Source organism: Castanea sativa, chromosome 1 (assembly GCF_040712315.1).
Source record: "Castanea sativa cultivar Marrone di Chiusa Pesio chromosome 1, ASM4071231v1".
Taxonomy (NCBI): Eukaryota; Viridiplantae; Streptophyta; class Magnoliopsida; order Fagales; family Fagaceae; genus Castanea; species Castanea sativa.
In genome coordinates, this window is record NC_134013.1 from 76,494,381 (window position 1) to 76,638,559 (window position 144,179).

At 36.0% G+C, this 144,179-nt stretch overlaps 6 protein-coding genes and 2 pseudogenes across 13 annotated transcripts; 5 read left to right on the top strand and 3 right to left on the bottom strand.

Moving 5' to 3' along the window:
* Positions 1-22,637: 22,637 nt before the first annotated feature.
* Positions 22,638-36,949, bottom strand: LOC142634611 (F-box/LRR-repeat protein 17-like; annotated as a pseudogene).
* A 2,950-nt stretch (positions 36,950-39,899) lies between these two features.
* On the top strand, positions 39,900-55,795 carry LOC142621793 (mediator of RNA polymerase II transcription subunit 17). 2 transcript variants are annotated; one of them, XM_075795156.1, is made up of 8 exons: positions 39,900-40,211; positions 40,571-40,766; positions 43,072-43,185; positions 43,397-43,482; positions 53,840-54,212; positions 54,310-54,774; positions 54,861-55,181; positions 55,297-55,795. In XM_075795156.1, exons 1-8 carry the CDS (start codon positions 40,123-40,125, stop codon positions 55,621-55,623), a joined length of 1,971 nt encoding a protein of 656 aa, XP_075651271.1. In that variant the 5' UTR covers positions 39,900-40,122; the 3' UTR covers positions 55,624-55,795. The 2 variants fall into 2 exon arrangements, with proteins under 2 accessions (XP_075651271.1, XP_075651272.1); XM_075795157.1 differs by lacking the exons at positions 39,900-40,211; positions 40,571-40,766 and adding an exon at positions 41,380-41,526.
* A 2,158-nt stretch (positions 55,796-57,953) lies between these two features.
* Positions 57,954-61,888, top strand: LOC142639284 (uncharacterized). The gene is made up of 4 exons (XM_075813475.1): positions 57,954-59,271; positions 60,935-61,099; positions 61,194-61,245; positions 61,334-61,888. The coding sequence occupies exons 1-4, from the start codon at positions 59,015-59,017 to the stop codon at positions 61,421-61,423; spliced, it is 564 nt and encodes a 187-aa protein (XP_075669590.1). The 5' UTR covers positions 57,954-59,014; the 3' UTR covers positions 61,424-61,888.
* Positions 61,889-66,501: 4,613 nt separating this feature from the next.
* On the top strand, positions 66,502-70,019 carry LOC142621884 (F-box/kelch-repeat protein At1g55270-like). Its single transcript, XM_075795257.1, has 2 exons — positions 66,502-67,313; positions 68,558-70,019. Exons 1-2 carry the CDS (start codon positions 67,287-67,289, stop codon positions 69,815-69,817), a joined length of 1,287 nt encoding a protein of 428 aa, XP_075651372.1. The 5' UTR covers positions 66,502-67,286; the 3' UTR covers positions 69,818-70,019.
* Positions 70,020-74,548: 4,529 nt separating this feature from the next.
* On the bottom strand, positions 74,549-80,160 carry LOC142627300 (putative ethanolamine kinase). 2 transcript variants are annotated; one of them, XM_075801224.1, is made up of 11 exons: positions 79,820-80,160; positions 79,510-79,601; positions 79,249-79,355; positions 78,575-78,680; positions 77,486-77,608; positions 77,162-77,253; positions 76,366-76,450; positions 75,582-75,687; positions 75,412-75,478; positions 74,976-75,068; positions 74,549-74,882 (listed from the first exon to the last, which is right to left on the bottom strand). In XM_075801224.1, exons 1-11 carry the CDS (start codon positions 79,957-79,959, stop codon positions 74,754-74,756), a joined length of 1,140 nt encoding a protein of 379 aa, XP_075657339.1. In that variant the 5' UTR covers positions 79,960-80,160; the 3' UTR covers positions 74,549-74,753. The 2 variants fall into 2 exon arrangements, with proteins under 2 accessions (XP_075657339.1, XP_075657279.1); XM_075801164.1 differs by having other exon boundaries at positions 74,976-75,071; positions 79,820-80,108.
* A 16,464-nt stretch (positions 80,161-96,624) lies between these two features.
* On the top strand, positions 96,625-102,311 carry LOC142637061 (uncharacterized). Of its 4 annotated transcripts, none has more exons than XM_075811369.1 (9): positions 96,625-96,934; positions 97,178-97,298; positions 97,393-97,521; positions 98,185-98,300; positions 98,860-98,941; positions 99,229-99,288; positions 99,369-99,476; positions 101,259-101,304; positions 101,889-102,311. In XM_075811369.1, exons 2-9 carry the CDS (start codon positions 97,227-97,229, stop codon positions 102,092-102,094), a joined length of 819 nt encoding a protein of 272 aa, XP_075667484.1. In that variant the 5' UTR covers positions 96,625-96,934; positions 97,178-97,226; the 3' UTR covers positions 102,095-102,311. The 4 variants fall into 4 exon arrangements, with proteins under 4 accessions (XP_075667484.1, XP_075667477.1, XP_075667473.1 ...); XM_075811362.1 differs by having other exon boundaries at positions 96,626-96,934; positions 97,084-97,298; XM_075811358.1 differs by having other exon boundaries at positions 96,626-96,934; positions 97,217-97,298.
* A 7,390-nt stretch (positions 102,312-109,701) lies between these two features.
* LOC142644078 (DEAD-box ATP-dependent RNA helicase 37-like) lies at positions 109,702-114,592 on the top strand. Of its 3 annotated transcripts, XM_075818783.1 has the most exons (6): positions 109,704-110,720; positions 110,808-110,891; positions 111,884-112,126; positions 112,858-113,025; positions 113,203-113,316; positions 113,529-114,592. In XM_075818783.1, exons 1-6 carry the CDS (start codon positions 110,010-110,012, stop codon positions 114,084-114,086), a joined length of 1,878 nt encoding a protein of 625 aa, XP_075674898.1. In that variant the 5' UTR covers positions 109,704-110,009; the 3' UTR covers positions 114,087-114,592. The 3 variants fall into 3 exon arrangements, with proteins under 3 accessions (XP_075674949.1, XP_075674993.1, XP_075674898.1); XM_075818834.1 differs by lacking the exon at positions 112,858-113,025 and having other exon boundaries at positions 109,702-110,720; XM_075818878.1 differs by lacking the exon at positions 111,884-112,126 and having other exon boundaries at positions 109,703-110,720.
* Positions 114,593-133,356: 18,764 nt separating this feature from the next.
* LOC142634619 (soyasapogenol B glucuronide galactosyltransferase-like) lies at positions 133,357-134,745 on the bottom strand (annotated as a pseudogene).
* Positions 134,746-144,179: the final 9,434 nt, after the last annotated feature.

Consider the following 144,179-nt stretch of genomic DNA (forward strand, 5'->3'; position numbering starts at 1 on the left):
GTAATATCGATAAAAGTTATGTCAAATGTAACTTGACCAAGTGTATGTGTGTGCGAGCGTGTCTGCAGAGAGAGAGAGAGAGAGAGAGAGAGAGAGAGAGAGAGAGAGAGAGAGAGAGAGAGAGAGAGAGAGAGAGAGAGAGAGAGAGAGAGATAAGGCTGGCAAGATATATGTAGATAATGTGGAAACATGAATAGATAAAATACCAGCGTTCCTTCTTAAAGATCAAAATGATATATCATGTGATTAAAATGGACCATCTACTAAATATAGCATTATCAATATTTGATGGTTAGTACACATTCTTGCGATTAAGATTGAACACATATGATTATGATTAATTAATTAATTTTGTGTGATTGATTATCTAAAAGATTAATTATGATTGATTATGTCTCATAATCTCATTAGTTTAGGTTTATGACAAGGGTGCACATGGATAGGATATTGTTTAATTCTATTAGATTATTGAGAATTTTTAGAATTTTAATTGATTATCTTAGAAATAAAGGTTCTAATTAAAATATTAAGTCTCTACTATCTACTAGTATTGTCTGACCTTGAAAATGGTAAAAGTATGTCTCACTTTATGTGTTCAATATTATGTTCTACCAATTTCAATTTATTATATCTTCTTTTTTATACTTTCTTTATAAAATAAATAAAATTTAAAATGAAAAATAATCAGGCATATAATACATATTATATGCCTAATTATTTTTCATTTTATATAGAGGATTTGTATTCTATTAGTTAAACTTTTATGCAGGCATGCCTGCATTAAAGTTTAACTAATCGAATACAAAATCTCTGTATAAAAAATACCAAAAAAAAAAAAAAGGTTGAAAGCTAGCACGCACTAGCTTCCAACATTTTTTTTTTTTTTTGGTATTTTTTTGGTGAGAGTCACTTGCTTCCATCTTGAGTGGGTAGAGGTAGAGGTAGCTACCGCTTAAATTCACTTTTTAAAACCCTAAAAGTATAAACAAAGGCATGCACATTTGACATATGACACTTTAAAAAGTCCAGCGGATCAATTAGAATCATCAGTATTTGTGTTGTCCATGCCGACGTGGTTATGAAAGTATATTGGTTGGATGTAAGTTCAGGTCAAGATGCAAATTTGGATTTATTAACACATCAGATGAGATGGATATACGTATGTAGGAATGTTTTCCAGTGCTTTTACATGGATGATCGAAGAGATCTCTTACCTTTAACTCAAAAAGAAAATGAATATACAAGCGGTTGCTTGAGATTCATTCAATTGAGGTGTCTTAATTAGGCCATTCCATGTGTTATCTTCATGATTTGCATAGCGTTTTAAATGTAACGCATAGCATTGATACTTAAATCAACTTTCATCACTGTTAACGTATAATAGACAGTAGATCGTATGTGTTAATGTGTATAATACACATTAATACACGTTAACAACTCCCTCAAACTCAAGTAATAAAATATACAGCAATGCCTAGCCCACTTTACCTTATCTTGTATATCACACATATTTATAAAACACACATATTGTTAACATGTAATAGACAATGAGCTTTAGCCCACTTTACCTTGTCTTGTACAATACGCATATTTGTTTAGTATACATGTTTATATTGCACACTACCGTCTCTTATATAAAAGCACTACTAAACATTTTATTACTTGAAAAATATAGTACAACTATTTAGTGTTTCTAACAATCACCATTGGAGTTATCAGAACTGTATATCCTCAACTGCGAAACAATTATCTTTACACAAGTGATCGAGGCAATACAAAGGTACTCTCGCCATAATAGTCCCAAAATTTATATTGTAAACCTGACTTATGTTGTATCTCTAAGTACAATGATGGATTACTTTTTGTTTTAAAATTTTCAAATTAATAAAAAGTTGTGAATTTTTTTTAAGTAAAAGAGACGAAATAGTAGTAAAATTTAATCGTTCTTTCAACTATGATATTATAGTTTTGTTTTGTTTTCTAATGAATGATATTATAGTCCAGTTAACCCTTTTCAATTGCGAAATCTTTATTATTATATAATTATCAAGAGTATGACTGTGATCTTACTTTATTTGAAAATATATATATATACATTGTTAGTGGCCTCAGTGCAGTTTTTGTCCTATTGTTATGTATACATCACTGTTCCCTTCATCATAATTAAAAAAACAAAACCGGTACATTTTTTAAGTGAATAATAATCATTGAGATTGTTATTCATTTTCAGAATGCAATAATAAATTTATTTTAATCATATCCGACTCTGCTAATTTAAGGTATACGTACAAACAATCACGTCGAATTTTTTTAAATATTTTGAGTTGGATCCACCTCACCTTTAATTATTTTTCCAGCCACAGCTTTTGACAAAAATAATCTCTTAGATTGCTTATCTCATGCTAGAAAACTAGCTAGAGTACCCTTACGTATTGCCATGACAATCACTGGAAGTAGTGGCTTTGAAAGCTTTCCTTCAAGAGATACATCAAATTGACTTGTCTCCATTAAATTTTGAATTGGCAAAGTGGGTTCCTCATAGAAAATGATTCTTCCTTTTACTTTTGTCCTCTGTCTCTCTGTCCCGGGTTTTTTTTTTTTTTTTTCCTAAGCTGGATACAAGAAACTGCTATATTTATTGAATTATTTATCATGCTAAAACGTACAAGCATACCCTAATCTGCATAGAACTTAGATAAGCTATTTTTCACAATAACAAAATGCTTTCATAAGACATCCGTATATGTTTTCGAGAGAAGTTCTTAAAGCTGTCAACATGCTGGTTTGCACAAGCTTTGATTGAAGACTAATTATCTGACTTAATGGATATTGATCAACTAGTATATTTATTGCCACCTGAATTATTCCAAAATGTTTTTGACTATGGGTAATTATTTGGTACTTCCGGAATAATACCATAAATACTTACTTTTTTTTTCACATAATTATGAGTTCCACTAATTAAGTTTATGGTAGAACTCACAATTAATTCATGTGAGAGGAATACGCATTTATAGTATTTTCGAAATATTCAATAATTTTCCTTGCACTATATATGCAAAAAATTGTAATTAGTTTAATTAAAGTATGGTGTTAATAATATTCCCAGCACGATGAAGTTTTCAGTAACGAATAATTGGTTAAATTAATGGTCTCAAAAGACTGCGACGTTAACAAGCCTTGGGTTTTGGACGGTCAGTTATGGTCCGCAAATTCAATTCCAAAATTCAAAGCCACTTTTAGTACTTCAGTTTAAACTTTAAATCCTATGCGTCACTGATGGTGTAACTTGGTCCTGGTGGAGGCTATATGTATATATTACAAGACAAGACTACAAGTGAAAATCAAGAAGCTATATATGTTGAAATTTGAAACAACAAATTTCCTTTTCGAAGTACTTGATTGATGCTTGGACTAATTTCGCTCTACCTAAGTACCTAACCAGAAATTTTCAACCTAGCAGACTATTCTTGGCCAACATTGATGGACCAAATGGTGGGCAAGAGGGAAGTAAGTAGATGCACAAAACGACACCTGAAATTGTAGTAGTATTACTTTCTTTCTTTTTATCTCCTATCCAAAATGACATTTATTAAGTAATGGGACTTGGAAAATAGTAATTAGCTTATGAGATTGTCTAAGAAAGCAAGATATGTACTAGAATTCTCATGCGGTCGATTGTAATTCATCACTTACCGTGGACAATGTCAATAAATTGTAGCAAATGATGTGGTCCTAAAAGAACTGTTATCTTATTAGCTTATTATTGTGGATTCTACAAATATATAGGACTCACGAATTGTGAAGGCCCACTCAAGAGATATTCTCTCATACTATAGTCAGTGCCGGCTCAAGGCCTAGGCAACTTAGGCCTAGGCCTAAGGCCCCACAACCAAAAAAAAAATTCCCTACTAAAAAAAGGCCCATTTTTATTTGTAAAGGCCCAAAATTTTATAAAAATATAACATTTTTTAAATAATTAGTACTTTTTTTTTAACTGATATTAAAGATACTACAAATTTTACTATAGGTTTAAGTTTAAATTTAACTAACATGTCACCAATCACATAAAAAATAAATTCAAACACAAATAAATTAAGTTGTTGAATTTCATCAATTACAGTCATTATCACATTATATTGTGAACATTTTGCAGTATCTTTAGTATTTTTCTTTTTCATTTCTAACAAGGCTTCCAAAATAGGAGACCAATAGAAATTAAAACCAATTGAAACCCTAAAATGTTTCAAAAAAAATGCTGCAAATGTGATAGATCATCAATGATGACTAATCTCCTCTAATAGTTTGAGATCTTAATTTTTGTAAACTAATATCTTACAAAGCCACACACCAAATAATATTTATCTATCCCTTTCTCTTAAAAAGAATATATAAATTAAAATTTATGTTACAACTGTACTTAACTATGCATAGTTATATATCCAAGTTAAAGTAAGTTTTTTTTTTTTTTTTAATATTTTTTCTAGTTCTTTTTGTTTAAATTTATGGTTCAACTATAATATTCAATCATTTGTATGAAATTAACCTTAGTTTAATTATTATTATTCATCAATTTTTGTATTTACATCAAATTAGTCTTAATTTAATTAGTATTATATATATTTATTTAATTAATGTTTATATATAAAAATGCCTTATATAAAGTTTCCGCCTTAGGCCCCAAATTTTGTTGGGCCGGCCCTGACTATAGTCATGAATATGTAAAGGCTCAATGAGTATGTAAAGTGTAAACTATTTTTATAAAGTATAACAACTTCCCATACCATATTTGTTTTTTTCTTAAGGATCTTTGCTTATTTCCTGCGCATACTGCCATATTCTTTGTAGGGTTTGCACGTTAATCATAAGAAAGACGTAATCGTATAGGAAACAACTACAGATTGTCCACCTTAGAACGCCGTGCTAGATCTTTTGTATTCATTTTTAGGTTGCGTCGTTTTCAATGATGCGAATTTCCTACCTTCCCAAGCTGAGCCTTGCTAACCAAACTAGTTAATTTTCAAGTTAGATTAATTAGGACCATTGTCATAAGATCAGAGACCATACTATTTATTTTAATAATTGTGGGTTTAAACTTCTTTTTAATGAGAGAAACAAGCGCATTAAATTTTTAATTTTTTAAACTAGAGGTTAATTCAAGATATAGTTCAAAAGTGCCATAAAAAAAGAAGAAGATATAATTCGAAAGTGAGACCACTTGCTATGATTTATGATAAACTGCAGTTTATCTTCAAAGTTTAAGACTAATTTAAAATTTTAATCATTACTTTAAGAAATGGTTATTGCTTTATTGCTAAATGCCAACAAAGAAAGACAACAAAACAGGCGGAAGGTGTTCTTGTCTCATATGAAACGAAATAAACATGCGGTTAACTTTTTTTGCTGAATAGAAACATGTGGTTAACTTGAATATATATAAGAAACATTGTCCACGCATGCCTTGTGGCCCTTATCTATGTACACGTTTCTATTAACTATATAAAAAGAGTCATTAGGCCTATGAATCATGTTTTGGTTTAGTCGAGTTCTTGAACTCATTCTAATGCTACTAAAAAACATTTCATACTTATTCAAAATATTTAGCCAATCTGGTGAGATAGATTATTTTTTCTTCTCAAGTACACCAAAATTTGTTTTTGTTTGTTTTATATTATATTATCTATATATAAAAAGAGCAAATGACTAAGTTATAGTATTTTTGGTTGGTTCAACTTGCACTGTTTCACCAATCGCTTTTTTTTCTGAATGCGTAAAGTTACATTAGTTTTGCTACATTATTTTTGGTTTGTTCAATTCACAATATTTCATAAAATAATAAAATATTAACACAACACATTAACACAATATTTTCATAATTGTTGAGGTGTTAATTTCTTATAGGTCAAATAAAATAATAAAATATCACTAACCTCATCATACGTGCTTCGCGCATGTGATAAAGCTTTTTTTTAGTGGTCCTATTTTGTTGCAAAAAAAAAAAAACCTATGTTTTTATTTTTTATATATAATTTTTATTTTGAAAATCTAATTTATAAGTGAATAAAGCAATTTGAAAATGAACAGGGAAGTAACCCTATTTTTTTGGCAATATTTTAGTGGGAGTTAGAGTTGTATTTTTACTGAATTGTCTTTTAGTTTTGTCTCTATTTAAACATAAGGATGTAGGGGCTTTTTTTAACCAAAAAATAAGAATCTAAAACAAGAAAAATCTCTTAAATAGTAGTATAGATATTGGAACCAACCACAACTAAAATAAAGTTATTGTGCAAAAAATGTGCTACATCCACAACATTTTTCACAACACTTTCATAACAAACCATAGGTGAGAAATTGTTATTGGTTCTAATTTAAACTTGCTAATGAAATTACTTTTTTATCCACAAATAACAACTTGTAATAACCTACTACTGATAATTTGTTATGAAAATATCGTGCACATAACATTTCTTTTGTGAAAATTTTAAAATATCTTGTTGTCGTCACAATATTTTCAAAACTGCTAGGCTATCAATTCTTTACAAGTCAAAATCTATTAACTATATAAAAAAAATATAAAAATATATATATAAAAAAAAGCCAATAGGCTTAGGAATAGTGTTTTGGTTTAGTCAAGTTTTTTGACTCATTCTAATGCTACTAAAAAATCTTTCATACTTATTCTAGTCATTTGACTAATCTAGTGAGATGGATTTTTTTTTTTTTTCTTCTCAAGAACACCAATTTGTTTTTGTTTTGTTTTATATTATATTATCTATATATAAAAAGAGCGAATGCCTTGGAGCTACATTATTTTTGGTTTGTTCAACTTGCACTGTTTCACCAACCACTTTTTTTTTTTGAATGCGTATAGTTACAGTTGTTTTGCTACATTATTTTTGGTTTGTTCAATTTGCAATGTTTCACAAAATAATAAAATATTAACACAAAAAATTGACACAATATTTTTACAATTGTTGAGGTGTTAATTTTTTATAAGTCAAAATAAAATAATAAAATATCATATTGGAACTAATCACAACTAAAAATAAAGTTATTATGCAAAAAAAGTGTTATATTCACAACATTTTTCACAACACCCTCATAACAAACCATAGGTGGTAAATTGTTATTAGTTCTAATCTAAAATTGCTAATGAAATTACTTTTTTGCCTACCAATAATAACCTACTACTTATAATTTGTTATGAAAATATCGTGGACATAACATTTCTTTTGTGAAAATTTTATGACATTTTATTGTCATCACAATATTTTCAAAATTGTTAAGCTATCAATTCTTTAACAAAATATAAAAAGAGCCAATAGGCTTAGGAATAGTGTTTTGGTTTAGTCAAGTTTTTGGACTCATTCTAATGCTACTAAAAAGCCTTTCATACTTATTCAAGGCATTTCGCCAATCTGGTGAGATGGATTGTTTTTCTTCTCAAGTACAACAATTTGTTTTTGTTTCGTTTTATATTATATTATCTATATATAAAAGCGAATGCCTTGAAGCTACAATATTTTTGGTTTGTTTAACTTGCATTGTTTCACCAGCCACTTTTTTCTTTTGAATGCGTAAAGTTACAGTAGTTTTACTACACTTTTTTTAGTTTGCTCAATTTGCAATGTTTCACAAAATAATAATATATTAACACAACAAATTGGCACAATATTTTCACAATTGTTGAGGTGTTAATTTCTTATACGTCAAAATAAAATAATAAAATATCATATTGGAACCACCCACAACTAAAAATAAAGTTATTATACAAAAAAATATGTTACATTCACAACATTTTTCACAATACTTTCATAACAAACCATAGGTGGTAAATTGTTATTAGTTCTAATTAAAATTTGCTAATGAAATTACTTTTTTGCCCACTAATAACAACCTACTACTTATAATTTGTTATGAAAATGTCGTGGACATAACTTTTCTTTTGTGAAAATTTTAAGACATTTTTGTTGTCATCACAATATTTTTAAAACAACTGAGCTATCAATTCTTTACAAGTCAAAATAAAATATAAAAAGAGCCAATAGGCTTAGGAATAGTATTTTGGTTTAGTCAATTTTGGACTCATTCTAATGCTATTAAAAAACCTTTCATACTTATTCAAGGCATTTGGCCAATATGGTGAGATGGATATTTTTTTTCTTCTGAAGTACACCAATTTGTATTTTTTTTTTTATATATTATATTATCTATATATAAAGAGAGCTAATGCCTTGAAGCTACAGTATTTTTGGTTTGCTCAACTTATATTATTTCACCAGCCGCTTTTTTTTTTAATGCGTAAAGCTACATTAGTTTTGCTACATTATTTTTGGTTTGTTCAATTTGCAATATTTCACAAAATAATAAAATATTAATACAACAAATTGGCACAATATTTTCACAACTGTTGATATGTTAATTTTTTATAGGTCAAAATTGATAGGGTACGATAGAGCGCCAACCCCGACGTCGTCCATAGAGGTCGTCCAGGACTTAGCCAGTAAAGCAAGGACCCCGAAAACCTCACCAATAACTACCTCGTCCATGAAGGAAGAAGCTTGGATGAGGTTCATATGATCAGGGAACGAGTCGCCTCGTCCTAAAGAGTTGTGAAGCTCGTCCTAAACAAAATCCATCCATAGGAGGAACGACCCTTATTTCTCAGCTAGGTACGCTTGACAAGAAGATCCTCGGACGAGGCTGTCACACTTAGGAAAATTTTCGAGTGTAATATTACAACTCCTTATTACACGTATAACTTCCAATGACCGTTGTGTGAGAAGTATATAACTCCTAAGCGGTTATGGAAGTTATCTTTGAACCCTCACACCTCCTTGAATCCAGGGGAGGTTACAAGTGTGATAACTGTCTTTAGGACACTATATAAACGCCCATTCAGACCAAATAAATGTACGCGTTATATTTCCCAAAAAGTTGGAACTCCGAAAATATAGAGAGAAAACTAACTTTGCCATCTGAGAGTTCTTGGCCGGCAACCCGGGTCACCTTTGATCGCTTTACTTTCTTTTCTAGGCCATCGAAAGAGCAAGTAGTCCTTTCAAGTCCGGAGCATCCAGCCTACGGATTTTCTTCGCATTATCAGTTGGCGCCGTCTGTGGGAAACATCACTGTTCTTTTCGTTCAATTATTTGCTTTGTTGTCAACAATTAGTCTTTCCCAGACAAAAGGCTTAATGGTTCGAACAAGATCAAGGGCTACCAACCCAGGCCACCAGGAGAGTAGGGATACTTCTAGTAATCCCCTTCGCGATCGCAGGTCAGCGCCTGTCATGCAACCACCTTCTGTTCAACATATACAATCCATGGCTGCCGCTATGGCAGAACTTACCCGTCAGAATCAGGAGTTGAATAGGGAGATTAACCTTAGGAGGCAGCGCCAAGATGGGCACATGGAAGAACAAGCCCAGAGTCAGGAAGGTGGGGGAGAAAATGTTGAGTCCGAAAATCAGACAAGGGGTACCGCTTCAAGAAGAGTGCCACATTTGGAAAAAGAGATGGACCAAATAAGAAAAGCCATGGACAAGATGAGGGAGAACATGAGGCGGGCGAACCCGGTGGATGATTTAGTTCATCGAACGGACTCCCTTTTCACGGCTTCCATCAATAGTCATCCCCTACCTCCAAAATTCAAAATGCCTTCTTTGGATTCGTATGATAGAAATCGTGACCCGTGCGATCACATTGCTACTTTCAAGACGACCATGCACCTTCAAGGGGTCCCGGACGAGATTATGTGCAGAGTTTTTCCTACCACACTTAAGGGACCAGCGCGGGTGTGATTCAGCAAGATACCCTCAAACTCAGTGGGATCATTTGAAGAATTGAGTAAGTTATTTGTCAATAATTTCATTGGAGGACAGCATCACAAGCGTTCCTCTTCTAGTTTACTGACTATAGAGCAAGGGGAAAATGAGAGTTTGCGGTCTTTTATTACCCGGTTTAATAGGGAAGCCTTGACGGTGGACGAAATGGATGACAAGTTATTGTTGGCCGCTTTCCACAATGGGGTCAATTATAACTTGTTCATCCATAAGCTCTACGAGCAGGAACCACAGACTATGGCCGAACTCGTCCATTCGGCCCAGAATTTCATGAATGCTGAGGACGCTATCATAGCCAAGAAGAGAAAGAGAGCAGAGCGCTCGGCTGCGGGCCACCAGCGTTACTTAGATCAGGGACCTCGTCCAAAGAAGGCTCTGGTAGACGAGAGAAAAGACAAGGATGGTAAGAAGGCAGGTTTTTCAGTGAAAAATCAACAATACACACCCCTGAGAATGCCACTAGAGCAGGTCCTTATGCAAATCAAGGATGATCTGTCCTTGAAGTGGTCGGATAAGATGAAAGGAGATCCTAACAAGCGCAATAGGAGCAAGTATTTCCACTTTCATAAAGACCACAGGCATGACACGAACGAGTGCTTTGATTTGAAGCAGCAGATAGAGAACCTCATTAGACAAGGAAAGCTAAGGAACTTCCTTGGACGAGACCAAAGAGATGAGAAACTGAAAGCTAAGGTGGAAGAGTCATCACCACCCCCACTAGGAGAGATAAGGGTAATTATCAAAGGAAACTCGGCAGCGCAGTCATCCAAGTCGAGGAAGACATACCTGAAGGTAGTGCAGAACATCCAGCTATCTGGACGACCTCCTAAGACGAGGGAAGTAGACAAGCAGGCCATTACGTTCACAGACGAGGACGCAGGACGACTTCATCACCCACACGATGACGCGATAGTCATCACCCTACTCATTACTGACTACATGACCAGGAGGGTGTTGATAGACAATGGCAGTTCTGCGGACATTTTGTATTACCCCGCCTTCCAGCAAATGAGGCTAGGACGAGATCAGCTTCGACCAGTGAATTCGCCATTGGTGGGATTCGGAGGAATGAAGGTGCAACCAGTGGGCACCATCACATTACCAGTGGTCGTTGGAACATATCCACAGCAGATAACCAAAGAGGTAAATTTCCTTGTGGTTGATTGTGCATCGTCATATAATGCAATTATTGGAAGACCAACTCTGAATAGTTGTAAGGCGGTAACCTCTACCTACCACTTGTCCATCAAATTCTCGATCGAGCATGGAGTGGGCCAAGTACAAGGATATCAATTGGCCTCCAGAGAGTGCTACTTAGCCATGCTGGCGATGGACGAGCATATACAGGCAATGAGTATTACGGGAGAAGGATCGCAGCGGAACCCACTGAGGTGTTAGAAGACGTCCCTTTGGACGAGAACCAGCCTGAGAAGTTCACTAGAATTGGGGCGAGCATGGAAGAAGAGGCAAAGCATGCTTTGGTCAAGCTTTTGAAGAAAAGCCTCGATGTCTTTGCATGGAGTCATAAGGACATGCCTGGTATTGATCCAAGTGTTATTACTCACAGCTTGAACGTGTGTCCCTATTCAAAACCAGTGCGCCAGAAGAAAAGAGTTTTCGCTCCTGAGCGAAACAATGCCATAAAGGAAGAAGTCCAGAAGTTGGTTACCGTGGAGTTCATCCAAGAAGTTTATTATCCAGATTTGTTGGCGAATATAGTCATGGTGAAGAAAGCTAACGGTAAGTGGCAAATGTGCGTGGACTTTACTGACTTAAACAAAGCTTACCCCAAGGATATATACCCATTGCCACGCATTGACCAGCTAGTGGACTCGACGGCAGGTCTTAGGGTGCTGAACTTCATGGACGCCTTCTCAGGCTACAACCAGATAAAGATGGAAGAAGCAGATCAAGAAAAAACCTCATTTATTACAAGCCAAGGGTTGTATTGCTACAAAGTGATGCCCTTCGGTTTGAAGAATGTAGGGGCGACTTACCAAAGACTGGTTAACCACATGTTCCGTCCTCAAATCGGGCAAAATGTGGAGGTTTATGTAGATGATATGTTGGTGAAAAGCCTGGACGAGGACAATCATTTGGACGACCTTCAGGAGACTTTTGATACATTTCGGCGATATAACATGAAATTAAATCCAAGCAAGTGTGCTTTTGGAGTTTCGTTGGGGAAGTTTTTGGCGTTCATGGTTTCACACAGAGAAATTGAATCAAATTCGGACAAAATCCAGGCGATACTAAATATGGAACCACCGAAAAATATCAAGGAAGTTCAGTCTCTTACCGGACGAGTTACCGCCCTTAACAAGTTTGTGTCGAAAGCTACTGACAAGTGTTTGTCATTCTTTAAAGTCCTCAGGAAGGCATTTGAGTGGACAGACAAGTGTCAAAAGGCTTTCCAAGACTTGAAGACATATCTCATGACAGTGCCGTTGTTGAGTTTATCTGTACCTGGAGAAGAGCTGTATTTGTACTTGGCGGTGTCCCTGCACGCAGTAAGCTCGACATTGGTCAAAGAAGAGAGAAGAATCCAAAAACTAGTTTATTACACAAGCCGTGCAATGAGAGGAGCAGAAGAACGATACCCAATGATGGAGAAGCTATCTTTTGCCTTGATTATGGCTGTCAGAAAGTTAAGGCATTATTTCCAAGCTCATATTATCAACGTCCTAACAGATCACCCCATAAAGAAGGAAATGAACAAGTTGGAAGCCACTGGGCGATTAATACAGTGGGCTGTGGAACTTAGCGAGTTTGACATCAGATACCTTCCAAGAAATGCGATAAAGGCGCAGGCATTAGTAGATTTCATCTTAGAGTTCACCCTCATCCAGGATAAGCTGGACAAAGACGAAGGCGTTGAAAAGTGGGTTATTAATGTAGACGGATCATCCACACTATATGCAAGAGGGATTTGAGTCATACTAAAGTCCCCAAAGGGTGACAAACTGGAGTACACGGCCCGTCTACAGTATTAAACCACCAACAACGAGGCTGAGTACAAAGCTCTACTCAAAGGATTGGAATTGGCTAAGTCCTTAGGGGCGGAGTCAATAATAATCAAAGGAGATTCTCAGCTAGTCATCAACCAAGTAAATGAAATTTGTGATACCAAGAAGGATCGGATGAAGAAATACCTCAGCAAAGTGAAACGACTTGCACGAAAGTTTTCAGTAGTAAGTTTTGTTCAACTCCCCAAGGAGGAAAATATAGAAGCAGATGCCTTGGTGAAAGTAGCTTCGGCAGGAGGAGTTACGGACAAGTGCGACAACGTCCAATATATGCCAAGCATAGACTTTCCGGACATACAGCAGATAGGAGGAGGAGAAAATTGGATAAGTCCAATAATAATCTATCTTAAAGATGGAAGGCTTCTAGAAGACAAAGACGAAGCTAGGAAGTTGAGGGTAAGGGCAGCCAAATACGTCCTCATAAACGAAGTGCTGTACAAGCGAGGTATTTCCCAGCCTTACCTAAAGTGCTTGGCTCCAGACAAGTCACATTATGTTTTGAGGGAAGTTCTTGAAGGAGCATGTGGAAATCATTCAGGAGCGAGATCATTAGTCCATAAAGTTGTCTGTGCAGGCTACTACTGGCCTACAAGGCAGGCAGATGCTAAGGCCTATGTCAAGGTATGTGACCAGTGTCAGCGCTATAGCAATGTCCCTAGACAGACGTCGAAGTACCAAACTCCAATGATGGCCCCATGGCCCTTTGCACCGTAGAGACTTGATGTCCTAGGTCCCTTCTCCATGGGAACCAGACAAATGAAGTTTTTAGTAGTAGAAATTGATTACTTTACCAAGTGGGTAGAGGCCGAACCTCTTGCAACAATCACTCAGCAAAACGTTAAAAATTTTGTATGGAAGAATATTTTATGTAGGTTTGGAGTACCCAGGGTATTAGTATCGGATAACGGACGACAGTTTGACAACGCGCCATTCAGGGACTTTTGCAAACATTTTGTAATTAAGAATCACTATTCCTCACCCTCCCATCCACGGGCGAATGGACAAGCAGAAGTAGCAAACCGATCCCTGCTGAAGATCATCAAGACTCGGCTCGAGGGGGCAAAAGGGATATGGCCAGACGAGTTACTAGGTGTTCTTTGGGCATACAGGACGACTGTACAAACTTCGACAGGAGAAACCCCCTTTAAACTAGCCTATGGAAGTGAAGCCGTCATACCAGCCGAAGTTCATATGGCTAATCATCGAGTGATGAAGTATCAGGAGAAAGAGAATGGGGAACAATTTCGTCTTGACCTCGATCTTATTGACGAGGTAAGAATGAATGCGGAGCAAAGGACAACAAGATACAAGAATCTTATGGCTAGACAGCATGATGCCATGATAAAACCCAGACGTTTCAGTGTTGGGGATCTTGTTCTCAAAAGAGTCTCCTTGGCAACCGGGAACCCAACTCATAGAAAATTAGAACCCAATTGGGAAGGACCCTATAGGGTAATCAACTGCAAGAGGCAGGGGTCTTACTACTTGGAAGCTCTGGACGGACAGAAGATAGAGCATCTCTAGAACGTGGAGCACCTGAGGAGGTACTATCAGTGATAAGCAGGGACGAGGGAAATCAATAACGAAGTTACAGCTATGGTCTACGTGTTCACTTATATTTACTGTTGTGTTCTTACTACTACTATGGTGTGTATTAAGAATAAAAAGTGCACTAGTTCTTAAACTTTTGCACCACTTACAGACCAGCCTGTGAAAGACAAGGTTATGTATTTTCTTAAGTATTTTAATAAGGCACTAGCTTATAAACGTGTGCCATACTTATGGACAATGTTCATATAATAATATGGTTTGGATTTCTAATGTATTCAATGCATAAATCTAATTTTCATAATAATACCCACAAGGGGGCAAAAACCTGAAATGAATGAAAATCCCTAGACGCAGGGATGTGACGTTCATAAGCTTTTCTCGAGACGAGGATAAAGCAAAGGGAAAACAAGCTAAGGCATGATCGTCCACGGACGAGAGAAAAAAAGGCATACAGTGAAATTTGTCCATGGACGAGCATATGGCCAAGACGCCCAGATACTTTAGGACGAGGTAAACGCTACAAATGTCTGAACGAAAGACAAATGCCAACTGTCTAGCCATGAACGAGGAAAAGGACACATGATCATCGTTGCCATTTCTGAGATGAGTTATACTTAGAAAAATTAAAATGGCTAACAAAGACGTCCATGCATAGGTGGGTCATCCATAAGAAAAATGCATGGACGACTATACAACACTGCTCATTGTTTAAAAGCCCACATCTAATGGTAAAAACAGAGCATAGACTCGTCCAAACAATATAAACTCGTCCAAACAATAAAAGTCAATACTGAATAAAAGTATGCATTCATCAAAGTTTAAAACAAGGGTAGACGACCAACGTTCAAAAACCCCTGCAAAGTAAGCCTTAAAAGGTAATTGTTAATAAACTCGTCCAGAAAACATTGGACGAGATAATTGTATTCAAATACATCTGAAAAAGGTCCTAAAAATAGTGGACCAAAACAAAGAAACAAAACAAACTTTAAACAAAGTCAAAATATTGTCTTCAGGCAACAGGGCATCGGAATTGAGGTCGTCCTGGGCAGGCTTAGTCGAGGCGTCATCTTCAATGTTGATATCTTCAGAACTTGTCTGAAGAAAAGAACTAGCAGCACCCCCTAATTGAAGCATAATGGAGCTAAAATCAACCTCGGGAAACTTTTCCTTTGCCTTCATGCGAAAATCTTTGAATCCGGCTGCATAGTTGGCGTCCAGCAGGTCAGTTAGTTGCTTTGAGGTCCTAAACTCCTCTACAGCATCTTCCTTGGCCTTCTCAAGAGAATTGCTCAACTCATTGGTCTTCTTCTGAAAGTGATCAAGACGAGTGTCTTTCTCTACTATATCAGCTTTCAGCTCTTCGATGAGGTTCAGCAAACCCTTGGTTTCCTCCTTAGCCTTGGCTGCAGTTTCAGCCCAGCCTTTACAGTCGTCCCTGACTTCCTGTATCCTCCTCTCCAATAAAATCCTCGTCTTATCCAACTCAGTAACCTGTCTGGACGTAGCTATGAACTTTGACATAGCCTACACAAGTGATTACGAATTTTCGTATAAAGCAAATAAATGAAGCTTATGACGAGGAATATATGGACGAAAGGAAAAAGAATGGAGAAAAGTTTGTATTAATTACCTTGAAAAGGTCGTGGACACCTGAGTGTTCGAACTCTCTCAAGGACATGTTGTAGCACGCAGCCATATCCTTGCCAAAAACTGCCTTCTCAAACCTCTCCCAAGCCAAGTCCTCATTCTCGATGATGTTTGAAGCAACTTCCAAAGGAGGCTGGGACGAGGTAGGAGCATTAGTTTTGGACGGAGGGGTATAGGTAGTCTCAGATGACTCCACGTCAGGATCTGGATGGACGGCGACTGAGATGGAGGAGGAATAGGGACAATAGGAGTGACGACCCCAGACTTGGACGACTTCCTGTGCTTCGCTCTCTTCTCCTTCAGACGGTTGGGGAGATTCTCAAGATTAACAGCTTTTGACAGGCTTCTTTTATCACCTACAGCAGGACAAGCCCGAGTTTCAACGTCTTGCTTGCTTGCCTCGTCCACAACTTCCTTGCCCTTGTTCTCTTTCATAGTAGCCATTCCTGCAAAGAAAGTTGTTAGCATCATTCAAAAAAAAAAAAATATATATATATATATATAATAATAATAATAATATGATGATGGTAATGGCAAAACGAACGAAATGACGAAGAAATCTTTCAAGGCAAATACTTACGTCTGTGGATTGTAATTTCGTGAGTTGTGGCTTCTAGAGAGGGCTCAGGGCCAAGTCCCCAAGTCGCGAGGCGTTGAAAGGTAACCAAGGAATGGAAGTCCCTCTCTGGGTGAAGACGAGCTTTTTGAACTCGCCCCAATTAAAACTTGTTCAAAGACAGCCTTCTAACACTTGCAGGAAGGACGAGGAGCTTACTTAGTATAGAACGACGTGTGATAAAGGTAATACTATAATAGTAATAAGCATACCTTCAGAACGAAGGTTCCTTAACTCTCCTGTATATGGGGCAAATGGATCCCTGCCCACCTCAACTGGGTGTCCTGCCCAAAAACCAAAGACGAAGAAAAACTTCGTCTTCCAATTCCTATCTGATGTGACCAATGATTTTATTATCCTACAATCTCTTCTTCTAGCTGTAAATTGATAAAAGCCACGGGATTGGCTAATTTCAGAGGGTTTGTAGCAGAAAAGGAATTTGTCCACGGTAAGGGGACAATCCCCTTCAAAAACCTCTCTCCACAAAATTTGCATAGAAACGATGAGTCTCCATGCATTGGGATTGAACTGACACAGCCCTAAACCCAATCTAGTGAGCAACTCCCTAGCAAATACATTGAGAGGCAACCTAAGACCTCCTAGAAGATAGGCCTCATAAATTCCTATGCCAAAATGAGGTTGGCAACACCACTCATCATGGATGCCAACCTAGGGTTTAGCTCATTTGGAATCTGATACCAGCTCCTAAGAGATGCTAATTTCTTCTCGTTTGTCTTAGAAGGAACCCCCACAGCACAGCTATAAATGGTCCCAACCTCGTCCTTCGAAGTGGACGAGGGAGCACTGGAGGGACCAGCCCCAGACCCAGACGTCGCTCTCGTCCTAAATTCCTCTTGAAAGACTTCCAGGGGAACCCCAAGAACCCCAGAAACATACTCGTTTATGATGTTACCCCCACTACTACTACTGTTACTACTAGAGCCACTGTAACTAGTTGAGTCATGGTATTCGTCTATCTCTTTGTCAACACTATTACTAGACGAAGAAAAAACTTTAGACATTGTGGAAATTTAAGGGAAACCTAAAGACGAGTGTAAAGAAAATACCTAGCTCTAGATGAAGGGAAACTAAGGACGCTGGAATACTTCTAGACGAGGCGATGGACGAGGAATGTCAAACAAGAAAATTTGAAAAATGCAGAGGGTATGGGAGGAAATCTACTATTTATAGGCATTGAAAAATGGAACCTGGAAAGACGTGATTAATTAGGAAAAGCCACGTGGCAACTTCCTCGAAAATACGAACCGACGCGACGGTTAACCAACAAAGTAATGACGCGTGGCACAATCCGAAACCAATGGAACTCAACCATTAAGATTGTGACACCTGGGGTAACTCATGATCATGAACAAGGAAACATGTGTCCAAAGACCAGGAGCTCTGGACGACCTTTGGATGAGGGGGCAACTAATAGGGTACGATAGAGCGCCAACCCCGACGTCATCCATAGAGGTCGTCCAGGACTTAGCCAGTGAAGCAAGGACCCCGGAAACCTCACCAATAACTACCTCGTCCATGAAGGAAGAAGCTTTGACGAGGTTCGTATAATCATGGAACGAGTCGCCTCGTCCTAGAGAGTCGTGAAGCTCGTCCTGAACAAAATCCGTCCATAGGAGGAACGACCCTTATTTCTAAGCTAGGTACGCTCGACAAGAAGATCCTCGGACGAGGCTGTCACACTTAGGAAAATTTCCGAGTGTAATATTACAACTCCTTGTTACACGTATAACTTCCAGTGACCGTTGTGTGAGAAGTATATAACTCCTAAGCGGTTATGGAAGTTATCTTTGAACCCTCATACCTCCTTGAATCTAGGAGAGGTTATAAGTATGATAACTGTTTTTAGGACACTATATAAGCGTCCATTCAGACCAAACAAAGGTACGCTTTATATTTCCCAAAAAGTTGGAACTCCGAAAATATAGAGAGAAAACTAACTTTGCCATCGGAGGGTTCTTGCCTGGCAACCCCGGTCACCTTTGATCGCTTTTCTTTCTTTTCTAGGCCATCGAAAGAGCAAGTAGTCCTTTCAAGTCCGGAGCATCCAGCCTACTGATTTTCTTCGCATTATCAAAAATAAAATAATAAAATATCATATTGGAACCAATCACAACTAACAATAAAGTTATTGTGCAAAAAAAGTGTTACATCCACAACATTTTTCACAACACTTTCATAACAAGGTAAATTGTTATTAATTCTAATTTAAACATGCTAATAAAATTACTATTTTGCCCACCAGTAACAACCTATTACTTATAATTTTTTATGAAAATGTCGTGGACATAACATTTATTTTGTAAAAACTTTAAGACATCTCGTTGTCATCACAATTTTCTCAAAATTGCTGAGCTATCAATTCTTTACAAGTCAAAACAAAATATTACAAAATTATAAAGGTATTATGAAAATGTTGTGCCATGTGTTTCTATAAATTTTTTATTGGTTTAGTCAACGTCGTTGAGTCAAAATTCACTGTTTCACATACAATTTTCTTGGGTTGACATTTTATATTTTTTTCTTTATGCACTATTCTAAGTAAAAACACATAATTTTACACACACACACACACAAAAGTTATGATAAAATCACTTTTCATCCTTTATGTTTAGGGTAGTTTACAATTCCTTCTTTAACTTTAAAATCAAGCAAATTTTCTATTAATATTTTGGAAAATAGCAAATATGTCATATTGTGATTCTCTCAGTTAAACCCTAATGAGAGCTTATAATTCTTAAAATATTTTATTGTATAATGTCTAAAATACTCCCATTAATTTTAACATCCCAAAAGTTTTCTTCAAAGAACATGCAAAGACTAAAAATCATCATCATGAGCAAATAACCTGGTAAGAAGGCTTAAGAAAATTCATATCTTGTCAACGCCATTCAAAATTAATGTTCCATCATCATGTGGCGGCGCCATGTTGAGCCCAGGGTGTTCCCAGGAACACCCTGAATTGGAAAAAAAAAATTATATATAATAATTAAATTTATTTTATTTGTTTACCCTTAAAAAAATTAGGAACACCCTTGGATCAAAATTAGGAACACCCTCAAATAAAATAAAATAAATTTATTTGTTCTACTTTCAAGCAAAAAAAAAAGCCCCAAAAAAAAATTTGAACTAAAAAATGAAAAATAAAAAAATGGTAACAAAGCAAGCCCACCAGGAAAAAAAGCCCAACATCAATCAGTAAAACAAACCCAATCTAAAGAAAAAAAAAATAAGGTAAAGCAAACCCAACATATTACAGTAGCAAACCCACGGATTCAAAAAAAAAAAAAAAAAACAAGACACACCAAACAAACCAAAACCCAATATACTGAAATCAGAAACCAACGGACAGCCCTTGAAAGAAAGAAAGAAACCTAACCTAAAGTCTAAAGAAAAAAACCTAACCCATAAACCCAATACACGGAGCTCCAAAATGCCAGAACCAATGGATCGCCGGATTGGAGAAGGAGATCGCCAGATCGGGCCTCAAACTTGAGCTCCAGAACAGCAGAACACATCAGATCGGTCTTCCTCACCTCGACATGCTGCCTGAGTCCCGACGGCGCCACCCCTCAAGGTATTTCATCTCTGTCTCAGTCTCTCTCTCTTCATCTCAGTCTCTCTTTTACTATTTATTAATATTTACCCTGTTTGTTTTTGGCTTTATCTGGTGTTGGTGTTGGTGTTGGTGTTGGTGAGATTATTAATTGTCTTTTAGTGTTGGTGTTGGTGTCTTTTTTTTTTTTTTTTGAAACTAGTGTTTGTATTTTTTTGGTGAGATACAATAAATTAGCTTTATCTGATTCACTGTATGCTAGTGCTAGTGCAAGTGTGCAACTAATAATCAATAAATATGGATGTGTGCTATGTGTAGGTTTTTATTTTTATTTTTATGGGAGTGTGCTATGTGTAGTTGATTAGTTTAACTAATGTCATAAAATATGTAATAAATCACTCTTTTTTAGACTTGGAATTAAGCTATACGGTCTATATATTTTTGTGCTGAATAAATTATTGACTTTTTTTTTATGTTAAGTAATAGTTTGATATTCCAAATATCAAACAACCATAGTAATTAGTTGAACTAATTAATTTTGTTTGTTTGGGATATTAATTAACCAATAATTAATTGGAGAAAGCAACTAATAAACAATAATTACTGAAACAAATTAACCAATACATTATAAAAGACAAACAAATTATATTATATTAGGCTAAACAACAATTAATAATTTTATAATTAATGAAAGAACAATATAACAAATTATAGTTTACAAAAGACAAACAAATTAATGAAACAACTAAACAACAATACATTTGGCAAAAATTCCAAGAGTCGCCGCTGGGAAAAATTATGTTTTTTAAGGAACACCCTGAAAAAAATTCATGGAGCCGCCACTGCCATCATGCCACTCAAAGATTATGGATATTGATATAGCAACTGACTCAGTCCAGCTTGGTATTCCTAGCCAATTGAAATTCCTATTTGCTAGCTAAGAGACATCGTATAAAAATGAAAACTGATTGAGAATGAAACTACAACTACATTTTATGAAAGTTAAAGTAGTGTTCAGCTGCAGCCATTGGGTGATGAAGGTTCAAGGAAACAGCATGGCGGAGGAGACGTGTAATGAGAAGAGTGCAGTATCCAGGATTTGCAGTTCCAAGGTCAAACTTCATAGCCATCCAATGAAGAAATATTGAGAGAACTCATTTGCATTTTGCCAATAAGGACTTATTCAGGTTGGGCTGAATATAAGCAAAGCCCATGCGGAGCCAAGATCTTGGTCTCTTGTCTTACTCTCTCGTCTTACTCTATTCGACACAGCCCTGTTTTCCAAACTGGGCTTTCATCGTCTAACCAACTTTATGGCCAGAAAAGAAAAACCCATCAAATAAAAATAAGGTTAATTGCAGGCTTTGCAGCTACCCAGCTAAACTATATTGAAAATTTCGTATTTGTAGTTTTGTACTATGAACCTCAAACTTCAAATATTTGCAATCAGCTTCCTAATTCAAAAAACTGCGTCTTCTTGTCTTGCCGTAAATGTTTTTTAAAAATGAGTCATTTTCAAAAAAATAGTTTCAATAAAATTATCCTATTTTTTTTATGTTCGGTAGCAATTTTAAATAAGTTTAAATTTTTTTTTATAAACTTCCTTTATTTAGTTCACTATGAGATAGAGTTATTTTTCAAAAAAAAAAAAAATAGTAGAAAATAATCTCTAAAAAATAAGTCATACTTTTTTTATTAACCAAAAATAATTTTCCTTTTACTCTTTTTTTCTTATGCTTCCAAACACTAGAAAACTATCTTCACACCAGATTTTTTATTGAAACAATAAAAAAAAATAGTCTAAATTAGTGGTGTTTAACGCAAATATATGCATTGTTTATGATGCATATTACAGATTCTCTCATAATTTAAGCTAGATAGTTGTCCGCTAAACTATTATTAATTTTGATACTAATTTTTTATAAACACTTTGATACTGATTTAGACATTGACACTACAACAAATCAGACTTTTTTCAAGGGTCAAAACCCCTAAAAAAAGTACTAAAAAACCTTGAAAGAAGTTATTTTAAGAGTCCAACTGACCCTTAATAACCTTTGAAACATATACCGTCGAAAAGGAAATTTTGAAAGCCTTCATGACCCTCAAAACAAGTGCTCTAATCTTATTTTGAGGGTCAAGAGACCCTTAAATAACCTTTTACCAAGGTTTAAAAGATTTATATTTACAACCCTTGATAAATAAAGTTATTTTAAGGGGTCTCTTGACCCTCAAAATAAGATTTTATTTTATTTATAAAAAAAAAAAAACCACAATCATGCACAATATATATATATATATTCATGTTGAAACTACCATATTGAAGAAGCATATTAGTGCAAATAGATATCAAAATAAAAATGTCACCCAATTGCAACTATTAGGAACCAAAGCTTAAATATCAAATTGAAGTTACAAAATTTTGAAAAATACATTTTTTTTTTTTCAATCCACTTCAATAATTTCAGCATTTCTCAACAATAAGATGTGGTTACTAACACATCTTGTCCTACAATAATTAACACCAACACCCAATCAGGTAACTGAAGAACTAATTTGGAACATAAACTATAGTATAGAATTTATCTCTATTGTTTTTTAAACAATAGCATGATGTGGGATTTTCCCATAACCAATTTGATGTCAGTAATCCAGAGATTCAAACAATGTTCGCAGTTAAACAAGTTATTTTCAGCTTTACCTGAGCACTTAGAAAATGTGGAACCCGAACCCTTTTGGAGCCATCAGCTAAACGTTTACATGGTAATACACTTTCCACAGCAGGGGAATCATTACTGACCTTCAAGCATGCAAGGGAACAACACAAGTATAAGAACAATTTTATCTTTGCTGAAATCAAATTCAATTTCCTTAAATCGTGGATAAAAGTTTATGCTATGGTTTTAATCTACAACAGGATTTAAAAGATTAATTAAGACAAAAGTTAGGACGAGAATCTGAGGTTTAATCTACCAAGAGTTGTATCTTGTAAATGTTTTGTCTCAATAGTATATAAGATTATAAAAATAAATAAAAAAGAGATTGTAATCGCAGAAATAAGGTTTTCTGGGTCCTGATTGCAACAAAACTGTGCCTTGAGAATCAGAATTTATGCCTAACATAAGTTGAATGCAGCAAGAATGATCATATCCCCAAAAAAGAACCATTATTCATTCTTAGAATTTACAAAACTTATTGTAAACATGAAATTAAAATTCAGCTTGCTGTGCACTTCAACCATGTGTAGGAGTTAACTTTGCTTGCTATTAGTCTATTCTTACTATAGTTGCCTACCAACTTAGATAGTAAATGAATCAACGATTCCTAACATTTAAATATCAGAGAATTTAGCACTAACACAGTACAATGCTGCAATCATGTTGATCATGCAATTTAGATGGATCTATTTCCAAGATTCAGTTTTCTGATTATTAAACACAACTTGTACACAAAGCTGTTTTTGGATTCTATCTTACCTGACTTTCAATGGCCCCTATCAACAACTCTTGACAGCCTGATGCATGCACACTTTCTAATTTGGAGCACTGAAGTAACAGTCTCTCTGGATACATAAACATGGTCATCAATTATATGTTGTTTGATAATAAAGAAAAATTACGATCATTATCTAAGAATGATTCATCAAATAACATACCTGGATGCAAATTCTTACAAGAGTTTAGATTTAGATCATTCAGTTCTGGGCAGTTTAAATATAAAGCCTGCATTCAAATTCACAAACTTAAGCAATGTGTATGTTTTGCAACCTTAAGCAATTCCTTCCCAAACCATCAACCATGGTAGTAAGATCAGTGCTATCATTTTCTTGACGATAAAATTCTAAGGAAATCTCCTTGAGATTTGGGCAGTTAAAAACCTATGGACACATACAAAGGAATTAACTTAAATGCAGAAGAGAAAGAAAACATTGAATTGCAATTCTAGAGAAAGATCACACCTCAAGCAATAATAAAAAGGAAAAGGGAAAAAAAATCACCATCTTAGAGTGTGAGTAAAGATCCGAAAGCCAAAGTGTAGAAAGGCTTGACGAACAAAGAACAAAACCCCCTAGATTAGAACACCCTTCCATCTTAAGGCTTTTAAGACATCTTTTATCCGCAACAAAACGACCCAATTCATCGCTGCATTTGAAATTCATAAAATCAACTCTATCAATCAATCAATTGATACAAACAAGCTTTTGCCACTGAGGAAAAAACACGGTAAATGCTATGGATCATGTAGCAGCAAAAATAATGGCCTAAGCACAAACCAAAATAAGTGGTAAAACAACCAAAGTAGTGAACACTAACCAGCTTGGTATCCTAAGCACGAAACAAATCCAACACCGTTATGAAAATTTAAAAGCACAAAGAACCAAACCCAACAAAATTAGTTCAATTTAATAGCTTCATAGAGTAAACTATTGCACATAACACACACGCGCGCGCGGGCACACGCACACACACATGGGAGAATATATCTATAACAATTGCATCCAAATATCAAACAGAGAAAATATTCTGAGTCATTTTACATCCACTATTTTACAAAATTGATGCATTGATGTACACATTTTAAAAGGCCAAAAAGTAATGTCTACATTTAAAACATGAAAATAGATGTGAGAGAATAACAGCCCCATCCAATAATAATAATAAAGTTACTTCTAAACTAATTTTTAGATTTGCAGTGTAGATCACATTGTGCATTATACAAGACAACCCGATAATTTCACCCAAAAAATAAACAAAAACAAAAAGAGAACAGGAATTATACCCATTGATCCGATTAATCGTGGTATCGGATTTCAAGATCTCCATAAATTCCAGATTAGGGCATGAAAATGCAATGCAAGCTAACATTGTTGCATCCAAATCACTGCAATAACAACAACAACAACAAAAGAAATATTAGAAAATTAAAAATCCACAGTACCAATATTATTCTTTATTGACCATTCACATATTAAGCCTTATTTATTTATAGAAAAATATGTCAACCTCAAAGGAAGAAAAACAAAACTCAATTTTCCATCATTACTTTACTTCCACTGCATTGTAGTATTAGAAAGCTAAAAACGCATTGAACACTTGGGAATCATTAAAGAGCACATTGAAAATGTTATTAGATCGAGCAGTATAACATCGTTCCTCGCGTCGATCTATATAGATCAAACACTACGACGTCGTTTTCTCACATCGATCCTTATAGATCAAGTTCACATCGCACTTTTAGTTCGTTTTATTCATTAAGGTTCAATTATTTTAAGCAATTCATGTTGTTTAAGCTTAATGTCCGTTAGAACAATCCGATCGGTCCGGTGAAACCCTAGATCTGACAGAGTTTCATATCAGAAACCCTAACCTTTCCATTCTAAGGGAGAGTCTGACGAGCCCTGGGAATTTCTGCAACACCGATCCTACGAAACCGACCCGAGCTCCGGGCCGGAACCCTAAGCCCGAGCTCCTCCGCCGCCTTCCACAACCTCTTCGAAGTCTCTCTCCACGACTTCGAAACTCTCGCCGCCGACAAAAGCCCCGCCGGCGGCAACCTCCTGAGTATATCCCACAAGCAACTCGCCGGTAACGCGCCCGGCTCCGGATCCATTGAAGGACAACTAAAGTCGTCCTCCTCCTGATCCTCTTCTTCGACCTCAGGCTCCGGCTCGGGGAAGCCGGCGCGGACGTCGTCGTCGAAAGAGAGGGCGCGACGGAGGTGCGCGTAGGGCTGACAATCATGCAGAGGAATTTGATGGTCTTTGTGTATTTGCTGTTGTTGGACTCCATGAAAGCTTTTGAAAGTTCGAGAGAGAGAGAGAGAGAGTTTTTTAGGGAGGATGGTTGAACAAAATGAAAATGGGTTTTCTAAGAGAGAGAGCAAAGATTTTATTAAAAAATTGGTTTTCTGAATTCTGAGTTTTTGAGAGAGAGAGACTTTATTTCGAGGGTTTTGAAATATTTGGATATCTTTTATTAAGGGTTGTGTTAGAATTTTGTTGAAGAATGTAAAATTTGGAGGCAGCAATTACCCGGGGATTTAGTTTTTAAGTTTATTTCAAGGGTTTTGATGACCATTGCAATAAAATTAGTCAGAGTATAATTAGTGTGTCAGTTTGTTAGCGTTTGTTTCAACCATTTTTAGTGAACCCTTGAAAAAAGTGGGATGAAACAAGTCATGTTTATTGTAGTGTGTGATCAATAATACAAATTCATATAAAATTAGGTGTTAATTACAAATTTTTGAAGTTTAGGTAATACCTTGCAAATACCTTTTATAGTTCAAGATGGATTAGTGTAATTTCCCCATTAAAAAAAAAAAAGTTGAATAAAACATTTTTCTTAGATGCTTACCTGTGTTGATCATTGTCATTGGCGTGGACACTTGGACAAACTTTGTTTGGATGAACTTACTTTTAGTTCATTCAAAATCTTTAGATGAATTTTATGTTCTTCAAGGGTAGCAACGTTTGACATGACCTATAAATAAGATATGATTTTTTGTGGGTTAGTGTCAAAACAAGTTGATCCACTTTGTTGTAATTAATAAATTGGTCAATTTTGTGTTGACATATTAATCCAAAATCAACCTGAAAAATTATTTGGCTTATTATTTATGTCAAGACAACCTGTTTATACAAAAATCCATTTAAAAAATACAAATAAATGACATTTTTATCTAACATAAATTTGAATTTCAAATATAGAATTGAGTAATTAAAAAGTTTTGTAATGGTTATTTTAAGAAATTCCTTATTGGAACTCTGAAGTTCCTAACCTTTTTACTAAAATAATTCTCTCTTTTAAAAAAAATATTTTGTGTATTTCTAAATTTAGATGGATTTTCATGGTTAAAATAAGAACTTTTAGATTATATGTTATCAGTACTTTAATTGATGTTATTATGAAATAAAGCTTGTATGAAATTTATTTGTTTATAATTATTATAACTTATATGCTTACCAAATATAAAAATATATTAATCATTTTGAGTCATATTTATAAATGCAGGGGCGAAGCCATAAATTTTTGTTTAGGGAGGGGGAGGGGGGGGGGGGGGAATTTGTGTTACTAATTTATTAGTTTATACAAACTTTCATAGATATACACAAACATATGCATCTATACACATACACGGAAATTAGTATTTTCATAATGAAATCCTTAAAATTAAATGTTTCATAGAAATAAATTAATCTTTCACCATCTTCCATAGTGAAATCATTACAATTTTCATTTTCAATAGACGTTACCAAATTGCCTACCATTGTGAGTAAAAAAATTTCAATTGAATTAAAAAAGTATTCAAAGACATGAATGATCCAAAACTTTAAGAGATACGAGAATACATTTTACCATAAAAATGTGTAAGGACCAAAAAAGACAAGGTATTAAAGCCCACTTAGAACAATGGTTGGATCAACTCATTCAATGCCCAAAACAAAGAATTTGTAGAGAGGGAACAACACAACAAAGAATTTGTAGAGAGGGAACAACACAACAAAGAATTATCCTATTCTGAGGATTGGACAGGGAAGTAAAAGAATATATCCATTCAATTAAAGCCTTCCCGAGGAGGCATAAGTTACATTGTTCATCACCCTATTCTTCACATGTTCTACTTTATCTCTCTCTCTTCTTGATCTTTTTTTTGCCGCGCCTTTCTTTTTTCCTTCTCCCTACATATATACTCCTTCCTTCCTAGCATCTCAACCATTCATCTCCCACCTAGCCAGTTTCCTCCTTTGACACTTGTCCTTTCCCACAATTTGTAGAAGATGGTGGAAAGAAACTACTTAGCTATGATCTCCACTGTTCAGATCACCTCCACATCGATGCAGATGATAAAGTTGTTGCCCTCCATTTAATGCGGCCAGGAAGCTAGGTGTAGGGCAATCAATGTGGAGTCTATAGGCTGGCTAAAATCAGAAACCTCCCCCCACATCACTTGGCTCCCCCTTGATAGACCACAGAATGCCTTAGGACTTACCCCTGCATTTCCCAAGCGACCATCTTCCTTGGGCCCACGGGCCGTGGCCATATCCCCCAAGACTGCAACCCTTGAGCTTCATCCTCGATCCCCCCCACATGTGTTGCCTCTTAAATCCCATCCTCGGTCCTCGGCCCCCCACAAAATGAATTTAAGAAACAATACATTCTCTATTACTACTAGACAAATTGGATCATTTTTTTAAGAACATTACTGGTCTAAAACAAATATTTGGGGTGGCCAAGTCCTATTTTTTGGGGCTAATTATTAAAATATCAAATATTTCTATATAGTAAAAAGAAATTTTCATAAATTTAGGGGGGGGGGGGGTAGCTCCACCCCTGTATAAATGGGTTGTGTATGTGTTACTCAACACAAGTTGCATTACATGAGGTGTGTTATGTTAACTCGCTTAATAAATAGTTAAGGGCTACAAAGATGGTTACCTTAAATAACCTTTAAATTTCCTTTTTACAAGCCAACTCTTTTAATTATAATTCGTGTTAGGGTTGAATGGTTTTGACATGATTACTAAACGGATTGTGTTTATATCAATTTATGTAATCGAATACCCTTCATATAAAGAATTTTTATTATGTTTGTTTATTTAGCATATAAATCAAGCTTAAGCTCATGTTTAGATTCAACTATTAACAAATTAAACTTAAACATAATAATATGTTCATGAAAAAATTCATAAATATAAACTTAATTTAAGTATATATACACACATTGTTCGAGGTCCTTTTTTCAGAGCTCGGCCACGTGTGGTCCTTTAGAGGGGTGACCTTGCTAGACCCAGGTTTGTTTGGGGTGTTGCGTCCGAAACTCAATAGTGGACCACGTGGTTCAACGACTACCGGCGTACTTTTAAGCCTACAAAACCATTAAAGCCAAAGTCTAAGAATCACAATAATGGTTGAGTAAATATGTAATATGTGTTTGATATAATAACTTTGATTAATAGTTGTAATAGTAGTTGGAATAAAGTAATATGTATTTAAATGTGAAATAATTATGTACTCGATGATGTATATTTAAAGATATGGAAGCAAAGTCACTTATCTTTGTATGGTTTGTAGCTCCAACTGTACAGCTTCCGTGAGTTGACAATATCCTAGCAGCAAGGTGACTCCAGCGCTAGAGAGGCAATTTGCCATGATAATTTCAAGATTGAAGGGGGAAAATGGGTGCAACTAGAGGGAGAGAGAGTATGTCCAGCTATGTGAGGTTGTCTTCCATGAGAAGGTCTTTTGTATGGAGTGTTTGTGCTTTCTAAGAGAAGGCTTTATATAAGATGCATTTGTGCCTTCCATGAGAAGGGCTTTGATATGAGATCTTGGTGCCTTCTAAGGGAAGGGCTTTAACATTGGAGGTTTCTGCCTTCCATGAGAAGGGCTTTTAGTATGAATGTTTGATATCTCTTGAGAAGTGTGGAGATGGTAAAAGATATAGATGTTTTATGGAATGTAGTATTTGTAATATGTATAATATGTGGAAGTATGAGAAATATGGAGGTTGAAGATAGTAAAAATATGAGATTATAACTACTGGAGAAGTTGTAGAGGAAAGATTTTGTAAGAGAAGAGTATGGAGATGTGTTTAGGCATTCGGAGATAGGAGCAGTAAGATATGTGTATTTTCTAAATATGGAGAGTGACAGAATAAGTATAAGAGAGTAATGGTGTTGTAGTGTGTTTAGCAATGTTGCTAGGATTTACTACTGGGATTTTCTGCCGAAGGAGTAGTAGAGATTGTTTTCTAAGAGAAAAGATTTTGTAAGAGAAGAGTATGGAGATGTGTTTAGATATTTGGAGATGGGAGCAGTAAAATATGTGTATTTTCTGAATATGGAGAATGAAAGAATGAGTATAAGAGGGGTAATAGTGTTGTAGTGTGTTTAGCAGTGTTGCTAGGATTTACTGTTGGGATCTTCTGCTAGAGGATGTTTGAAGGCTTATGAATGACATTTATGAGCTAAGGGCTGAAGAGTTTAGTTCCTAATTTGGAAACTAAAAACTCAAAAGCTTAGAACTTCATTATGAGCTTAAGAAGATCATTAGAGGGAGAGAGAATAGAGAAGTTTTATGAGAGAGTTGTTCTTCTCCATTGGTGTCCCCCCCTTTGAGGTGTTGATGAAGGGTTTTAATTATAGCTGAGTTTAAGGGAGGTTTTTTAGCAAATAATCTCAGCCAAAATTTGTCTCAATTAGCAATAAATTTTCTAAAAATCCATCATAGGATTTGGCCAAAAATGGTATGTTTAGCTTTAAGGTGTTCTTACTATTTTGGGTAATAATTGCTGGGGAAAGAGAAGCAGGAAAGGAAAGTATTTTAGCAAGAAAGAGATAGTTACTTTAGTTGCTTTTAGTTCTTAACCAAATAAGGAAAATCAATAATGTTAAGGTTGCTGAGTCAGCTATCACAACTGTTCTGAAAAAGTTGTTCCAACTGTCAGGAAAAGCTGTCACAGTTGTCATAAGACAGCTGTCACAGCTGTCATAAGTCAACTATTGCTTGGGGTAGAAGCAGATGGGGTCAGATGTCAGGCTGCTGGGATGGATATTTCATGGATTTGACTGAAGATGGTAAGTTCTCTTTTAAGGGTATCTTGCCATTTTGGGTATAGTAGCTGGCTGCTGAGATTTCAGCATTAAATGGCTGGTGATATTAGTTTCAGTCAGGTGTCAATTACTGAATACACTGTTGGAGTTATGCTGGAAATGCTGCCTTTTTTGGGTGTATGTATTTTTTGTCCAAGGTTCTATTACAAGATATTTTTAGTAAATAATAGAATGATTGGTTAATAGTTAATGAAATTTTAGAGATTTAGTTAAGGTCTTATTGTGTTGTGACTTAATCTTGGTGAGCAAGTAGAGCATTTAATGCTCTGCTCTAGCAGCTGGCAGAGGGATATTTGGTCTGATTGTGGCAGACAGCAGCTGAGTATTAGAGATATCATGAATATACTATATATTTGGAGATTAAAGATAGCCAATCAGATTAGGCCATTGCAGCATTAAACGACTGTGATATCAGTTTTAGCTAAGTGTCAAGTGTTGAATGCACTGCTAGGGTTCTGCTGGAAATACTTCCTTTTTTAGGTGTTTGCATTTTTGGTCTAAGGTTCTATTACAAGACATTTTTAGTAAATAATAGTTTGATTGGTTGATAGTTAATGAAACTTTAGAGATTTAGTCAATGTCTCATTGTGTTGTGATTTAATCTTGGTGAGCAAGTAGAGCATTTAGTGCTCTGCTCTAGCAGCTGGCAGAATGATATTTGGTCTGATTGTGGCAGACAGTAGCTGAGTATTAGAGATATCATGAATATACTATATATTTGGAGATTAAAGATAGCCAATCAGATTAGGCCATGTATTTGAGTTAGATTTTAGCTGAAAGTAGTAATGTAATTTATGTAGAATAATATAATGAAATTTCTAAATTTGTATAGCAACGGCTAGAGATTGAATGAATAGTTATTTGTTCAGCATTTAGATGGCGGGAGATATTAAGTATTTGTCATATGATGAATATTAGATTTTAGGAAAAGAGTAATGAGAAATTTTATCATTTTAAGTACTATGTAATAAGAGATGCTTACCAAATGTTACCCGCTACACATGGACTCATTAGAGTTTAGAGAGTTGGAGAAGACACGCCAAGCAACATGTTTCTTTTATCAACTTTGAACCGCTAGAGTTTTACTGAACATACCTCTTGGCCCTCCAAACCACGACTCCCAAAGTTTCCCCAAAGAAACTCATGAGCTTGGATCATAAGCCGAAGATGAAATGATGTACCTTGGGTTTTGTTGTCGTTTTGTGTGAATATGGGCTTTTGTTGAAGAAACCGCTTTCCATGAATATGAGAGAGGTAATATGAGTCGTGACCATTGATTCATTGTGTAAGCCCGATCCATATGTTGATGTTGATGATATCATGGGTTATGATCCCAATTGATGAAAATGAAATGTGGATCATGGATCCGCCTCCTGAAGTAAGGATCTCATGGGCCATGTGAGCCCAATTCATGTAGTTGAATGAAATATGAGCTTATTTTGGGCTTTAAATAGATTTATCCAAAAAATCAATAATATGTTGATGTGACATGGGTTGCCAATGAAGTAGTGCCACGTGGGGCGAAAAAAGAGTCCTCAACACACATATACATAAAGATATATTTATATAGGCTTGATATTGAGTTTTGTAAATAATTTTATAAGACATCAAATTATATTTTGTAAGCTATTAATGGATATAAAACAGACTATTCCATAATAAAAAAGGTAAAACACAATCAACCTCTTAGGTTTGGTTTTATGTTAGTTAGGTTTAAGACATCTAAAAAATAACTAATTTGGTCCCTAATTACCATGACAAAGCAGAAAAATAGGTAACGGTTTAGGGACCAAGTTGGTCACTTGTGAAATATCTTGAACCTAGCTAGTATTAACCCAAACTTCAGAGATATTGATTGTACTTTACCTTAATAAAAATTGTATGTAAATTTTATTAATACAGTTTGATTAAAATTTACCATTAAAAATTGTCACTTTTTAAAAAAAATATATCATAAACTAAGTTTTCACAAGGTGTTTGTTTAGAGGAAAAATAATTGGTTGAATTTGTAAAATATTTCTGTCAAACAAAAAACAAAGGCCAAAGTTTGTAGTAAAACATTTTACACTTTCTTCGGGTTTTTTTTTTTTTCAAAATAACACTGATTTTCAAACAATTTTGTTAGTTAGCACATTTTCAAAACTATTTAGGAAACTAACATCTCAAGTGTAATAAACTTGATTTTGGAATGCTAAACTCGAGTTCATCAAACTCGTTTTCTGTCAAATTGAAATCGAGCCTTACAAACTCAAAAAAAACAAAAATAATGAAGAACATCGAAGAAGCCATTTCCAAAAACTCAACAAAAATCTTCTTCTCAAACAATCAAACATAACAACCCATTTCCAAAAACTATTCTTCTCCAACAATCAAACACTGAGAAGCAATGAAATCAAACCCAAGACCCACCTGGGGTTTTGCTCGGATCAGATCGGACGTGGGTTTTGTTGGAGTTGCTGGGATCGGATTGGAACTATGAGGAAGGTCTTGCTAGATTTGATCAGATCGGATCGGTGGTTCTCTCTCACTTTGTCTTGTTCCGTATCTCTCGTTCCCCACCGAAGCTCACTTGGGTTTTGCTTGGATTGGATCGGACTTGGGTTTTGCTGGAGTTGAGTTTTGCTGAAGTTTGTTGGAATTTTTTTTCCAAAATGACTTAAATATCAAACATTTTTGTTAGTTGTTAGGTTTTAAAACAATGTTGGAAACTAACATCTTAAGTTTTTAAAACTCGAGATCTGGTTAGAACTCGAGTTTTAAAAACTCGATTTTTGGTGTTTGTCATACCCTTACGTGGATAAATTTTCCACGTGGACTAAAATTAGCCATGTAAAAATCGAGTTTATAAGACTCGAAATCTGCACACTATACACTCTCAGCCACTTTCAAACACCTCACTCAAACACTCAGTCTCTCAAACACTCTCAGTCAGTCTCTCAAACAGTCTCTCAAAGTTCAAACACTCACCCTCAAACACTGAAATCAGTCACCCTCAACCCCTCAGCATGCAACAAAACTCACCCTCACCATCAAACCCTCTCATTTAAACACCGAAATCAGTCACCTTCAATCCCTCGGCTTGCAATAAAACACACCCTCACTCTCAAAGGCTCTCCTTTTTCCTCAGAATCGGCTTTAGACGATCCCCCCACCTATACCTTCAAAATCCCTTTTGTCCCTACCAACGGAAGTTCAGATTTTTTCAAGTTTGAAGGTATGTTTTCTCATTTGTATGTTCATTTATAGAGAATTGAGAAATGAGGAATAATTTGTGATGTGGCAAAGGTACTTTTTCTTATAAAAATTTGAGCTTTTTAAATAATTATTCCATCTGGGTTTCTTTTCTTTTTTTCCTACAAAATTTGGCATTTTTTGGTTTATTTTGTGAGATTGTAGTTTTTGATATGAGGAATTTGCACTGGAATTAATGTCTGTTTCCTACATTTTTAGCTGGGCAGTTTCAGATTTTTTTTTTTTTCATTTTTGAAAATCTTTACTTTTTCTTTTATTTAATTTGTTCTTTTTGTACCAAATTTTGTAATTTTTAGCTGAAATATTGTTGTAATGTATTTAAAATTTTCATATATAATTGGATGACTGCAGCTGTCACCCTTGACCTTTACATGATCATCAGTCCTCATTCTCCTAATGATATAATGCCTGCAATTTGCACTGGCTAAAGCCCTATACATTTGCCAACGTTTTCAATTCTTGTTTGGATATGTGATGAAGTAAATATGTAGATGGTTTTGGTGATTCTGACTTCTTCGGGATACCATATGAGCAATGGTAGATATCATTTCATATACCAAGATTTTTGCTAGTTATTCTGTACCTGTTGAAATTGATTATGTTGCTTATTGTAAGGATTATTCTAACTTCATAGGACTACTATGGCAATGGTAGATGTCGAAATCATAAACTGTGCATGAAATTTACACAATTGCATTTTTGCAAGTCAAATGCCACTAGGGGTCAAGCAAATTTATGAGAATGGGTAGGCTTTTTCAGGGTTTGTAAGCCTATATATATATATGCTCTGCTGAAAAGTAATCCCCAAGGGAAAGTCCATTCATGCCTGCCATTTGCAAGAAAGTTGCATCTATGCCTAATAATTTGTAATTTCAGTCAGTTATTGACAAGTTGGTCAAAGATCTGATACCTATTCTCAATTGGTACATATTTTCAATTACTTCAGTTTTGTTTAGTTGCAAATTTTGATCATTATAAATCTCATTTCCTAGTTGATTAACTCTTATGAATGTCCATCAAAAGGTTAGGAGCACATATAGTTCAAATTCTACTTTGTAATTAAAGCCAGTGCACAAACATCAGTAGTTAAAGCATTCATATTGTCTTGGATGGTTTTGTTAGCCACAAATTGTCCACCAAAATTATGCTAAAAGTGTGAAGAAGGCAAAGTTTCAGAACCATGAATATTATTCCATACATTTACAAAATTTCATTTTTCACTAATCAATCTTTTGCAATTCCTTCTTAGGCAAGAGATATATCATTGAAAAGCCTGAGCTCTTGCTGAGAAGAAAATATACGCAATCTAAGATTCTTGTGTTGGTTGCTTAGTCCTCCTATCATTCCATAAAACTGCTGCTACACATAGTTTTTCTCTGCTTCATTGAAGTTCAATTCTACTGAGTTTCTTAAGGAAGCCCCCATCACTTTGCACCTGATATTGACCCTCACAATTTGATGTAATCTTTGTGTATCAGGGTGATCACTTGTAGTGTTTGCTGACCTTCCAGTGAAAACATTTCCACCAAAAGCTAAATAGTGGTGGCTAGTAAAATGAGTGAAAGAACATTTGAATTAATACTCTTTATTATTTTTATTGCTAAGAAAATGTATAACATTTAACAGATTAAAAGTTGCAACTTGGATTTTCAAATATTTTGATCGTTGATTACACTCAATCGACTTTCAACTAACACATCTATTTGGCTTAGCTTTATTTTATTTTTTTTTGTGATTTTTGATTATTTGATTTGATCGCCTTTTGTTTCGCATCCCATACCTTGTAGTAAGAAGGCTTATGGCCATCATATTTCACACCCCAATCGGTATACATGTGTGAGGACCTACATACACGGTGACCATCTATAGTCCGTGGAGATTGGGCTTTATGACTGCGTAAACATACCACTTGCATGACTCATCCTCGCATTTCGCATAAAGTCTGACCTTCGTCAACCTACTGATCATAAAATATTATTTTTCTTGAGGGCACAAATTGTTAATGTGCGCTTCACCTCCACTTTATTGGCGAAAGTCAACCCTTTGCACAAATTCATCCCCTCTCTCCAAGTAGACACAAATAGTATCTCAATATTTGAAGGATCAACCATATTTGCCCAAGTATTCGCAAAAAATGACAAGGCAGGAGGTGCTTAGGCAAGGATTGTGTTCGTAATGTTTTGGACACTAATAACATTGTCTGCATTAAGTTCACTACCGTCAAATGTCTCATCGTCATCAATGTCTCTCTCAATGTCCCTCTCAAATTCCCCAAAGTCCCCTCATTCAATCCTCTCTCCATACTCATATCTATCGACAAAATCTTCACCGTTAATGGCAATCTCATCAACATAGTCATCATCATCATCAGCATGAACATCATCCTCTACATGTGTAGAATACTCATATTGAGCATCCAAAACTACAATCTGTAACTTGTGGTTGTTTGTTGGATTTCCTCAATACCAACTACTGCACGCGGCTCCAACTATATGTAGAACTCAATAACATTTACTTCGGGTATTCTCTCCAACTTGTCAAACATGATCTTTACCTGTTTGTCTGCTTCTATCGCCATATACTTGTAATTAATTTGGTGCTTTAAGACTTCATATGGTATACGATAAGCAATTTGAATGTTGTGCATAGCAGGATTCACACACAATTCTTCCATAACTATCATCTTCAATTCATCAAGGGTCTTCAACCTACAATCAATTTTGGTATAATAGCACTTTATACCCGACCCTTCAAATGGCAATCCATTGTTCGCATTAGCATTCTTAAGCGGACCACCGTGGTATAAGATTATATCAATTACAGTCATTGTGAACTTGTTAGAGTCAAGTTACAATGTTAGTTAAAAAATATTTTATCTAGTCAAACTACACAAAGTACAAAACAAATACATTACATACTAGAAGCCTTATAATTTCACATGAATTTTTTCAAAGAGAGATTTTAGTCACAGCTTATGTTAACATTTGTTATTTTTAGTTAATAGTAACACATTTTTAAAAATAGGGTTTAATGTGAACACACTTCCCCCCCCCCTCCCAAAAAACTATATAATCTAATCAGGTCTTTAATAAAGGGCAATTAGTTAACGTAAGGAAATTGTAACCACTTGCCATAGCCATAGAGAGAATATAGTCACTTGGTGCAACCACGGCTTCTAAGACCCAACTTTTATTATTATTTTTTGATGAAGTGGATCCTCATCAAGGCACAGCCCTTTAGACCCACTCCTAGGGAGTAAACCGAACTTTTCTTATATACTATATGCTTAAATTCAAGTTACATCTAGTGTGTTTTTCGATTAACATTACACCACCTATTATCTTCTAATTAGAGAAATATGTCATCTAATCCCCTTTCAATTTATTTGTTTTTCCCATAACCACCATGCTCACCAAATATCAAGCCTTTTAAAGATTAAGAATCATCTCATCTATACCAAAGGCCACTTGGCCTGGTGGCCCCTTTGGCTCTCCCATAATAGGGTGAGCTCAAGCTCTGGTTCAGCCCACCAACTCCCTCTATGGGGTGAGCAACTATAATAAACTTGAATGCAGAAAACTATTTACATTACAAAGATCAATATATTTCACTTTCACACAGTCAAATAGTTGTTATTTTTAATAATGTCCATCTTGAAGCAAGAAACATTCACTAATTGCAATGAGTCACAAGAGTTACTCACACAAGAGCAATTTGATGAAAACACAAACCATTTACAACAAAATCCACAGCCTAAATTAGTTATCCCAGAAATGCCATTAAATATTTTCCCAAGTATCTAAATAGTCAAACTCTTTAACCCACACCCCACAAATAATACTCAACAATCAAATCAAAACCTTTACTTGAGGTGTGAATTTCTTGAGAGAAATGAGTAGTGACAGAGAGAGGTAATGTGGTGTGAGATTAGAGGTAATGTGGTGTGAGAAGTGTGAGTTTTATGGGTGAGTGAGGCGGTGAGTTTATTGAGGAGTGTGAGAGTGTTGGAGGCTGAGAGTGGGTGAGAGTTATGGGTAAGTGTTTTGCATGTTCTACATAAGTGTTTTTTACAATTTTGCCCAGCAAAAATCGAGTCTATAAGACTCGAGATACAAGTTTATTTTAATTAAATTTTGAGTCTTACAGACTCAAGATCTATGTGGCGTAACCATATTTCCCGAAGCAAATCGAGTCTTAAAGACTCGGTTTTTGCTTTGTAGAAATTGAGTCTTTAAGACTCAAGATCTATGTGGCACAATAGTGTTCAACTCATTAAGTGCAAAGCGAGTCTTTAACGCTTGAGTTTTATATAAATCTTGAGTTTCTAAAACTCGAGATACTAGTTTCCAGCCAAATTTTTTAAATAACTATAAAATATAAACTATATTATTAGTTAGTCAAGGTTTGAAACTATTTTGGTTTCTAACAAATCGAGTCCAGTGGACTCGATTTCACTATAGCAAATCGATTTTTAAATACTCGATTTCCATGAGGTGCGTAGCTGACATGGATCCACGTGGAAATCGAGTCTCTAAGACTCGAGTTCTCTCATAAAAAACCCAGAACACCCAACACAGAAAACCCAGAACAGCAGAAATCAACCAACCCAGAATAGCAGAAATCACCAACGTAGAAAACGCAAAAATCACCAACGCAGAAAATGCAACAACCAAAAACCAGAAAATAGAAATCACCAAAGCAGAAACCCAGTATAGCACAAAACAACAACCCAGAAAACACAAACAGACCAACCAAAAAAGAAAAAAAAAAAAAAAACCCAGAACATCAACCCAGAAAAAACAGAAAATGAATCAAGAGACAAACCAAACCAGAAAACATAGAAAACGGACCTTTGGTGCCGAGATCAACAAACCCAAGCCACTCCGATGCCGAGATCGTCAAACCCATGGCGCTTCGGTGATGAGATCGTGAATTTTGGGTTTGGGTTTTTGCTCCAATTTCGAGATTGTGATTTTTGGGTTTGAGATTTTGAGAAAAGGGTTTGGATGTTTGAGGAAGGAGAAGAAGAAGAAGGAAGAATTGTCTTGGGACAGAAGATGGAGAAAGAACCAAAAAAAAAAAAGGAGAAAAAGAACGGAGGAGGAAGATGGGTTTTTTGCGTAGGGTGTTCTGGGTTTTTTCTGAGGGAACTCGAGTCTTAGAGACTCGATTTTCACGTGGATTTTTTACTCCACATCAGCTACACGCCTTATGGAAATCAAGTCTTTAAAACTTAATTTGCTACAGTGAAATCGAGTCTAAAGGACTCGATTTGTTAAAAACCAAATTAGTTTCAAACCTTAGCTAACTAATAATATAGTTTAGATTTTATAGTTATTTAAAAAATTTGGCCCTAGTTTCCTAATTCCTTTCAAACGTGGGTTAACTTACTATGCTAGTTCCCAAATTCCCCCAAGTTTGTTGAAGGTAAGAACTGAAGTTGAACTCTGAAATTTAAATGAAATTGAGTACAATAAGCTCGAGTTCATGAAATTGAGTTCATTATGCTCTAAGGGAAATGCTAATGAATGCCCTTAGGCCATTGGTTAATAATCTATTTAAAGAAAGTTTTTATGAAAAAATAAAATAAAATAATTAACGTTTTGACAGTTTTTTTCATTTCCCATAAAAATTGTGTTAAAACTTTCTTAAATTGAATTGTTAACCAAGGTTTAAAAGGCATTTGTTAGCATGACCCATTTTCTAAATATTTTCGAAAATGTGCTGCCTAACCAAATTCTTTGAAAATCAAAGTTATTTTGGAAAAAAAAAATCCCACTTTCTTCCCGGGACACTCTCGACACTTTTTCCCCCTCTCTCATCACCGTCTCTTCCTTGCACAACCCATCTCGCATCGACTGGGTTGTTAGATTTTCAGATTAGGTTCTGTGTTCGTGGGAGAGTGAAGAGTAAAGCCCCGCTCCCAAGTCCCAACTCGCTGCTCACCTCCAGCTCTCTAGGTTTCTCTCTAAAATTTTCCCGGAAAATTTGGAAGAGAAAATGGACGGGAAACTAGAAGTTTCTCTGGACAGGCTTCCCGTCAAGCGCTTGGACGCCATTGAAGAAAATGGCCTCGAACATTTCCCTCCGTAAGCTTCTTCCTCTCCCCTCCTGAAACTCCGTTTACCTTCCGAGAATATGTAGCATAACAACTTCAAACCTAACTATTTCATCTTAAGATTTCAAATTTTCAATTTCTCAATCCCTTTTCCCCAGCTTTCTCGGCTCCCAAACACAAGGATTAAGCGAATATTATAATTCATGTAATTGTAATTGTGCTTATCTGTTTATTCAGTGATTTTCGGTTCTAAGATTAACCCTAACGAACACAATCGAGTAGTCAAGTAATATAAAATTAACGAATGTCAAATTCTTAACTGTTTGCATCAGTTTTCTCAGCTACCAAATGGAAAGCTTAGTGTTTTTTTTTTCCCTCTCTGTTACGTAGAGATGTAGGTTATGATGAGAAGAGGCTTTCGCTGATTCGGCGAGTTGACTTTGCTTGGGCGATAGAGAAAGATGATAACAAGAAGCAGAAGAAGAGCTCAAAGGAGAGCTCAAAGCCGTGGCAATGGCAGGGCATGGTGGAGAACCTGCAGTTGGCTCATCAGGAGCTCTCTATCATTATAGATCTCATCAACACTGTGAGTCACTCTCGTATATATTACATTTACAATCAAATGTGGTTTGTGTATTGCATTGTGGATTTTAGAGGTAACTGTTAGGTTTCTATTGATGTTAGTTGAAGACTGGAATTTTAGGGCTGAATTAAGAGCTTTGAAGTTTCTGATTGCCAACGATATGGAAAAACAAGTCCTTTTTCTGATGCAAATAGTGTGAATGAATGTTGGAACATTGATGTGATCAGCATTCTAATCTTGTGTAGTAACCATGATAGGGGTGAGTAGTAATGCTTATGTTCACTGTATTTGGTTTTTGAATGCCAATTTTGAGGGTGTTTGCAAATTTAAATTATAGCAATTGCTTACCTCGGCGCTCAACCTTGATTGATATATAAGAAGACTTTTAATAGTTGAATGAGTGAGAGAACAAAAAAACTTTCCATCAGCAACCCATCTGAATAAACAATCCTTAGCATGAGAAAGCCACAACCAAGGATCAATGGGTTGCAAGTCCACCATCTAAAACAAAGAAAACAGTGGATACTCAGTAGTGTTGATAAAGACAAGCAGCTGGTTAAAAGCCAAAAAGGTGGAGCAAGAACTGATAACCCGGCTCAGTTCATTAATGACCTCAAAACCAGTAAGCAACCCACAAGATCTTCGCTTGGTTTACCTTCCTAGCTGACAAATTTGTCCTTTACCATCTCTGAAGTCTGCAACAAACAAGGTGTTACAGGTGGACATGGCAACATGCAGTATGTCAATCACAAATCAGCTGTTGGTAAGAAGATTAAATACCCATTCAACATTTAGGTTCTATAAATAACAATTTGCATGATATACCCCAAAGTATAGACACTTGTTCTAGATGAACAGTAGACTTAATGGCAAAAATTTGTCATTGATCCCTGCCATTTGTTAACATTTCGTTAAATTAAAGAAGGCAGAAGGGAGGAAAACCCTATTATGAGGCTTGTGATTCATGTCAAGCTGGCTCCTAATGACATCAAGAGCCGCCTCTACTGGATTGGTTGCACAACCACAGTACACAGTCAGTGTACTGGGGCTGTTAGAAATCAAATGAAAGTACATAAATCCAAAACTCTAGCATATCATAGAAAGAAAGAAAAATTAAGATTTCCTTCCAGTCATACAGAGTCCCAAAAAAAAGAAAGAACAACTTCATATCCGAGAGCCAGGCTTCTATCCCTTCAAACATGCAATTATTGCGCTCTATCCAAATAATCCACGTAAGACATGATGGAATCACACCCCAACCCTAACCCTCTATATACTTGCTGGGAAAGAGAAATTTTAAAAGTTGATACTGCTGTTTATTTTTGCCATCCATTGCCTTGCAAGTAAATAGAGGGTTAGGGATTTAGATTTTACCCAACAATGCCATAAAGTGAAACCTTAAGATAAATTTTTGGTCGAGTGCTTGATTTTGGTTTGGAGTTTGCTTGATGTAATAGACACATGAGTATTGTGGGTAACACTCATTGTGGGGAAAAAAACGATAAATAATAATATTTCATCGAAAAAAACCTTAGGGTCTGTTTGGATAAAGATTATTGCTGAAAATTGAAAACACTATAGCAAAATAATTTTTAAATGTGTGAATAGTGCTGTGGGACCCAGTTTTAAAGTTGTTTTTGCTAAAAAAGTACTTGTGGGTCCTGTGAACAATGCACGGGACCCACTAAAAAAAACATGTGTGCTGGGAAACACGCAAAATGCGCTTCCCAAGCTCAAACTTAGAATACAAGAAATGTACTTAGAGAACAAAAACTCAAGAAAAACAACCAATTATCAATGAAAGTAAGCAAAGAAGGAGAGGAGAGGGTGGAAAACACAGCCATCCACTCTTACAAAACATGCAGAAAAACTGTTTTCAGCTCCATAGAAAGCCTCTAAACCCTTAAGTGCTCAATGATTCTGTTCCCTCCGGACTGTCTACATTAGACACAGAGGAACTGCACACCAACAGTGCCAATACCCTGTTGAACAAAACTCCCTTTCCAACATGCCAATTTTTCAATGATACTAAGGCATAACCCCTTGCACCCTGAATAAACAGAAGACCAGGAACCATAGCTCACTAACATACATACCATGGAAGAACAGATGATCAACAGTCTCCTGAGACTTTTTGCACATGTAACACCACTCGACCACACAGACCTTCTGGCAGTGAAGGTTATCAATTGTGAGAATCTTAGCCAAGGAAGTGATCCGTGGAAAAGAAATAATTTTTTACTAGTCATGAAAGATGAAGGAGGACTTGTTTTCTATATGTAATTTGTCTTTAAATTAATGTGTGTAGGTTGAAGCTAATGATGCAGTAACAGTGGCTGGAATGACCAGGCCAAAGCCATTGCCAAATGAAGTACTGTCTGACCTTTCAGTGTCTGCAGCAACCAAGCTACAATGCTTCAGGGTATTCTCTCTCCTGCTATACTAATGTTGCACTTCCTGTCCTTCCAATTCATGTTAAATGTTCTAATGTAATCAGAGGCAAAGTTACATATGAAGGATATGGTAACAGTGTTCTACAAAGAAATGAATTGATAAACTGCCTTTTCATCTTGATATTGTTTCAGATAATTGTTGAAAATCTCTCTCTTATTTGTTCTTTGTTTCCGATGCAGCATCTTGGTAAATATTTTAAGCAATCTGCCAAAGCTTTGGAACAGCAGGTTGCTAGGGAAGCAAGATTTTATGGTGCTTTAATTAGGTGAGTCTGTCTGAGTTACTTTATTAAACTAGTTGCTAACCTGTGCAATGCACTAGAAAATTACTGAAAAAGAAATCTAATGAATGCTTGTGTTATTTTTATCTTTCCTATTGAATATGATCTTTTTTTAAAAAAAAAAGTAATATGCTAAGCAATTATGCAAGATACCATTTAAATTAAAAGATGAATATTGGTTATTGCTACTTGTACCAACTGAAGCTCACAATATAAGTATATTACATGAGGCCAAAAGTCTCTTTAAGTTCCCCTTAGCCTTACAAAGTCCCTAACATACACGCGTCGTTAACTATTATTGCTTTTGCAATATGAAGCAACTCCTTTTTTTTTTTTATAGGTAATAAGAATATTATTAAAACAAACTGAAAACAAAAGAGAGCCAATACAAGGTGTTCATGATGGTGAACACAAGGAGAAGCAACAAACAAACAAATAATAACAAAGAACAAGAAAAAACTTAAAGTGTAAAACTAAGAGAAGAAATAAACTCGACAATAGTGGAGCAATTCGAGAAGCCCCAACACCTAGACCAATCAAATAAAGTCTTTTGGCATAGAGCTTGTAATTGAACCAAGGATTTCTCGGTATCCTCAAAAGAGCGCTGATTTCTTTCCTTCCAAACAATCCACACCAAACAATCAGGAACCATATTCCATATGTCTGAATTAAATTTTCCCAGCCAAAAACTCCAACAATACATTAAGCTTTCCACATTGCCTGGCATGACCCATTGTGTCCCAAAGATCTGAAACATATAAACCCACAGAGAATGAGCAACCGGATAGTGGAGGAGAAGATGATCCACAGTTTCCTCATTCCGATGGCACATACAACACCTATTCGCCAAAATGCGCCCCTTAAGCTTAAGATTATCCAATGTAAGGATTTGCCCATGAATCGCTGTCCACACAAAAAATGCCACCCTCCTAGGGATCTTAGCTTTCCAAACACCCTTCCACGGAAAGTTGGAGGCAGCTGCTTCACATTGAAGAAAATACCCTGGTAGTGAAATCGGTCCATTTACACATGATTAAGTAATAAAAATGGCCTTAGTATCTTAGAGGTCCTTTTGAGGTAAATTTTAGGAGCATTGCTGGATTGAAGGGGCAATGGAGCCCTCTGGCATTGGCTTGTATGGAGAAATGAGGGACTTTTTCAACTGTATGAGGGGCATTGCCAACCCTTAGATTTTTCTTGTATTAGCTTTTGCATGTTTTTGTATTGAATTTAATTTCAGAGGATTAATTCGAAATTATTTGAATTGATCCTCACAAATTAGGAAAAAAGAAAAAGGAAAAAAAAAGAATAACATTACAGCATTGTAGCTGATTAATATACAAATAAACTACCAATTTAACATGATAAGTCACTATTAGTAATTTAGAAAGCAAAAATTAACAAAATTAAAGTTGTCTTACCTATTTAACCTAAAATTATTCATATTCTAAAGATGTCAAACACCTATTGACAAATAGCTATTAATATAAAATATTAACTTTGTTGCATAAATTGAAAAGTCTCAAACACGTAGCTTCAATAGCTTCACACAACAGAAAATTAGCAAAAGTTAGAGCATTTGAAGCTTATGCTTCGCCTGGTGGGGACTTGTGAGAATAATGAATTGCTGTTGTTTGGGTATAATATAGGATGGACCTGAATTTTTTTTAGAAGAAGTCAATTTATTCAGTAATCAAATCAAACATCAGTACAAGGTAAAGGAAATTGTAAAATGACACCGTTATTTTTTTCCATGTACTCTAAAATGCTACATCCCATATAATAGATATGTTAGGAAACCCATTCCTTTTAGGTCCAGATGACAGAAATGTCACCTTTTTTTTTCCAGGTACTTAATTGCTACACTACATTTCAATCACCCATATTATACTAAACAAATAAAGAAACAGAAAATTTGTGTCCTGTGACTTCTTTTGTTATTTTTTAATGATAAAATGATAAACTTACCTTAATAGGGACGTGAAGAACACCATGAACTTCCTTTGGCACATGTTTATGCAAATTTGCATAGTACCCAAACTTTAAAATAGTATTCACATTTTTTATTTTATAGTTAAGACATAAATATGTGGATGAGTTTAAAATTGATCAATACCAAAATTTAATTGATCTAATGCTCTACATTATATCATTGAGAAAATATCCTATTTAGTTTTTTTTTTTTTTAAAAGCCAGCTCCCTTGTTTTGCTATTAATTTTTGGTCAGTCGTGAAAATACTTTGGAAGCTTTATATATCAAGCAGATGGTCTGCATCTATGAAAAGTGAAACTATTTTTGCTTTTAGGAAAGTTATCTAAACCTGGGTTGGGTTGGAGGAGAAAAAAGAAGAAGAACAGAGAATGATGCAGCAGAAATTATAAACGGGAGAAGATACCTAAACCTGGGTTGGGTTGGGTTGGGTTTATTCACATGTAGCATTTATGAGTGTGTTTTTTCAAAAAATGTCTCAAATTTGCATAAAGCTTGACAGAAATTTATCTAAACAAAAAATGTATAAACCCAGGCTGGCCAAATTGGAAAGGAGAAGATAGTTAAATACCAAAAACGTTTCCGGTGTTGCTCCCCAATCATGAGGCACTGCCAGTGGTTGCATTCAATCTGACCTTGGTTGTTCAAGCTTTCAATCCCGATGCAATTTAAATCATGTTGGGTTTGGGCTGCATTATTTCCTGTTGTAGTAGTGTGTTGGAAGTATATGGAGTGCAAATTCAAGTTTAATTCTTTACATGCATTGAAATAGGTTTTAAAAGTAACAATGAAATAAATTTTTTTGATAAGTCATATGTTTATTGATATAAAAAATGTAACACCCTAGTACACAGGGAGTGTACAAGGGTTAAACAGTCAAGAACAAAAATTACAAGAATCTAAGAAATCAAGAAATGATAAAAATGTTTGGTTCTGCAAAGCAGTCAACCAATCTCTAAGGGTTCTAAAGAAAAATAGCTTCAAGTCTGAAATTGATCTCTCCTTATCTTCAAAGCACCTGCTATTTCTCTCTCTCCAAAGACACCACAATAAGCAATGTGGAATAGTCATCCATATATGCCCATTTCGATGACTACCAAACCTGCCTTGCCAACACGCTAATAGCCCCACTACAGATTGTGGCATCACCCAGCTAACTCCGAACAATCCAAACACCATTGCCCACATATCCATTGCAACCGGACAATGGAGAAAAAGATGATCAACCGATTCACCATTGCACTTGCACATGTAACACCAATCCAATATCCAAATATTCCTTTTTCGTAAATTGTCAATCGTTAAGCACTTCCTCAAAGCAGCAGTCCAAACAAAGAAAGCAACACGAAAAGGAATTTTCTGTTTCCATATACTCTTCCAAGGAAAGTAACAATCATTGGAGCCCACTAAGAGACTATAATAATTTTTAACCATAAAACCCTTCTTTCTATCAAGTTTCCAGCACATCTTATCCTCACCAAATCCTTTCACCGAAGCACCATAAATAGTATCCATAAAACCAGCCAATGCCTCTGATTCCCGAGCATGCACACCCCTAAAGAAACTTACATCCCAAAAGAGAACTCCATTATCAAGCTTCATAAGCTCAGCCACACTAGCCTCCTTGTCTCTGCAAAATCTATACAATTCCGGATAACTGACTGCAAGGGAAGTCTCACCACACCAATGGTCTTGCCAGAATTTCACTCTTGACCCATCCCCAACATCAAATAGAATATAGCGAGAAAAAGAAGGCCATCCCTGACGAATATTTTTTCATAAACCCACACCATATGGACCATTAACAGGCCTAGTACACCAGCCACCCCCTTCACAGCCATATTTCACCTCTATCACTTGCCTCCAAAAGGCAGTCCTCTCCATCCCAAATCTCCATAGCCACTTTCCAAGCAAAGCTTCATTAAAAAGTCTTATCTTCCTTATCCCAAGGCCCCCGGAAGCAATGGGACTGCATACATTAGCCCATTTAACTAAATGGAATTTTGGTTCATCTCCAATGCCACCCCATAAGAAATTTCTCTGTAGTTTCTCAATTCGGTTAGCCACAGCAACAGGAATAGGGAATAGAGATAGGAAATAAGTAGGTAAGTTAGATAGAGTGCTTTTAATTAAAGTGACTCTACCTCCCTTTGATAAGTACAGACGTTTCCATCCTGCTAATCTCCGTTCCATCTTTTCCAGAATTGGGTTCCAGATTGCCTTATCCTTGCATTTGGCTCCTAAAGGAAGACCCAAATACTTCATTGGAAGAGTACCTTGTTTACAGCCAAGAACAGTCAACAATAAGTCCAAATTATGCACCATACCAACAGGAACCAATTCAGACTTGCCCAAATTTATCCTTAAGCCAGAAACCACCTCGAACCAAATGAGGATCATACAGAGAAACAGAATCTGGTCCAAATCAGCACCACAAAAAATCAAAGTATCATCTGCAAAGAGAAGGTGAGACACCACCAATGATCTTCCCTCTACAGAACCCACCCTAAAGCCTGACATGTGACCATCATGGGCAGCCTTTTCCAACATCCTCCCAAGGGCTTCCATAACCAATACAAATAACAAAGGGGATAATGGATCTCCTTGTCGTAACCCCCTGGAACTCTCAAAAAACCCATAGGGAGAGCCATTTATCAGAATAGAGAAACGAACTGTAGATATACAAAAGAAAATCCACTGACGCCATTTAGCAGAGAAACCACCCTTTTCTAACAACTGCATAAGAAATCTCCAGTTTACATGATCAAAGGCCTTCTCAACATCTAATTTGCAAAGTAATCCTGGCAAATCAGATTTCAATCTACTGTCAAGGCTCTCATTAGCAATAAGTACAGGGTCAAGAATCTGCCTGTTTCTCACAAAAGCATTTTGAGATGCTGAGATTATATCTTCCATGACTGTGCGAAGCCTATTGGCTAAGACCTTAGCAATGATTTTATAAACGCCCCCAACAAGACTAATGGGGCGAAAATCTTTAACTTCAATTGCTGCATTTTTTTTAGGGATGAGAGTAATGAATGTTGCATTCAAACTCTTCTCAAACTGACCTTTAACATAAAAATGATTAAAAACAGCCATAAGATCAGGTTTAAGAATTCCCCAACAAGCTTGGAAGAAAGCCATAGGAAACCCATCTGGACCAGGCGATTTGTCACCATTAAAATTCTTTATTACCTCAAAAATTTCTGCCTCATCAAAGGGTCTATCCAACCAATCTGCATTATCACCAGATATCCTTGGAAATATCAATACTTCTGGAAATGGCCTATCAACTTGCTCCTCAGAGTATAGTTTCTTATAGAATTGAGTAATACAATTAGCAATCATGCCTTGATCGGAAGACAAATTTCCATCTACCATAAGGCTCTCAATGCCATTATTTCTTCTATGGGAATTAGCCATTCTATGGAAAAATTTGGTATTTGCATCCCCCTCCCTCAATTGCAACATCCTAGACTTCTGCCTCCAACTAATCTCTTCTAAGAGAGTGAGCTTTTCAATATCCGTACGGAGATTATTTTGTTCTATCTTTTCCTCAGCTGTTAAAGGCTGAATCTCTTCTCTAACATCCAAATCATTTAATTTGTTCCATAGATGCTGTTTCTTAATAGTGACATTACCAAACTCCTCTTCGTTCCACTTTTTTAGATCCAATTTCAAAGCTGCCAACTTCTTAGCTAGAATAAAACTAGGATTGCCTTGGAACAAGTAAGATGCCCACCAAACCTTCACTTTATCAACAAAATTCTCCAGCTTCAACCACATATTCTCAAAACGAAAAGGGGTTTTACCTCTCCGATGACTTCCCCCCTCCAACAAAATTGGAAAATGATCTGAAAGTACTCTTGAAAGCCTTTTTTGAGAGAACAACGTGAAGTGATCTGCCAAAAGTGGAGAGAAAAGAAATCGGTCTATTCTAGAAGCGGAGGAAATATTAGACCAAGTATAAAGGCCCCCATCCATAGCTATATCCATCAACCCATGGAGAGAGATAAAATCTGAAAATTCATACATAGCCCGAGCACAGCTTTCAGCCCCTAATCTTTCCGAAGGGAAGCGGATTATATTGAAGTCGCCTCCTAGACACCATGGCACATCCCACCAACTAATTAGCCCTGCCAACTCCTCCCACATTTTCCTCCGCCTCTTGTTTAAATTAGGCCCATAGACACCTGTAAACGCCCACTAAAATTGATCCCCAACATTTTTAAATTTACACGAAACAGAAAAATACCCCACTGCTTCCTCTACTTTTTCCACCACCCTTCGATCCCACATCAAAACAATACCCCCAGAAGCACCTTCAGAACCCAGGTAAAGCCAATCAACATATGGGCAGCCCATATACTTCGAACAATTCCTCTAGTGATCCACTCAAGTTTGGTCTCCTACAAACATACTATATCAGCCCTCCATGATCGCAATAAATTACGAATCTGAAGCCTCTTCTCAACCCGATTCAAACCTCTGACATTCCAAGTAATTATCTTCAACTTCATTTAGAAACAGATAGTGCCCGCACCCTACTAGTACCATTCCGCCTAGAAGAAGTAGAACCATAATTAACTGAACTGAATAGACCTTTTAGCTCTCTGATACCTCTCACTCCTGAACTCTTCAAGTCACGTGCTTTAATCTCCAAAGCAGCCCTACGTTGCAATTCAGCCTCAACAGCTAACAAGAAATTTGTTGCTTGATTTTCCAACCCTTTTAATGATACGCCCAGGAAATTATCAAACCCATTGAATTTACTTTGAAACCAGTCAGAGTAAGATTCCCTCTTTACTGGACTCTTCAGTCCTACAAATTCCTTTTCTTCCATGCCCAATGGTAAAGAAAAGGCCAGCGGTTCCACCGCTATAGGTGACAAACCCCCTTCGTTAGGCAACTCAGCAACCTCCGAATATGTGTCCGAAACCCAGTCCTCCACAATTACTTCATCCCCTTCAAACTGAGCTGATGACACCTCCAAAGGGTCTGAACACTTCAATGGAACCAAAGCCAGCTGTTTCTGCACTTCTAGAACCTCTGTGACTTCACTCGGTGGCAGAGAAATTTGTATCGGAACCGCCACTCTCCTTCCATCTCTCAATTCAAGCACCCACTGATCTGAATTCCCCCATTTCTTGATAACATTGCCGGAATGCTCCTGAAGTAACAATCGGATGTCTCGCTGCAAAGTGTCTTCGCAATCAGAGGTGGTTGCTTGCTCATCGGCCTCGTCGGAGCCAAGAGACTCAGTATCGGCCCCGTCAGAGCCAGGAATCCCCGTATCGGCATCAATATCGGCGTCATCGGCGAGCTTCAATGACTGGGTTATCGTCGGAAAGCTACAAGGATCAACTTGAGGGTGCATCGGCGTAGCAAGCACTGCGATACTGCTTCGGGAATCTCTCTCATTACTTACCGTAACCGAAGGTACAGAACTCCCAGAGTGTTGGGTCTCTCCAGTTGATAAAGAACGAAGATGGGTTTGTGTCGGTTTGGGCCGCCAGACTTGTATGGGTTTGGGCTTGGGCTTTGGTTTGAAGGGAGCTATAGACTTCATAGAAGGGTTGGGCTTTATAACCTCCTGAGCATTGGACCACTGAACCTGCCATCTACCATCCGGCCCACACTCCAAACCCATAGAGATCTCCAGCGATACAGTTTTGCCATTTATATCGTGGACTTCAAACGGAAGTTTAGCCTCAGACCTCGCAAGATCTTTTTCAGTATTCAATTCACGAGAATCATGGGTATGATTGCGCAAGTTTGTTGTGTTTGAATTTTGAAAATTTGGCAGTAATGACTTTCCTTTCTTGCTACCACCATGCCCTCTCCGATCAGTCTCCGCCGTTGCCATCAAGAGAGACTTGGACTTCTCCACTGTCTGCTTCAAGACAGCTTGTGGTTGGGTGCTGATTTTCGACTCAGGAACAATGACTTTCCGCAAGTGTAGCCCAAACCCTCTCCGCCCACTACCCAATTTACCTTCTGGCACCACGATAAAGCCTTTCCGCCGGCCATGGACAAGTTCCAAGATCATAAAAAATCTGCCATGAGGATTGGAACCTAATTGCAAGATAAATACCTTGACACCCTCTCTAAATGTTCGTGCAAAATTTCCAGTAGTTGCATTAGAGATGAGATCCTCCACAATAGTTAGCAGACGTTTTGCACCCTCTTTGCCCATGAAAACTGATCGGAGAGAATCTCGGTTTCTCTCAAAAATGCGTAACATAAAATAAGTTCCTCCCTCCTCAACAGAGAACTCAAAGGTCTTGGACTCCACGAAAAAGAAAATGGAACCTCCCATATCAACAGAGTAAAAACCAAAATTTTGTGACTAATCCGAGGTAGCCAGGCCTCAAATTTTGTACTTAACTACGGTCTAAGGCAAGTAGAGCTCAAAGTATTGTAAAATGATGAATTTGTTAAAAGTTAGAAGGAACTGGGAAAAGGGTGGGAGGCTGGGGGTCGGGGGGGCACAATTTCCTAAATTGAAACAAAAATCAAATTCTGAAATACCTTAATGAAACAATGTTGACTCATTGCATGTCTTCAATTCGCCATTGAGAAGTCAAGGGCTTGTTATGATTGAATGCATCTGGTGATATTCAGATAGTGTTTATTTCAAATTTCTTAAGAGGGTCAGAGAGGATAAAGTTGGAGAGAGGAAGATTGGGGTATGGATGGTGGCAGGTAGAAATGTGGATTATTGTATTTGGCTAGAAGTAGGATATTGTATTTAAATAGGAATATAATCAGAACTTTACTAGTAACGATTCCGGTAGTCTGACAATGGGCGGAGGTTCAGATTTTACTCTCTTTTCTTTTTTTTGATAAGTAAGAATGATATATAAACAAACGGCTACTCTATGCAAGAAAAACATAGAGCAAACCCAAAAAATACAAGATGAAGAAAACAGAGAAAAAACATAAAAGAAAACCAAGCAACAGATTAATTACAAAAGAGAAAGAGAGTTAAAAAAAGAAAGGAGAGAATCACTACTCATGAGTTCCCATGCCCGAGACCAATCAAAAAGAGTTCCACTAAAAGAAGCAAACATCTAATCACCAAAACTATCCAAATCCTCAAAAGTTCGCTGATTTCGTTCCTTCCAAATATACCATAGGATGCACAATGGATATGCAAAAAACAATATAAACTATCTCTGCTTTATGGTCTCAGATCTCTGACTTTCAACAGCAATAGATATGCAAAAAAACAAAACCAATTCTAACTCAAATGCCTTAATATAAACCATAATCTTACCCCAAACCTAAATTAAAAACAATCCTACCGAAATACCCAAACCTAAACCTAAAGAAAAAAGAGAGAATTTTACCGGTCCTCTGATCTCTCTATTCACGCCTTATGGGATCTTTGTCTAGCAGTTTCAGTTGTTTGACAGTGGCGGTAGGCCTGTGGTATCTCTCTTGCCTCTCAGGATATGGAATCTTTTTTTTTTTTTTTTCCTGCCCTTCAATCTGACTTAGTTTTTTCCTATCATTGTTTAGATTGTGTTTTTTAATAGTGATGAAGAGGTTAAAAACCAAATGGTACACCATTTTGTTTAAACCATGTTTTATGGTATACAGAAAGGCACAATTTTTCAGTGTTTTTAAATGTAAATGTGATACAAATTTATATAGCCATATGACACAATAAGGAATAGTCAACAAAAAGTCAAATGTTTCACTTTTATATTATATATAGATGATTACACTACATTGCTTTAAAATCACACTGCAGGAAAGTCAAAAACACACGTTGTACATTACAGGAGCAATAACTAATTTTCATAAATATATTTCGATTCTCAAAGCTTTGAGACCCCATCTCTTTCTTTAAAATTCAAGAAGTTGCATTTTAGTCCCTAAAAAACTTAGAAGGTACCAAGTACTAATTTCATCATTCTGTTCATCTGCCATTCAAAAAATTGCATATGTGGCATGTTAAAAAGCTGAAATTTCCTGGAATAAATTTAACAAAATAGGCGGAAAGAAAACTTGATACCTTTTATATATTAACATATTTCAAGGAACAAATTTTCAACTTTTTAAGTTTGACAAAAATTTACCTCAGGCCAAAGTTAGGAATTTAAGTGTGCATTTGGTTTAGCATTCTATTTATCTTATTTGCTTATATACATTTTTTTTAAATCCTCACTTTTTTAGGTGCAATTGTACTTCTACTCATTTTTAGCAAATCAAAATCAGAATCCTCACCCACACACACGCACACACACGTATGTTTCAGTTTAAATTATTACTATAAAATATAGTGTCACAAGAATACACTATATTTAAAGATGATCTCTATGTCATTTCCTGACAAGCGGATAGATTGCAGCAAAACTGGAAAGTTAAACGGCAGCGTGGGGCTGCTTCAGCTCCTGGAAGTGAAGGCTTCACAATTGATCTGTTTGACAATTCATTGTATGATCCAGCAGCTGTATTCCGTCCATCATCTCTATCTACTGTTCGTATTGACCATGACTCGGCAGGCATGCTTTCAATAAATTTACCTCCCAATTCATACCGCTCTCTTCAATTTGGTTTTTCTGGTCCGCATACGGATGATTCTTTGAGGGAACCATTTAAAATGAAAACCAGTTCCACAAGGGAAAGTGAGAAAGAATCTGTAAGTGATGATGAGTGTGTTAAAGAAACACATTCACTCCTTCGTGAAGTTCATCAGGCAATCTTTGACGAGCAGGTCTTATTTCTTTTTCTGTTTTCTCGTTGATAGTTTACTTTACATTCATTGTAAATTTTTTTGGTACTTTTATTTACGCCTGATTCATCCTGTCCAGGTGTTTGATTTGGTGAGTCGTGAAGCATTTAATCCATCTTTAGGAGTCAATGTGACTGGCATACAAGAAAATTATTTACAGATGAGCATAGGTCAAGGAACCTCTGTATTCATATCTATTACTCCATCCAGTCAAGGAGATCAAACAGTTGAAAGTTCAGGCACCCAAAATTTAGATAATGCAATTTTACCTTTGGATACATTGGATGGAGTGATGTTACCAGAGGAAGAACAGGATACCCCTAAGCAAAAGTGGGGGCTTCCCAATCGTGTTAGCTATGAGATATACCTACAACAGATTTTCCATGAACACGTTTTCCTAAGAGCAAAGGATAGACCCATTTACGCTGGTAATAGAATATCTGGTCAAGGGGCAAAGGATGGGTGTGGTCTGTTGGTTCATTTCTGTATGTCACTGGCTCATAGAATCTTTTCAAACAAAGTTCTAATGGAGCTGGATAATGTGGTATAGACCTATTTCTCCTTTGACATGAATTAACTGCTATCTTTTCCCTTAATAGAGTCTCAGTAAATTTTACTTGAAATCTGTAGGTTTGCAGGGTCCCATATCTCCAGTTGATATCTCATCCAACCTGGCATTCTCGGACATCTTCATGGACTCTGTTTATGAAGGTTCCTCAGTCCATTCTTCATGCAGGCTGCCTAGCCCATACATCAAACAACCATCGTGTGAAGCACGTTATCAAGTCTCAGTTCCGGACTAAGGTGGTGGTAAATGATGATTGCATCAATGTAGAAGGGGAAGGTGCTCCTAATGTTGTTGGCCTGTTTAAAGGGAATTCAGAAGAAATTTCCTCTATGAACAGATATAATTGTGATTTGGCAGATCTTTCTGTGATAATTCTGCAACAGGTAGATTTTTACATTAGAGTTGGTGCATACATGCGAGTGTATTGTATGTAAATATAGACATATAGTGACCATGCAGTTCTCGTGTAGTTGGAATAATAGTGAATTTTTGGAACAGGTTGCAAGCCAGATTATTGGTTGGCTTCATGAGGAAGCTCTTTTGGTTGGAATAAAGGTGAATCGAGATTTTTTATGCTTATCCTTTGAGCTGGAGCAGGGCGAAACACTTAGCCTGGTGGCACATGTGGACCCAGAAGATACTCAAGGATGCATTTCCTGGTGGTTGGTTATGGATGATAGTTTCAATGAGGAGAGAGAACTTCATATAGATATTTCTGATGGTGCATCAGAATATAAAAAGTTTTTAGGCCATTTGTCCCTAGATGTGTTGTATTCAACACTGATGGATTTGGTGAGCTTGTGCTGTGGAGGTGGTAGCCTATGACCTTCCACTTCTTTTTCTTGACATTCAAAAACTGGAGAAGCTCCTGGTGGCTTCTTTAGGCACCAGTTGTTGCATGTAATGTAATTTCAGCTTTATTATTATTAATTTTTAGTTGAATTTCAGCTTTGAAATCTCTATCAATTCAGAAGTCGTCGTATTCGATAGTCGATGAGTATTGAGTGCCTTTAGGACCACAACCAATTCTACATTCATTTTCACAACTATCTTATATGGTAGATTGTGTTTGACTGTATTATTTTCACATGGACTCATCATCATCAATCATAATCAGTCATATCGGATAATCGTGATTTTGTAATTTTTCTTAGTTTACATATCATTCATAATTTGAAAAAGGTCAGTGTAAACACAAGAAATGAGTGTTGCTGACAGTAGAGATGGATGTGATATTTCTGGAACAATTGCTTACAACAAAACTTGCTTGAAAGAAGCTTAACAAAGAAACTTCATTCATTGAAAAATATCAGGCCAGGTCACTTTCATTTCAATTCAAATCAATTACAAAGGCCAATGGAAAGCCAAATACGTGGGAATGAAAATGACTTCCAAGATGAGGAACTTACTTTAGAAGACAACTCAAGAGATGAATATAATCGTGTAAGACGTGCTTAATTAGTTGTTTAACGCAGTCCAGACGCTAATTATATATTAATTATTTATTTTCAAATGTTAGCATATAGACAAATTGAGGTAATCTGATTTGTAAAACCTTAATTAATGGGTGCAAAAGTGGAAAGCAATAATCAATAATATCTTGGAAGTAATGTCGTGGTGGGCATGATTGCTTGCCCCGCGAAGGGGGGGATACCTCATGGTCCTCGCCTGGTTTCTGTCGTTGAATCCCTCAAGCCTATGTATCTTCATGGTTCCTTTTATTTTATTTGGAGTTCCCATAATTTGGGTACGGCCCATCTTTTTTTTTTCCCACCTGATCATCTTTGTTGGCACCAAATATTTTAAAGACAATCTTTACCACCTGACCCTTTTTTAAATGATTTTTTTTTTATATATATATTTTACTTCTCTTCTAGACTGTAATTGCATTGTAAGCATTATATATGTCTGATTTGGTAAAAAGATTTTTGTTTTTGTCTAAAACTTAACAATACTAGTTTCTTTTTATTAAAAAAAACTAACTTTTAACTTTTTATCTCACATTTAACATAAAAGCTAAAAAAAATATTATATATATTGTCTTATATTTAACAGATAAGCTATCGAAAAACAATGGGATGCCAAGCAAATACTATATTATCAACATAACTTATAACATGGGAGGGGATTTGAATTTTGACGTCTCTGTTGTAAATAACAGGAAGTGTCATTTGAACTATAAGTCATTTGGATATTACAAATCAAAACTTATAAAATGTATTATAGACTTTTTAAATGTTAACCTCCACATTTCTCCCTTGTCAAACAACTTTGACCTCTTAAATTGCGTTTAGATGAATTTGTTTTTATAAATTTTCTTCTATTAAAAAAACACAACAAATTGTGTGAAATATATTTATTCCTAAAAAAATGAGATGTTTAAAACCTTATGGAAGATAATTAAGTGACATGTTAAGGTAATTAAAGCAAATAAGCTCTATAATAAAATTTGCTAATCCCTATCTAATCATGATTTAGCTATATAATAGCTATCTTAATAAAAGGTTTCAATCATGTCAACGCCAATCAATAATATTATTTTGGATAGGATAGAATTTATCCAACTCAATAATCTAACTCTTTTAAAGGAAACATTCCCTTTTTTAAGGCAGCTTGAGCTGGAAGTTATCTAGAGAGATGAGCAAGCTCTCCTCAATTCCCACCTAATGCCCTGCTTGCTCATAAAAAATAACACAACATCAGATAGTTGCCTTGAAAACTTGGCAGAAAGGTCTAAAATTCTAATGACAAATAATGTACCAAAACCCATTTCAAAGATCAAACACCTAGCAAGGTTGCGTGACATGAGCCATCAATTATCACATTTTTTTTTTTCTTTGTTCTTAGAAAAAGTTAGAAAGAGAATCAAAATTTGGAGGCTAGAAACCACAATTCATTTAAAATATCACATTTTTGACCCATTCTAATCGTTGACTATTTTGGTTTTAGCCACCACCACCACCACCACCACCACCAAGCAAACAAATATCTATTGCTAATTATCACCAAAAAGAAAGAACAAAAAAAAAAGTTAAAAAAACAAAAACAAAATTGTAGTCCTACAAGTAAAAAATAAAAATAAAAATGTAAAAAATGAATATTAAATAGAAGATTCGAAATCACACACATTCCTTACAAGAAACGAATCATCAGTTGCACACACACGCACACAAACTCCCAACTTCTTATCAAAAAAAAAAACTTTTTATAAGCCGAACATTCCGTCACACAGATCCCTCTCGTCACCTCACAAGACAAATACAAATACAAACACACTCCTTCTTTCTCAATCAAAAAAAAAAACTTTTTATAAGCCGAACATTCCGTCACACAGATCCCTCTCGTCACCTCACAAGACAAATACAAATACAAACACACTCCTTCTTTCTCATCATTAATTTACCACATTACCCTTCATAGCTTTCACTTAATTGCACTTATTTATTGATTTTTTTTCTAATAAAAATATATTGGTTTGGTTTGGTTTGGTTTGGTTTCTTCTTATTACTACTCCTACTTTCTTTGCATTGATCACTGGGAATTTGGAGAAACCGAAGGTGGGAATTGAAGAGACTCTGATATCTTATCCGTTTAGAATGTGGGTTTGAAGCATCAGAAGCATTCATCTACTTTGGTAGAGTATGTGGGACTCTATATAACGGGTTTGTCTCTTTTGTTTTGAAATTCTTGTTCTGGGTCTTTGATTCTCTGTATTGAATATAATATTCATCATAAGGGTTTTGAGAAAAATTGGATTTTGGATTGGGGTTTTGGAGATTGAGAGTTTTTCATTTATTTAATTCCATTGTGGTTTTTTGAATTGATAAGTTTGTGGGGTTTTGATTTGATGTGGTGTTTGGGAATTTGGTATTAGAGACGTGTAGTTTGTTGCAATTTTTTTTTTGCGGTTTATGCATTCAGTTCTTAGAGATTATAGTAGATTTTGAAACCCGATATTCATTGGAGTTATAAAGAGTAGTGAAGTAGTGAACATGTATATGCTGGATTTTTGAAATTGGATTTCATAAGTGGGTTTTGGAACTGGAGAGGTTTTGTTGATTCTCTGGGGAGATTGTTGCTTTTGGTTGTCTTGTACTAGATTCCTGAGGAATTGAATTCATCTGTGAGTTTGGAGAAAGGAGAGGTTTTGTTGATTCTGGGGGAAGATTCTTGTGTTTCATGCTGTTTTGTCTAGTTGGCGATAGTTTGTGTCACTATGTCGGGCGGGACCCCAACTGGGGGTGGATATATGAGGCAGAGGCACAGCCAGGGGTATGCCTCGAGTGGTGATGACCTTGAGGATGATGCATGCTCGAGGACACGTCCTACATCACCTTCAGCTCCAAGAAACCGGACGTGGATTGAGATTTTGGAGAATTTCCTTTGGATTGCTTCAGCAGTCTTTATTATATACTATGGTGATCGGCGCTCCAATTTGATATATCTCTTGTTGCATGATGACCGAATCAGAAGGTAATCGTTTTGCCTGAATATTATTATTATTTTTAGTTTGAATCCACATTAATGGTTTGGTTGTTTGGTTATGTTGTATTTCTTTAATGTCATTTTTTTATTGCTTGAGAGACTAGTTATCATCTGGCTGTTTTGTTAAATCTTATTGAACTTTTGCATTTGGATCGTACGATGTGTCATTCAATTAGTTTCAAAATGTTTTGGAAATATAATGAATTGCAATTGACATGGTGTAAGATATGGAATGGCATGGAAAACACTTGAAAATAGATATTTAGATTTCATTAGTCACTATGAAAATTGAAATGTGAGCCATGTGGATGTGAGTATGCCTGTCAAGTTTGCGTGTATGCATAGCTTCGAGATTCATTTAATTCCCAATTGACCAATTCTTAGGCCAAGGCAACAAGGCTGAATTAATATGTAAGCATCCATTAAGAAGTTGTATAACTGGCTGGAAACTCAGATTCAGTTTGTTAGTTTCTATTTGGTTATTGAATGCCCTGTAGATTTGTTGTTTGGGGCGGGGTTGCAGTAGACTGTGTGTATCTATGGGAGTCTTTATTATATCATTATTGGTTTATTTAAGTTTAATCTAAACTGTATATGCAATACTGTGGCTCTATTTGGATTTTGAAGTCTATTTTATATAAGAAGTATTTGCTATATAAAATATTACTAGTTGATAGTGTTATGGTATGAAAATATCAGAATATAAGTACAGTTTTACTTATAATAGACTCGATTGGCTCTGGTAATTTAGTCTTTGCACAATCATGATATCATTATAACTATGGCATGTAGCTCTGGACAGGTGCTTCCAATAATCGGGTTATTGTTAACTTTATCTACGGTGAAGTTTTGATTATGGGAAGCTTACTTAAGGCCCAATTTTAGGTAAAAATTCGCATACAATTGCATGAGTTATAGTTGTCTTGAAGTTGTATTTGTTATGATGATTAGTCAATTGATATGTTAGGATTATGCCTAGAGGCTTGTTTAAAACCAATGACTACCTCTGGGATTTTTGAGGCCTACACTGTAAAGTTTAAAAAATGAGGAACTTTATGGTTCATAGCAGCCCTCAAGGCCTGGATTCTGACTTATCAATGAAGTTTGTAAATTGTACAGTACATGGATACTATTAAGGGACTGTCTCAAAATCTTTACGTCCATGCAATTTTTATATTGTATATTTTAAGTTTTTTTAATGGCTCTGTTTCCCAAATTATGTTCATACTAGCATCTCTCTCCCCTAATAATTTGAATGATTTTGCAATTAATATTTGCTTTACAGAATAAATGGTGGGCTCATGAGGCTTGTATCTCACGTCCGAACGGATGAGAGCTCATACAATCTATACGTCTTTACTGGATTGAGTTTGTGTGGCCAAGAGCTTTGTAGCTCAATTGCATTGCTTGGTCTCCTTTATAAGGAGAATCAAGGTTCAAATCCCCCTCCCCCACTTGTAACAATTGTCAAAGAATTTGTCTATGTTTTGGACAAATTATTGAATAACCCGTGGCTACATAAGTAGCCTTCTATAATGGGTTGAAGAACCACTAGGCTGTAAAGGCCATTGCTGAGATAATAGTATTTATTAATGAGCATGGTTTGGCTTCTGTTGTCTGTGATCTTATATGTACTTTATTTCTCTTGCAGAACACCTTTATACCTTGGGATGGTGGGTGTCAGTTTGAATGTTCTCATCTTCGTTTATTCAAGTATGTCAATTTGGAGTGTCAGGAGGTTTGATGAAAAATGGGAACTGACAAGTATATCTGTTTTGCCGTTCGTGACCATTCTTGGACTCATCTCCTTTTGCTTGTAAGAGGAACCATTGTGCTTAATTTTTTTAAACTTATCTGGTTAACTTATGTGCTTCAAAATACTCCTGTTTTGCTGAGTTTTTCTATTGCAGGTTGTGTTTTGCTTTGTGGCCAATATGGAGTTTCCTGAGCCTTCCTCTTCTGGTATATGACCATGCTTTTGGTTGTGCATGCCCTTTTATGCAATATTTTATATTGGTGGTCACTGTCTAATTATTCCTCATTGCTGCAGTTCACACTGTTTATGGCTGGCATGGTCATATTCCCCCAAATTTTGATTGGGACATTCAGGCCACAATACGATATGTTCCGTATAGATTAAGCCTCCTGGGATGCATGCGATAAAGAATACTGACATAGACGAAGAGTTGCTAACTCAAACATGGGTAATTGGTAGCAGGGATCAAAGGTTGAAATTTTGTCCTCCATTATGTGAAGCATTCCAGGCCTTGTTGGCCACATTGGTGCTACCGATGATTAAGCTGGTTGTTTTTTAATCAGTCGGCTTTTATTTTACATGTCAACCGGACCCTGATAATTGATACATGATGATGGTACAACCTCATCAATTTTTCTTATACACCCAGAGCTAAAGGCCTCATTGAAATGAAATTAGTTTTCTGCTGAGTCGATACCCATCACCTAGTCTTCTTCAGTTCTTTCAGATCAATTTTTTGGTATCGATTTGCATCTTTGTTCTCTGATGCTTTGAGTTTGTTCAGAACTCATCAAAGGAATAGGAGCCTGTGATTTCATTTTAGTTATAAAATCGAGTTTTCATTGTTAATAAGCTGTTGACTTACTGGGGTCCCTCTAGTCTCAAGGTGGTGTCATTTTTTGTTGAACCATTAGCCTAAATAGGTTGAATCTTGAGATTTTAAAAGCTAACTCGATTGAAAATTAAAGAAACAGAACCCAAATGCTTAGTAATAAATCAGTGGTCCTTTTTATCTTGTTTCTTTTTTGGGTAGTAGGTGCATGGATTCGGTTTGAGTCAGAATTGGGTATATCTTTTCAACTTACTCCTCCAACTTCTTTAGATGAGAAATTTTCAACGCAACTCAAAACGTACTTTGTTTTTCCATACCCCATTTTCACATAGGAAGCAATTGTGAATTTTCCTTCACGTGTATGGACACATATGAACATGCAGGATGAATATACGCGCACACACACACCTTTCATCGACTTTATTAGCAGACTTTGACTTGTGGCTTTGGAGGTTGTGTTCCTGTGGCATAGACTGATAGCAGATCATTAAATTAAGAATATGACATCTTAGAAAAATCAGCAATGAATATCTCCTCCTTATTAACATCATTCTCAAATTTCTTCCAAGCCCCCCGTGTTCTTTGGGCAGAAAAAATACTGGTCCAGATAATTAAAAGAAAGTGAGATAATAGAAAATATCGGAATAATGAAAACGAGAGGATGGAAATTGCCATCCTTCCTCACATTTTCTTTCCTTCGTTATCTACTATTCCTAGAAATCACTTGTAGGGTCTAAATAATGACTCTTTCGTTTTCTATAGTCCTTAAAAATCACTTGTAGAGTCTAAACAGTGATTCAAAAGATGCTAAAGCTAAAAAACCTAAAATTGGAGTTGTTGGGAGTATGCTGAGATCAGCAATAAAAGGATCATTGCATGGAAGACTGGAATTTGGATTTGCACTACACGACCATAATCTTCGATCAAGACTTCTTTTATTCCTGTTAGTTTTGTACTTAAATAGCATTATATAATTCTTCCATAGAGAAATACTCGGGTTCAAATCCCTCACATCAAGCACATTACCAATCCTTTGCAAATTTGTTGATGCTCTCAAGACTAAAGAGATGATTGTCATGTTGCTTATTTGACTTTGAATAGATTGATATGACAGTTTTTGGAGTTTTTAACTTAGAACTTAATGCCTTCAACACGCTTTGGTCCCTTTTTTTTTTCGTCTAGAACTTTGAAAATTAGTAATTACTGCTAACTTAATTGGCCTCCTATTCTTTTCAAGGAGAAGATGGAGAAAATTCCCACCAAGGTAAGGTTGGCTAATCCTTGATTTATATCCACCACTTTTCTTTATTTATGTGGGTTTACCAATATAAGTATGTGCATGACAAAGTTTAATGTGAACCCCACTGCAACGACTTTCTTAATCCTCAACCATGCCTTGTCCCCTAAGTTGGGAATGACATCTTTCAACATACCACCCCCCTCAAAAAAGAAAAAGTAGCCTAATCATTTTAACCTTAGTGCTCAGAATCATTTGTAAGCTTGCATGAAATTATTGCAACACACACTGAATTTCTGATGAGCGATAGCAAAATACTGTTCAAGATATTGAGGTGCCCAAAAAAAAAAAGATATTAGAGCATCAGTATTGGTGCTGCCAAAAATTTAGCAATTTTGTACAACAAATAGCTACTTTATTTATTTTACCACATCACTTTACAAAACACCTAATATCAATGATTTTATTTTAGCTTTCTATATAATAAAATAATGGAAAATGCTAACAAATACCCTTAAGGCATTATTTAATAATTCATTTAAAGAAAGTTTTTATGGAGAAAGAAAAAAATGCAATTAATATTTTGACAGTTTTTTTCATTTTCCATAAAAGTGATGTTAAAACTTTCCTAAAATAGATTGTTAACTAATGTCCTAAGGGCACTCGTTAGCATGACCCTAAAATAATATATCCACAATGTAAACACAATAAATAATTTGACCTACAAGGTGAACATAATAAAAAAAAAAATTATAGTATTTGAGCTACAGTACACCGAAAAGATAGTTGTGCACTGTAGCTTAGCAGCAAAAAGTTATTGCTTTGCTCTACCAATGCAGCCCTAATTTTGTGGTTTGTGGTGCTGAATATAGTTTTTTAGCACCACTAATACTAGTGCTCAATTCATGGACTAGGATGAAGCATTAATTGATTAGGACTAATTGAGCTTCAAATTTGAACCAACTTGTTTATCTCGTACCTCTTGTTTGTCCAATATACAGGATTGAATGGAAGCAAAAGATTGATGACTTTTAGGGAGAAAAGGATGACATTGAATTTAGGCAGCATTTTGAAGTATATTCACATATGAGCCTTACGTAAGCTAGTATTCTTAAGTTACTAAAGTAGTGAATAAAGTTAAGCTGTAATCGACAAAATTTAGTTAGGATTGCCATACATGATACATCAATCAACTCAAATGTGTCTTGACCACAAAACAGGCTCTCATTTTTTCTTCATTCAGTTTAACACACGGAAAGCTTTGGTCATTGCTCACTAATAATTTTCTGCTCTCTTCTTTTGCATCATTGGGGATTATTTTTAAGTGTGTATTATTATTATGCTAACGCCATGCAAAGTAGGTGGTCAAGTAGTTCAGGTAAACACCAATTACAAAAGTACTCTCAAAGTTTTCCTCCTTAAATGGGATAATGAGGAAGTGCAGCTCAAATTGGTTTATATTAACATAATAAATATTAATCTACTAGCCAATCTGCCTAAGACTTTTGTAATTTGTGGAATAAAACTTATTAAAGAACCGTTAGTGGGTCCATTTCAATTACATCATCTGATATTGATCTGATTGGATTTTTTGAATTATTGTTCAGAATTGGAATTAACAAAGAAAAAGAAAATGTATTGATACCTACAGATTTATATCATATTAAGCAGACAAAAGAGTTTAGACAGATAGTTACTTAGGACTTGCCCAGTTGCGATGACTTTTGGAGTGGAAAATCTTTACACAAGAGATGGGATTCGTAGAAGTAAAAAAAGAAAGCCCACCTCTAGGAAAAAAAAAAACGTATTCTTTTTCTTTTCTTTGTTTTATTTTTTTTCCCTTTTTTCTTCTGGTAAGAAAAGTCCATTTTGTTTTTCTGAACATGAATTTCACACATGCCCCAAAGAAAAGTCCATCGTGTTTTTCTGAATATGTTGAATTTCACAAGAGACTATGGAGGAGAGGACTTGGCAAACACAGTGGACTTTATTTGAAACGCTACTAGAAGATTAGCATATTTTAAACATTCTGAAGAATCATCCCTCTCTTGTATAGGTCAATTGGAGCACTAAAAATACCCAATTTTCAAACCTAATTTTTCCTAACCACAAAAGTTAAACTTGAGGGCAAATGCCTCACTAACCCAAATATTCTCTCACAAGAAGGTGATAGTACTTTTAAACTTTCCTGATTGAGAGGGTGATTTGTATTCGTGATAATTAAATTAAAGTTAGGTGTGGGAGTTATAATGCCACTCCCATATACACAACATCATTAAGAGATTTTTTTTGTAGCTCATAAGTCCTATTCAATTAATGTCAGTTTGTAATTATTCATAGTTTCATACAGAAAGATGTGGGGAAGAAACAGATTTCATCAGTGCATTAATTAGAAGCCTCTAAACTGCAGTCAAAACATGACCCATGATTCAGTCAAGCAAATAAATCCATCCTAATAACTGTCAATTTATTTGACCTTAAAGGCATGATTTTTTTTAGCTTTGATTCTCGTGTTACCAAAAAATCTACAAAACTACAATTTAATCATACACATTCCACATATGATGTTCGATCAATTTCCATACCCCTCTTCAAAATGGAAGAATACAATATAGACAGTGACTTGTTAAAGTTTTTTTTTTTACTTGCTTTAAAGTTAATTGAGCTACAACCGTTTATGTAAAATGATGAAGTTTTGTTGCAATTTGACTATTCAATATGCCAAGTGAAAATTACAAATTCAATACTTAATTTTTATTAGAGAATAAAGGTTTTTTTTTTTTTGGTTCAAAAAAGATTTACTCTCATACTTTATAGATTGTTGAATGATTTTTTTTTTATGAGCGATTGTTGAATGATTTGAACCTATGAATACTATGATTATTATATGTCAAAAAAATTATTAAATCCCACATGCCTCAATTTGATGAGATGCTGCCTTATCATAATTTTTTCCAAAAAAATATAAAGAAATACAGAATACATTATTATAATATAATCACATAGATGAGAGGCCAACTTTACCAAATGCCAAAAATATCCTTTGTGGAGTGGGAAGCTATAAGACGAGGTGGGTCAACACAAACTATAGAAAAGTCTTTTACAATTAATAAGAGTATTTGGTAGAGCTGTGGGGATGTGGGGCTCATCATTATTTTATTTTCTTTATTTAAATCTTTTTGTCTACATAGTTCTTTTTACATATTAGAGTATTATTATGAAAGAAAAAGAAAAAGTCTTATACTCTCCATTTTTTAGAGTTTTGTTTTGAGTGACCCTGTTTAAAAAGTCTCAATAAATGAAAGAAACAACAGCTATATTCCAATCTCCAAGTTGTGATTTTATTTTTTTATATGCTTGTTTATGTTTTCTCCAGAAAAACAAAACAACCACCAAAATGTCATCTTTCAAAAAAAAAAAAGCACACGCTTTCCTCTCTTCCTTTAATGGTTTAGGTTTGCTTTTCTCACTCTCTCTCTCTCTTCTTGAACACACTCTTGTGCTTGGTAGGTTGTGCCGTTGAAGTGATGGGCCCAAAACTCCACTGAAGATTTTAATGGTGAGAGGGGTCTCTATCCATCTTTCAGTGCTCTCTCTTTGCCCCCATTTTCCCACTGTCTCGCATTTGGGTTTTTTTTTTTCTTCTTTTTTTCTTTTCTCTTTGAAAAGATAAGATCTTGGGGTTTCATATTCTCTGTCTGAAGGCTATGGGAGCTGACTTCCCGAGGCTTTGGCACATGCTTTTCTGATTTTTGGACATGGGTTTTGGAGATAATGTGGTAATGATGTTGAGTTTGTGTGTTTTGTTGGTCAACTTTGGTTTACTTTGGTTTATGGGGTTTGCTTCTTCAATGCATTCAGCTTCTGATTCTCTCCTTTGGCTGGGTTTTGGAGCTGTCTGCGGGTTCTATTGAGCTTTGCGTTTGATTCTGGAGGTGGGTTTTGGAGGATTCAGAGGTTAACTTTACTGGATAATCAAAGAGTGGATTTTATGTTCATGTCTTGAAGGTGGAGTTCGGAGTTTGGACCTGAAAGTGACAGTGATAGTTGGGTTTTGTGTTGAGTTATGCATTTGCTACGTCGGTGTCTTACGTTTATGATGATTGAGAGATAGGTACTTGATTTTGGAGGTTGGGTTCTGATAAATCTTGTGTTGGCAAGTCCTTCAAAGAGGAGAAATGGACAGAATGATTCAACCTCCTTTGGTAAATTGTTTATCTACCTCACTTCTAACCTTTACTGCTTTATTTTGCATCGAATTTCATATTCTTCTTCTTTTGTTTTGGTTTTGTTTTGTGATGGAATCAAATGCTAAGTTTGACTGTCCTTTGTATAGTTTTTACTCTTTGAACCAGTCATGTTATCATGTTTGTGAGTAAGTTTGTATTGCTTGATGTTCCTGTTGAATTTTGTTCTTCAATTCTGATTTGGTTGCTGAGCTGCTGAAAGAATCTCAAATGGTACTTTTAGCTTTAAATGCTTTTCAGAAATTGGAGAATGCACTTTCTCTGAATGAAGTTACTTCTTGTACAATAATCACGAACCCCTTTATTCTTTTTATACCCGGAGTTGGATAGAGATGGAGTATTCTAGCTGCACTTCTCAATGTGGGAAATAATTTTGTATACCTGGTAGGGAGTGGATTGTTATTATTATTTATTTAGCGTGAAGCTAATGATATTGGGGAACGCTTGTGATGTCACACAAACAAAAGTTGGTTCTTTGGAAAAGAAATTAATATATAAATGGTATAATGGGTTGATTCTAAATGCAACCTGAGAGCCCTTACTACCCCATCATCAGTCATTATCCTCCTCACGGCTGTGCCTGGGCATAAAAAGTAAACAACTTCTACTTCAGTGGATAAGGTATTTACTAATTTAGTCCTCTAATTTTGAGGCTTGAAGTTCTTAAGTTGGCATGATATTCTCGACAATCTTTGCCCAGTTGCAAGCCTCATCCCATAACCTCCTTTTTTTATAATTAAAAAAAAAATCCTTATGACTTATCCAATAAGTTTCAGATGTCTTTTAAGTGCTGTTTTATCTCATTAATCATATTAGACTAAATGCAAAAGTAACATATAGTTTGATCTCTGTATAAAATTTATTTATCTTTCCCAAAAAGGAAAAAACAAAGAATCTTGCTTCCATTAAACATTTCTATACAAAAATAAAAATATTAATAAGAACCAAAATTTCAAATTTAGTAATTTTAAGCAAAATATGTTATTCTAAATCTTTTGTACTCAAACTAGAATATTAGGAGCTTGCTAACATCAGTTGATCATCTTGTTCTTTATCAGAAGACTAAGTAACATAATGATGCATCAAGCTTATGTTTAGTTAAGGGAAAATGGTAAAATATCATGTTCAGTTTCCAGTTTCCCATCATTGTTCAGACAAAGCAGCTAGTGAGAATGTTAATTATTTATGCATGTACTTTGCAGGTTGATACAACAGCATGTCTGTGTAGAGTAGATGCAGGCCTCAAAACTGTTGCAGGAGCAAAAAAATATGTTCCAGGGTCAAAGCTCTGTCTTCAGCCTGACATTAAACCATCCATTCATCCAACGAGGAGCAAGCCATCACGCGGTGACAGGAGCCGAAACCAATCCCCTCTGCTTCCAGGACTCCCTGATGATCTTGCTATTGCCTGCCTAATTCGGGTCCCAAGGGTTGAGCATCGCAAACTCAGGCTGGTCTGCAAAAGATGGTATCGTCTTTTGGCAGGAAACTTCTTTTACTCACTCCGCAAGAGCCTTGGAATTGCAGAAGAATGGATATATGTCATTAAGAGAGACCGAGATGGGAAAATATCATGGCATGCCTTTGATCCTATATACCAGCTTTGGCAGCCCCTCCCTCCTGTGCCTAAGGAATATTCTGAAGCCCTTGGGTTTGGTTGTGCTGTTCTAAGTGGCTGTCACCTCTATTTGTTTGGTGGCAAAGACCCACTAAAGGGGTCAATGAGACGAGTTATTTTTTATAGTGCCAGGACAAATAAATGGCACCGTGCCCCGGATATGCTTCGTCGTCGACATTTCTTTGGCTCATGTGTCATAAACAATTGCTTGTATGTAGCAGGTGGAGAGAATGAGGGTGTGCACCGGTCCTTGAGATCAGCTGAAGTCTATGACCCTAACAAGAATCGGTGGTCCTTTATTGCGGATATGAGCACTGCAATGTTGCCCTTTATTGGGGTTGTCTATGAGGGCAAGTGGTTTTTGAAGGGGCTTGGGTCTCATAGACAGGTTCTAAGTGAGGTATACCAACCAGAAACTGACAGCTGGTACCCTGTTTATGATGGAATGGTTACAGGCTGGAGGAACCCAAGTACTTCCCTTAACGGACACCTTTATGCTTTGGACTGTAAGGATGGCTGCAAACTTAGGGTCTATGATGAAGAAACTGATTCCTGGAGCAAGCATATTGACAGTAAAATGCATTTGGGGAATTCTAGGGCTTTGGAGGCAGCTGCTCTTCTTCCCCTTAATGGAAAATTGTGTATCATAAGAAATAATATGAGCATTTCTCTGGTTGATGTTTCAAAATCAGAAGATGCAAGGGGGCCGACAGCTGAATATTTATGGGAAACTATAGCAGGGAAAGGACAGTTCAAAACTATGGTCACAAATCTCTTGTCCAGCCTTGCGGGCAGGAACCGCCTGAAAAGTCACATTGTTCACTGCCAGGTTCTTCAAGCTTAGGGCTGTATATCAGAACCACAGGTGCTCTGAACTTTTTGATGTCTCTATGTATTTTATGGGCTATAACGTGCACAGAAAGCTAAAACCTTGCCTAATTCGTTGTTGTTAATGCACATAGATCTGTTGTTGTAGGTTCATATTGAAAGTAGAAATCATGTTTACCATGAGGGGTTCTAGATGGATGAGGATATTTGTTTTGCTAGACTTTTTAGTATTACAATATATATATATATATATATATATATATATAAAATATAATACACAGTTGTTTAGATGTTGAAAAGTGAAGACCCATTTCTGACTAACTAGGTATGTTTCTTGCTATTGTTTAGATCTAGTTTTTGAAAGGGGTAAAATGCATTGACAGCCTTTGAACGTTTATCTAGTTGCACTAACATCTTTAGACTAAAGATGTAGCCAATTTAGTACTTAAAACGATTGAAAAGTAGCAAATAGCCCCATCATCCTGTCTGCATTCCTTCCAAATTGATAGCTAAGTTACTATGTGCTAGCCATGTGGCCAGCAGAAGCTTGAACAGGTAACGATTTACATGTGCGAAAATCAAGTTGAACAGGGCTCATACTCGGCTTGGCCAACCCTACTTATTCAAATATACCATATTTCCTAACATTTACCGTGTCCTGTTAACCATTCCAGTTACTTAGGCTTATAAACAAATATGTACTGTAATCTTGACTACCAAATGCTGTACTCCAAATTCCAAAGCAATATAATTTCTGCAGATTGTTCTGTGGAGTCGAATGTCTGGCTTACCCCACTCATTAGTTCCGTAGGTTAATCAGAAGTACCTAAACTATCAAGAATCCTAACCTGAGAAGTATAAGAAATATAAATATATATATATATATATATATATAAATTTTTTTTTTTTTGATAAGTGAGAAGCATAAGAAATAGAATTTGAATAAAGAGATAATCTCCGTGCACATTTTGAGCTAGATTTTGTAGAAATTTATTCTTTAATTCTTTGGATTCATGCAGATAATTAACTTAGTCAATAGTTCTGAATATCATATTCAATTTTTTGTCTTATTGGTTTTGAGTATTCGATCAGAGACAATTTAGCAACATTTAAAACATTTCTCCTTATTGAAATTAGTCTATATCCATATCTTATTTATCCTCCCTTCCATGTAGTATTAGGATATTGCATAACTTTTTTTTTTTTTTTTCTGAGAAACAACATTGCATAACTTTCTTGATACATGCTATCAGATTACTGTTTTGAAACCAAAGTTATTAAAAATAAAGAAAACAAATGTGGCCATTCAATAGAAGTCCTAGGACATAGATGATCGCCTGAATCTAAGACTATCTTACTACAGAGAGGATGCATGTCATCTCTCGTCCTGGCTTTGCAATTGAATAAGTATGCTCTTTCTACTAAGGACTAATTATCATGGGTAGATTAAGAATTTAAGTTTAGTTTTGAATTATCCTTTTACGGTTTACCTTGTCTTGCACAAGAATAATATAATTTCATTCTTAGTTTAAAAAGTTAAAGTTTCATTCTTTTAAATACTTTTTCTTAGGTAGTTTCTGTGAGGAATTCTGAATTCTCAGAAGCAGATCACCAATGTTATCTATCTATCCTTTTACATTGTCTTGCATAAACACTACGAAAAACAAGGCCAAATAAAACCTTCATCAGCAAATCAAACCCAGCATATGTTTTTTCACTTTTGAAAAGACATTATTAGAAATATAGTACCAAACAAATTCTTTGTCCTATATAAGTACTTTAAATCCATGTTTTCACAACACTTTTTAAACCATAATTTTCACATCATTTTGAATAATAATACTTACCTTTATCAAACAGGCCCTAAGCATCCAAACTGATCTTCAATCTCGGCAGTGCCCAGACCAAAAGGAAAAACCTAGATCAAAAATACCCATATTGGAAAGAAAAACCTAGTTCAAGGCTTATCCAAATTGAAAAGAAAACCCACTTCGATTTTGCACATTAACCCAACACTAAATCCCTTTGGTTTCTAGTCGATTTTGGAGTGTGTCAGAAAAAGGGAGAGAAGGCAACGGAAAGTGAGAGTGAGGAGAGAGAAGGAGACAAATTGAGAGTAAGAGAACGAAGAAATGTGTTATGAATTTTGTAAAAGAAAAATCTCACATGAAAAAAATCTATAAAATTAATAAAAATATTTTATAAATTTTGTGTGAGAAATTTTTCTCAAAAATCTTTTTTCAACTTTTTTCATTAGTTAAATGCATATACTTAATGGCAATTTTTTAAACAAAATTGGATGAAATGTCTAAATTAAATAAATTTGAAATTTAAATAACTCAATTGAATGAAAGTAAAGTTAAGAGGACTGAAATAAATTTTAATCAAACTTAAAGGGTGTAATTTGCATTTTAGTCTAAAATTTTAGAGCATTTAATTTTATTTTTCATAAAATTTTTAATATATTTAATTTATATGAAATAATGAAAATCGCATTTTGGACCAATGAAATACACGTGGCATTTGATGTAGCACTTAATAGCCACGTCAGCAAAAAAACTTAATGGAGGGGCTAACAATCCAAATTATTTGTAATGCTAAGGAGTAAAATTCAAATTTCAAAGTGTAAAATCCAATTTATATCCAAAGACTTCCAAACTTTTTTTTTTAGAAAGAAAATAGTTTCCTTCTTTTTTTTCTTTTTTTTTTTGGAAGAGTTATAACCTATGGTATCCGCTCCTGATGATTGCTCTTTATCATCAGATAAAGACACCAATTAGTTTTTGGTATAAGTGATAATTGAATCTCAGATCTATTATTCAACCATCATATACCAATTGGCTCATTCGCAACAAATTTTGAATATTTCACCTCAAGAATATTTGAAGATAATTTATTCAAATCATTCTTTCAAGCTTTGAAAATCTATTGGAATCAATTTCCTAAAAGCTCCAAAAAGCTTCAAATTATCGAAACTCTATGAATTCAAGCCTCTAAAACCTTGACAAAATCTATACAAAAGCATTCGAATATGAAGAATATTCAAAGAACACAGAAAATTTGAAGAATAAGAAGAGCAAAGTGGAAAATTCATAGATGATAACACTATTATTTGCAAATGATTTTGTGTTTACATCTATTTTTCATTCTATATGTCATTTTTTGAATTTTTTTTGTGCATTGTACAAGTTATTGATTAGTATGAAAAATTATATTCTATCTTGTCATAAATGACATACCAACAAAGTTGACAAATCAAAGTAAGACACAATACACATAGGAGCAAAAATTAAAAATGAAATTAATTATGATATTTGCTTTTTTTTATATTATTATCAAAATGATATATCATTTATATCATTATTGTGCATTGTACAAGTTATTATTTGTGTGTTTTTTGTGCATTGTACAAGTTATTGATTAGTATGGAAAATTATATTCTATCTTGTCATAAATGACATACCAACAAAGTTGACAAATCAAAGTAAGACACAATACACAAAGGAGCCAAAAAAAAATTCAAATTAATTATGATATTTGCATTTTTTTTTTTCAAATTGATATATGCATTCTTAAGTTGGCATAAAATAGACCCATCACTATATCATGTAATTTTCAAATTTAAAAAATATATATAGTATGATCAAATCAATGCACACTCTTATTGTCTTTCAATTATTTAGTTTTCCAAATAAAACACTTTTTAATAATGTTTGCTCTGGGGGCAGAAGGGTCAGAATATGTTTTTGGGCCTTAGGATAGATCCGAAGGTATTAATTTGTCCGAGGAGGGTTTAATGGTAATGACTATGTCAAACTTAAAAGCCCACAAGCTTACTATTGCTAATGAGGTTAATGGGAATGGTTCGAGGAGGGACATCTGCTCGGCTAAGTCAAGTGAAAGTCATATGATATGCCATGATGTATGGAAGGAAATTTTGGAAGGTCCGGTGGATGAAGATGTGTTCCACAAGGGCACAGAGAGGAAGAAGGAATGAGAAATATCTTAGAAAAAACTGTTACCACCGCATTAAAGACTTTGTACCTACCTCTCTGACCACATTAATGGGAAAATAACATCTGAACAGTGAAGATCAACCTTACAGCTATTATTTGAAGACTTCCAGAAGGCAGTGAATGGGACAAGTATCTGGGTCATTGATTTGATCCATACATGAAAGATGGAGAGAAAAAGGAGAATGATATAAAAGGAAAAGAAAGACATTCTAAGGTGGGGAGATAGAAAAAGAAATAGAAATATACTGTACACATCACCTATAATTGCATTTTGTCTTTAGAACAAGTAAAGACAATACAAGTGGTCCTCGACTTACGTCCAAGGAGAGGTTCTTTGACATAAACAGATTGTTGCATGTGAATCGTGGGTATAGCCCATCATTTTTGTTATCCAATATCCATAAAACCTAGATTTCAAGCCCACGCTCTACAAATTTCATTATATTGGGCTTTTTGGGCTTGTTCCCTTCACACTGTTGGGTTCGAGTGCGAATTGTGGCCTTACATCTGCTTTATGACTATTGTTCTTTATTATCAAGTTAAGATATCAATTGGTTTTTGGCATTGGTAGGTAATGAATCCTAAATCTCTTATTCAATGATAAGAAACGAACTAACATTGTTGAGATATTGAAGGAAATTAATAATCAATGACAAGTGTAAAAATTAGTACAAGGATTGACCATTGGTAGATAATGACAAGTGTAGCAGAGGCAAAATGTTGAACAAGGATTTTATAAACGCAAAAAATATTAAATTAATCAAATATGAAAAATTTCAGAATTACAACAGAAGATAAGGATAGCTCTAAACTGTAATTCAAATTTGTTTTCAATTTTCCTAGCTTACCAGGATAATCTAACTAGACGAATTAAGGAAGCAACTTCCAAAATCTCGGTATTACAATCTCATAAAATACAACATAAAATAACAATATCTACATAGTCCCAGATCCTGAAAGGAATGATTGTGCTAGCAAGAAACTCTTTTCTTTCTGCCTTTTGTATTCATTATAGCGCAAGAAGAAATAACCAAGATAATCAAAATCAATTGGAGACATTTTTGCCTATAAACAAAAAGACATAAATATAGTAAGTCATGGATGTTATAAGGAATAGGGATATTCAATAGCAAAATAGTAAAGTAGGAATAGAGATACCTGAATTATTCCCCACAAAGCCCAATATACGTGTGAAGCTAACATATATGTATTTGACTCCACATAGAGAGCTTCGAGATCTTTGTCAGGTACCTGCTAATAAAATTATAATTGTTAAAGAACGAAAAAAAATAATAATAAAAAACTTAGTTTTAGAACTTTTAAATGAAATCATGAATGCAAGAAGATGATACCTAGATGGATATTAGTACACGAAGATGATTTTAATTGTAATTTTTAATACAATCAGATTATAAAAAGTGCAAAAAGTGTTTGCACGGTTGTGATGATTATGGGCTAAAACCAACAGCCTTCATAACTCCAATTTTTAACATCCTAAGCAAATTAATTGGGACTCTCATATAGGACTATAAATAAATAAAAAAGACTGCATACTAAAATTTTAAGGTGCAAATGGAACACAATCCTGACATACCTCCAGTGGATTGTCAGGTTGTAAATAATGCCTGAAGAAATGGTATTGTTCATCCTTATTAGGGTATCTGCATTAAAATTACATTGAACAGTTCAGGAATTGTATCATGTTTGAGTCACAATGACAAATGTGAACGAAACAAGCAAAAAAACAAAAAATAAAAAACGTACAAGCTGTAGTCGCAATCATATCCTGCATATTCATTAAAGTGATTTCCAATGTCGAAGCCTCTGTAGTTGTATGATCCGTACTCAAAATCAATTAAGTAGAGTTTCTCTGAACATTCACCAAACAAACAATAAGGTTAAACAATAAAACTGAGAATAATTACAGCTAACTAAAGACTCATATTATTCCAGAAGCATTTTGTTATCTTCTATAGACATTGGAAAGCATTTTGAGCCCCAGCTTCAAATTTGATTCCTGCTTTGCAGTCCATAAGTCATAATCATGGGTATGGCAGATGCTAGATTCTCAAATAAACAGCTCCAAGGCAAATAGATAATTGAAGAATTTAAGCAATGCATCAGACGGACCATAGACATTTCATATAAAAACTATTCAAATTGACCCCACTATCTAATCAGGGTACAAAGAAAGCCCCATTGGCTACAACTCCACATGATTGGCATAAGCAAAGTCTTATTTCAAATCCAGGCAACTTGAATGATAGTAATTCCATAACATTACTCTTTCATACATGTCATACTCTAGTACTCACCATTTAGATTACCATCAAATTAAGAGATAAAAAAAAACCACTACGTGTCTATAATATTTGCAACATTGATGGAGGTGGAAGTAGGGTGTCTCCACATGTTAGTATGCATGTGTGAGTGAGAGAGAATTTGAAGTGTATTATGAAATTTGGCACATAAATATTGTAACATAAACAAATCAGCCATAGAACATAGTAACAGAAATAGACCTGCAGTCAACAGAAGTCATAAATACCTTCTTCATCATTAACCATTAGATTTCCACAAAGCAAGTCATTATGAGCAAAAACCACTGGCGCATTAAGAAGGCCTGTCAGTTCCTGTTTCATTATCAGAAAACATATCCATAAAGAGAAATAAACCTTTCACCTTAATAAACTTAAATAGCATTTTCCATGACCATTAGGCAAATTTTTTAAAATCTTGTCAGATTCCATCCCACCAAAAACTATTAAGGTAAAAAGAATAAAACTAAGAAAATTCCAAGGGATCATTATACATAACTACAAGTCTGGGCACATACTGCATCCTACAATTGTTCTTCTGGATACCGATATGCCCATCTAGCACATTCTCAAATTATATCCCCCATCTGGATATGATTTTACTAAAATAGTAAAATACTCAAGGAATGGTCCCAGATTAATTGGTTAACAAATGGAAAAGGACCATTTATGTGTCTGCTTTTGAGAAATATATTTTGTCATGATATCAGTAGTTCAAATTTACCATATCAATGTAAAATAACAAGGTCTCTTCAGCAAGTTAATATGTAAATACTGTATTTAACTGTGCAGTCTCTAGACTTAGTTCCTGCACCTGTTTATCACCAAAGCAGCAAAGTAAAACTTCTTAAAAAGTTATATCTTGTTCTTGAATCAGCAAGGCCAGAAAAGTATGGTAGATAAAGAAACAACTAGGTTCATGCCTAGTTAAAAGAAGTTACAGAAGACTGACAACTTTAAAATAGGATATAAGACATCAAAACAAAGCAATCAAATGCAAAAAAAATCTATGAAAGCAGGCAATACCTTGAGCTCAACAATTTCGTCATGAATTTCCTTAAATGAAATCATCTTATGCATCCTCTGCTTCTCACTATCATCAAATTCAAGAACGGATGCTGCAACAAAAGTTCAAATATCAAAAGATTAAAATGTGATGGATGGCAACCACAGAACACACACACATCAGTAGGAAATGTATGTATATTAAAAACAGAGCAAGGATCAGGGAAAAAAGGTCAAACAGTGGACGTTGAATGCCAGGTTCAAGTAAATTAGCTTAGAATGGTATAGATTGACAAGTAAGCAACTAAGCATGGCTAGTAATTCATCAGGGTGAGATAAAAGAACCTTTTTCAAAGAACTTGGAGATGTCATTCCATAGCTGAGGTTCTTTAGAGCCTGGAATTTCCACTTCATGAAACTTGCGTAGTTGCTTGGCAATCTCAGCAGCTAGCTTTGGCTTTCTCATGTCTGCTAAGGGAAATAATGTCAATACAAAGGTTATATATATATATATAAACTTTATTGAACAAAAAAAAACCAGTACAAGAAAAGCCAGAGTGCACACAATGTGTGCTAAGGAAAGCATAAGTACAAAAACAAACTAAGAAGAATAAAAAATACATCTATCAAGCAAATCAACTAATGAAGAAAAAGATATGCCCCCCTGAAGCATTAGTCCACCCAAACAAAGTTTGGAAAGAAGACATCTTCATCTTCATATTAGGAAAAAATATATATAAAAAGATAAGTATACTATTTAATTGAGAACAGCCTTCAGCTTTAATAAATTTTTACTTCAGTTGCCATTGAAATCCATGCCTAAAGAAAAATTATTTGGCAGATGAGGATGCTAAAAACATAGGCTTGTCAATAAATGAAGAAGAAAATTGGGTAAAAAAATGATGCCGTAATTTAATTTCCAATATGGTTTAAGGAATCAACCAAGAAAAGGCAAGGAAATTTTTTTTTTTTTTTTATGCATGTCCTGAAAGAATGGGGGGATGGGGGGATGCACATACATACACTTGTCACCTTGGATTTCAGATTAAATGGTACTACAAAATGGCCTCTGCCCTCCTTGCACATTCTCTAATCAATGCCCTTGAATTGAATGACAAGAAATTCTAAAAGCGACAACAAAATATAATTTCAATTTTGGGATTATTGCCACTTCAAAAGTCTTTCATTCATGGGGAAAACCCTTCGCTACTTGTAATTAATGCTGAAATTGGAGTCTGATTTTTAGTGAACTCAGTACAGTTCGACAATGTACATTCTTCTTGCAGTTATCCCTCAAAATCTATAGTGCTCTAAAGATAAATAAATTACTCAGCAGAGAGTCACTTATAGGAAAATATAAATATATATATATATCAATTAATTTTCTAAAATCCATATTAGCCCTACCCTAAGAAATATCATTCCCAAGTTTACCTGACTCAACTAGTGTCCGTGCATTGATAAAAGACTGCACCATTCCATTCCCAAAAACTCCAAGCAACTTGGCACCAAATCCTGCAGCCGAGAGGTATTTGATGGCCTAAACACAGTAAGTGATGAGTAATTAAAAAGTGAAACATGCAACTAAAAAGTTGTCAACTATTTAGGAAAAGGAAAACTAAGTTTAAATACTGTGTGAAGCATATTCTAGTAATGCAGTAATATCATCAAAAGTAAAAACTATTCTCATGGGCCTACCATTTTGGTTTCCTTTAGTAAGAATATCATAATTATTCGTAAACGAATTCCCAAAAAACAACTTGCCAACTATGCTTAAGTTCGTTTTATTACACCTTAATGAGAATTCCACATCAAAGCCTAAAACAGATAAATATACAATGCTAGGCACCAGACTAACCTAAAAGCACAACAACAAATAATAATATAGAGATCTAGCAGTGCACACATCATCAGACTTTGCTATTAAGCTATAATATCAGCAAAAACAATGCATACACTCAGTAAATTGCATAACATAACACGCAATCTTCAACTTTTTTGATGCAATAGAGAATCATTTCTAACAAAACAAATTAAGTACACAGTGAATGATTACGGTCTTTCTTGACTAATTACACAAAAAATGTCCATGAAGCTTAGGGAATCACCTGCAATTCCCTTTCGCGATTGATAACATACTCGGTGTTAGGCCCGTATAATCTGACTGTCACCGACACGTCGTTTCCACTTTCTTCCTTAACAGAAGCCTTCAGCACTATAAGAATTTGAAGACCGATTTCCAGTTAGAAATTTCAATACTTCAAATTTCAAAAAAAGCCAGTACTGTAACAAAGCAACAAATATTGCTAATTTCAAATTTCAATTTTGAGCTAATAGCGTAATCGAAATCGAGTAGGGAATATACTCACATAGATTTGTGATTCCACCAGAAACTGTGTCAACGGCGAAGCGAGAATCGTCCAATTCTGACCATTCCTTGAACAGATCCTTGCACAACTCTCTGCAAAAACCGAAACGAATTTAAATCAAATACTTTCAATTTCATGCAACATCATAAATTAAGCTTCGTTGCATTTGCTCAAAATAATATCCAATCCTTTAAAATTTCTCTCGTTTTTTTACTTATTTTCCCACGCTTTCTCAGCTACCAAACGGAAAAACTAAGCTCAGGAATTCAAATGCATTTGAGAGAGAGAGAGAGAGAGAAGAGTAACGAACATGATGCGAGGTTTCATGTGAGGCAGAGAGAGAGAGTGATCAACGGTGAGAGAAGAGGACTTGATATCGGAGCTAAGGTTGGGGTTTTCTCGAGCTTCCTCTGCTACTTCCATGGCGTTCCAGATCTTCATAACTCCCATTTTTCTCTCTTTCTGACTCTTCTCGTTTATCTATAAATTTTTTTTTTCTTCAATTTGCTACTCTGCTAATATGCCCTCTCCTGTGAGCGAAGAGCCTTAAAACTAGAAAATTCAAATCAAACACAATGTTGCGGAGATTTTTGGGGGGCGAATCGGGAAGTACATATATTATATTTTATAAAGGGAGAACGTGTGCGTGTTAGAAGCTAGAACCTTTTTTATAATCGTTGGAAGTTAGAACTTAGAAGGACGGTCATGGAGCTAAGGGATTTGTGTAATGCCGAATATGTCCCCTGCTGTTTCATCTTTCAACTCTCATGTCGTTTTCTTGATTTCGTTTCCTAATTTTTTTATAGCTTTATGTATCACTTCAACATGTGCATATTTGGTAATCTCCTAATCTCACACGGAGGTGTGTTGTGTACTACTACTAGCTGATACATCCTCTAATTCCTCATCAAAAACAAGAACCTCTAAATTAAAGTCATGGCCGACAAAAATTAACTTTTAATTAAAGCTTTTTTTTTATTAAAAAAAGCTTTAATTAAAAGTTTTCTAGCTTTAATTCCTCTAGCTTTCTTTAAGACTGTACACTCTTAGTGCGGTAGTTACTTCACAAAATATAAATGCTTGTGAGGTGTGGAGGGTATGAGTCGGGATTCAAATCTTCAAGAGAGAGTTTCACACACATATACATTTAGATTAAATTAAAGTATAAATTATATCTTGTATAAAAAAAAAAAAAAACTAAAGCTTTCTTTATGATAATGATATCATTTCATTATTTGATTATTAATAATTGCATGAAAAAATCTCTCAAAACCTGCCTCTTACAAGGAGGTGTGCCTCACATAATAATTATGAATAATTGCATGGAAAAATCTCTCATACGCCAAGCGTATGAGACCTGCCTGTGAGAGGCTAGTCTCATGCGCTTGGCGCATGAGATACCGGATCTAATTGCATATGCTTACTTACCTTTCTCTCAAAAAAAAAAAAAAAAGATGTGTATATGTCTATTTTTTTGGACTTCGCCTTTATTATTACTAATTTAGTTAAGAGTTTAGGATTAATAACTAGGACACATGAGTGGGAAAAATTACGTTACTCATATTAAAATCCAATAACTGAGGGGCATATATGTAAAATAATCATATAAGTATTCCACAACTACTATTAAGGGTAGTAGTGTTCACAGTGCAATTTGATGTGGTTTTGAGCCATTTTGAGCACCGCACTTTGTAGTGCATTTTACTAAAATCCGTAACCACACTGTACCTCAATTTTGTGATCACATATGTGGTTTGGTGTGGTGTATAAGGTGCGGTTTGGTCAGCTTTTGGATGGTATATTTTTCTAGATGTCATGGTCAATTTCTAATTTACTATTAATAATCATGGCAATATGATAGTAAGTTTATATATATATATATATATATATATATATATATATATTTGTATATATTAAGAGGATTCAAAAGTTAGTTATTGTTTTTTTATAGTAAAAAATACTCCTACCTAAAACTTAAAAATGGGGTTAAAATAGTAAATTGACAAAAATAATAAATTTCTACTTCTACATTGAAATGTTTTCCTACTTCTAATAAATTCTCACTTCTACTCAATAGCTTAAAAAACTCTCCACGTATTTATCTTCTCCACATTTTCTGAATAAAATTTCTCATAAAAAAGAAACGTGTACAATAAAACTTCCTCACTTTTCTTCTTCAAAAAAAGAACTTCCCACTACTCACGTTTGAAAGAAAATAACTACCCCTCCAATACAATAAGGAAAAACTAACCCATGTTAAAAAAAAAAAAAAAAAAGTGTCAGACTAAACTATCCCATGTTTCTTTTTTAAACTATTATATTATCATTTTTTTTGGATTTATTACATTATCAATTTTTTTTGGGATAACTATTACATCATCAATTGGATTTGGATAAACATGCAAAAGCTTCTAATTGAAAAATGAATCCTATTCTCTTTGAAAAAAAATCCTATCTATTTTTTCAAATTGTGATGAAAGAAAAATTATAATACTAAATCCAAAAAAAAAGAGCCTCATCGCACACGCAAAGCGCGTGCGATGAGGCTAGTTAAATATTAAGGATCTCAAGTTTAGTTTGATGAATTAAACAAATAACTAAAATCAGAACCATAGATTTTACTTGCTCTAATCCTAACTGTTATTTTATTTTAATGAAAATCCTACTACCGTTCAAGCGGGTTTAGTATAAAAGCCAAAAAAAAAAAACACACAAAGTCACATATACTTTTTCATCTGAGCCCTCGACTCTCTCAAACCACTTCTCTTCTCTCACTTGGGTGATCTCCATCTCCGTCTCGTGGCTTTACTCACCGGTGAAGGTTCTCAAAAAGATCAAAATCACTTTGACATAGTGGAACTGGAAGGTTAAGATCAAAACCCTAATTCCATAAAATATGCAAAATCTCTTAATTGCCATGTTTGTTTTGGTTCCCCAAATTCTTTGTTTGTTTTTTCGAAAGCAACACAGAAATTGAAGATGGGAGACATTGAGATCGAGTTCATGTATTATCTACACTTTATAAGTTTGAACCGATTTGCTCTCTTCTTGTATATATATAAGACTAAAAAAAGTCCATGACAGATTGACAGTAAACTAAAAGTACTACAAATATGTAGCTTTTGAACTTTTGATTTTGTGAGAGTGAGAGAGTGAGATGGAGAAGTGAATGATGTTTTGAATTTTTAATTTTGTATCTAACCAAAGCTAAGTCATTTTAACATGAAACTAAAATGTACTAACACTAGGCTGATCACTTATTTTATATATTATTAAATTATTAATATATTTTTAATATAATATATATATATATATATATATATATATATGGGTATGGTGTTGTTTTGTACGGTTTTCTTATCATAAAACCGCATTCCACACCGCTGACCGCTTTGCGTGGTGCGGTGAGGTTCATTACAAATTGTAATGTGGCGCGGTTGCCTTATTTTTGCGGGCAATTTTGGCCGGTTTAAGTGCGGTTTTAGTAGTTTGGTGAACACCCCTAATCAAGAGTGGTAGAGAATGGTTATTTTTGTGCGTGTCTCTAATTTATTGGATTTTAATACTGTTGGCGTGGGCACATAAAAAAAAATTAGTAGGATTGGAAAACTGGTAATTTTTTTTTCTGTTTCTCCTAAAAGTCTCTCAATAGGTTTCTAATTATTATTGACTTATTAATGCTACCGTTATTAATTAATAGTAGTATTTAATTAATTAGGTGAACACGTGGCAAGTTTTTATTGGTGGAGTATAGAGTGGAGCAAGAAAAGTGGGACAGAAGATTTGGACTCTCTAAAAGCTAGTACATAAAGCTAGGCTAAATCGTTCTCATACTGAACTACAATCTACGAAGAAACAGGGGACCTAATCCATGGCGCGCGCACAGAGATAAGAGAGTCTAAGGTTTTTTTTGTTTTTTTTTTTTGAGGAGCGGATTCTTAGGTAATTAATTTTGAATGTTTGACAATGGATTTATTTGTTGTCCTAATAGTTTTTTTTTTTTTTTTTACATAATAAGCTTTCATTAAAAAGAAAGTAATAATTATTTTAAGAAAATCATATCCTTTATTGCATTTTTTTAAAAATCTATATACCATGCAAATTTTAATTGAAATGAATACAAATTTTATTATAAAAATCTAAGAACTGATGTGGTAAAAAATTAAAAAAATATTCTTCTTGGTATCACTTAAATATATATATATATATATATATATATAAATATTAAATTCTTTTTTGTGATTGATGATAGCTTAATTTATAAGATATATATACTAAAATTTATAGTATTATTTAATTCAGTCGTGCTAAATCGTAACTTACATCTTACTGAAAAGAAAATTAAAAAAAAAAAAAAATCAGTAGTTTCATATATTGTTGCACTCAAAAAGTCAAACTGAATACAAAAACACAACTGGAAACAATTGAATACAAAAACACAACTTTGAAGTTTGAATTCAATGGAAGAATAGGATAGCTTATCGTGAATGATGGTTGTCTTTTACAGTATTTTTTATTTTTATTTTTTTGTGAATAGTCGTCTTGACTCTTGAGTATTGCCCCCTTCTAACCCTTCTAACCTTAAACGGTTAAACGCCTAAATTGATTATTATGAATTTAATAATACGAGATTTTTAACAATTAATGAATAGCTGGAAGCCCCAAATTAAGTGTCCAAGAATAACTTATTTAACTAAATTAAAAAAAAAATTTGTTAAAAGTACTATAAATAAAAATAAAAATTAGTAAAAATAGTACCATAGATTTATAAATAGTACTAAAAAATACGTAAAATCTATAAATAATAGTATAAAAATAAATTAAATAATTAAATAAACTGAAAAAAAATAATTAATCCTAAACGGTCACTTTTGGAGAATATCAATTTCCATTGGATCACGTTACAAAATTCGGCCAATCCAAATCTACACTTTTCAAACGAGGGCCCTTTACACACGCAACAAACAAATTAGGGGTACGACTTTAGCTTGCAGCACTTGACAAAGTCAAAAATCATGAACTCATCCCTGCCAGAATGCTACGTGTTAATGCTTTATTGGTAGGTTAGCTAAAAAAGAAAAAGAAGAAGAAGAAAACGTTTCCTTGCGTGTTTATAATGTGTTCAACGATAATTTATTTTTTAATGCGAAAACTATTTTTTTTTTTTATATAACTTTTATGGGTTTTTTTTTTTTTTTGCTTGCAGGGGATAGAACCCCAAGCTAACGGTTACAACGGAACTGAGTACCACTAGGCTACAAGGCCCGGTGGTTAACTTTTATGGGTTTTGTGGGTTAAGAACGGTCACGAGTACATAGAGGTTGAGATCCTATTTAATATTTTATTATTAAATAGAGTAAAGTTATATTGTACATAAATCTCAAGAAAATCACACAAACCAACAAAAGTAAGATACATTTGTATAGGTAAATTAATGAATTATTGACAAATATTTACTTTAAATAGACTCATGATTAGATATGTATTCTATAATTTGTGTCCTTAGATTCTTTCTCAAAAAAAAAAAAAAAAACTAATAATTTGTGTCCTTAGAAAGTTAGTTAACAACATCTAATGTTATTATCAATCAAGATCGTTGACCCACATGTAAGATCTAGTGCTATTTGAACTATCACGCTTAGTGTTGGGAATTCTATGAATTTGGTTGTGTACCGGCGCTTGTAAGGAACTAAGGATCACTAAGGTGAAATTCAAATTTAAAATTTTACCTTTTCTTTAAAAAAAATTATTAATATATTATTGATTTTAAACTAAATTATATATTTGTTAAAAACGTACATGAACAGTGCGCGCACAGTGCGCGCCTGTCCCCCCCGCAGCAGAAGAAAAAAAAAAAAAACGCAGACGCAAAACGCATAAGCTGGATCCAAACTCCACCTTAGTGTTGGGAATTCTATGAATTTGGTTGTGTACCGGCGCTTGTAAGGAACTAAGGATCACTAAGGTGAAATTCAAACATATAACAAGGTAAGGGTTTTTGTGTGTGGGTTTTTGAAGGGGAGGGTTATGAAACTTTCAATGGCAGAATCTCTCAAAAAATATAAAGAAATTTTAATGTTTATTTTGGGTGAAAATGACCAAATACCACCATTTTCAGATATTTATAGCAATTAAGCACTGTTTCGGAAATAAATGGGAAACTACCACTTTTTATGTACTCGAGCTCACTAAACTCAAGTTCTAAACGGTACTTGAGTTTAGTAAACTCGAGTTCCTAGTTTCAATCCACCGTGACACTACTGACCTGAAATTTGTGCAATTAAAAAAAAATGTGGTACTCGAGCTTGTAAACTCGAGTTCCATGCAACAAAATACTCAAGCATACCAGGCTCAAGTTCTTTGTAAATAAAATGCTAGTTTTTTTTTTTTTACGGTACTCGAGCTTACCAAGCTTGAGTTCCTTGTAATATGGAAACTCGAGTTCCTTATAACTTTTTTTTTTTATGGATAATCGACAAATAAACATAAACATAAAAATAAGTAGTTTTTTTTTATGTTTTTATTTATTTAAATAGAAGCATTGTAAAATATAGAGATTTAAATTTCAAAATATGAATTTTTAGGCCACTCATACTCACAAATAAACATAAACATAAAAATAAGTAGTTTTTTTTATGTTTTTATTTATTTAGTTAGAAGCATTGTAAAACATAGAGATTTTAATTTCAAAATATGAATTTTTAGGCCACTCATACCCCTTGTGCATTCATTTTTAACACACTCATCATTTTCTTACTTCTCGGAAGCATTATGGTCAAATTGGTTAAAATATTGAGGTTACAATGAGAAATTAGAATAACATGTAAAAGAAAAATCTCAATCTTGTTCGAAATTACCGTATAGTCAAATGATTGATAAGTATTGCAGTAAGGAGAGGTGCTACGTCCACAACATTTTTACAACAAATCATAGGTGGTTAGTTGTTATTGGTTCAAATTTGAACCTAACACTAAGATTACTTTTTTGCCCCAACAATAACAACCAGTAACATCCTGCCACTTAGGATTTGTTGTAAAAATGTTGTGGACATATCATTTCTCTTGCAGTAAGAGTGGACCACTCGGATATAAAGAAGAACTTAAGCTTTGCCACATCTGGATATGTAAGTTCTTGACTTGCAATGTTTCTAAGAGGAATGTGAAACATATTTTTATGTATATCTAAATGTTTGACTAATGATGTGAAAGTCACTTTGTAGCCCCATGTTTAGATATTATTCACTGTTTTCTCATAAAACACCTCCTGAAATTGTGTTCTCTAAATTTAAAAACCAAATTTGTATGCTTTTTCATGTTTAAATTTCACAATAATTGAATCTGTTTTTCTGCATTAATAAAATTTTTTTCTACTTTAATAAAATTAGCTCTCTGAACATTATGTTTACTGTATATTCAAATCTGCTTACTGTATTCATAAAATTTGTTTTCTACATTAATTAAAATTGTTTATCGTTCTCTCATAAAAATTGTTCATTGTTTTTTTAATAAACTATTTCTAGCATTCTGCATAAAATTATTTTCTGTTCAACATTATTTAAAAAATTGTTCACTATCTTTTTTGCATAAATTATTTTCTGTTCACTACTTAAAAAATTGTTCACTGTTTTCTCATAAAACACCTCATGAAATTGTGTTCTCTAAATTTAAAAGCCAAATCTGTATGTTTTTTTATGTTTAAATTTCACAATAATCGAATCTGTTTTTCTGCATTGATAAAATCTGTTTCTACATTAATAAAATTTGCTCTCTGCACATCATGTTTACTGTAATTCAAATCTGCTTACTGCATTCATAAAATTTGTATTCTACATTAATTAAAATTGTTCATTGTTCTCTCATAAAAATTGTTCACTGTTTTTAGCATTAACTATTTCTACCATTCTGCATAAAATTATTTTTGTTCAACATTATTTTAAAAATTGTCCACTCTCTTTTTTGCATAAATTATGTTCTATTCACTATTTAAAGAAATTGTTCATTGTTTTCTCATAAAACACCTCTTGAAAATTGTGTTCTCTAAATTTAAAAGCCAAACTATATGCTTTTTCATGTTTAAATTTCACAATAATCGATCTATTTTTTTGCTTTGATAAAATCTGTTTCTACATTAATAAAATTTGCTCTCTGCATATCATGTTTATTATATATTCAAATCTGCTTACTACATTCATAAAATATGTTTTTTGCATTAATTAAAACTATTCACTGTTTTCTCATAAAAATTGTTCACTGTTTTCTGCATAAATTGTTTTTAGCATTGGCGCAGTTATTGCACTTAAATGGTTTTTGTGTTTTTTTTTTAAATATGTAACCATAAGAATAATGGACAATCTCCATGAAAGAAAAATGAATGATTTGTATAAATCACCTAATGGTAAATGCCTTGAATAATTCGAATTTGTAAAAAAGTTCGAATTAGTTGAATGTAGAAATTCGAGAAAAATCGATAAAAAATCAATGAACGTACCAAATCGTTGAGCAGCACATGCAGCACTGCGACCATCAGTGTAGCAATGGTGAACAACTTACCCCTAAAATTGATGCATAAACTTTCCAAGGATGTTTTGCATCCTTGAAAATGGTGCATTACAAAGGGTTGCATACCTATGAATTCACATGAGTGTGGATGAGTATTTTTGGTCAAAGCTCAATAGTGTCGAGCTGTTGAACAACACTTGTTTAGTTTAAACCAAAACAAGTGCACCCACTTTGATACCAATTGAATGTTCAAAAAGTGTGTAAAATACCTATGAACGTTTTTAGACCCCCAAATTACAAATTACCAACACAAGCTTATTATCAAACAATGTATGTGCGGAATATGAAAATAAGCTAAATCAAAAATGGTAAAACAATCTAAACCGAAATTAATCACAACCATAGCAGTATTAAAAGGTAAAGATTAAAGGAAGAGAGATGCAAATATAAAAACAACACAACGATGTGTTATCGAAGAGGAAACCGTAGTCCTCGGCAAAAAACCTCTCCGCCGCCCTTCAAGCGGTCAATAATCCACTAGAGAATAAAGTTGAGATACATTAATAGCAGAAAACCCTCTAAGCCTAATTTACCCAGTGCACCTAAGCCCTCCAAGCTTCTTGCTCCAACAGGGTTACGCCAACCTTATTTCTTTAGCTTACCAGATCCCGCAATAAGCCCATTGCATTAACCAAAATGAATTGGTCCCTTCTTAACTGCTTCCCAAGTACCAAAATGCCTCCTCACAGATATGGGCATGGTGAGATAAAGATATGGCGAATGTACCTTTCAAGGATGTAACAATGGAGAGGGTGAGAGTAGAGGAATTTGGAGAATCAAAGGATGAAGATTGTGGATGAGTCAATCTTATTTTTCTCTAGGGTTTCTCTCTAGAAGCTCTCTACATTTCGTGGGTATAAGGGTATTTATAGTAGGGTGTGCATGGAATGCAAAGAGTTAGTTATAGCCAAACAGGGCATTTTGGCAACTTGAGCTCGCGATTGAACGAGTTTGAGTGACAAGCTAACTGCCTGGCCAGCTGAAGGTTTTGTCCTGTAGTGCGACAACTAGCGTGACCCTTTAGCTCCTCCTGCATGCTTCACACATGTGCCTCCTTTGGTGACTCGCTAGTCGCGAGATCCAGTCACGAGGCCCTTCTTGAATGCATACTCTTGAGCTTTTTTTCACACTCTCTCGCATACTATCCTTACATGATTCCCATCTAAATACAGGGTTTCTAAATGCTGAATTACAAGTAAATTTGGCACGGAATAAAGTCAACAAAATGATTGAATAAATTCAACCTTACAATTTTCAAGGATGCTAGTCAAAATGCTCTTCCCATAATCCGTGACTATTGGTTAGAAGTAATAGCACATGGTAAAACCATCTTGAACCCTGGAATTGAGCTGTTAAACAATCACATCTCATAAAAATGTACATTAAAAGCATCACTTTGCTTTCAGAACCATCACTCTTACAAATTAAGCAGCCCCACAGCCTGAAACACTGAAATATCTCTTATAATCGTAGCCAATTACTGTTACGCTGTATATTTTGAATACATATTTACTCAACTGTTCGATCAAACATCGTGGCCATATACATTTGATTATGGGAGCTAATGGTGGACACAACTCACCCCAAAAATTGATACATAAACTTTCCAGGGATGCTCTGCATCCTTGAAAATTGTGCATTACAAAGGGTTAAATATCTATGTATTCACGTGGCGAGTCCTTGCTTTAGGAGCCATATGGTTTTTTTGTGAAAGAGTGGTCGGTCTGTGTGATTTGGATGAGTATGTATGTATTGAATCTATTAAATTTTGCTACAAGTAATGTACAATAAATCTAATTTGGGTGATAAGGGTTATGTGTGTAACATTTCAAATTACACAAATAAAATATTGGAAACATCAACATATCTAACTGGAGGCATTTCACTTCCTAAGGTGTTTCCTACATTACAAAACAGAGGACATTATCCAACCAAAGCACAAGAATCATATGTAGCAATAAAGAACAGCAGGGAAAAATGAGCAAGTAGTTTCATATAAACTTAGCCAAAATTAATGAACAGTTAATCTTTAGATTTGCAAAAGTTGAATGTACATAATCATTAGTTGTCAGGCATTAACAACATCTAATGTTCGTAGGTAGAATTTTTTTGAAAATCATCATTGCTTGAATCTGAAAAGTCTGAAATATCTCTTTCATCATCTAACGCAGTAACTTCATTAATAGACTTGATGGCTCGGTGTGCCCATGGCTAAAAATAGAGTGAGATTTTTCGTTTACATGTTGTTCTAATTTCTCATTGTAATTCCAATATTTTAACCAATTTGACCATAACGCTTCCGAGAAGTAAGAAATTGATGAGTGTGTTAAAAATGAATGAACAAGGGGTATGAGTGGTCTAAAAATTCATATTTTGAAATTAAAATCTCTATATTTCACTATACTTTTATTTAAATAAATAAAAACATAAAAAACTACTTATTTTTATGTTTATGTTTATCTGTGGGTATGTGAGAGACCGCGCCCCCGGCCCGTTTTTATAGTGTTTGGCCCAACCTACGTGAATTGGTGGAGTCGTGTTATTGCCTCTCAAAATGAATGTTCGACTAATTATATTTTCCCCTTTAGATTAAGGGTTTTACAATGGAGTCACCACTTATTTAATTATTGGGATAAATAAGAAAATCAAAATTGAAAAATCCCTCATTTTATTACAATTGAATTTTTATTGATCGTAGGAAAATTGCATGACTTTGGTCCTAGGTACAATCTAAGATAAAGTACATAACTTTGTTTCCTAGTTACAATCTAAAAATTGAAAATTACAAGAATAAACATTGGTCTATCAACCATTGATCTAAGTTCGGAAGCTATGTTACAAGGTGGGAAGGTGTTAGACACCCACTTTGCCCGGTAAAACCAGTCTTCTAGACTATGGTGGCCAACATTCATATCACATCATCCAATATGTTATCAATCAATTTGCATGTTGAATTTAAAGTGTGTGCATGTGATAAACCCTAATTCAATTTATTAAGCATTTTATTTGGATTGAAAAATAAATTCTAGTGAATGTGTATGGATGATGATATACTAGATTCAAGAATTTAAAAGAATTATTAAACAAACATCTTTTTCACGTTTTTGATGTGGATTTAAGATCGAAACTAATGTTATACATGAACATGTGATGAACAATCAAGAACATATGAAGAACACATAAGAACATTTAAGAATATTCAAACATATTCAAGAGAATTTAAATAATTACTATCAGGCTTTAATCCTAAATTCTCATTATGGCAACACAAAAAACAAGTTAAGGAAATGGATTATACCTTCATGCAAGATCCATATGGTGGAGGAGGAGACTCTTGGTAGAGGTCCTAAGGGTGGAGAAAAAGCAGAGTTACGAGAGGAAGAGTGAGTCTCACTCAATACCTTGAGTCTCAAAAAGACCAAGATATGACAAGACTACTCAATTTCACTAGAACTTAAGAGAGGGGAAGAGAGGGGTTTTTTCCGTGTGTCTTGGAATGGAGGAGAGGAGGGTTCATATAATAGTAGTTAAGGAAATATGAATGGAAGGTCATTTAATAAAGGTTGACAAAGAATCATGAACCTAGATCTCATTTTAGACTTTGGGGAAATATGGTGCCTTAAATGTAGAGCTTGGTGGAGTGAGGAGCAAGCCAAAATTCGGTTTTCCCTTAGCTGTTGTAACCGCCTGTAGAGCCAACTTCGAAAAATCAAATCTAATTCAATTCTGATCAGAATTGTCTTGTTCTTGTACTCAAATTGAAGCCCTAGATGTCTATTTTCTGGAAAAATTAACCTCATTCACAGATTCAAAATATTCTGAGAGATATCGATGAAATGGTGAGCAGAGGTCATTTGTTAAAAAATGATTTCAGCACAATTTACATTAATAGGTCCCAAATTAGCTCCCAATTAACATTAAATGGCTCCAATCACTCTCATTTTAGACTTAATTGATTCCAAATTTACTCTAATTAAAAAATAATTGCATAAATTATTCATTGAATAATTAATGTTTAACTATCTAATTAATTAGGTGTGTGCAACCTTACCATAAAATGTTGTCATAACCAATCAAATTATGACACATCATTAATCTCAAATTGATTATAATTATAACCAATTGGAATTAATTTTTCATAATCACATATAGTCGGACTCAATTTGTGACAGTGCATCTCGGCCATAAAAACTTGATTTGATAATAACTTTCAATCTGATGGTCTGATTAGGGCTTATGACCAGTCGATTTGATTGTTAAAATATCAAGATCATTTTGGTGAAATGAGATTAAGGATCTAATGACCAGAATCAAGATGCATATTTCCAAGGCGAAATTACCCTTTTACCCTCCAAGTGAGGTTAAATGCAGGTTGCAAAATGAGGTGTCAACATGGTATGATTGGCCTAAAAATTCATATTTTGAAATTAAAATCTTTATATTTTACAATACTTCTATTTAAATAAATAAAAACATAAAAACTATTTATTTTTATGTTTATGTTTATTTGTCGATTATCCAAAAAAAAGAAGAAGTTATAAGGTACTTGAGTTTACCAAGCTCGAGTTCCATATTACAAGGAACTCGAGCTTAATGGAACTCGAGCTTGGTGAGCTCAAGTACCTAAAAAAAAAAAAAACTAGCATTTTATTTACAAAGAACTCGAGCCCGGTATGCTCGAGTATTGTGTTGCATGGAACTCGAGTTTACCCAGCTCGAGTACCGCATTATTTTTTTTAATTGCACAAATTCTCGGTCAGCAGCGCCACTATGGAATGAAACTAGGAACTCGAGTTTACTAAACTCAAGTTTAGTGAGCTCGAGCCTCGAGTAAATAAAAAGTGGTAGATTCCCATTTATCTATGAAACAGTGCTTAATTGCTACAAATTTTTAAAAATGGTGGTATTTGGCCATTTTCACCGTTTATTTTGCAATAAAGTGAAGCTTGATGATGTAAAAAATCATTAGTTGTGCTCTTTGTCTATGCAGATGGGCAACAATAAGTTGTTCCGCTGATCAATCTGCCAAAAAAAAAACTACAAAATGATAGAACCTCAGTGTGGTGTTGGCCAAAGCCCTCCAATGACTAAGTTAGGTCAAGGTGAAAATATTCACTTGTTTAAATCAGAGAGCTAAAATGGCTAAGAATTGTGAGTATGGAATTGTGTACCTTTCTCTCTTTTTTATTTTTATTTTTTTAGAAAGAACATTTCTCCCTCCTGATTGTGTGGGTTTTATAGCCCTTGTATTCATTGTTTGAATGAATATCTACATGGATGAGATTTGGAGCCGTTGATAATAAATGTTACCCTTTATTACTTGTCAACGACTATTCGTTTGTTCTGTTGGCATCCGAGCGTTACTCTTTAGTTATTTCCTGCATTTAATATCTTTTATGGCTTAGTATGTCATTAATGACTGGCCGTTACGACTTACATTGAATAGCATTTAGTTTATCCATTCACAAGATGGACAATTCTAATAAATTTACACTAATCAAAGATCATGATAGTATGGATCTCAAGATATGTTAAAACAAAATAATGTGCATCGGAATGATGAGATAAATGGAATAATCTATGTCTGACATTAGAGAAAAAAAATCGATGAAATGGTGCAAGTTCAACAGTAAAATATATTTATAAAAGATAAAAGATTAGAAACGTATGTTATTAATTGAAAATTACATAGATACATCAGAAAATACTGCGTGCATAAATTAAATAGGCAAGTCATACTTATTCCAACCAAATACAAGTATATCAGAAATACAAGATGCTTAGCCAAGAATACAGCTACATTCAATTTGGTTAGAAGAAAACCAAACACCCAATGGCCTATTGACTACATGAACCAAATGCCCATTAGAGAGAAACGTGGTTCGAAGATTACAACACCCAATCCCACATAAGCACAAAACAGAAGCATAAGAGAGATTTATATTGACCTTTTTATGAATCTTGTGCAAACAAAGTTTTGTTTCAACAAAAAATAGGAGCTTTTTCTTTCCACAAAGAGAGAAGAGCACTTCTGATAAAAAAAAGAGAGAGAAGAGCACTAGTTGTGTAGGATTCTCAACTCTAAAGCCCTTGATAGTTCCAATACAACAAACTCATTTTAGGAAGCTGTTTAGCAGCCTCACTAAGAGAAACTTCGGATTTTGAATGACTACGAGTTTTGGAAAATCAATTGACTAAATAATGGATAAAGAGCAAGATTTGGAATGTTAATTTGAGAAGGCTTAATGGTAAAATATCATTGAAGTGATGAAAAATGACATCTACACCAATTGTTTTTTGTTTTGTTTTGTTTTTTTTTTTTTTTTTTTTTTGTATAGGTGAGAATCGAACCTCAAATCTCTTATTTGATAACAATATATTTTACCAATTGAGCTAACTTAATCCCATCTATCACCATTAGTTAAGTGAAGAAAAATGTCCTCTTAACTTCTTAGAGAAAAAAATATGAAGAAAATGTTGTCATATGTTGTGCACAACATATTAATAATACATTGTTTCTAAAATAATATTTAGGGCTAATTATATATTTGGTCTCTAACCTTTACATCTTATGTTAATTTGTTCCATAATATTTCAATTGTGTTGATTTAATTCCTAACCAGCTAACTTAACCTTTTGGTGTTGTATCACATTGGTTCCTGCTGTTAAGTATTGGATGATTAAAAGCCAACATGGCAAATTGCCTAAATATAAAATATTACTTTTCTGCCACATCATTTGACACCTATTCTGTCACATTACGTTTTTTTTAAAAAAAAAGGAAAAAAAGTGAGGGAATGGGATGTACCTATCACTCATAACTCATCACCAATAACCCATATCCCATAACTCAATTTTCAGTTTTTGAAAACTCCCAAAAATTGTTTTAGTTTTCATGACTCTAACTCACTTTTTTGAGTAACGAGTCATTAGAATTGAGATAAAAAAAACTAAACCAAACAAGCATCCTTATAGCATCTAAATTGGCGGAGCCATAAATTTAGTAATTTGGCTTAACAAAAAGTTATTTTATCTATTTGACCTCCTTAGTTTACAAACACACTAAACTTAAGTGGTCTTATTTTAGCTTTCAACACAATGAAATAATATAAATAATACAATAAAATAATATATCTATTACAATAAACAACAACCACAACCATAATCATGGAAACCACCGCTAAAACCCACACCACACAATCAACAAAACTCGACCACACAAACCCATACCCAACCAAACTGCATAGTGCTCACACATACACTTAGCAAAACAATGTCACTGACTCTCTAATTCCTCTGCCACCACCTCCACCATCATACAACATGCTTAGACTTAGAGCCGCAACCAAAAATGACACCGTGGTCGATGCGATAGCAGAAATTTCAATTTGGGGTTGGGGTTGGCGATGGGGCTTGGGTTGGCAATGGCTGATTGAAGAGAGAGTTTGGGTGAGGAAGATGGATGAATCGGAGTTGGGCTTTGATGGCTAAATCGGAGCTACGCTTTGAAGATGGATGAATCGGAGCTGGCTGTGATAGATGAATGGGTGAGAGTGGAGAAAGAGAGGAGAGAGTGGAGAATGACGGGAACCGAGGATAAAAAAAAAAAAAAAAATTATTTTAACGAGAGGGAGAATAAAAAAGATTATTTGATTTTGCATTTGAGCTACGGTGAACAATTATAAATGGTTGTGCACAGTAGCTGAGTAGTTAAAATTTTTACCTATATCACTACATAACACTTTTTATATATTGTAGTGCTAAAAATAGCAATTTAAATCTTTAGCATCATTAATACTAATGCTCTTATGGTGGTGTTCTTGTATTGTTCCAATTGGTACTATCTCGATTGAAATGAAATAGGTCTAATGCTTTTATGGTGGTGTTCCTGTTCTATTCCGACCGGTACTCTCTTGCTTGAAATGAAATAGGTTCTGGTTTCAAGTACTGCCCTTTTTTTTTTGTTGGTATAAGGTCCGTTTGGATAGAACTTATTTTGCTGAAACTGAAAACTGAAAACACTGTAGCAAAATAATTTTTAAATATGTGAATAGTGCCGTGAGACCCATTTTTAATGAAAAAGTTGCTGAAAATTAAATTTTGTGGGTCCATAAATAGTATACAGTGTACTGTTCATGATTGAATTGGTCCACTATTGCGGCTACTGTTCATGCATAGGGCATGAACAGTAGCCTCTGCCTCCTGAAACGCGTGCCCAAAAAAAGAAAAGAAAAGGAAAACGCAACATAGAAATGCAACGTTGAATAATCTGTATCCATATCGTTTCAAGTTGCTATTGGTGATGGTGATGGTGATGGTGTTGGTGTTGCTGTTGATTTGTGTTTTGGTTTTTGTTTTCGTCCCTTTCTCTGTGGTCGGTATAAAACCTGCTATTTATACTTTTACGCAAAAAATCTCAGCCCAAACGTACTGTTTATTTCGATAAGCTCAGCCCAAACGTACTGATATTGTTTTTCAGTTTTTTTGTATTTTTTTTTTCTTGTTGAAATGGGCGAAGAATTTTTTTAAAATGTAATATGACGTGGTAGCAGGTTGACGTGGCAGGAAAATAATCTTTTATTCAAGCCGTTTGCCATGTCAGCTTATTATTAGGAACTAATTAGTTAAATATCCCTAACATTTTAATTTTTAATTTTTTACAACCCTTTAATTCTTTTGCCCCTTATTCTTCTACTTCATCCGGTTACTCTCTCTCCGGTAGCCACACAGCCACCAATAACTCTGGTTGGTAAGAACCACCGTATCGTAGATAAAGCCCTGCTCTCAGTTTCACCTTCAGAGGCGGTCCAAGCGGACCGAGTTCAAACAAAATTATATCAGGATTTTTGAAGAAACCTTGCATTTTGGTACTCTCATTTTTTTTATTTTAATTATAAATTCAAACCTTTTATTTTCTAGCGATGGTTAATCAATTCAAGGTTTGAATTGATTAAATAGTACTGGTAACGTTCATTATTGGTAACCGCTTAACACAATCTTTAAAATACATCTGTAGCTGTGGAAATGCTGCCTGTTGTAGTTCCCTCCAACTGTTTGCAAAAATGCCTCTTCTAGTTGGTCTTCTTTCTTTTTTTTGTTTTTTTCCATAGACAAAGCCCTCTTTGCTAAGTTCAACACAATAAACACAGAGAGGAAAAGATGCTGAGACCGCTTTTCACGAAGCCTACTTTGAAGCTTGCCACATTTTCCCTCATCCAATTCAATCAACAGGTACATCATTCCAGCTTTCCCAATCTCACCTCATTCATAAATCCTGTTTATAGGTTGGTCGATCTTAATTTTTGTTTTCCCCTCTCCTATGCAGAGAGAGCTGCACAGTAGGAACAAGAAGGCGATGGAGTTCATAGCCAAAGGATGGAGTGCTCTCAAGGAAGTTGATAGAGTCATCGATTACTGTGAGCTCAATGATCGTCGTCTCATTCCTCTCCTAAGGGTAATGATTACATGAATTATGTCTAGAAACATCTATGCACTAGTTGATATATGTTTATTTTGCTTTCCTATCTATATATGTTTGGTAATTGGGAATATAATGGAGAGGAAATAGAAAGTTTGATAAACTACGCGCAATGTAGTCACCATAAAATGGAAGGAGAGGATAATATGTTTGATATTGTTCAAATAAAAAAAAATTAGCATTGAGAGTTATTAGAATACTAGACTTACCCAAATTTATTTGTTTGTTGGTAAGTTGCACGTGACGATTTGGATTTTGAACCCACAGCTTCACCCTCCACCTTATTCTTAAGGGAGCTACCATTATGATAGATTTCATTGGCAACATGCCAAATTTATTTTAATATTCTTCATTTCTTTGAAAGCCAAGCAACATTGACATGTGTAAGGGCTTCTAAATTCAGTCCTTATGCTGCTTAATGAACTTATTGGCTTTGATATTGGTTGATTGAGTTATGTATTATTATTATTTTTTATTGGTATAGGGAATTGCCAGTTTATCCTTTTACATCATCTTTAGTTCTGATTTTCTGTGTACCTTTTTTTTTTTTAATTGTTGTCTTTAATTTATAGGGATAATTTCAATTCTATCTGACAATTCTGTGCTTATTTTAAAATTTTTTTCCTATTTCAATATCAGGCAGCTAAGGAAAACTTTGAGTTGGCTCTAGAGACCGACAACTCAAATACCCATGCCAGATTTTGGTTGTCCAAATTGCATTTGAAATATCATGTCCCAGGGGCATGTAAAGCTGTGTAAGTCAATGGTTAACGTTTTCTAAGTGACTCTTTGTTTGGTTTTGCCCTGAGGTGGTGTTATTTCAAAATATCATTATTGCAGTAACATGTCAAAGGTGCCTAGTTCAGCGTAAAATGAAACAAAAAATTATGATGCTTTGTTGTTTTCCTAACTAGATAAGGGCTAGTTTCATTTCAGCGAACTACATGGCTGTTGTTAGCTCCTCAAACTGACATGTCAAAGGGCTTAGAAAATGGAATTGTTTTTGGGCAGACCAACAAGATATTGATTGTTTAATTAAACCTCTATTAGCAGCCTTTATATTGTGTATAGTATTTTGAAATCAAGTGGGGATAATGGATCAGTTCAAAAGTTTTATTTTTTATTATACTTATAAAAAAAATAGTTTTTTTTTCGATTACCTTTCTTGATTCTCTTTGTGGATATCTAATGTTGCTTCAATATTTGTTTAAATAGTTTGAATGGGTGCAGAGCACTGTCGTTATCTTTTTTTTACTGGTTTTAATTATTTAAATGCGCATAAAATTGATACTGTCTTACTTTTTATGATAATAGAGGGGCTGCTTTGTTAGTTGAAGCTGCAGATATGGGTGATGCAGATGCACAGTATGAATTGGGCTGTCGACTGAGAGTTGAGGTTAGGCTGCCTGCACTTTGCACTGCAGAAACTATATGTTAAGCAAAGTCATGGGTTTTTTTTCTCTCTTTGGTTTAAATTACACACACACATACACGCTCTTGAATCCACAATCATACTTTCCACCTTATTCTTACATGGAAGGGAGATGCTGTTTGGGCTAGATCCTGTTGAACTTTAATAGTGAACTGACATAGTCAACCTTATCAATTGGCTTTGAGTTTTCTTGAGTTTTGAAAAGCTTTAATTACTGCTTTGTAATGTTCTTTGGCTTGTCTTTTGGATAGAATGATTATGTCCAATCAGATCAACAAGCTTTCTATTATTTGGAAAAGGCTGTTGACCAGGTATGTTTTCAGAAGGCAGAAGCATTTTAATGACTCTTTTGGATTGTGTCAAAACCTTAATGGACATTGTTATGTTATAGATGCATCCTGGTGCTCTTTACCTTCTTGGTGCTGTATATTTAACTGGTGACTGTGTGAAGAAAGACGTTGCCTCAGCATTATGGTGTTTTCATAGGGCATCAGAGAAGGTAACGGAAGCCAATCTCATAGATTGATCAATTTCAGTTAATTTTCATGGATAACATTTATGTGGGTGAACACTATCTATTTTACTATAAATCTAATGTGGGTAAGCAAGGAAGTAGTGGAAATGTTAAAGAGAAGACAACCTGATCTTTATCTAAAGAGTGTCCTTGTATTTACAAGATGTAAAGCTAGAATAAGATTCAAACCTAGAAATTGTTTCACAAATTAGCCTTTCATATTTGCTTGGTCAAACTGTTATAAAGACCAATTCCTACGAACCTGATATTTCATTCATGCAGGAACGGATTGTTGCTTTTTTTTTTTTTTTTTGGGTGGGGGGTTGCAAAAATTGTACTCAATGCACAAAACTCTCATTTTTATGGGGTTTAGGAGAGGTGATGGTTTGTAGCCTTACCTCCAATCTTTTTAGAGGCTAATTCTCAAGGTCTGACCTCTAAATAAAAGGCATGAAAAAAATATTGATCATTCAAAAAAAAAGAAGTATATATATATATAGTAAAATTCAAAACTAAATTAATATATGAAAATTAAAACTAATTCTCGGGCTAAAACCTACCATATATTGCTTTGGATGGAAGACGCTTGCCTTTGCACCATAGTCTGACCTCTAAATAAAAGGCATGAAAAAAATTTTGATCATTCAAAAATAAGAAATATAGTAAAATTCAAAACTAAATTAATATATGAAAATTAAAATTAAATAAAGGGTAACTAAAAAAAAAATGAAATGATTATTTTTAAATACATTTCTACTCAATCATTTGTGATATATCAAAATATGATTCAACGTTCTTTTAAATTGCAACAATCATTTATGATTGATTTTTGACTAAATGTTACTACAATTTCTCTTTCAATGTACAAAATCAAATAATCCAATAGAAAAATCATCTTTTATTTTGTTGCAAAACTTGGCTTTGACAATATTAATGAAAGAAAATGTTTGTTTCATAAATACAATGAAATCTGGAAAAAGTAAATAGAAATAAAACTATTTTATAACGGAAATAGTATTAACCAAGAAAATTGAAAATCATATTTATCATCATTATATGTCCAATATTCTTCTTACTGAAAAAACTAATTAATGTTTTTAAGTAAAAAATTAAGACAAACAAACACAGACAAAAAATAAGAAGCACTCAAACAGTCCTTTAGGTCGGCATCCCTTAATATCCAAAGTCTCAAAACTTTTAACTTTGGGTCCCAGACATTAAACACATAATAGACATCTTGATATATCATCTATTTGGGGGGGGTGGGTGGGGGAATTAAAAGATGAAATCTTTGCCTTTTTCTTTAGAACATCTGGTCTTTCAAGAGTTGTACTGGTTATTGAGATATAGGTATGGAGGTAAGTTCATAGATTGTTTTTAACTGAATTGCTTTTTATTGGGAAATTATTTATATTTTCTAGCAAAGATTGTGGTTACCTGTAGCTTTGCTGTATAATGCACTGCACATTTTGTCCAGAAATTTAATTGAGGGGGGTTATGGAAAGAATACAGATATTATACTCAGGATGGTGTCTTAATCCAGAATAATTGTCAGAAAATCCTCCCTAAATGAGCCAGTTGTATTGCCTTGTGCCTGAAGGAGAAATGTGTGCATGTGGATGAGTATCTCCTTCCATGTTCTTATCAGCAAAAAATGGAAAATCTATAAATTCAAACCATGTACTTGAAATTGTAATTTTTTTTTTTAGACTAGCAAACCTATATGTTGAACTAGTCTCAGTTTTGTACTTCACAACATATGTGCAGGGACATACTGGTGCAGCTATAGCATATGGTTCCCTTCTTCTAAGAGGTTAGTTCTTCCCACCCATGCTTCTCATGTTGTGTTAATTGTGGTTTTTTGATGACATTTCTGAAGATTGGCTTTGAATGGATTCCTTTTGTTTTACAGTTGTCTTTTCAGATTGATGTTATTGTCCATGGTTTATTTTATACTTCCAGATAGTAGAGTGAAGATAAACACGTGACCACATTTGCAATTGGCATTTATTGGATTGTAGTTGACACCTTATATATGTGGACCTCTTGATTGTCTAACATGGGTGCAAGCGCACAGCCCCGCAGGGGTGTGGGGGAGGGGAGGGGGAGGGGGAGGGGGAGGGGGTGGGGGTGGAGAGGGATGGGGGAGTTATTGGAAGACTAATCAGTAATCACCATAAGGTTCCTCCTTGAAGGATATTCAGATTAGAATTGATAAATTTTAGTTGATTAGAAATGAGTTAAGAGTGTTTTCTGTTAAAAACCTTCACACCCCCCCCCCCCCCTCTCTCTCTCTCTCTCTCTGAACTCTTTCAGCTGAGCCCAGTGGTGGCTCACAACCATTGGTGATTTTGCCTTTCTGAATTTTATGCTTAATGGCAAACTGGTGTATCTTAGGTGTACAAGTCCCTGAATCTCTTACGAAATTCAGTGCTAAGAAGGGCTCCTCTGCCAAAACAAGGAAGAACAAAGAAAGCCCCATGATGAATCCAGTAGAGATGGCCAGACAACAGTTCCAAATTGCAGCAAAAGCTGGATGTGATCTTGGCCTTAGATGGTTGGATAGACTTGAGGAGGAAGAGAAACGTCTACTCACTAAATAACATATGTCTAGACATAATTAGTTCTGTGGCACAACTAAACTGACTTGAGTACCAGCGTAAGGTATGGGCTCAAGATCGATTAATGAAGAAGTCAGTGTTCCGCTGAAACTACACCATACTTCTTGTCTGTAATGGTTATTTCTCAGCAAGATATTTCTATAATGTAACATTTTGTATGATCTTGAAATAAGAAATATCTTCAAATATGATTGGGAATTGCTCCATGTGCCAAAAAATTCGTCTTTGTGAAAAAATGGATTTACTGACTACTGTGCCAAGTGATTGGGGGTATGGTTGAAGAAAAAATGGATCCCTGCCGGTTGAGGGAAAGGATCTCCAAATGAATTCTTCAATTCCTTTCTTGTTTAGCCAAATGTGCTGACACATGACATTTATTTGATTTTTAAATGCCACATGACTTACATCTAAATAAAAATTGGAAAGAATTGGAGGATTCAATTGGAGTGGATCTTATCCCATAAAAATACATGTATTGCTATTGTCATTTTCAGTGAACAAAGCATCTAATGGTGTGCTAATCTACCTTTTTATGGGGTTGTTTTATAGTATTGTTTGTGCCTTAAATTAAAGTGTCACACAGGCACAACGTTGCACACACGTAAACATACACATGCTTTCTTGTGCGCCCAGAGTGCACGCTTTTCTAATAGATACTGTGAGGGCAAGGAGAGTGGCTCTTGGAAAGTAGAGGATCATATATATATATATAGGGAAATGTTATAAAAATTACCAAAAAAGATAAAAGAATGGTCAAAAGCTGTTAAAAGTTGCTCAAAAAGTTGAAAAGTATTAACGGACACCTTATGGTGTCTATTAACACAACTTATATATATATAACTTAAAACATGAAGAAGGAAGCTACGGGAAAGTAAAATTGGTGAAGGAGAATAAGGATGACTTACAACTACAAGACGAACCACAGAGCATACTAATCAGGACAATAATTCAAGTATACTAATCAAAGGAGAGTGAAACTGGTTGCAAGGTTTTAGCAGTTTTGTGTTGCATAGCAGTTTTGAGTTGTATGGCTCTGATACCAATTACGGGGGAAAGTGACGAAGAACTAAGAGAAAATGACAAAAACCAAGGAAAATACAAAGGAAGAAATGGACGAAGACTAAGGTAGTAGACAAAGGACAACTAAAATACAAAAACCAAACTTAAAACATGAAGAAGGAAGCTACGGGAAAGTAGAATTAGTGAAAGAGAATAAGGACGACTTACAACTACAAGACGAACACGCTGACTGGATAATGAGAGTGTAAGAAGATCATGGAAGCTTATTAATGACATATATTGCTAAAATACTATAGAAAATAACAGCAAAATATGGAATAGAACATAGAATAAGGTACAACAAACTGAGGGATATTATTAGATTGAAAAAGTTTTTTACAGAACTGAAAAACATAAACTGGGAAATATTACACAAACTGGCTAACTCTAACTCTAGAATTTTTCTAAGTCTCTCTACTCTTTCAACTCCTATTCTGCTGAACTAAGGATACAAACGGCCTATTTATGCAACGAAATTGTCTATAACCCTCTACATCAACCCCATGCCAAAGAAAAGTGGTCAATTTTTTGGATTATCAATATCAGGCCGTTGTCATTTTGCATTACCTTTAACGTCCATCTTAAATTCATTACCATCGTGACATCCAAGGGCATCAATGCTTATAGAGTGACCACAACTGTTAATATAAAAGCTCATTGAAATATGCCCGACTCCGGAGCTTGTACGTGAGACAAAAAGCTTCTGTTTTTGCTGATACGATATCCCTGCTACTGGTATCAATGGGACTGATCCGTATCAAGGAACATGGCCTGCACCTGCACCATGTAGTGATGATGTACATAAATTAGGAGTGAAATTAAAGCTGCCGAAAAGTTAAATATGGGCGGAACCCACCCTTTGTTGCTAGGGGCATGTAATGTTGTAACCTCTCAGTCTCAAATGAGCAGAGTGTAGTGCAGTGTGTATGTACGTACCTATGGAGGAGAGAGAGGTGGTATTGGTACGAGTACCATTATAATATGTGCTACCTCTTTCATCCATGTCATATGATATGATGACAAAAACACATGAGACCGGATCCAAAGAATTTGGACGAGAGAGTTTAGATCAGAATTACCTCTGAATCTGACGGTAATAGTATTGCTGCCCTTTAGTACTCCCACAGTCCCACTTTGGCTATAATAAGGCTGTCGAACTCTCTGGTGCCGTGGCCCGTGGGCCACTTTTCCGCCAGAATTTTTTTTATTTTCGAGGCGGCTTCCGCTTTCTAATTTTTCTGACCTAAATAGTTTTCTCACGTGACAATACATACCCAACTATTGTACTGATGATCAGCGTTGATACACGCTAGAAGCCTAGAAGACACAGTGTTTATTACTTTCTTCATTTTAAAAGCAATTGTATCAGTTGGCGTATAAATGTGTATAATAAAAGAAATGCTTATATTTACACATTTTTTGATAAAAAACAACCCACATCAGCTCGTGCATAACTGTCTATATTTTACATTTCGTTCAAAATTACTATAGTACCGTGTAAATATACACGGTTACTGTAGCGGTGTAAAATATTATTTTATATTTTTTTCTCTCACCTCTCTTCTTTCTCCATCTGACTTCTCTCTCTACCTCTCTCTCTCTCCCTCTCCCTCTTCCTCTGAACAGGACCCGCTTTGCCTCAACCCAAAATAATAAAAAAAACAACAAAAAAACAGAAACAGAGGACGGAGCTTTGCCTCAACAAAAAAACTAAAATCAACAAAAAATTCAACCCAAAATAAACAAAAACAGAAACCAAATTCAAAGAAACCCAGAAAACCCGCTTTGCCTCAACCCAGAAACAGAGGACGGAGCTCGGATTGGAGCGGAGCTGGATCGGATCGAGAAACAGAGGACGGAGCTGGATCGGCTTGAGAAACAGAGGACGGAGATGGATCGGAGCTGGATCGGGTCGAGAAACAGAGGACGGAGCTGGATCGGAGCTGGATCGGGTCGCGAAACAGAGGACGGAGCTGGATCGGGTCGAGAAACAGAGGATCGGAGCTCAGTCAGATTGAGAAATAGAGGACGGCGCTCGTGGATCGGAGAGTTGATCGAGATGGATGGTTGATCTGAAATGGGTAGAGAGAGAGAGAGAGAGAGAGAGAGAGAGAGAGAGAGAGAGAGAGAGAGAGAGAAAGATGAATCAGAAATGAAGAGAAGGAGCAGATAGTGCGCGGGTATAAGATTAGGCCGTTGAGATAAATAATAAAAAATTGTGAGAAAATTGATTATTTAATTAATAGATGTAGTAGAATAAATGAACTGATGTGGGTGATTTGTAAAAATGAATGTGTAAAATTTTAGAAGGAGATTTTTTGTGTAAAATAGACGGAATTTTTAACCGAGCTGATGTGGTTGCTCTAAGGTGCCATTAACAACGATTTTTTTTTGCAGTTTTTTATAGTATTTATTTACTTTTTGTAGTTTTTTATTTTTTTTAATCTTTTTTATAACATTTTTAATAATTTTTGTTCTTCTTATTAATACAACCTATTAAAAGAAATCTTAACAAGCACACGTTAAGAGGATGTGCTAGCATCAATTAGGAAACTGCAGAACAGTGCTTGCAAGTAACGTGACCACGCTAAGTAATTTTCAGTTTTCTCTTTTCACTGCAAAAAGATTGTCTCTTGTTCGTATATACGATTTTTTTTATTTTTTATTATGAATGTTTAATGCTGTTTTTCATTGGATAAATGGAAATTTTGTAACTCCCTTCTTTGTTCCCGAGGAGTCATTAGGAATTCTTCTTAAAAGTCTCACTTAATTATAATGGATGGTTTATTTATATACAGTTTATAATGGTGGTATGCAGAGAGCATAACGGGGGAGCTTATTGAGATGTGGACTGAGCCAAGTAAACTCAAGAAGCCCTATACTAGGAGAAGCAGAAGTAGCTTGGTGTGCTATATGTAACTGTAAGAGCAGCAGCCAAAGGGTTTAGTAATATAATCATCCAAGGAGACCCGTGGAACGTGGTTGAACCTGTAAAAGAAATCCTGATTTCTCCCATTAGGGGAGTATTATGGCCTATTTGGATGTTTAAAAAAGGAGGGGGAGTAGAGTAGAGGGAAGGGGAGTAATTCAATTACCTTGTTTGAGAGTTTTTTAAGGAAGGAGGGGGAGGGGTTTGGAGGGGTTTGAAGGGGTTTCAACTACTTCCAACCCCTCATTTTTAATTCCCCCAAATTGGAGAGATTTGGAGGGAGAGTAGAGCACATAAAATTATTGATAAAGTAAATTGCCTAATTTACCCTTATTATATTTATAAAATTACAATGTTAAAAACAATGGGAAGTGCTAATTACTCCCTTCCCCCTTATTAATTAAAAAAAACATTCAAACAAGGTGGAGGGTAATCATTCTCCTCTACTCTCCTCCCCACTACTCCCTTCTACTCTCCTCCTTCTCTAAACTCCCAAACAGGCCATTAAAGTTGTTATTGATGATATTCTTAACGTGGCCAAATCTGCAACGTGTTTGCACATATTTTAGCTCATTCGTAGGTTTTTTTGTTTTTTTTTTGTTTTGTCTTGAATTGGGCTAGTTCCCATTTCCTTCCCGTTGCCTTGTGTAGTACAGGCCCTGGAAGGAGATGGCCCTAAGCCCAGGTCCTGTTAATGTTCTATTTTCTCGTCAATAATTAGAAATGATATGTTTATAACATTTTTATAATATTTTTACAACAAATCCTAAGTAATAGGTTGTTACTGGTTGTTATTATTGGGGACAAAAAAGTAATTTTCGTGTTAGATTCAAATTTGAACTAATAACAATTAACCACCTGTGATTTGTTGTAAAAATGTTATAAAAATGTTGTGGACATAGTATCACTTGTAAGTATTTATTTAGCAAAAAAAAATCTACTTTTTTTTTTATAAGAGAAAATCAAAACTTTCATTGTTGTAAAAATGAGACTACACATCCAAAGACAATTGTTGATTCAATAATGAAGGAGAATCCTCAATCCAATAGCTAAGCGAATCTAGATTTTTGCTTGCCGAGCTAACATATGTTTTGCCTTAACTCAGCCAATATATATGTGTGTGTGTTGCCTTATTTTCTTCTCTATTTTTGTGGCTTACGACCCAGGTTTTAAACATTTATTAATAAAAATATAATATTTTTAGTAGTGAAAAAATATAACTTCCATAGTAAACTTATTTGTTAGTGGAACTATATTTGATCACTATCTAGTCTCAACTACCATCTTCTTCTTTTCTGCCGTTTATCCTCAAACCAGAAAAAAAAAAAAAAAAAAAAAAAACCTACCATCTTCTTTCCTATCAAAAGAAAAAAAAAAACTATAATTTTCTTTTTTTGGTAGAAGAAAATTAATCAAAGGACAATTAGTGTGACTTTCATATTTGAACGTTGCCATAGTTACACTTTAATCGCTCCTAGTCTACAGTCTAGACCCCTGTTGTGTATTCAGTACAAGGGTGCAATAAGCACTACTAAGTTGCTTGGTGGGCTAAACATATGCGTCGCCTTAATTTAGCAAAAAAAAAAAAAAAAATTGTTCCCTTATTTCTTTCTCTATTGGTGTGACTTACGACCTAGGCTTTGAACATATACTAATAAAAATCTACTATTTTTAGTAGTGCAAAAAAAAAAAAAAAAAATCACAGTAAGCCTATTTGTTTGTGGAACTGTATTTGATCACTATCTAGTTTCAACTATCATCTTCTTTCCTATATAAAAAAACTATCATTTTTTTTTTGTAGAAGAAAAATAATCAAGGGATGATCAATGTGGCTCCATACTTGGAAGTCACTATAGTAGTATCTTAATTGCTCTCGGCCTAGCCTCCTGCTATGTATGCAATACAAGGGTACACGGAGCACTACTGAGTTGCTTGCTGAGCTAACATATGTGTTGCTTTAATTCAATAAAAAAAATAATATGTTGCCTTATTTCTTTCTCTATTGGTGTGACTTATGACTTAGGTTTTGAACATTTATTAATAAAAAGCTACTTATTTTTAGTAGTGCATGCAAAAAAAAAAAAAAAAAGTTTCACAGTAAACCTATTTGTTTGTGGAACTATATTTGATCACTATTTAGTCTCAACCATGGTTGTTAAAATCCCGATCTAGATCCTACGATTTTACAATCCTACCTGCCCAAAACGATCCAGATCTTTCAAGAATCTTTGCGATTGTTCAGGATTGGTGGGATCGTATGATTCTAACGATCCCAAACGACTTTTGTTTTTTGTAATCTTCTTTAAATTGAGAGAAGGCTCAGTTGGACCTAAATAAAAAATAAAATCCCAATAGACCAAAATTTTCCAATCTAATGTAGAGAAAGTGTCAATTGGACCAAAATAAAAAATATTCCAATAGAGTGTCACATTTTAAAGTTTTTAGTCTCTTTAAATGATGTTTACAAATAGATGTAGTGATGCATGGTAATTATATCAATGAATGTATAATTTAATATACCAATGTGTATTTTTTGTTTTTTTCTCAAATAATATAAGATCTTATGACCCACGATCCGATTCTACGATCTACGATCCCACCTACCTTCCACGATCCTACGTAGGATCCTAATTTTGACAACCTTGGTCTCAACTATCATATCCAAAGAAAAGAAATTGTAGAAGAAAAATAGTTAGGGGCAACTTAGGGGCACAAGGAGAACTGCTAAGTTGCTAGTGCATTAGGGGGACTTGAACACACAACCGAAGTTGTGCTCACTCGAGTTCTTTATCACTCGACCACCAACCTAATTGGAAAAAGAATAAGTTTGAAGAATGTTTATGTATCTTTTGAATAAACAATAATACTTATTAGAATGTAGAAAAATAGTAATACTAGTGTTTTATTGCTTTGCCTCAATCTTTTCCAGTTGAGTTAGCATCAACCTCAAGGCATATTTGTAATTTTAATTCCCCTAGTCTGATGGGTCATTGGGAAAAAAAATAAAAGCACATATTATATGGTCGTTATTATGGATGGTTTGGCGAGGCATTGGGAATTTGGGACTTAATGGAATTTCAAATCTTGATTAACTTAGTAATTTACACTAATTAGTAATTACAGTAACCTAATCGCCCCATAATAAATGAACTCGTCGGCACTTACATTGAAAGCAGTCTCACATTCCGATTCTACCCTCCCCGGCCGTTTAGCTTCTCAATTGTACGTAACATCCCACGCGCATTAATTGCGCGTGTCGGTACTATACCCCATACCCCATAGCCACAGCATTCCAACAAATCCCAAGTCGCCACGTTACACCATCCCAAAGATATTTCTCGGAGACAAAAATCTCCCACAACAACCCCTTTCTTCACCTCTTGCAACCCCACACTCACAACATTCCCACGTCACACCCATCCAGGGTCATCCTCGACATATTAACATCAACCCGCGAGGTCAATTTCGTCCAAAAGAAAAATAATAATAATACCCAAAGCGTGATGAAGGTGGGACTCACTGAACTCTTCTATGACTAAAAAGCAAAACGTCCTTTCCCTTCGTTTCTCCTTTAAATACGCTTAAGACAGTTATTAGGGTTTTTCAGCCTTATTGGGAAGGTAAGGATTTCGTGGGAGAGTGAAAAAAATGTAAGCAAGCATATACAAATATACAATACAATGACCACCCATTTATTCTCTCTGTCCCTACACTTCTGAAGGCTTTCTTCATTTCTCAGTTTTTCTATATATATATATATAAAAAGATACCCACGCACCACTACTCATCAGTGAGAGGGAAAAAATGGCTCTGTAAACTTTCTCTGTCCGTACATAGAGTCAGCCATTTTTTCTTTGAGCTTTGAGTTTTTTGAGAGAGCCGCTCGAAATATTATATATATATATATATATGTATTATACAGCAAAAACTATGACGTGGTCTGATGGTGTGACTGAGTCAACCCGGAGGCCACAAACACGCCCAACTCAACTCCCTTACGTCCCTCCACACCTCAGAAACAACTGCAACGATGGTGCTTTTTCCTCCATGCCCACTTCTCTCAACGACTACGCTGTCAACAATGCCAACTCGTACGGCTTTACTAGTACTACTGAGTCAACTCAAGCCCCACTCGGCCGAGGAGGTCGTGGTTACGGCCACCGTGGTCGTGGAGGACGTGGACGGTTCCACCAAACCCAAGAGCAAGAGCAAGAGCAAGAGCCGTACAATATCGCTTCTAAACTTGAGGAGCTAGAGGTCAACGTCGACGACGAGTCAACGAATTTCGGCGCCTACGAGGACATTCCGGTGGAGGTGAGTGGGTCGGAGATACCGCCGCCGGCGAGTAGCTTTGAGGAGATAGAGTTGGGTGAGAGTCTGAATAGGAATATAAAGCGGTGCAAGTACTTGAAACCCACTCCGATTCAGCGCCACGCTATTCCCATAGCCTTGGCTGGTAGAGACCTCATGGCTTGTGCCCAAACTGGGTCTGGCAAAACCGCTGCGTTTTGCTTCCCAATCATCCACGCCATTCTCGAGCTCAACCGTTTTTCAAAGCCGGGTCGGGTCGCTTTCCCGCTCGCTCTCATTCTCTCCCCAACTAGAGAGTTGGCTTGTCAGGTTTTATTTTCTTTTTCTCAAAATGGGTTTTGGGTTTTGTGTGTGTGTGTGTGTGTGTGTTTTTTAATGTGTATTTTTGTGTGGTAGATATATGAGGAGGCGAAGAAGTTTGCGTATCAGACTCGGGTCAGGGTCGCTGTTGCCTATGGTGGGGCTCCGATTGTTCATCAGGTTTGAGGTTTTTGATATATACAGTATATATTTTTATAATGTTGCACATATGGCCTTTTGTTTTGTTTTGTTGGGTTTTTCAAATATGCTTTGTTTATTATACATAGATTGTATTTTCCCTGTGTTTGGTTGGTAGGAAAAGATAAGGAATAGAAAATGGAAATTTTAATTGACTTTTATCATATTATCTTAATAAAATACTCTAATGAGGTTGCATTTCAATACCCTCTCATGTTATCCCACCCATGATGTCTTTTGTTCTGCTCTTCACTTTTCATGGTGGTGGTTGTTTTTATTTATTTATTTTAGGTATTACTTTTCCTGTGATTTTTGTTTCTTTTCTGTCCATTGCATCACGTGGATTGCTAATGTGATCTACTGTAGGTGCCTAGATTAGGGAGTAAGGCTATCTTTAGAGTTATGTTGTGCTGACCCAATTTCTCCTTCTTATGTCATCTTTGCCATCATTCCCCACATTATCGAACCCCACTTTGTGAATGGCTTGTATTTATAAATTTCTTGCAGCATGTGAAGGAACTATATCAAAATGTTCATTTGGTTCTTTCATTTTTGTTGTTTTGTATCTTTATGCCTTACTGTAGGGACCTCTTGTTGGTTTGTAGTGTTGTTGGGATTTAATTTCACTTTTCTATTTAAATTTTGCTTCACGTTTTGTTGTAGTTTGCAAAAATTTATTATATTGTTATATAGTCAGATAGGCGCATTGGATCAAGTCCAAGTATTTTTATTGATACATCTTCTGTATGTTACTTGTGTTTGTCAAATGTATTGTTCTGTCTATGTTTTTAAATCAGTTTATATGCCCACAGGATTTCTTAACTTACAATTGTTTGTGCATTTTTTGTCCCAATTTTTGAAGTACATATGGGCTACAACCATGAGAAATAGCCCTCTTTTGATCCTTGGTAAATATGAGATTCAATTCCTCATGTTTGTTGTTTCCACTTTCCTTCTAACTTTTGATTCTGCAGTTACATAACTTGGAAAAAGGTGTTGACATCTTAGTTGCCACCCCGGGGCGGTTAGTGGATATGATTGAGAGAGCCAAAGTTTCACTTAGTATGATAAGATGTTTGGCATTAGATGAGGCTGACCGGATGTTGGACATGGGTTTTGAGCCCCAGATCAGGAAGATTGTGCAGCAAATGGACATGCCTCCATGTGGTTCAAGGCAGACATTGTTTTTCAGTGCTACTTTCCCAGATGAGATACAAGTCTGTTGACAATTTTCCCTGCTCATTTTCATGCCTTGCCCTTGTTATGTTTTTTGTGTGTGTGTGTGTGTGTGTGTGTGAGCAATGAGTTAGATTAGTAAGTTTCTGCATAATTTTGGCATATATAAGCCATAGGAAAATAGAATATTGTGCAGACAAAACAGATAATTCCCAAGGACGTCTTTTATGTCTGATCTGCTTGTCAATCTCATTTAAAGTTCTCATTGAGCAGATTAATTGGTAAAAGATTGTTTTGCATTCTCTAAACTGAGTGCTAAGTCTTCCCTTTGTTGTATATAGTTTGAGAAATGCTACTGGAAATCTTCATATTAGATTGTGCATTGTAATATAATTTGATAAGTGATTTCTGACTTCTTCATAGATATAGACTTCCATTCATTGTAACCCTGTCCATCTTTGGTTTGTTTTTAAATCATTTGCTGGTAAATCTAATCTGTTTGAGCCTTAATTTCTCTTATTTTAATCAAAATAAAAAAGCAAGGTACTCTTGCATAATAATGAGAATTGTGTTTCTTGGTAGTTCTATTTTATATACTTGCTCGTATGACAGAGAGTATGTGTCTTAGTTCTGTGAAGGCTGATCATTAATTTATCTGTATATGATCATTAAGACTCGTTTATCTGTATATGATTTTTTTCATTAATTTTAGTATGTGTCGGGAATAATAATATATGAGTTTGCATGGTGTTTATAACATTCATACTTTCAGAGACTTGCATCGGATTTTCTTTCAAACTACATATTTCTGTCTGTTGGAAGAGTGGGTTCCAGCACTGATCTTATTGCTCAAAGAGTTGAATTTGTTCCCAATATGGATAAAAGAAACCATCTTATGAACCTTCTTCGAGGTCAAAATGCAAATGGAACCCATGGCAAGGTAGACTGAGTTTTATTGTTTACAAATTACCCATTCCTTTGCTTCGTAGTTTCACAGTGCTGGCTGTCGATTTGTTTACTTTTGCATGAATTATTATATTATTTATATGATAAATGTGGCCTCAACTGTTAGCATAAGCTGCTGATCATAAACCATTTCATTTTTTGGTCTGCACAGCATGCCTTAACCTTAATATTTGTTGAGACAAAGAGAGGGGCGGATGCATTAGAACACTGGTTGTCCGTGAATGGTTTTCCAGCAATTGCAATACATGGTGACAAAGTGCAAATGGTTAGCTCAAATTCTCTTTCTTTCAATGTTTTCATGTCTGTATATCAGCAACAATGGTAACTGTTGCCAACTATGCACTTTTGTTTATATTTTGATTTAGAGCAATTTTTTTACTATTTATGCAAATAGGCTCTCCATATGATTCAGGTAGAGAGGCTATTACTGTGTTTTTCTAAAAATTCAATATTAATAATTGAAAGTATATTTTTTAGGAGAGAGAACGGGCTTTGAAATCATTCAAAAGTGGTTATACTCCCATTTTAGTGGCAACAGATGTTGCTTCACGAGGTTTGGACGTCCCACATGTTGCCCATGTCATCAATTTTGACTTGCCAAAAGATATAGATGACTATGTCCATAGGATAGGGAGAACAGGTCGTGCTGGTAAATCTGGTCTTGCAACTGCCTTTTTTAGTGACCAGAACATGCCTCTTGCAAAGGCACTTGTTGAACTCCTGCAAGAAGCAAATCAGGAAGTTCCTCTTTGGCTTAATGATTATGCTAAGAGGGCATCAAATATTGTTGGTGGTGGTCGGGCCCGACGGTTTGGGGGCAGCAAGTTTGGTGGATATGACTTTCGTAGAGATGCCCCATATGAGATTGAGAATGATCCCTATTCAAGCACTTATGGCAGTTTTGATGGTACTACTTCCTCTTATGATCTTTCTCATGCTAATTCCTATGCTGCTACTGGTGTTGACTCTTACTCTACTGGTTCATATGGGCATGAATTTAGTCATGAAACTATTGTTGCCAGTGGTTGGGACTAGACTACTAGAGCCTCTCCCTCCGTCTCTTGACTTTAGTACTCTTGAAGCAGTATATCTATATATGGTAAATAATAAAATACATGATCATAGGTTTTGCATACAAATAGCTTCTGAAGACTAACTGCAGACTGGAAACAGATAGAGTATAATCCTTAAAGAGTTCCCAATCTAGATGATGTTCATCCAATTGAGAATGAAGCTTTATTGGGTCTTTTTTTGTAGGGGTACAAGGAATAGTTCTTTCTTGTCTCATTTTGATCTTATCAAATGCTGTCTATCAGAGCTTTTTTTAGACTGTTAAACTATAGTTCTCACCAGCTGAGTATATCAAGCTTCTACTTTCAGTTGTGAAGGAGCTTTTTGCAATATATGGTAGCTGTTTGTAATGAGGAATATTTTACAATGTGTAAAGCTTCATTACTTTAATATCAGCATTGAGTCCAGCTACGAGTTTGGAATTTCACCCAAGTTATTTTGAATGATTGATTTCCTTGTTTGGATTTGAATTTTTGCTTCAATGTGGTCTGCCATGTTAGGTGGTTTATGATTCCATTTTGATGACCTTGTATCATGCAATTGTTACATTTCATTAAATTTTCTCTTATGTGAGGCAATGGGAATAGACTCAAAACGAGGGAAAGTCATAAGACTATAAGAGATTGTTTTGATGTACAATTCTGACCAAATTAAATTTATCTGTTTTCAATCATACAAAAGGGTGTATAAAGTTGGGGTTTATGCCTAATAAGCTTCGTCTACTAAATTAGCCTGAAAAAAGAGATCCTTCATCTACTTTCATTTTCTAATTAATTACCTATTAAAAAAGTAGCCATTTTCTATTATTGTGGAACATAAGAGCATTAGCAAAAGGCAGTGGACCATTTAATTATGACTAGTCAATATGTTTTGCTAACCAAACCCAAAATAAAGACCCCAAAACTGGGCTATCTTCTTGTCTTGCAACTTCAAGATACCATGTATAAAGTCTTGGCTACGAACTTGATTGTAACTTCAGGCTACAATTTTCGTTAAAAGAATTAACAAGATTGTATATTTTGAAAGTTTAACGGCTAAATTATAGTTTTCTAAAAAATTTACAAATATAGAGAATACAACAAGAAAATATAATTTAATGGTGAATTTGTCAAATTCATATTTATCACCTCCAATAAAAAGATATTGAGTAGAGTTGTAGTATTAGACTATAACTAAGTTTGTTGTTAAACTTTACCCTAAGTTTAAACAAATCTGACTTGTATAGTAGTCTAGCAAGATGTAGATCATGTGCAGTGGCCGATCTACTCTCTCTCTCTCTAAATAGAAGTGTGTGGTGGCCAATTTTAGATCATGAACGGTTAGGTCAATTTGGGCGATTCCATTATAAGCCTCTTAATTAGGTTAGAGAGTATCAATCATTTATGGTAAAAATCTCCCGATCTGCACCTTGTCCTTGAGGTAGTAAAAAAAGAAAAAAAAAAAAAAAGAAAAAGAAAAAAACTCAACATAGTAGGTCAGGGTTGTCTTGCAGGGAAAAATATACCCTGCAATGGGTATATGTTACCTGTGTCTCACAGACATACCTTTTACAGTGATGAAATTTTAAAACACTTCTTTCTTTAGGCCTCTCAAGAAGCATTAGTTAGATGAGATGTCATCCGATTAAGAAGCTAATGGAGGACTTTGCTTGGTTGATTATTTGACCTGACGACTAGCTCTTTTAAACTTGTAGACATTGTTGAATATCTTGTAAATTCCCCTACGAGGCTTTCTACAAAAACTTCCATTGGAAAACAATAGATGAGAAATTAACATACAGTACAACCTCGAGTTGCTTTCACTCCGTTGATCACCTTCAAAGATTTTTCAAGATGAGGAAGTCTTTAGCCTTCATTTCATTCATAGTTTCATACCCAAAATGAAGAGGTGGTAAGATGGAAGAAGACAAAATATAGATGCATTGGTGAAATCCCATTGATTTCACTTAGCATCCACAATGGTGGTGCTAAATTTTTTAGCTTTTAGCACCTAAAAAAGTCATTTTATTTACTTTAATTTACCATTTCACAACTTACTCCACATCAATACAATAGTTCTATTTTAACAACCACATCATTTGAATAATCTTTCTTTATTCTTCATCATTTTCTCTCTTCCTTTCTATCTCTCTCTCTTCCTCCAATCACAGCCACCCACCACCACAGCCAACCACCACCCACTGCCACCACCACCACAAACCTACTTCAGCAACCCACCCACATCAACAACGGCCATCCACACACATCACATACCACCAACACATCAACACATCCTATTAGAAAAAAAAAAAACACATCAACACATCACAGCAACCCATAGATCAACAACCCACTACCACCACCACAACCCAATTGGAACCCACACAACTGGCCACAACCCACAACCCAACAACCCACACCAGCTATACCCACCATTATGAGATTTATTTTTCTACTAATTGTTGTCACCTAAACAATAAATCACATGACTACTATTTACATGAATTCTCAATCTTTAGAGGATGATGAACTCAAATATGAAATGTTGGTTGCTTTGATGTATTCTAGAATGAGATCTTGCATGGTCAAAACTTCGATATGTTGAGTAATCGCATTTAGTGTTGTATTTAGTGTTATGAAAACACACATTTTCAAGATAGAATCCATAATCTTTATATAGAGACGCGAGGCCATTTTTTTTGAAAGGTAAGGCAGGACCTTAAAATAAAATGCCTATCTATGCCCTGAGTTGAGGAGGGAACAAGTTCCACAAAGAGATGATAAGTGGGAGAAAGAGTTAAATTAGAATCTCTTTTAGAATGGAAGACTTCCCATCCACTGACTACAAGACTGCAACCTAACACCCAAGTCAGCTAAATGAGTCCATTCCCTCTTCATATGATGAATTTTAATTCAACATATATTGAGAAATGTTTTCTCAGGAATAAAGCATGCACGCCAAGGTGAATGATTATTACCATTAGCCCATCTAATCATGTTAAGAGAACCCCTTTTTTTGTTTGATATGATGACTTGAAAAAGAATCAATAGTTTGGACAATACATCTCCTTAAGATAGGTTTTAATGAGAATTTATTATTTAGAGGGTTAGGCTTGATCACTTTGATAAAGAGTTACTAAGGTTTATATATAATGAAATTAAAATTCATAAATTTAAGAATAATTAAAAGATTAAATTGGAGGACTCGAGGACTTTTTTATTTATTTATTTGTTTTTTATACAAGATAGAAATTTTACTCTAACATAATCTAAGTGTATATGTGTGTGAAACTTCTTCCTAGAGATTTGAACCTCGACTCGTGCCCCCCATCCTACAAGAATTTTATACTTGTAGAGTGATCATCACGCCAAGCCAAGGGTGTGCGGTGGTGGAAACTCAAGGGCTTAAGATATACTCCTTTCATCCCAAATTGTTAGAGCAACCACATCAGTCCGTTTAAAATTTTTCGTCTATTTTACACTAAAAACCTACTGTTTCTATTTTACATTACCTTATTTCCAAAACACCAACATCAGTTCATCTATTTTACACATCTATTCTAATTAAATAATATTATTTATTGTTTTATTATTATTATTATTATTTATTAATCCTCACTCTCTCACCGTTTCCTCTCCATTTTTCCTTTTTCAGCTCTCTCAAGTCTCACCCGTTTCTCTCCTTCCCTCACTCTCTCCCTCACAGCCGTCTCACCCAACCTGCCGTCGCCGCCGATCCAGCTCACCGCCTCAGCCCTCCACTGATTCGGCCTCCCTCTCTCCTTTGCCCCTCCCTCTCTCCTCCACCGACAACCTTTTGCCTCCCACCCCAACCGATGACAGCAATAGAAGATTCGGCGGCAGCAATGGAAGACCCAACGGCAATAGATCGAGCGGCAACAGTGGCAGCAGATCTGGCGGCAGATCCAACTCCGTTGGGCATTTCACGTGAGTTTCCCGGTGGGTTTGGATTGTTTTTGGGTTGGGTTTACGGGTGAATTTTGATTTATTTTGAGTTAAGTTTTCAGTGGGTTTGTCTTGATTTTGAGTTGGATTTTCTAATTGCTTTTCTGTTGATTTTGGGTTAATTTTCTGTTGATTTTGGGATAATTTTCTGTTAATTTTGAGTTAATTCTCTGTGCTGTGGTGCTGGGTTTAGTGATTATTTTGGTGTGCTGGGTTGTTGTAATGGTTGGGGAAAAGAAGGAGTTTGACAGAGAGAGAAAAAAAGAATAAAAAATCGCTTAAACGTGAACAGTAGCCGTGTATATTTACACTGTTACTGTTTATTTCCACTGCCGGGTGTATATTTTGCACTATTTCAAACCCACTGATGTGAGTGTTTTTTTTGATCAAAATGTGTAAAAAGAGCTATTTTTTGTATTTTAGAAGACTTTCTATGGACTGATGTGAATGCTCTTAATCCTGTTAAAAAATCAAACTTTTTAAGAAAATATTATTTAATACACTGTCGGTCAGTTTAAAATGTACAATTTTTCAAAATATCCATCATTAATTTAAAGAGTAAATTTTACAAACCTGAGCTTTGGGTTAAATTTCAATTAAGTTCAGAACATTTAAAACTGACCATCTCAATCCCTAACCCCAAATGGCTTGTAATGTCGTTAGGTGTTTTACTCTCTCATCCCTTTCCCTGACTCTCTCTCTCTTCCCTTTCTCTAATTCGCATTCGAAGAAGAAAAAAATAAAATAAATAAAGAACACAACTTTTCTCAGTAAACAAATAGGAATAAAAAAACTTGAATGGAACCCAATGACCACCAACCATTAATAAAATCCACAAACCCAGAACCACCAACCACAAACCCAGAACCACCAACCACAAACCACCGACCATTAACAAAGCCACAAACCCATCAACAAAACAATGGCATCGACATCAGCATCAGTACACAAACCCAGAACTTTGTAACCATCTGCCACCAATAAATCTAGAATCAATGATTCAAACCAAAACCTCCAAAACCCAGAACAAGTGATTCAAACCAAAACCAACAGAATCAAAACCCATAAACCTCCAAAGCCGACCCACAACAAAACCCAAATCCTCTAACATCGATCTTAACTAAAACCCACAAACCATCGCGAACTCACCACCACAGCACCATTGCAAAGGCGAAGAGAGAGAAGAGAAATCTGCAAAGTGAACCCACCACCATAGTGCCACTGCAAACATGAAGAGAGAGAGAGAGAGTGGAGAAATAAGCAAATCCACACCACAACGCCACCGTGAAGAAGAAAGCAAAAAAATGGAAATTAGAGAGATGTGCGAGACAGCGAGAGTCACAGGAAGAGAAGAGAAAAAAATAGAGATGGACGAGAAGGAGAGGAGAAGTGAGAAAGAGAAGGGGGTCTGTTAGAAAGGGAAAAACTAAAAAGTGACTAACGGCTTGTAACGCCGTATGAGTTTATGGATTGAGATGGTAAAATTTTAAATGTCATGAATTTGATTGGTATTAGCTTAAACCTTAGGGTATATTTGGAAAATTTACCCTAATATGAACAAAAAATGGCATTGACATTTTAAATAAAATAAAGGATAAAATAGGAATATTATTGATTAATTTAGGAAAGATGACCATTTTGGGATATCATAAAATAGAATAGATGACCAATAATTTGAGATCCCTATCTAAGATTCAATGTTTAATGTAATCCTGACAAATAGAATAATAAGATGGAGTCTTTAATTTGTCTATTGAGCGCTGCAACATAACCTCATTACCAAGTAATAGTGATAGAGACAGCGTTGTCTTGTGAAAAAAGCTCATTAAATCTAAGTTAACAACCATCTAATATACTTTAATTGGTTAATCTTGTAAGAGTAAATTGTCCCATTTCTTTCTCAAAAAAAAAAAAAAAAATTGTCCCATTTGATAACGTATCTATTTGATAACTTCATATATGATATGGTTTAATTAGAAGTTATATGTCCTTAAAATATTAGTTATGGAAATATACGTTTTCTAGGTAACTCCAACTTTGATGGGCAAGTAGAAGTTATAGGTACAAGGAACTTGGTCATCTTTACTTATAAAAGAGACATACAATTAGCCCATCATATACATACATAGAATAGTTAAAAAGAAAAGAGGCTCAAGAGAGAGAAACTTAATTTTCCTTACTTTGCTATAAGAATTAAGTGCCTTTTATACTAAGACTTGATCTTAAGAAAATTTTAGCAATGGATCAAGGTAAACTTTATAATTAATTTGTGTAGTTGTGAAATCATGATAATTGAAGATCCTAAAATTTATATTATGGTTGTTTGTATTATAACAACATAAAGAAAATATTTACAAATCTAGTCTGAATTCCTTCTATCATTAACGGAATATCAACTCAAAATAATCTCATTTTTATCAATGGTGCGGCCACGGGCCATCATCAATCACCTACATTCCATTCCATGGAAATGATAATGGGAACAAATTTTATTTAGAAATTTTCTGAAGCAATGCCAGAAATTATTGTATCGTCACAATAGTAGAGACAATATTTTCTTGTGAAAGTTGATAAAAACTAAACTATTCTAATCACCCACTTGATTTGTCTAATCTAGCCCGACTTCTTCCTATCATATTTTAATTTCATCTCAAATTCTCATAACCATTTAATCTGAAATTTACAAAATTTATCTAGCTTTCATCAGTGATGTGACCACAGCCATTTAATATTAGGTATATACGTGTTTGTGATGTCTTACATTGAATAGTAATAACTAGAATGAGTGATTAACATAGCAATCTTAAGCTTTAAATTAAGCAGTGTCCCTATATAGTATCAGAGCTACTCAATTGTTTGCCTAAGAAATATTTTCTTCCTAACAAATGGTGTCAAGTGCTTCTACCCCAAATAAAATTAAATCTTGGAAAGATATATTAAAAATAAAAATAAATACATACAAATTTGTCACAAAATAAAACCTGTGAGGACATTAACTGGACTTATCCGCTTTGGGGAGCCAGTCCCTCACGGTTTATCGTACTCAAGCGACGTGGGTGTACGTACGGATCTTCACCCTCTGGGGGCTTTACACCGCAGTCCCACATCGGCAAGAGTTCCCTCCCACACATGGTTTATAAGCTTCTGGAGCGACCATGTGTGTACCACTACTACACATGTGTTGTAGTGGTACACACATGGTCGCTCCGACTTATAAACCATGTGTGGGAGGGAACTCTTGCCGATGTGGGACTGCGTGTCAAGCCCCCGGAGGTGAAAATCCGTACGCTCTCCACACTCGGTGCGGCCGATAAAACCGTGGGGGACGCTCCCCCAATGCGGATAAAGCCGATTAATTGGGGAAGTGTCCTCACATTAAAAGGGCCCTTTTAATGTGAGGACATTAACTGGACTTATCCGCTTTGGGGAGCCAGTCCCTCACGGTTTATCGTACTCAAGCGACGTGGGTGTACGTACGGATCTTCACCCTCTGGGGGCTTTACACCGCAGTCCCACATCGGCAAGAGTTCCCTCCCACATATGGTTTATAAGCTTCTGGAGCGACCATATGTGTACCACTACAACGTAAGTGCACAATTGCACCTGGACCCAAGAATAGTTATGGGCTCAGACCCAATGAGCCTTAAACAATAAGAATTTGTAGAGTGTGGGCTTGAAACCCAGGTTAGAAGTGTATGAGGATGAAATGACAAACTAAAGATTCCAAGTACTTAGAGACAAAAAGGAGTAATGTAAATAGACCTCCTCGGACGTAAGCCGAAAGCTGTTCTTATATTATATCTCTCTCTTTTTCCTTCTTCTTTTTAGGTTACAAAAAGTTTCGTCCTGTTTCTGTTCCCGGTCCCTCCTTAAATACTCCTCTTTTTAATACTTTATCCACGTGTTGCCCCCCAATTCCTCCCTTAGCCTAGATATTTCTTTTCTTAGTGCCTTTGAACAGTAACTAGAAGTTTCCCTTCCACTGTTTAAGTGTCACTTCCTCATTAATGCGGCCAGTGGTAGGTGCAGGGTCTTTAATGTGGAGGTAGCGGCCTTTACCTTTGATATTCTTCCAACATCGGCGCTTCTAGGACATTCAAGGGTTCTCTCCCTTAACCGTTGGTCTTGACCGTATCATTCCCTAATCTTTACCATGAAGTCTCGGGTTCTTTGATGTCGGTCAGGGGAAAACCATCCTCGAGTGGATCCTAGGATCCTCGGCGTATAGGCCGACCCATAGCACCAACAATCTCTAACCCCGGGGTCAAGTCGGCCTTCTTTAACAAGGCCCAAAGGCCCACATTCCCACAGGATCCTTTTGCCCCACACAATAGCCCCTCAAAACTCTAATTTTCGACATCCGAGGAGAAAAATAGGGTTTTGATCCGACGAGAACCTGCTCTACACACTTTATAAGTGACGACACGTGTGGAAATCGTTTCGTGTCCCGGAAGATGACACTTGGCGGTTTCATTTTCGAAAACGCGCGCATTTATTACCGTAAGTTACTCTTTGTCTCCCACGCTCAATCTGGGTGAGATGGGCATCCAACGGTTCTCCTCACTCCACGAAATTTTAGGCGGGACGTACATAATTTTCGAGGCCGCTTTTTCGCACGTCGTGACGCTTCGGAACCTGCGCCTTCATTTAAGTCATCGGGGATCAATCCCATCAAAACAACAACAATCATTCTTCACCGCAGAAAAACGTGGAAACCCGTACCTTCAACCTTGTAAGTTCTTGCTCTCTCTAGTCTTGACCTTTTCTCCTCGGATACGCTCCTCGGCTACCAATACAATCACTCTCCCTTTTAAAGTTTAGTCTATCGTCTCTCCGTAATGGGAAGATTCAAGTGTCTAGTTGATACCGCCGGCCGGGATGGAAGGCTTTAGAGCCAAATACCATATTCCGCCGACGTAGGGTTAGAATATCGCCGGCAACGGCCGTGGTGGTTCTAGGAAAGAGGGAGAGGTTATCATTCCTATGATAGCCTTCATAGAGGGTGGGATGACCCTACCAATGAAACCCGTAATGAGGGAGTATCTTCGCAACCACCGGTTGTGCCCCGACCAATGCCTTCCAAATGTTTTTAGAGTTTTAGGTAGTGTAGATGCTCTAAACGAGCAGATGAGTTTAAACCTCACATGGCACGATGTCGTGTTCCTATATGAGTCCCACAAACTCTCTAAGGTAGGCTATTATATGAAATCTCGGTCTAGCACCGTTAGGCTAATCTCCTGCTACGCCCAAATCAAACAAAGGCATGAAGGACGACTACCTCGATCGTGTACGGGAACTGGCACGACGGCCTCCACCTGCCAGGTTCGGTGGGGGGATCCGGGTGCGACACAATAGTATTAATCTCCCCACAACACATATTATCCTAACACACACACAGAAATGCGTATTTGTATGAACTTAAATTCGTTAAATATTTGTGTGAATCTGACAGGGTTTGTTTGTTTGATGTCTTTTTTTAGATAAGCAACACGTGCGTCCTCGTCTAAGTCACCGTAACGTTGCCGATCTAAACCGAGTACTTCGCTCCGAGGTATTCGTTAGTGCAGACCTACAACTCCGGGCTGCTCATCTTATTCTAGGATACACCCCCCTTTCCAAAGACTTTCAGGAGATAGAGGACGCCATTATTGCCGGCGACCGAAGACGGAAGAGGATAAACGTAGCTCGCCCCCATTTTTTGGATGACCGTGACCTCCCGGACGCTCCCCGACACTATTTTGTACAACCGGCCGATAGCGGCGTCCCCTCGCCATACACTCACAAACAACTGTTGTTCCGTAAGAGGAGGTGTCTTTCCACACACTCTTGACGACGAGATAGACCAATTCCATCTTGAAGACACAGAGACCTCGCGGAAACCGGTTCGTGGTACTTTCCGACGAGGAGGAAGAAGCCACCGAGGCCTGGAATCGCGGGGTTTGTAGTTGCCCTTCCGAGGACGAATCCGTAGAAGGCATGGGACGAATGGAGGGTCTTCTCACTAATAGGGCTGCCAAAGTTGCGTGCAGAAGAAGAAAACGGGGACGTCCCAAGTTCCCCGGCCCTTACCTCCTCCTCCTCCTCTAAGCCGAGCCAAAACTACCGCCCGAGGATCCCAAGAAGAAGAGGAAGGGAGATAATGAGGGACGATTACTAAAGACCCCAAGAAACCACGCCAACAACTCCCACTCGCGGCCCAACGGCGGGAAGCCGGACAAAGGCAAGGGTAGAGCCCGTTCGGCTGAACTTGGGAAATCGTGATGAGGCCGTAGTGCACCGAGCACCGGCCACTTGGTCCCCCGATCTAAGGCTGGATGGCGCTCCTATCTCCCTGTCACGTATAGGCGGCGTGGCGATTCAACAAGGCCACGCCCACCACCCGGCCGAGGTCCTAGAACGCCTCTCTCCTTCCCCAAGGACATGGAGACCTTGGAAAAGATGGGCCAACCACAACTATTCCTCTCTCTAAAAAGAGACTTAGCACTTTGGTAAGTGTTTCTCCTTTTAACAATATTTATAAGTAAATTAGTTTTTGTTATTCCTAACTCCATCATGCTTTTTACGGGCTATTCGGGAGGTCTTTGTAGCCGAAAAGTTTATTGAAGACGCTCGGAAAGTAGCCGGGGCTGAGCTCGAAATTAGGGTGGAGACCGAGAAGTCCTTGGGTACAGCCCCTTGCCTGAGAACGAAAAGCCGACCTCGGAGGTGGCGAGGAGAGAGAAGAATGGGGTCGAGTCAAACTTGAAGACAATGAAGACCCGAGATAGAAGGACGGGCGCAAGCTCCTTCATGCAAGAGATGAAGAGCTCTCCCAAGCTCGAAAGGAGTGCTCGGATGACCGAAGAAGCGGTGGCGCCGATGAAAGAAGAAGCCAGTTCCTTCCAACTCTCTCTTCAAGCTGCGAAGCAGGCAAGTTTTGATGAAGGGGTAGCCACTACCGAGGAGCAAACTCGACGGAGGAGTTCGCGGCTTTATGCCGCGAATACCTGTCAAAAGTATGGGGGGAAGCTTTAAACGTAGCGAGTTCCCGGTCTTCGGATTTGAGGAAGTCCGAGAACGTTTGGCTTCCCCTAGAAATACGGAGATTGAAGAGGCTCCCGCTTGCTACTCCTACCCCTGAGACAACTCTTCCCGTCCTACCTCCGATGGTCCCACAAAGAAATTCGATCCTCCAGGAACCTTCTGGTTCCAATAAAGAAAAGGAAGGAGGGGTGGATGCAGAGAGGGACTTGAACCAGATAGTGGAACCCAACGTCCTTCCACCAAAGACAGCGGATAAAGGAAAGCAGGTTATGACTCCTTTTGAGCTGGAGTTGAGAAAGACCGAGGGCACTAGTACTTCTCAGCAAGATCCTCCTCCAACAGCTTAGGACTTAGCTTAGGGCTTCTTTTTTTCCATTTTTTTTTTGTTTTTGAATTATATATTGTAATGTATATTCACCTTGATTAATGAAGAACAATTTCGTTTGCTTTTCACTTGGATTGTGTCTGCTTTTTCTTTATTCTTTATGTACTTATTACAAAAGTTTTCCCATTAAGTCATATCAGAAGTTTATCATATCATAAAAATCTAACTCCAAGGATTGCATAGTCATAACTTTCACATAATCATGCGTATATTATGAAAGAGTTAATACAAGGTGACATGGTTAATTCCTTTGAATAATACCTCGATTAAAAAGGAAAGAGGACTTCATATAACAATTAAGCCCTTATAATGCATAACACTCGTTTTTAGTAGGTTGTAAGATCCGAGTTAATAAACGGTAAGGTATTAACATCCAGGCATAATCGAAGTTAAGTTTAATCAAAGTCATAGTCGAAGATAAATCTTAAGCAATCTTTCGTTTAATTCTTCAAAATTGTAATCGTAAATGGTAAGACATCAATTTCCTCAAGGTTTGTGGTCCGAGGACTACACTTAACCAAGTTTCTGTTTGATTCTCAAAAATTGTAACTTCAAATGTTAATTTTCCCAAAGTAGGAGGTCCGAAGACCCGGCATAACTAAGGTTCTCATAAACAAAAGATAATACAACAATTTCCACAAGGTTTGTGGTCCGAGGACTACACTTAACCAAGTTTCTGTTTGATTCTCAAAAATTGTAACTTCAAATGTTAATTTTCCCAAAGTAGGAGGTCCGAAGACCCGCATAACTAAGGTTCTGTTTAACAAATGACAAGACATCAATTTCCACAAGGTTTGTGGTCCGAGGACTACACTTAACCAAGTTTGTTTGATTCTCAAAAATTGTAACTTCAAATGTTAATTTTCCCAAAGTAGGAGGTCCGAAGACCCGGCATAACTAAGGTTCTCGTTTAACAAATGACAAGACATCAATTTCCACAAGGTTTGTGGTCCGAGGACTACACTTAACCAAGTTTCTTGTTTGATTCTCAAAAATTGTAACTTCAAATGTTAATTTTCCCAAAGTAGGAGGTCCGAAGACCCGGCATAACTAAGGTTCCGTTTAACAAATGACAAGACATCAATTTCCACAAGGTTTGTGGACCGAGGACTACACTTAACCAAGTTTATGTTTGATACTCAAAAATTGTAACTTCAAATGATAATATTCCCAAAGTAGGAGGTCCGAAGACCCGGCATAACTAAGGTTCTGTTTAACAAATGACAAGACATCAATTTCCACAAGGTTTGTGGTCCGAGGACTACACTTAACCAAGTTTCGTTTGATTCTCAATAATTGTAACTCCAAATATAATAGCTAGCCATAACTTTAAAATATTAATTGACATAAGCTTATTTGATTAATAATAATACCTTCTAAGGTTATTTACCTTCCATGGACGTGGTACAACTCGTTCATCTAGGTCATTAGCCTATACGACCCTATGCCTGCTATTGAAACAATGCGATAGGGGCCTTCCCAAGTTAGGTCCTAGTTTACCCCATGCTGGGTTCTTAGAAGTGCCTACAACTTTCCTTAATACAAGATCACCAGGTGCAAGGGCCCTAAGCTTCAAGAGGGCATCATATCCACGATTTAGATTTTGCTCGATAATAAGCCAATTGGACCATAGCCGCCTCACGCCGTTCCTCAAGTAAATCAAGATCTTTCTCCAAAAGTCCCCGGTTATTCTCGGGGCTAAAAGAACTTGTCTTTAGAGTAGGAAAACCGATTCTAGTGGTATCACCGCCTCGGCTCCATAAGTCATAGAAAATGGTGTCTCTCCAAAGGGACCCGCGTGGTGTGGTCCGATATGTCCACGTAACATGAGGGAGCTCTTCTACCCATCCGCCTTTCGCATCATCCAACCTCTTCTTGAGCCCATTGACTATGACTTTGTTAACGGCCTCGGCCTGCCCATTCCCTCGAGGATAGGCTGGGGTAGAATATCTATTTATGATACCCATGTCACCACAATATTGCCTAAAGGCGTTCTTGTCAAATTGAACGCCGTTGTCCGAGACAAGAGTGTGCGGTATACCAAATCTAGTAACAATGTTTTTCCATATAAATTTCTTGGAATCAACATCTCGGATATTGGCTAATGGCTCGGCTTCAACCCATTTAGTGAAATAGTCCGTTCCCACGAGCAACCATCTTTTGTTGCCGCTCTCGGAAATGGCCCGACAATGTCAGGCCCCATTGTGCGAAAGGCCAAGGGCTAGACAGAGGGTTAAGAACCCTCCAAGGGTTGGTGGATATTAGGAGCGAACCTCTCGACATTGATCACACTTTTGGCATAGTCCTAGCCTCCCTCTCGCATATTGGGCCACCATAACCCCGAGTAAGGGCTCTATGAGGCTAAGGACCTTCCCCCAAGTGTGACTCCCACAAATTCCTTCATGCAATTCCTCCGTAATGATTCTATTTGATTCAGGGTGTACACACAACAAATACGGTCCGAAAAGGATCGTTTGTATAACTTCGGTCCTCGGACAACCGAAACGCGGCGCCTTTCGACGTACCTTTTCTGCTTCAACTTTGTCTTCGGGAAGGATGTCATTTTTGAGAAAAGATATGATCGAATCCATCCAACTAGGACCAGGCCTTATTAGATGGAAGCGAGGTGCGTTAGCGGCTATAGGAGAAGGTTCTACCAAATCCTCAACGAGAATAACCCTTGGTAGACCTTGAGCCGAGGATGTTGCCAACGTAGCCAAAGAATCTACATGAGTATTTCCACTCCTAGAGACATGAACTAAGGCAAAGGAGTCGAATTCGCCTGCGACGCTTAGACTGGGCCAAATATTCCTGCATTCCTGGAATCTCTTGCCTCCATGGTCCCCATGACTTGGCCGACCACTAATTGAGAGTCCGAGAACACATGGATTTCCTTGCCACCCATCTTATGTACCATTCGCATGCCTACCAAGACTTCATACTCGGCCTCATTATTAGTAGCCGAGAAAGCCAATCTCAAAGATTTTTCAAAGACAATTCCTTCGTGGGACATTAGAACAAGTCCAACGCCAGACCCTTTATGATTAGCAGCCCCATCCACATAAACTTTCCAAGCCGAGGCGATACGGCTGTGATCACACCAACTCATTTTTCACCCATGTGCGCTACCTTTGAAGTTTCTTCTAACAATGGCTCGCAAACTCGCCACCAAATCGGCGAGGACCCGACCTTTCACCGAGGTGCGAGGCTTGTACTTAACATCAAAGGCTCCCAAAATGGTTCCCCATTTTGCCACTGCCGAATAATCATTTCGCAACACGGCCTTGAGCGGCAATCGGGTCAAAACAACCACGGTATGAGATTGGAAATAATGAGGAAGTTTGCGCGTGGCGTGGACTACGCCCGAAGTGCTTTTTCCAAGGGCAAATAGCGCACCTCGGCTTCACTCAAGGACTTACTAACATAGTAGATCGGCCTCTGCACTCCATCTTCATTCCTTATAAGGACTAGACTCACCGCATGAATAGCCACGGCAAGATAAGCGAATAAAACCTCGTCCACCTCAGGGCGAGATAAAATGGGTGGCCGAGATAGATATTGCTTGCCGTTGGAAAGCCGACTCACAATCCTCGGTCCACTGAAACCCTTTCCACTTGTTCAACAACCGAAAGAAAGGACGGCACCGGTCAGCTGACCGAGAAATAAATCTGTTCAACGCAGCAATCATTCCGGTCAGTTTCTGAATTTCCTTTGGGTTCCGAGGCGGCTGCAAATTCTGAATAGCCTTAACCTGCACTGGGTTCACCTCTATGCCCCTATGAGTGATCATATATCCTAAGAACTTTCCCGATCCCACTCCAAAAGAACACTTGGAGGCGTTAAGGCGCAACTTATACTTCCTCAGCATTTGGAAGGTGTCGGCCAAATCTGTGATGTGCGAAGGTACCGTCTTACTCTTTACCACCATGTCATCCACGTATACTTCTATGGTTTTCCCCGATTCGTTCAAACATTTCGGGTCATCATTCTTTGATAAGTAGCCCCAAGCATTTTTTAACCCAAATGGCATGACTTTATAATGATAGTTCCCCGTTGGAGTAATGAAAGCGGTCTTTTCCTCGATCCTCTAATGCCAAGGGGATTTGGTGGTAACCCCGAAGGCGTCCAGGAAACTCATCCGAGGATGTCCGACAAGTAGCATCTACCGGTTGATCAATCCGTGGCATTGGGAATGAATCTTTAGGACAGGGCCTTGTTCGAATCAGTAAAGTCTACACATACTCTCCACTTGCCGTTCTTCTTCTTAACGACAACAGTATGAGCTAACCATTCAGGGTAGAAAACTTCTTTGATAGCCCCCGCCCTTTTGAGTTTAAGAACCTCTTCCTTCACAGCCTCAGAATGTTCTCGGGAAGATCGCCGAGGTGGGTGCCTCCTCGGAACAATGGCCGGATTGACGTTTAAATGATGACAAATAAAGTTCGGATCCACACCTCGAGCCTCATAGGGGTCCCATGCAAAGACATCTAGATTATCCTTCAGAAATTTCAACAATTCCATCTTTTCTTGGTGTGGCAATCGTATGCCAACTTGAAAGAACCTCTCGGATCGTCGGTTATTACAAACTTCTCTAACTCCTCGCAAACGGCCTCATCTTCTGTCATCGCTCCGAGGGTGCCTCCGAGCCGTTAATTGCTATGACTCCCTGGATGGGCAAGGTTGATAACTCGACTTCGACCGACGAAGTCCTTGCGGCGGAGATGCATTGCACTGGCCACTGCACTCGACCGCCGAGGATTTCCTCAACATGTTCCCCCGCGGGGAATTTAACCTTAACGTGCAAGGTAGAGGAAACGGCTCCGGGGCGTGCAGCCATGGCCTGGCGAGGATGGCTGTATATGGAGAGTACGCGTCAACCACAATGAAATCTACTTCAACCGTTTCGTGCCGGATTGAACGGGTAAACGGATCTATCCTTTGGCACAACGGCTCTCCCTTCAAAGCTAATAAGAGGTGAGTCATAAGGAGTTAAATCTTCCAACTCCAACCTTAACCCCTTAAATAGATCGGGGTACATGATATCTACACCTGCCCGATCTATCATTACCCTCTTCACGTCATAATTACCTATTCGAGGGTAACCACCGCAGCATCGTCATGGGGCTGGATAGTCCCTACTTTATCCTCCTCGGAGAAACCCAAGACGGGTAAAGTGCTCTTTAATCTCTTCGGCCTGCTACCCACGTCCTCGGCACTGCGAATGGGAAACCGCCATAACCCTAGTAGGACTGAGCCTGTCCTACCGGGTGCGCGAAGATAACATTAATCGTCCCCAATGTGGCCGAGATGAACTATTCCGCCGGTTGTTTGAACCAACTTCGACTCACTTGCCCGGTGACACAAGTGCCGCTTTAACTTTCCCTCACTAACGAGTTCTAGATGGTTCCACGGGGTTCGACAGATTCTCCCGGTAGTGTGGCCCACATCCTGATGGTACCGACGAAAAGGTTTTGTTTTCTTCTCGCTGGGTCGCCTGCCATCTTGCCGGGACATCTGAAGTAGGGCTCTTTACGTACTTTTTGTATTAACTGATGCACTGGTTCTCGGAACACGTATTTACGACTGAGGGTGCCGCCGAGCCGGATTGTCCGAAGTAATCCCTCCTCGGCTTGTTGTTGTGATATCTCCGACCGAAATCCCTTCTCTCCCGGGATAACCTTCTCCTTTCCTTTTCCTATTGTTGGTCTTCCTCTACCCTTTTATATTCATCAATACGATCCATAAGACGACGTACGCCGCGGACGGGCTTTTTCGTCAAAGACTTTCTTAGGTCGTGATCAGTAGGGAGGCCTACCTTAAAGGTATTTAGCGCCACCTCATCAAAGTCGCCGTCTATTTCATTAAACATCTCCCAATATCTGTCGGAGTATGCTTTCAGTGTCTCCCCTTCCTTCATGACCATGGATAGCAATGAGTCCAGTGGCCGAGGGGACTCGCTACAAGTAATGAACCGAGAAGCAAACGCCTAGTTAGTTCCCCAAACGAGCCTACGTACCCCGACTTGAGACCGTTGAACCATCTCATAGCCACGGGTCCCAAGGTGGAGGGGAAGACTTTACACATCAAAGTCTCGTTATGAGAGTGCACGCCATCCTTTGGTTGAAGTGACTCACGTGCTCCACCGGATCGGTCAGGCCATTATAGATGGTAAACGTGGGCTGGGTGAACCTCCTGGGGAGCCTCCCCCTCTCAATCCTTCGTGAAAACGGAGATTTAGAGAGTTGGTGCAACGCCCTACTCATGGTATCGTTGCCTAAACCCCTAGGACGAAGCTTCTTACGTCTACGCGGATTGGCCTGGTCGTTCTCCTTCGCCAGAGGATGTTGCACTGGTGGGGGAATATGACCTTGAACCGTAGCCATGTCCCCCCATCCTTCTCCGAGGAAGAACTAGATGAGGACGGGGAAACCTTACGTTTATTACGTCGTAACTTCCTCTTCAAACGATTGATTTCCTTCTCGCATGGATTTAGAGCCCTCATCGTGGGTAGTGCTACCCCTCCATGAGTATGGCTAGCCCATCGGATATTCTGTATGGACGCTTCCCTCACGATCCCTACGTTGTTCAAGACGTTCGAAATGATCTTCGGGTTGTGACCCTTGTGACTCTGCATGATGAGAGCCTAAGCACTCGCCATAATATCCCTACTACTTCTAGACTAGATCCCCGCGGACGGCGCCAATTGTAAGTGCACAATGCACCTGGACCCAAGAATAGTTATGGGCTCGACCCAATGAGCCTTAAACAATAAGAATTTGTAGAGTGTGGGCTTGAAACCCAGGTTAGAAGTGTATGAGGATGAAATGACAAACTAAAGATTCCAAGTACTTAGAGACAAAAAGGAGTAATGTAAATAGACCTCCCCTCGGACGTAAGCCGAAAGCTCGTTCTTATATTATATCTCTCTCTTTTTCCTTCTTCTTTTTAGGTTACAAAAGTTTCGTCCTGTTTCGTTCCCGGTCCCTCCTTAAATACTCCTATTTTTAATACTTTATACACTTTTTGCCCCCAATTCCTCCCTTAGCCTAGATATTTCTTTTCTTAGTGCCTTTGAACAGTAACTAGAAGTTTCCCTTCCACTGTTTAAGTGTCACTTCCTCATTAATGCGGCCAGGGTGGTAGGTGCAGGGTCTTTAATGTGGAGGTAGCAGCCTTTACCTTTGATATTCTTCCAACATCGGCGCTTCTAGGACATTCAAGGGTTCTCTCCCTTTAACCGTTGGTCTTGACCGTATCATTCCCTAATCTTTACCATGAAGTCTCGTGTTCTTTGATGTCAAATCCGAGGGGAAAACCATCCTCGGCTGGATCCTAGGATCCTCGGCGTATAGGCCGACCCATAGCACCAACAATCTCTAACCCCAGGGTCAGGTCGGCCTTCTTTAACAAGGCCCAAAAGGCCCACATTCCCACCAGGATCCTTTTGCCCCACACAAAACCAATTAAGACAGACTTCTCAATCTGCCTAAAAAAACATTTTCTTCCAAACAAATTGTATCAAAGCTCAGAGTTGCATTTAACAAGAGTTGTCTCTTCAAGGTGTTCTCTCCTCAATATTAATCAATCAATTATCTTCAATGAAAATGATAATAAATATTTTTTTGAGAGATTTTGGGAAGCATCAATGTAACACAAATTATTATTGACTTATTGTACGTATAGTCACAATAGTATTTCATCAGTGAAAAGCATTTCATTGTACCAGTTATAAGAATTTTCTATCGTAACTTCTTCTCATATTTTCAGAGAGAATTCCTCTATAAAAAGAAGTGCAGATAAAAGTGATACAAGGTTAAAAGAGAGAAAAACAAATAGTTACATCAATAAAAACATATTCTTAACATTCCATAACCATATTCATTCAGTTTCTATTAGATTTTAATGATTTTAGCTCATTGATCAAGCCCATGAAGTTGGACTGAGATGACCCACCACTCTCTACAGCCTTCCTTGCTGCATTTCCAAGCTCCCTTGCTCGATTCCTCATCTCTGCAGCTTCTTCTCCACTTTTCATCAAAAACTTCACTGCCTTCTCTATATCCTCCCTCTTCACCACCTCCTTGGTCTCTTTATCCGATAGTATATTCCATTTTTTCTTACCCACAGCCACTCCAATTTTCAGTACCTCTGTCACCAATTTCTCGTGGTAAAATTGCTCAGCAAATATAGGCCATGTGATCATTGGCAAGCCAGCGGTCACACCTTCTAGAAATGAATTCCAGCCACAATGAGTCACTTGTCCACCAACAGCTGGGTGTTCCAAAATCAATAGTTGTGGTGCCCAACCCCTTATTATCAAACCCTTATTGCTTTCTTTTACTCTCTTCTCAAATTCCTCAAGCCACCCTTCATCTTGATCCTTGTCCTTTTGCCGAACTACCCATATGAATTGGTGACCAGAAGCTTCAAGACCATGAGCTAATTCAATAAGCTGAGCTTCTGATAACTTTGTCAAGGTCCCAAAACTTACATAAAGAACAGAGTTGCTTGCCTTGGCATTAAGCCAATTGAGCCATTCATGGTCTTTAAGAGCCTCCTTGTTACCCCTCTCTACCTTGTCTGATACATCTTTGTTTACCCACAAAGAAACCGGTCCTACACTCCATGTCTTTATGCCTGTGTTAATCTTATGAAGCTCCTCATAAGCACCCTCAAGCTCATAGAAGCTATTGAATATTGCTCCATAGCATCGTCGCTCAGCATTCTTGTTGGAAATTATGAACTGATTGAAGTCATCTGGTATGTCTGGAATTTGTAACCTTGTCATCTCAATCTTGTTTGGTAAACCAGGTAGTAAAAATAGTTCAGTATCAGAGTTTACACTCAGATGAGGCTTATATTATTCAACACAATTCTCGGCACAGAATGAGAAACAGCTTGTAGCATGAAATAAAAGCCTTGGGGTACCGAGTTCAGCTGCAGAATCCATAGTCCAAGGATGGAAAATGTCAAAGACAATGCAATCCAGTTGAATATCATGAAATAGTTGTTCAATTGGTTTTTTGAGCAGTGACTGTCCCAGAAAGAGTTTAGGAACCATGTCCTTATGGGATGTGGCAGTGTTGAAGTTTTCTATGCCTTCAGGGAGGCCAACTTGAGCAGATGGGAATTGGAGGACATGGGTTTTGATTTGGTGGCCAGAATTAGCATCGCGGTCAATGGATTTTTGAAAGAGAAGGGCATTGGCCGAGGTGGTAACTATGGTAACGTTGACACCATGCATGGCAAATAGCCTGGCGGTGTCTACCATGGTAATCTGGTGGTTTTGGGCCAAGAAAAATGGAAGGAATATGGCTTTTAGTTGATTAACTTGAGACTCCATAATGTCTTGATATCTCTGTTAAGAAAAAAGTTGGGTCTCTCTAGGGAGTATAGGAATAAGAGTTGATGATTAGATGAAGAATTTGTGCATACGTTGTAATCTGTAATCTCATTTATAGCAGCAAAAAGAGAATCTCATTTCTTGCCTAGTCAACTACTCCAATATTCTATATATATATATATATATATAAACTACTCCAATATTCAATAGGGAGGGAGGATTCAGGGTGACAATATTGGACACCACCTGCTAACCCGACACGACATGACACAAAATTAGTAGGTTATGATGAGTTGAGACTTAATAGGTTCGTGTCATATTCGGATTGACACGACTGACTTGTTTAATAAACAGGTTGGGTTAGTGTCCATCATATGAAACTCGTTTGACCAGTTTAATTAAATGACATTTTACCAATATACTCTTCAAACTGTATATAAACTTATTAGTTGTTGTGATTTATTTTCTTTGACATATTATGATTGATTATTTGTGATATTGAGATATGCTTTAGTTTTAAATGATTATTCGTGATGCAGTTACTCGTTAGTTCTGAATTTTATATTAAAAATATTTTTTTTTTGATTTTTCATAATTCATATCAATTTGGTTAATACTAAAATTAGTTTTAGCTTTTTTTTTCTTTTTTTTTTTTGTTGATAAAATCTGATAAACAAGTCATCACGACTAACTCGTTCACTAATTAAGTTGTGTTAGAGTTGATAAATTCTAACTCATTTATAAACATGTCGGGTTAGGATTGACTTATATAGTCGAATACTTATGAGTTGACACGACACGAATTGCCATCCTTAGGAGGGTGGCTTGGGAGCCATGCCACCTTTGACTTTTCAAAAAGCCTTCTTATTTTTGGAGTGAAATAAAAATAATTTTAAACATAAATTTCAATAATGACCCCTAGTTTTTTACTAAAAACAAGTAACACATTTATATAGTTGACTAAATTTCAATAACGCATATTTGGGCATTTTTGTCCAAAAATGATGTCCAATTTCTCCCTTTAGTTTTCTCTCCATTTTGAGAAGAAAAAATTTGGTGGGCCCGATGAGAAAATACCTAGATTCTACTATTTATTTTCCTTCATTTCCACCCAACTAAACACACTCCAAAAAGTTTTCCTTCTTATTTTCTTTCCAAAGTTTTTCATCCACTCTATTTCACTTCCAAACAAACACACCCTTAGTGTTAGAACCCCTTTCCCTCTCTTTGATGTGAGTGTGTTTGTTCCTCTAATTACTCTTATGTCATACATAACTCATTAAATTAAAGTGTATTTAATGTATACCATATGGAATTTAATTATATTTTATTTATATTAAATTTATTTGTATATTTTTAGACATGATAAGACTTACTTTTTGTTTTGTTTTGTTTTTTTTTTTTTTGCAAAGGTGTAAACACATATTTGCCGTATTATTTTTATTTACGTAAGAAAATGTCATATGTTAAATCAAAATTATGAACTCAAATTTTTATTCAACTATCAAAGATTTTATCAATTAAACTAACTAGAACTCACATATATTGTATTGGTTTTTTGGCTCCACCACTACCAATATTGTATTGATTTTGTGCCCAATTGTAAATCAAGGTACCAAAACAAATTAGGCGGTATTATATAGTCAACAAGGTACTAGCAGTTATGCGCACGCTAAAGAAATGTCAACTAATTAGCTTTGACTACATACTTTTCTGTAATGGAAATAATGTACAGTTAGCATTACAGTATATATATATAAGAATAAAGTAAAAGTATTCATCTCTATAAAATAATTCATATATGAAGGTTTCTCAGAAAATAAAAATTTATATATCAATGAGTTTTGACTTTTGATCTCCTACTTTAATTTAACTAGCCTGCAACGCACGGTTGTTTTTCTTTAAATCCCACTCTTACCCTACACCAGAAAATGTCAGCTTGTAATTTCTTTTTAAATGTATTAATAAGTATTAGTTGTCAATTGTCATCTATACTTCATCAATTGCTGCTTTTTAATAAGTATTTTGTTCAGAAGTTACCTTGGAAGCTCCTTTCTGTAATATCTATCTGGCAAATTTGGTTAGCCAATAATGAACGAATATTTAAGGCTTCTTCAAGCACGAATAATCTCAACTATTCCACAAAATTACTCAATTTAGGCATCTAGAATTCGAATTTTATTATACTGCTTATCCTAAACAAACGAGCATGGAAACAGTGGGGGGGAATCAAAAAAAATTCTGGGAGGGGCCAAGCTAAATATTTTAAAAAATTACACAATGTATAAAACTTATGTTCTGGACTAATTTAAAAGGATTGAGGGGATTAAAGGCCTAGATTCTAAATTTTTTGGAGGCTAATAACTACATTTTTATTTTATAATTTGTGTTTTTTTATTGTTTGAATACTATATATATAGTTGAAAATTGCAAAAAGCTAGGGGAGGGCCATGGCCCCCCTGGCCCCCCAGCTTCGCCTATGCATGGAAACAACCAAACTTAGTAAATGGGATCCTCCTATGGAGCCTTTTGTCACATTTAACATAGATGGTAGCTCCATTGGAAACCCTCGAAGTGCTAGGGGTGGTGGAGTTATTTTGGACTTGTCAAAAATTGACAAGAGTTCTAGGACCCATTGGAGCTAGGCTTTTATTTTCTCTCTGGTCACATACATCTCAAGCCACATAACAAAATCTCAATTTCAATTAGTGTATTGGTCTGATAATAAAAAGCAATCATCAGGAAGGGATACAATAGAATGAAATTATTTCTTAAAAAAAAAAAAACGTAAATCCCAATTGGGTTTATCTAATTATAAAAGGATTAATTATTAGTCAGTAACGGCAATGAAAAATAAAAAAAGATAAGAATAATGATACTGCAATCAAGACACGTTAAAAATTAGAGGAGAAAATTTCTCTTTCATTCCAGAGGAGAAAATTTCTCTTTCATTCCAGACAGCCGTACGTTTGTAGAAACAAGAAGAAGAAAGGTTCTCCTTCAAGCATGGTTGTCAAAATCGCGATCCAGATCGTAAAATCGTGCAACCTTCAAGCATGGTTGTCAAAATCGCGATCCAGATCGTAAAATCGCACGATTTTACGATCCCACCTCACCAAAAAGTTTTAAATCATAACAGGATCGCAAAAATGTTAGGATCGTAGGTAGGATCGTGTAGAATCGTATAGGATCGTATGGGATCCTACCGATCCTACCATTTGGCTTGAATTTTTTTTTTTTAAGTGGGATTCATTTGGGTAAACCTAAACCCACAAGCCCAACAGGTTTTAGAAGCCCAATAATGAATTGAAGTCCCAAATTTACCCCTATGTCAACATAAAATCTTAAAAAAACCTATGGTATAAGTTTAATGTTTTCAAAAACAAAACCTAAACTATTTAGAAACACAAAGCTCCAGCACGCACCTCTGTCCCATGCCTCTTCAGCCCTTTGTCAAAAACCTAGCACCTTTCAGCCCTGTTAATGGTGAGCCATCACTGCCTTTAAGCTTTCTTAACTTAAGTTTAACATTTAAAAAAAAAAAAACTCAGTCAAAAACCCAGCACCTCTCAGCCCTCTCAATAATGTTGCCATGAGCCATTGCTGTCTTTAAGGTTTCTGGTAATTTGTTTTGGTAGTTAGTTCTTAGTAGTTTATCATTTATTTACTTTGATAGCTTGATTCAATATTGTTGTGTTATGTATATGATTTTGACAAAGCTTTTAAGGTTTTTATTTTTCTATTTTGTTAACTAAATTAAGTAAAATTTGAAAAATTATGAAACGGGATCTTCATTATTTAATTAGCTAGTTTACCTTAGATTGAGAATTCTCTTTTAGATTACATATTGTAAAATTGTAGTTAGCTAGTTTTTATATGCTAACTAGCCTTACTTATTTTGGATTTGGAACTTAGAATTTGGAAAACATTTTTCATATGTGTAGATAATATTTTGGTACTTAGTTGCTAATTAAACATGTACTGAACTTTTTAGATACATTATGTCAAAAGTTAAATATATTTTGCTTCGTTAGAATGACATAAGAACAATGTAGTACGTGCAAATTACATTTTATGATGCAATTTTTTTTTTAATGGATGGATTCATATTTTAAGTAATTATATAACATACAAAGTCACTATCAATAGGTTTTTTGCTTAAAATCTGAAAATAGGTAGGATCTTACGATCCACGATCCGATCCTACGATCTCCGATCCTACCTACCTCCTATGATCCTACGTAGGATCCCGATTTTGACAACCTTGCCTTCAAGTGTTACTGACAAGGAAGAGAGCTCACCCTCTCGGGATCCTTGTGGTTATTGGGGTGAAGGTCAAAGTACTCTCAAGATCAAGTATTTTCTGCAATTCTTTTTGACATTTACTGCAAGGGTTCTTGGAAAACTCTATCTAAGATTTAATGTTTCATGTGATCCTGAAAAATAGAAGTAGTTCTTGTGGGCTAATAATAAGATGGAATCTTTAATTTGTCTTCTGCGCTGCAACATGACCTCATTACCAAGCAATAGTGATATAGACAGTGTTGTCTTGTGAAAGCTCTTTAAATCTAAGCTAACAGCCATCTAATCTACTTGAATAGGCTAATCTAGCCCGAATTCCCCCTATCATTACCGGAATATCAACTCAAACATTCATAATCAATTAATTTGAAATTTACAAAATATCAGATTTTTATCATTGGTGTGGCAAAACTTTTATTGAGAGATTAGTGTAGCGATGAAATATTATTGTATCATTACAATAGTATTTTGCAAGTAGCATTTCATAGTACCGGTCTTATCTTTTTTAATAAAATTGGTATATTTCTACCCTTATTTTTAGAGAATTCTGTATTTATGAGTACCGGGTGGAACTATTAACAAGCGAGGCCATGAACACCCCCCTCCCCCCAATTTTTTTTTTATCAAAAATCATTTTATATATCACTTTGTTTGTTTTGATAGAAAATCTTTGTAAAGATAGTTGTAGACGCTCATTTTTTTTGACAAGCCCAGAAGAGAGGAAGACCCAAAGTCATGGGCTACAGAAAGTATTGTGAAAGTACCATTAGGCAAGTGGCAGGAACAACGAATAAGGGGCTAACAAACAAATAAATGGATCCTGAGGAAGTAGGCGGGCCTAAAAAGGCTCGAAGGAAAGTAACCACGAACTCATGGGCTGTATAGATGTGGAAAGTGAGAATGGGCCATAGCTGCTACGGTAGGCCCAAAGTAGTGCAAGTAAAGAAAGTAGGGGATTGTGGAAAACCCATAAGCCCCAAAGGAAAAGTGAGAAATGCTTGGGCCAAGGAAGCCCAAGAAGTTAGTAAAAGCCCATGGAAGATGTAGAATTAAAAAAGGGTCAAGGACGCCCGAGAGAGTAAGTGGGCCAAGGACGCCTAAATGGAAGTAGGTGGGACAATAGGAGCCCGCAAGTAGCAAAAGGGCCCAGAGGGATCATTGGGCCTTCGGAGAAAGATTGAACAGAAACGGTCTAGAGTGGTCCAGTAGGCTTGGGGTTAAGAAGGCCTCATGGCAGGCATGACAGAACTGTGTGGCAGGAAGCAAGTAATAGGGGCCGAGAATAAAAGACATGGAATGGCCCACAAACAAATACGGCCCAGGCCTTAAAAGATGCAAGCCACAAAAGAAAGGTCGAGCGAAATAACCCACGCCAAAAGAAGCCAAAAATGAGCAGCAGGCTGAGTAGTTTGACGTTCAGACTGTGGCAGACAGATGAGCAGCAGGCAGGATTTGAACAAGTACGGAGGTAAGGCACGCGCAAAGCCTAGGCACCACCAGCCTGTACCCAGCCAATATAGGAAATGGTGAGGTCATGGGTCAGAGGTAAGGGGATATGGTCTGGCGGTGGGGATGGGGAAAAATCCATTTTGGTGTTTCCTACTCAAGTCCTTTCAGAAGCAATGTTCTGCTGGGGAGACATACGAACCAAAAGAGACAAGGGTGAGTGGGAACCACTAGGTGCATGCCGTGAGGGGTAAAGGGAAGGAGAGTATTCATCCCGTGGCAAGTAGGAATGCCGCAGGGAGTGAGCAAAACAAAAAAGTCTTCTCTGACTGAGGCAGGGTAGCACTAGCTAACCAGTCAGTGACAGTCGGCAAAGGAGCCCATGCCAGACAAAAACGGTTAAGGGCTAAAAGGGTAAAAAGCCAAGCGTGACTGATCCTATATAAGAAGTCCTACAGTGAACAGAGAGGGGGGACGAAAAGAGGGGGGAGAGGGAATCTCTGTAAAATTATAGCAAGAAGTATAAGGGGATTAGAGGATGCAGAGGAGAAAGGAGAGAAAATACAAAAGAAAACAAAAAAGAAAGAGAGTAAAAGAAAAAAAAAACAGAAGTAAGAAAGAAACAGAGTGAACGGAGTGATTGGCATGCACCGAATGGATTAATTTCCCTCTCCCCTTCCAACTCATGCCCTCTGTTAACCAAAACAAAGAATCTCGATCAGCCAAAGTCACTTAGACCCGTTCCTTCAAGGCAGCTAATTTTCCCTTAGAGAAATTAGTCGCTTTGAGGGAGTGGTTCCCTTTCCTGACGCAGGCTCTGCATAACAGCCCATACGCTATTGACTTACTATCTGACATTTATTATTCTGATATTATATTGTAAAACGACCACCCTTCATTAAGGCCCACTGACTATATTGCTTAAATCTCTATTATTTTCTGTCCTCTTTTATCATATCTACCTGCTGTAGCTAACGCGATAGTTTTGCCTGCTGTAAAGATTTGATTACCAAAAGGCATTGTTTGTGCACAAGCCGAACCAGGAAGGTTTTGTTCTCGGACCGGTCCCAACTCTCCTACTCAGAAGAAAATCTTGGGCCCAGTATAGCAGCAGGCAGCCCAGCCTGATATTGCAAAAAAGGCACCCACAATAGTTTTCCACATTTTCTAGTGTTTGGTAGCACAGAAAAAAAAATTTGGTTAACAGAAAACTATTTTTAATCAATAAAAAATCCTAATAAAAATAAGGCTTATTTTCTATAAGTTGTTTTCCAAAAAATATTTTTGGAAAACAATCTCTCTCACACGCGTTACATCTCCTATAAAAATTATCTTTGTCTGTAGACGCGGGAAACATAATTTTTTGGTGCCTTTTCTCTTTCACGGTAAGCTCTGTCACTTTTTTAACTTCCCTTTGCCTTTTTTCTCTTCTCACACCCTCACTGTTATTCCCTCTAGTCTCTCCTCTTCCCACATATTTCTCTTTTCTCTCTTTTCTTCATGTTTCTTTTCTCCTTTGTAACACAGTTCTCTAATTAGATTCCCCCCCCCTCACAAATCGGCTAATTGCTCCACTTGCAAAGGAGAACATATTTGCAATTGTAATTATTTTATTCCTCTCTACCAAAATCTCAATTATTTACTTTGAATTTCAAGCTTGATTTTCATTTTTCTCTATGAAATTTTTGGTTTAATGGATTCTAGGTATAAGTTATCTCTTTTTCCACACATAAAAGTGCAAAAAAATAAAAATAAAAATAAGAAAAAGAAAGAATGAATGAAGTAAAAGACAAATTTTTTAAATATAGTGCTTATATGGCTCTAAATTGCTTTTACATAAAGACAATCTTTATGGCAGATTATTAATATTGTTATATAATAAATGATAATTGTTTAGGGGAATTGCATTTGCTGGTAGATGTATTATGTAGATATTATGCAGTATTAATATATTGTGCATAGACATTATGTAAATACATAATTTAGAGTAATATTCAAGACTTATATAGTGTACTAGTAAAAAAAAATTAAAAATTATTGTTATTTGTATTCATTGAAGATGTATTCCCTTGTCAATTTTAGTCTCTAACAAATATAAAAGTTATTGTTTTTAGTACTTATGGAGTGATGGTGTTGTTACCTTGATAAGGTTGCTTTTGCAATATAAAAGATTTCTGATAATCAACTAAATTTTCGTAGACAATAGTTGTAGAACTTCTTTGACAACTATTTAAGCCAATTTTGATTATGTAGGTACATTTTGTTAGAATTTGGACGTGTCAATTTGGACAAATTGACATTTTGGTATTTATCAAACTATTTAATTTGTACTAGATTGTTTTGCAGGTTAAACTATTTGGCCTATGTGACATTATGAACTATTTAAAATGGAGCTTATGATTATTTTGAATAATGAGAAGTATGGTTGATATATATATATATATATATATATCAACCTACTCTGTGTGTGTGTACATTACTATCTCTAAAATGAGCAAGATAGGTGGTAGATATCATGAAAATTTGACAACTAATTTTGATTGTATTTATAGTCAAAATTTTAGTATAAAAACCAAATTAATTCTTGGTTTTTTTTATTTATATTGATTATATTAGTAAGTTTACATAATACATATGTTTTAAATTATACAAGAAATGAAATACAAATTTGCATTTCAAACACGAGAAAACATTCTCAAGCTCATTTGTGTCATGTGTTTTAAATTATTTATTTTTAGAGAGAGTTTTATTTCTTAATTTTTAAGTCAAATGTGGAACCAAATCATAAATATCTATCCAAGTGAATTATTGCGTACAAAAATCAAAGAGTCTAGAATTAATGAACATAAAAAAAAAATTTAAATGAACAATTTACATTTTCTACCTAATAATATTCTTACAAGAATTTTTAAAGAGTGTTCGGGGGCATTTTTCGGTTGCTCGGCCACGTATGGTCCTTTTGGAGGGGTGACCTTGCTAGACCCAGGTTCGTTTGGGGAGTTGCGTTCGGAACTCAACATTGGGTCACATGGTCCAACGGTTACCGGCGTACTTTTTAAGCCTACAAAGTCATTAAAGCCAAAGTTTAAGAATTACGATAATGGTTGAATAAATATATAATATGTGTTTGATATAATAGCTTTGATTAATAGTTGTAATAGTAGTTGGAATAAAGTAATATGTATTTAAATGTGAAGTAATTATGTACTCAATGATGTATATTTAAAGATATGGAAGCAAAGTCACTTATCTTTGTATAGTTTGTAACTCTAGCTATACAGCTTCCGTGAGTTGATAATATCATAGCAGAGTGACTCCAGTGGTAGAGAGTCAGTTTGCCATGATAACTTCAAGATTGAGGGGGAAAAATGGGTGCAACTGGAGGGAGAGAGAGTATGTCCAGCTGTGTGTAGGGGTTGGTTAAGCTTGCCCCTCTTATCATGTACTTAAATGAGTTTTTCCCTTGACAATGCTCTTTTAGTTGTTATGAAATTATGAATAGTGTTGCCTTGCATGAGAAAGGCTTTTGTATGGAGTATTTGTGCTTTCTAAGAGAAGGGGTTTTATGTAAGATAGATTTGTTTCTTCCATGAGAAGGACTTTACTATGAGATC

Excerpts from the sequence above, each read along its gene's own strand:
- LOC142621793 (XM_075795156.1), top strand. The coding sequence starts at position 40,123 with ATGGACGGGAAACTAGAAGTTTCTCTGGACAGGCTTCCCGTCAAGCGC. Across the intron at positions 40,767-43,071 it reads TTATAGATCTCATCAACACT|GTTGAAGCTAATGATGCAGT; the intron begins GTGAGTCACTCT and ends TAATGTGTGTAG. Across the intron at positions 43,186-43,396 it reads CCAAGCTACAATGCTTCAGG|CATCTTGGTAAATATTTTAA; the intron begins GTATTCTCTCTC and ends TTTCCGATGCAG.
- LOC142639284 (XM_075813475.1), top strand. The coding sequence starts at position 59,015 with ATGTCGGGCGGGACCCCAACTGGGGGTGGATATATGAGGCAGAGGCAC. Across the intron at positions 59,272-60,934 it reads CATGATGACCGAATCAGAAG|AACACCTTTATACCTTGGGA; the intron begins GTAATCGTTTTG and ends TTTCTCTTGCAG. Across the intron at positions 61,100-61,193 it reads GGACTCATCTCCTTTTGCTT|GTTGTGTTTTGCTTTGTGGC; the intron begins GTAAGAGGAACC and ends TTTCTATTGCAG.
- LOC142621884 (XM_075795257.1), top strand. The coding sequence starts at position 67,287 with ATGGACAGAATGATTCAACCTCCTTTG. Across the intron at positions 67,314-68,557 it reads GAATGATTCAACCTCCTTTG|GTTGATACAACAGCATGTCT; the intron begins GTAAATTGTTTA and ends TGTACTTTGCAG.
- LOC142627300 (XM_075801164.1), bottom strand. The coding sequence starts at position 79,959 with ATGGGAGTTATGAAGATCTGGAACGCCATGGAAGTAGCAGAGGAAGCT. Across the intron at positions 79,356-79,509 it reads TGGTGGAATCACAAATCTAT|TGCTGAAGGCTTCTGTTAAG; the intron begins GTGAGTATATTC and ends AAATTCTTATAG. Across the intron at positions 74,883-74,975 it reads CTTTGTGGGGAATAATTCAG|GCAAAAATGTCTCCAATTGA; the intron begins GTATCTCTATTC and ends TTTTGTTTATAG.
- LOC142637061 (XM_075811369.1), top strand. The coding sequence starts at position 97,227 with ATGCTGAGACCGCTTTTCACGAAGCCTACTTTGAAGCTTGCCACATTT. Across the intron at positions 97,522-98,184 it reads GTCTCATTCCTCTCCTAAGG|GCAGCTAAGGAAAACTTTGA; the intron begins GTAATGATTACA and ends TTTCAATATCAG. Across the intron at positions 99,289-99,368 it reads TGGAAAAGGCTGTTGACCAG|ATGCATCCTGGTGCTCTTTA; the intron begins GTATGTTTTCAG and ends GTTATGTTATAG.
- LOC142644078 (XM_075818783.1), top strand. The coding sequence starts at position 110,010 with ATGTATTATACAGCAAAAACTATGACGTGGTCTGATGGTGTGACTGAG. Across the intron at positions 110,892-111,883 it reads GGGCTCCGATTGTTCATCAG|TTACATAACTTGGAAAAAGG; the intron begins GTTTGAGGTTTT and ends TTGATTCTGCAG. Across the intron at positions 113,317-113,528 it reads ATGGTGACAAAGTGCAAATG|GAGAGAGAACGGGCTTTGAA; the intron begins GTTAGCTCAAAT and ends TATATTTTTTAG.